The sequence below is a fragment of the Cornus florida genome, unplaced genomic scaffold (genome assembly GCF_030987335.1).
Source record: "Cornus florida cultivar Cherokee Brave unplaced genomic scaffold, ASM3098733v1 CherokeeBrave_3.0.0_Hap2_Chr06, whole genome shotgun sequence".
NCBI lineage: Eukaryota > Viridiplantae > Streptophyta > Magnoliopsida > Cornales > Cornaceae > Cornus > Cornus florida.
In genome coordinates this window covers 63,013,570-63,157,748 of record NW_026775576.1, presented here as the reverse complement: position 1 = coordinate 63,157,748, position 144,179 = coordinate 63,013,570, and the positions used below count along the sequence as shown (strand labels likewise).

At 34.1% G+C, this 144,179-nt stretch overlaps 7 protein-coding genes and 1 non-coding gene across 12 annotated transcripts; 4 read left to right on the top strand and 4 right to left on the bottom strand.

The window, feature by feature from the left end:
- Positions 1-45,932: 45,932 nt before the first annotated feature.
- On the bottom strand, positions 45,933-50,592 carry LOC132311722 (RNA demethylase ALKBH9B-like). Its single transcript, XM_059809784.1, has 6 exons — positions 50,254-50,592; positions 49,338-49,937; positions 47,455-47,540; positions 46,988-47,298; positions 46,758-46,829; positions 45,933-46,645 (listed from the first exon to the last, which is right to left on the bottom strand). Exons 1-6 carry the CDS (start codon positions 50,420-50,422, stop codon positions 46,318-46,320), a joined length of 1,566 nt encoding a protein of 521 aa, XP_059665767.1. The 5' UTR covers positions 50,423-50,592; the 3' UTR covers positions 45,933-46,317.
- Positions 50,593-78,778: 28,186 nt separating this feature from the next.
- Positions 78,779-80,488, bottom strand: LOC132311721 (phosphoenolpyruvate carboxylase kinase 1). Its single transcript, XM_059809782.1, has 2 exons — positions 79,666-80,488; positions 78,779-79,249 (listed from the first exon to the last, which is right to left on the bottom strand). The coding sequence occupies exons 1-2, from the start codon at positions 80,447-80,449 to the stop codon at positions 79,194-79,196; spliced, it is 840 nt and encodes a 279-aa protein (XP_059665765.1). The 5' UTR covers positions 80,450-80,488; the 3' UTR covers positions 78,779-79,193.
- A 6,230-nt stretch (positions 80,489-86,718) lies between these two features.
- On the bottom strand, positions 86,719-93,655 carry LOC132311720 (inositol phosphorylceramide glucuronosyltransferase 1). Its single transcript, XM_059809781.1, has 10 exons — positions 93,123-93,655; positions 92,380-92,500; positions 91,796-91,981; positions 91,358-91,521; positions 88,697-88,804; positions 88,315-88,452; positions 88,121-88,225; positions 87,583-87,844; positions 87,355-87,475; positions 86,719-87,031 (listed from the first exon to the last, which is right to left on the bottom strand). Exons 1-10 carry the CDS (start codon positions 93,372-93,374, stop codon positions 86,890-86,892), a joined length of 1,599 nt encoding a protein of 532 aa, XP_059665764.1. The 5' UTR covers positions 93,375-93,655; the 3' UTR covers positions 86,719-86,889.
- Positions 93,656-98,062: 4,407 nt separating this feature from the next.
- On the top strand, positions 98,063-100,558 carry LOC132314887 (transcription factor MYB4-like). The gene is made up of 3 exons (XM_059813663.1): positions 98,063-98,445; positions 98,760-98,889; positions 99,753-100,558. Exons 1-3 carry the CDS (start codon positions 98,313-98,315, stop codon positions 100,246-100,248), a joined length of 759 nt encoding a protein of 252 aa, XP_059669646.1. The 5' UTR covers positions 98,063-98,312; the 3' UTR covers positions 100,249-100,558.
- Positions 100,559-104,363: 3,805 nt separating this feature from the next.
- TRNAR-CCG (transfer RNA arginine (anticodon CCG)) lies at positions 104,364-104,436 on the bottom strand. Its single transcript has one exon. It is a non-coding gene; the product is annotated as a tRNA-Arg (tRNA).
- Positions 104,437-104,514: 78 nt separating this feature from the next.
- Positions 104,515-120,941, top strand: LOC132311719 (protein CHLOROPLAST J-LIKE DOMAIN 1, chloroplastic). 5 transcript variants are annotated; one of them, XR_009483085.1, is made up of 11 exons: positions 104,515-104,698; positions 107,096-107,192; positions 107,310-107,414; positions 107,550-107,627; positions 108,805-108,860; positions 116,910-116,967; positions 118,252-118,377; positions 118,504-118,540; positions 119,667-119,738; positions 120,316-120,395; positions 120,568-120,941. XR_009483085.1 is itself a non-coding variant. In XM_059809779.1 (11 exons), the coding sequence occupies exons 1-10, from the start codon at positions 104,589-104,591 to the stop codon at positions 120,376-120,378; spliced, it is 861 nt and encodes a 286-aa protein (XP_059665762.1). In that variant the 5' UTR covers positions 104,517-104,588; the 3' UTR covers positions 120,379-120,395; positions 120,568-120,941. The 5 variants fall into 5 exon arrangements, 3 of the variants coding, with proteins under 3 accessions (XP_059665763.1, XP_059665762.1, XP_059665761.1); XR_009483084.1 differs by having other exon boundaries at positions 120,316-120,414; XM_059809779.1 differs by having other exon boundaries at positions 104,517-104,698; positions 118,504-118,599.
- A 1,670-nt stretch (positions 120,942-122,611) lies between these two features.
- On the top strand, positions 122,612-135,094 carry LOC132311718 (cell division cycle 5-like protein). The gene is made up of 4 exons (XM_059809777.1): positions 122,612-123,078; positions 123,623-125,350; positions 132,965-133,246; positions 133,803-135,094. Exons 1-4 carry the CDS (start codon positions 122,902-122,904, stop codon positions 134,712-134,714), a joined length of 3,099 nt encoding a protein of 1,032 aa, XP_059665760.1. The 5' UTR covers positions 122,612-122,901; the 3' UTR covers positions 134,715-135,094.
- Positions 135,095-136,792: 1,698 nt separating this feature from the next.
- On the top strand, positions 136,793-140,812 carry LOC132311717 (RNA demethylase ALKBH9B-like). Its single transcript, XM_059809776.1, has 6 exons — positions 136,793-137,142; positions 137,463-138,071; positions 139,324-139,409; positions 139,570-139,880; positions 140,039-140,110; positions 140,223-140,812. The coding sequence occupies exons 1-6, from the start codon at positions 136,974-136,976 to the stop codon at positions 140,548-140,550; spliced, it is 1,575 nt and encodes a 524-aa protein (XP_059665759.1). The 5' UTR covers positions 136,793-136,973; the 3' UTR covers positions 140,551-140,812.
- The last annotated feature ends 3,367 nt before the right edge of the window (positions 140,813-144,179 follow it).

Sequence of the window (144,179 nt, the reverse complement as noted above, 5' to 3'; positions counted from 1 at the left end):
ATAATATAATTTTAAGATTTTTTATTTTTAAAAAGTTAAAAAATATTAAAAAGTTATACAGAGGCATCCTGCACTTTTATACATAGTATATATTTGTAGATAATTTAATTTAGAAGGTAATAACTGTTATATATAGATATAACAAAAAATGGTAAATCAATTTAGAATTATCGGGCAGCAGAACCATTTAATTCCATTCCTTTGAAGTAAAAACCATAAAAATAGTATTTAAAACATTTAATGAAAATATTCGTGAGTTTAAAGCTTTTTAAAACTGTTGGGCTATTCAATTTATTTGAATTAAATTATTATGTGTTTTTATTTAATGTGACTTTTTTTGTGGAAAAAAAAAATTCCAAAATGTTAAGAAATTAGCTACACTCTATAAATATAATTTTATAATTTTTTATTTTTAAAAAATTAAAAAATATTAAGAAATTAAATTAGACAGAGTCATCTTGCACTTTTATACGTAGTATATATATTTATAGATAATTTAATTTAGAAGGTAATAACTATTATATATAAATATAATGAAAAATGGTAAGTCACTTTAGAATTATCGGGTAGCTGAACCATTTAATTCAATTCATTTGCATTAAAAATCATAAAAATAGTATTTAAAACATTTAATGAAAATATTAGTGAGTTTAAAGCTTTTTGAAACTGTTGAGCTATTCAATTTATTTGAATTAAATTATTATGTGTTTTTATTTAATGTGACTTTTTTTTGTGGAAAAAAAAAATTCAAAAATGTTAAGAAATTAGCTACACTTTTAGAATAGTATAGATTTATAGATAATATAATTTCAATATTTTTTAAAAAAAAAAGTTTAAAATATTAAGAAATTATATAGAGGCATCTTGCACTTTTATACATAGTATATATTTTCGGGGTGGCAATTCGTGTTAGCGTGTTGTGTTCGTGTCGACACGATTATGACACGGGCACGATTAGGATTGACACGAACACGACACGATTATTAATCGTGTCTAAGACTCTTGACACGAACACAACACGATTATCATACGTGTAACACGACACGACACGCATAACCTGTTTAATAAATGGGTCAAGATTTGACACGACACGAAAAGACACATTTAAGTAATTTTCGACACGAATACGACATATTTTGCTAAATGGGTCATTTTTTACACGAGTACGACACGTTTAGTTAATCGGGTTAATCGTGTCATAATCGTGTCTATAGGGACAAACACGAACACGACACGTTTAATTAGCGGGTCAATCCGTGTCGACACGATTATGACACGAACACAATTAACCCAAACCCTAACCCACTTATGTCAAATATTGCCACCCCTAATATATTTATAGATAATTTAATTTAGAAGGTAATAACTGTTATATATAGATATAATGGAAAATGGTAAATCACTTTAGAATTATCGGGCAACTAAACCATTTAATTCAATTCATTTGTATTAAAAACTATAAAAATAGTATTTAAAACATTTAATGAAAATATTCGTGAGTTTAAAGCTTTTTAAAACTGTTGGGCTATTCAATTTATTTGAATTAAATTATTATGTGTTTTAATTTAATGTGATTTTTTTTGTGAAAAAAAAATTCCAAAATGTTAAGAAATTAGCTACACTCTATAAATATAATTTTTAAGATTTTTTATTTTAAAAAAATTAAAAAAAAATTAAGAAATTAAATTAGACAGAGTCATCTTGCACTTTTATACATAGTATATATATTTATAGATAATTTAATTTAGAAGGTAATAACTATTATATATAGATATAATGAAAAATGGTAAGTCACTTTAGAATTATGTAGCTGAACCATTTAATTCAATTCATTTGAATTAAAAATCATAAAAATAGTATTTAAAACATTTAATGAAAATATTCGTGAGTTTAAAGCTTTTTGAAAGTGTTGGGCTATTCAATTTATTTGCATTAAATTACTATATGTTTTTGTTTAATGTGACTTTTTTTGTGAAAAAAAAAATTCAAAAATGTTAAGAAATTAGCTACACTTTTAGAATAGTATAGATATAGATATGAAAGCAAAAAATTAAAGTATATATATAGTAATGGAGACACAGGAGTTATGAATAGGAATCATTAATTAATTATTGTATGTGTATATATTAGTATATGAAAGTAATAAATTAAAGTATATATATCAAATAAATAAAAATCCAAAATGTTAAGAAATTCTCTACACTTTTAGAATAGTATAGATATACAAAATCTTTTTCTTGTTGAATTTGTGGACTTTGATTGGAAAGTGGAAGCTCAAATCTGTCCTCTTTATCCAGAAATCCAGAGCCCCCAGGACATACACTCCCTTTTCTTTAGGGTAATCATCTTATTTTTGTTATGTTAAACCTCTCCCATATCTCTAAAGATACACCACATATACGTCTAACACACTCACACACTCATCTACTAGCTAGTATGTCACTGCTTTCATTTTCCTTTTTTCTTTCCGTCTCATTTCCTCCTGGAAAGAGACTAACAAGCAAAATAAAGCAAATCCCAGTTGGCAGTTTTTGGTTAGTTGGCATGTTTTTTGGTTTGTTGGCATGTGCTTGGCTTGGCTGGTTTCGCCTAGTACGTAAATCTAAATATGATCCAACCATACTCAAAAGCGTTACTCACTTATTAAAATATTATAATTTTATACTTTGAATTTTATCACTATAATGATAAAATTGCATTGTGCAAGTATTGTAAGAAATTCTGAATTCACTTGTCTTCTGTTTTTATTTTCTTAAATATAATTTACATTTATTGGAAAAAGAAATGAAGTTTTCTTATGCTTTTGAAATAAAACCCAAACATATTGTAGATTTGTAGTGTCTGTGTGAGAGAAGCTTTATGAATTTAAGGAAAACCAAAAAGCATTGCATATTTAATGTGGCAAACTTACCTACAATAGAGGAATCCTATATAATTATATATTTGATATAGACTCTGAACTCTGATATAATAATGTAATGGAAGTAAGATGCTAGCAGCAAGATATGTTCGATATTTTTTGGTTAGTTGGCATGTGCTTGGCTTGGCTGGTTTTGCCTAATGCGTAAATCTGAATATGATCCAACCATACACAAAAGCGTTACTCACTTATTAAAATAGTACTCCTTCTATCTCATTTTACATGTCGAATTCGGGAACCGTGGCGTTACTCACTTATTAAAATATTACTCCCTCTGTCTCATTTTACATGTCGGATTCGGGAACCGTGACCACAAATCCGAATCCGACATGTAAAATGGGACAGAGGGAGTATAATTTTATACTTTGAATTTTATCACTATAATGATAAAATTGCATTGTGAAAGTATTGCGAGAAATTTTGTTTTTATTTTGTTAATTATAATTTACATTTATTGGAAAAAAGAAATGAAGTTTTCTTATGCCTTTGAAATAAACCAAACACATTGTAAATTTGTAATGTCCGTGTGAGAGAAGCTTTATGAATTTGAGGAAAACTAAAAACTTACCTGGAATAGAGAATCCTATATAATTATATATCCGATATAGACTTTGAACTTTGAAATATAATAATGTAATGGAAGTAAGATGCAAGTAGCATCACACATAATGGAAAGAGTAAAAGTGTTAGTGAACAAACCCTAAGAAAACTTTATTTCCACCATATGTTTTTCCACCCGCCCGTTTACTCCAAAATGTTTTCTCTTTTATTTTATTTTTTCCCAAACACAATTACAACCCACCAATAGTGTTTAACATTGCCATACCTATATGTATTAATGTCATAACTGTCACGGGCAAGAATTCGATAGTGTAGACACTAAAATTTTAGTGGGTTTTTGTAACACCCCCACATTTCCCACGCATAAGTTGATCAGGCTTATACACGAAAAACGAGGGATATCAAAAACAATTGGCAATATACAAGCATGGAATACAAAATGATGGAAATAAAAGAATTTAGACAAGGAAGAAACATTAAATAATACAACATCCATCCATCCTTTATTTAATACAGTACTTCGTTACAACTTGGAAATCCTACGTCAGGGATCCCTAAATATAACCCTGAGAGTTCAACGTCAAAAGTAAATAAAAACTGAAACTGAAGTACTACATAAAACTTCTACCCTGCACTGGATCGTAGGAGTAGATGAGTTCGGATGATGGTCCCACACTGCTAACCTCAGCCTTGAAACGGATACTGACCGTATCCTGAAATAACAACAATGGTGGGTCAACCCCACGAGCAAGTCCTCTCTACTATGACCCAAATCAGAGAATCAAATAAATTAATCATTATGAATCGGTTGAGTACTATATCTGTATACATCCTACGGGAACTATCCGATGTATAACATGACCTCAACCAGAATAGACGGTGATCACTTAGACTCACACTAGGTGGTCAAGTGTCGCCTTTCCCTACCCGGGAAATCAGCTATTATACATGGTGTACGGTACTGACAACACAGACTATAACGAACTACACAGTGATAACACCTCGCAAAGTACTGATGAATATACTGAGCATATAAATTAGGCAACACATGCCAACAATATTAATAAATGTACCGAGAATGTCAATTTAGGCAACACATGCCAATAATATTAATAAATATACCGAGTATGTCAATTAGGCAACACATGCCAATAATATTAAACCACATACCCCGACAGCCACACATCTGTCTATCGCAACGAATGCATAAGGTATAAATGAGTCTAAACTTATTAGCCAGCTCATATGGTTCTATATGGCAACACATCCATATAATATAAATGCGACATAATTAAATAGTCCATTTATTTCCTGAAATGCACACAGCATAATAATCATGGTTTATATATCAATTAACAGTATAAACATCCTATAAGATATCATGGATAATTTATTTGACTAAAACCATGGCCTTATTTAATTTAACAGTAATGTTTGATACCATTAAATACGATAATAACACTATTTATATTTAACAATGTCGTTAAATAAATCACATTAGTATCCGTACTGCGAACGAGCCAATAAATGCTTAGAAAAGATTAATCGGCCATAAGAATAAGTAACGGGTGTTAAAATAATAATTTCGTGGCCCGTTAAACCCGTAATTACCAACACAGTACCTAATAATCCAAGTTTAAGGTTCTGGAATTTACAAAACAGGCCCTAGGGGTATTCTGGTAATTTCCAGCAGCTGTAGGGACCCCACACGCGCCCTCACGCGCCTCCCAGAGCCTCCCCACGCGCAGCCCAACCTTCCCCACTCTCCCACGCGCCTCCACGCGCGTCTGGCATCAGCCACGCGCCCGCACGCGCTCCCACGCGCGTCTGGAGAGTCCCACGCGCGCGCACGCGCTGCCACGCGCGCACTAAGGGTGCCTTGCTGACGCGGCGTCCTCCGGTTGGTTGGCTGCATCGGCTTTCCTGCATGCGCGCCACACCGGATCAATCCACCTGCATCTCCTCCATCCAACGTTCGCTGATCCGGGTGTACCGCGGTATCATGGACCGCGATGCACCGGATCAATCAGACTCCATTAATGGCCAGGATGCGCGCGTACACCCTCCTATGGTGCGCCGCGTCGCACCGGATCACTCCGGTCGTCTCCCCCACTGCCGGCGACCGGAAAACTCGCCGGAAGGTCGCCGGAAATTGCAGAAAATGCCCGGAAAAATCTAGAAAATTCTAGAAAAATCCCTAAACTCTTATTTAATTATTTTTAGCCATTATTAATTTCATAGGACATTAAATAAATATATACCATCCTATATAATTAAAATTCCATTAATTTAATAAAATAAAATTAATAATTTATTAACCTCCAAACCTTGGCTCTATGCATAAAAATAAGCTAAACAATTAATTTATTAATTCAAAGGGGAAAAGTAGATAATAACTTGCCTTTTTGGATTTAAAATAAATCCGCCGGTCTGCGCGTAGTCGGGTAAAATTGCCTACACCGGTCCAAGCTTCTTTCTCTTTCTCTTTTCCTTTCACTCTTATAAAATAGCTCTCTAGAATTTATACTTTGCTTCTAACTCCCTTTATTTTTTCTAAGGCAAGCTAGTTAATTTATACACAAAATATATAATATAAATATTACAAATATCTAATTTATAATAACTTCTCACCCATTTCTCATATTCCTACCTATATGGCTTTAAGACAATGCTATCTTTAATCAAGATATTTGATCCACCATTCTACCATAGTAAATGAAATTCTATCCTAGTATTTAATTTTCCATCATTACATTGATTTATTATAACTATTATTATTATTATTACTAATATTATTATTAATAAATTTTTTTTTTATTATTATTATATGATTATTATATTATTATTTTTTTTATTATTATTATTAAACTAATATAATTATTATTATTACAAAAGAATACATTATAACATCATAATACTATAGAACACAAATATAATACTTTAATTAGCTAATAATGATTAATATAAGCATAACCAACAAATAAAATTATTATTAATAATACATGCATAATTAAATGAATAAATTTACTATTTTAACATACACAATTACTTTACATGCACAATTAAATGAACATAATATAATAATGTAGTATGCACAAATAAATAAAATTAATTAACCTAACACAAAATTAATTTAAATACATTCTTTAAAATTACGGGGTATTACATTCTCCCCCCCTAATAAAGGAATTTCGTCCCCGAAATTCACTACATACCTGTCTTAAAAAGTTCTGGATACTTGGCACGGATAATATCTTCCCGTTCCCAAGTAGACTCTGTAGCACTATGATGACTCCACTGTACACGTACTAATGGAATAGTCTCCGTGCGCAGTATCTGATTCCTACGATCGAGAATACAGTAAGGTTGTTCCAAATAGGTTGCATCAGGTTGCAACTCAATCTCACCCACATCAATGTGTTGATATCGATCTTCGTCCCGTAGAAATTTTCGCAGCATAGATACATGAAAACATTATGTACTCTATGAAGATTATCTGGTAGAGCCAGACGATAAGCTACTGCCCCAATCCGATCTGTAATCATAAAAGGACCCACAAAACGAGGCGATAACTTACCCTTTGACCCAAACCGCATTACTCCCTTCATAGGAGAAACCTTAAGCAAAACCTGATCACCAACCTTAAACTCCAAAGCACGAGTTCGACGGTCAGCATAACTTTTCTGTCTGCTTTGAGCTGTACGCATCCGATCCCTAATGATAGCGATCTTTTCTGACGTGTCCTTAATAAATTCAGGACCCAGAAAGCTGTTCTCACCAACTCCAAGCCAACAGACAGGAGACCTACACGGTCTGCCGTACAAAGCCTCAAATGGTGCCATACTAATAGTTTTCTGATAACTATTGTTATAAGCAAACTCTGAAAGCGGCAAATATTCCTCCCAATTGCCCTTAAAATCAAGAACACATGCCCGCAACATGTCTTCTAAAATCTGATTAACTCGCTCAGTCTGTCCATCTGTTTGAGGATGATAAGCAGTGCTAAGATATAGTTCTGTACCCAAAGCCTGCTGAAAGCTCCTCCAAAATCCTGATACAAACTTCGGATCTCTATCTGATACGATGGACAATGGTACACCATGAAGTTTCACCATTTCTGCAATATACAGCTTAGCATACTGTTCTGACGTAAAGTTTGAACGAACAGGCAGAAAGTGAGCGGACTTGGTCAATCTATCAACAATGACCCAAATAGAGTTGTGATTATGCTGTGAAGTAGGTAATCCCTCTATAAAGTCCATGGAAATACTCTCCCATTTCCACTCTGGTATGGGAAGTGGCTGTAACGATCCTGGCGGTCTCTGATGATCAATCTTAATCATCTGACAGGTGCTACATTTAGAGACAAAGATAGCTATATCTCTTTTCATGCCGGCCCACCAAAACTGGCGTTTCATGTCCTGATACATCTTGTCTCCCCCTGGATGTACAGAGAACTGAGAAGTGTGTGTCTCTCTCATCACAACATTTCTCAAATTGTCAGCTGAAGGCACAATTAAACGTCCCTTGTACCTCAATCCTCCATCAGTCCCTATAGAATAAAAAGGAACATCTCCGGAGGCTAACTCCGAAACCCGATCAATACACTGTTGATCTGAGAGTTGCGCTTGAATGACCTGATGAATGATAGAAGGAGTTACTACCACACATGCCATAAAAGCGTCTGTTAACTCATCAACCGTTTTCAAAGCATTCCACTCTGTTGTAAACAAAGCTGAAAGGCTGACATAGGGTCGGCGGCTGAGTGCGTCTGCTACAACATTCGCTTTCCCTGGATGATACTGTATAGAGAAGTGATAGTCTTTCACGAACTCCAACCATCTGCGCTGTCTCATATTCAGTCCCTCTGTGTGAACAAATACTGTAGACTCTTATGATCGCTAAACAATCGAAAAGTCTCCCCCAAAAGATAATGTCTCCAAATACGCAAGGCAAAAACCACTGCGGCGAGCTCTAGGTCGTGAGTCGGGTAATTAAGCTCATGAGGCTTAAGCTTCCTAGACCCATAAGAAACTGGTCGCTCTTCTTGCATCAACACACAACCCAAACCCTTCAGAGAAGCGTCGGTAAATACTAAATACTCGATTCCACTCTGAGGTGTGGCTAAGACAGGTGCAGAAGTTAACTTACTCTTTAATTCAGCAAAAGCAGTCTGACAAGAATCATCCCATACAAATGGTACATTCTTCTTAGTCAGATGAGTAAGTGGACCCGCAATTTTGGAAAATCCCTGGATGAACCGGCGATAATACCCCGCCAATCCCAGAAAACTGCGAATCTCTGTCGGTGAGGTAGGCTGTCCCCACTCCATAACGGCCGCAACCTTGGCTGGATCTACTGCTAACCCTTCTTCTGACACTACATGACCTAGAAATTTGACCTCTTTCTGCCAAAATTCACACTTCTCAAACTTCGCAAACAACTGATGTTCTCGAAGTGTCTGCAATACTGTGCGTAAATGTCTGGCATGATCCTTCTCCGACTTAGAGTAAACCAGAATATCATCAATGAAAACAATGACAAACTGATCTAAGTATTCTCTGAATACTCTATTCATCAAGTCCATAAAGACAGCTGGAGCGTTCGTTAAACCGAAAGGCATAACACGAAACTCATAAGATCCGTACCTCGTGAGAAATGCTGTCTTTGGAACATCTTGTTCTCTGACTCGTAGCTGATGATAACCAGACCTCAAATCGATCTTTGAGAAGTAAGTAGCTCCCTTCAACTGATCAAACAGGTCATCAATTCTGGGCAACGGGTACTTGTTGCGAATAGTGACCTTGTTCAGTTCTCTGTAATCAATACAAAGACGGAGAGATCCATCCTTCTTCTTTACAAACAGTACTGGTGCTCCCCATGGTGAAGTACTCCTGCGAATAAATCCCTGGCTGAGCAACTGTTGAATTTGATCTTTCAACTCTCGCATCTCCACTGGTGCCATTCTGTATGGCGCCTTAGCAATAGGCGTAGTGCCTGGAGCTAAATCAATAACGAAGTCTATCTCTCGACTCGGTGGCAAGCCTGGAATTTCCTGGAATACATCCTGGAATTCCTGTACTACCGGGATGCTGTCAAGAGATACCGCAGTCGCTTCCTGTGAGTCCTCCTCAAGAACGAATAAATAAGTGCTAGGCCCTCTATCAGGTTGTGGTACAACAAGAAGATACATCTCCTGTCCTGGTATAGAAAATACAATAGACTTTTCGTAACAGTTAACCTGAGCATGGTACTGAGATAACCAGTCCATCCCAAGTATAACATCATACGAATGCATATCTAACACTAACAAATTTGCAAGAAATCGAAGCCGGCCCATATCTATAAGGATATCACCGCTATACTCTCGTAAAATTGCGCCAACTCCCAATGGTGTATAAATATTAAGAGGTTGGTCACATAACTGAGTCGTCATACCAGATAAGATAACAAAAGATCTAGACACAAAAGAATGTGATGCACCAGTGTCGAACAGTATACGAGCAGTTCTACCATGTATAGAAAACATACCCTCAATAGCCTGAGGAGCCTGCGCATTATGTGGCATTAAGTTATAAACTCTGCCATGATGCAACTGCTGTGGAGGTTGCCCCGGAGGAAATGGTGGTGCTGGAAGTGCCGGAACATTTTGAACTTGCCCACGTGGCATCGGTGGGGCCGGTAGAGGTAACGGCTGATTAGGTCTCGGCTGCCCATACTGTCCCTGTTTAGCTTTGGGACACATCTTGGCCGGATGCCCAATCTCTCTACAGTGATAACAACGTCCCGTAAAAGGACCTGCCTGCCTTCTCTGTTGATTTCCCGACCACTGTTCCTGTCCGATCTGAGGTATCCCACCTTGTCTACCCTGATTAGGGACTCCATCCCTCTGCACATCTAGGTTTCCTTTGTTTTTCTTCCAAGGTTGATGTCCTTGAAATCTGCCCCGATCATTGGACTTGGCACCACTGTTGCTTCCTTTCTCCACTGTCTGGTAGTCTCGGTTAGTCCGCTTATCTCCCTTGGACTTCCGGTAATCACTCCTCATCTGGCAGTGCTGTAAGGCGGCATTAACCACCTGGATATAAGTAGTATATGCCGGACTACCTAAGATCACCACTTTAATCGGCCATATTAACCCCTTCACAAAGCGGTCTCTCTTCTTTTCTTCCGTATTGACCTCCTCTGGTGCAAATAATGACAAATTTATGAACTTCTGTTCATACTCAGCCACAGTCATATCTTCCTGCTGCAGATCCAGAAATTCAGTCTTCATCGCTGATCTTACTGACATAGGAAAATACTTGTCGTCAAAGCGAGTCTGAAATTCAGCATACGTCAATCTGGTCCTCTCATCGACAGTAGTAATAGACTCCCACCACTGCAATGCATTGCCTATCAGCATAAACGTAGCCAGCATCTGTTTCTGCACTTCGGTACAGATTACCATCCGAAGATGACGCTCGCTCTCCTGTTTCCACTGATATGCTAACAAGACATCTGTGGACCCCGCAAATGTCGGTGGATTTCCCCGGATGAACGAGTGACGAACTTTGTCCCATGACATTGGCTGTGCCACTGGTTCAGGAACAGGTACTATCGGAGGAGGTTGCTGGTTTCGTAAAGCAGATGCTACTCCTGCTGCCACAGCTCGTGCAATGATATCAGCAACTTGAGGAGAAAATTCCTGATTCTCATTTTGAGTTGGGGAAATACTGCGATGACGGTTCGCATTCCTTGTCCCACGCCGAGACATCCTTCTTTTAAATTCAGAAAAATCTAACGTCAGTACATTATCATGGACCGACTAAAAGAATACAAAGAACCCTAATACTTAGGCTCTAATTATCAGAATACACAACGCGGAAGTATAGTAATCACAGATCCCTAAGACACTCGAACCTGGAATGCTCTGATACCAACTGTAACACCCCCACATTTCCCACGCATAAGTTGATCAGGCTTATACACGAAAAACGAGGGATATCAAAAACAATTGGCAATATACAAGCATGGAATACAAAATGATGGAAATAAAAGAATTTAGACAGGGAAGAAACATTAAATAATACAACATCCATCCATCCTTTATTTAATACAGTACTTCGTTACAACTTGGAAATCCTACGTCAGGGATCCCTAAATATAACCCTGAGAGTTCAACGTCAAAAGTAAATAAAAACTGAAACTGAAGTACTACATAAAACTTCTACCCTGCACTGGATCGTAGGAGTAGATGAGTTCGGATGATGGTCCCACACTGCTAACCTCAGCCTTGAAACGGATACTGACCGTTTCCTGAAATAACAACAATGGTGGGTCAACCCCACGAGCAAGTCCTCTCTACTATGACCCAAATCAGAGAATCAAATAAATTAATCATTATGAATCGGTTGAGTACTATATCTGTATACATCCTACGGGAACTATCCGATGTATAACATGACCTCAACCAGAATAGACGGTGATCACTTAGACTCACACTAGGTGGTCAAGTGTCGCCTTTCCCTACCCGGGAAATCAGCTATTATACATGGTGTACGGTACTGACAACACAGACTATAACGAACTACACAGTGATAACACCTCGCAAAGTACTGATGAATATACTGAGCATATAAATTATGCAACACATGCCAACAATATTAATAAATGTACCGAGAATGTCAATTTAGGCAACACATGCCAATAATATTAATAAATATACCGAGTATGTCAATTAGGCAACACATGCCAATAATATTAAACCACATACCCCGACAGCCACACATCTGTCTATCGCAACGAATGCATAAGGTATAAAGAATATAGAAACTCTGCCCCAAAGCGAAGAACACCAAGCACATCAAATCGTGTCGTTCTTTATCAAATTTCACGGTGATCAACAACAATCACATCAAATCGTGCTGTTCTTTATCCAAATTCCACGATGATTCAAGATCAAGCTCGTGCAGTCCTTGAATCCAGCCAACAAAGGAGATTGAATCAGATGACTTTATTCTGTATAAAGAATATTATTACAGATGATTGTACTCCAAATTTTATAAATTAATAAAATATTATTTTCGCCTATATTTTGTTCTTTATTTGCAGACTACAAAATTTGTGTGTACAAATTTCTGGCACGCCCGGTGGGACCTCCTCTACCTCTCATCTCTTTCTCCTACATCAAATCCTCAACAAATTTATCGTTAGATTCTATGACTTCTAATAAGATTCAGACGAAGAGCAAGAATACCACCAAAGACATCGCGGTTATGACGGATAACATCACAAAAGGTGGCAAGAAGGTTGCAACTTCGTCAAGTGGTATAAACACCTCTACAAGTTCAATGATGTGGAGCATGGTCAAATCATTCGTTCCTCCTAAAAGATAGCACGATGCAATGAGAGTAAATTTTGCCAAATCTGTCAAAGTAAAAACTCAAACTCATACCGCCTTTACCTCGCTGGGGCTAAGGAGGAAGGTTTCTACAACCTCAAAGGTTGCTCCAGCCACAAGTTCAAGTTCCACCTCGTTGGGGACAAGGAGGAAGGTTCCTACAACCTCAAAGGTTATTGCAGTCATAAGTTTAAGTTCAAGGCTGGTCCACCCAAGGCCAAAGATTTTTTCTGAATCCATCACTATGCCAGTCATGATGACGAGTACTACCTCGTACGAAAAGCAATTAACGACTATGGCCCGTGCAATTGAAAGATTACAACACTCTCTCAAGGAGCAAGATCTGAAAATTGCCTCGCTGACAGAAAAGTTAAAATTGCGTGACGACAATGCTAAGTCAAGCAAAGGCCGAATTTCTCATTCTAATTCCATGCCAAAAAACACTCCAATTGATGATCAAAATGAAGTATCCGCCAATCCAACAATTGATGCTGCCTCCATCACCTTACTTTCTGTCCAACAACTTCAAGACATGATAGTGAATTGTATAAGAGAACAATGCAGAGGCGTTCCTCAAAGTGATCACATGTACTCAAAGCCTTACACAGAAAGAATTGACATCTTAAAAATACCGGTTGGGTATCAACCTTCAAAGCTTCAACAATTTGACGGAAAAGGTAATCCCAAGTAACATGTCGCATACTTTGTAGAAACTTGCGGCAATGCTGATACAAACGGAGATCTCCTTGTCAAGCAATTCATTTGTTTCCTCAAAGGGAATGCATTTGATTGGTACACAGACCTCAAAGCTAAATGTATTGGCAGTTGGGAATAGATGGAACGAGAATTTCTTAACCGTTTCTACAGCATTCGTCGTACTATAAGTATGCTGGAGCTTACAAACACAAAACAGATGAAGGGTGAACCCGTGGTTAACTACATCAACCGTTGGCGAGCTCTAAGTCTTGATTGCAAGGATCGTTTGTCTGAAATTTCTGCAGTTGAAACATGTATACAAGGTATGCGCTGGGAACTTCTTTATATCCTATAAGGGATTAAGCTTCGCACGTTTGAAGAGCTTGTTACTCGAGCTCATGACAAGGAGCTTAGCATGGAAAATCATAGTGCTAAGAAAGATGCTCAAGATATACCCGACAACCTTCAAGAAGATGAGGGAGGTGAGTCTGAAGAAGAAGACAATATACTTCCTAACTCGGATGACGAAGTAGCATCATCTTTCGTTATAAGCATTAACTCGAGAGACTTATATCAAGAAACGCACTATGCTATAACAATAACTTCAATCAAAAAGTGTAAAATCACAGGGGCATTAAGTCAAGGAAACCAAGACGAAAATCCTTAAAGTGACGACGAGATAGTCAGTGCCCTCCAGTATAAGCTTGGATTGTCACTTGATTCTTGCAAAGTTGATGAAAATTATTAAAGTTGAAGTGCTCCAAGATACGAGCCTAAACTGTCGATGACACTCCTTGACACGAGTTTAAACTGTCTACCTGAAAAAAATCTAGAACTCTTTAACACGAGTATAAACTGTCAACTTGAAAAAAAACACAAGAATTCCTTGACACGAGTTTAAACTGTCTACCTGAAAAAAAATCAAGAACTCCTTGACACGAGTTTAAACTGTCTACCTAGGAAAAAAATCAAGAACTCCTTGACACGAGTTTAAACTGTCTACCTGAAAAAAATCAAGAACTCCTTGACACGAATTAAAACTGTTTACTTGAAAAAAAAAATTTAAGAACTTTTTGATACGAGTATAAATTGTCTGAAAAAAAATGACACTCCTTGACACGAGCTTAAACTGTTTACCTGGAAAAAAAATCAAGAACTCCTTGATAAGAATTTAAATTGTCTCTAAAAAAAAAAAAAAAAAAAATTGATACTCCTAATTGTATGAGCTTAAACTGCACTATGCTCCTGCCCACATGAGCTAAAACTGTGTATGGCCCAAAAAAAAAAAAAAAAAAATCTTCGTATTACTCTTGGTCCGCAAGAGTATAAACTGTGGACGGCTAAATAAATAAACAATGACAATATCTTTGTTAACAAAAAATGCTCATAAAGTGCGGAGCGTAAAATCAAAACATCTAAAATCGAGCTTATCTCCTAATTCTGATTACAGCCAAGGTTGGAGAGTTCACAGAAAGATATGCGGGACCACTCTAACAAATGAAGGTACGGAGGATCAGAGTGAAGCGGTTTCAGTGCAAAGTGGCCAATAAGAGACGTTCTGACATCCACAGTAGTTCATTTCTTTATGGTGTCGTTCTCTCACTCCAAAATCTGCATGAAATTTTTTTTGTTCCAACGAAACAATGGATCCTTACAGACTAGATGTGTTCCAAAGGAACAGCGGCACTTGACGGACTAGATGTGTTCCAAAGGAACAATGGGTCCTTACGGACTAGATGCGATCTAAAGGAATAATGGATCCTTATGGACTAGCTGCATTCCAAAGGAACAATAGGTCCTTACGAACTAGCTCTGTTCCAAAGGAACAATGGGTCCTTACGAACTAGATGCGTTCCAAAGGAACAATGGGTCCTTACGGACTAGTTGCATTCCAAAGGAACATTGGGTGTCCTGACGGACTAGAGGCGTTCCGAAGAAACAATGGGTCCTTACAAATTAGATGCGCTCCAAAGGAACAACGGGTCCCAGGGACTAGTAAAGAAAAAAAAAAAAAAAAAAAAAAAAAAAAAGAAAGACAGAAAGAAGAAAAGAAAGAAAGTCATACCAATTATTTGTGTTCGAGCATAGGTCGCAATCCAACACAGTCTTCAGATGTTGTAATCTGACAAGTCTTCAGAGACTATTGGAATTGATGTTAAACCCTATAATATTGGGGGCATATATAGGCAACAAAATACCTCCTATTTGTATTAGGATTTGTATAATTCAGTTCAAATAGAAAAGTAAAATTCCAATCCAAAGTTGGATAGAAAAGTAAAAGAGGAAATCTTATAATTCAAAGTTGGATAAGAAAGGGAAAAAAGAAAAGTTGGATACTTCAAGTCCCATTTGAAAAAGGAGACACGTCCTGTCAAACTTGGGACTCGAAGTGGGGGCAATTTGTAGACACTAAAATTTTAGTGGGCTTTGGTTTTAACAAATTGACCTATTAAATATGGGCATAATGTTTAATTAAATTATTTAATTGCCCAAGCTTGGTCCACTTAAATTATTCAATTAGCCCAGCCCAGATGGTTAAATAAAAAGATAATTATTCCTAATAAAATATATTTGGAATAATTATTTTTTAGGATAATTTTCATAATATAATCGGCCCGGCCCAGTTATTATTTTATCTTTATCAGGAGATGACACGTGTCATCATCCTATTAATACAAGAAGCTTATAAATAAAGGCCTAAAAGAAGAAGGAAGGTACACAAATTCAGAATTCAGAAGTCTAGAATCCAGAGACTCAGAAATCTAGGGTACACAAATTTAGAATTCAGAAGTCCAGAAATCCAGAGACTCAGAAATCCAGAACACACAAATTCAAAAATTCAGAAGGTCAAGAAATTCATACACAAATTCAGAATTTAGAAGTCCAAAAACCCAGAGACTCATAAATTCAGACTCAAATTCAGAATTCAGAAGTCCAGAAATCTAGAGACTCAGCAATTCAAACATAAATTTAGAAATCCAGAAGGTCAAGAAATTCAGACACAAATTCAGAATTTAGAAATCCAAAATTCTAGAGAGAAATACAGAAACTTTGCCCAAAAGCGAAGAACACCAAGCACACCAAACCGTGTCGTTCTTTATCAAATTTCACGGTGATCAACAACAAGCACATCAAATCGTGTCGTTCTTTATCCAAATTGCACGGTGATTCAAAATCAAGCTCGTGCAGCCCTTGAATCCAACCAACAAAGGAGATTGAATCAAATGACCTTATTCTATGTAAAGAATATTATTACATATGATTGTACTCTAAGTTTTATAAATCAATAAAATATTATTTTTGCCTATATTTTGTTCTTTATTTGCAGACTACAAAATTTGTGTGTACAAATTTCTGGCACGCCCGGTGGGACCTCCTCTACCTCTCATTTTTTTCTCTTACATCAAATTCTCAACAAATTCATCGTCAGATTCTATGACTTCCAATAAGATTCAGACAAAGAGCAAGAATACCACCAAAGACATCGCAGTTATGATGGACAACATCAATACCATCACAAAAGGTGGTAAGAAGGTTGCAACTTCGTCAAGTGGTACAAACACCTTTGTAAGTTCAATGATGTGGAGTATGGTTAAATCATCCGTTCCTGCCGAAAAACAGCACGATGCGATGAGAGTCAATTCTGCCAAATCCATTAAAGTAAAAACTCAAACTCATACCGCCTTCACCTCGCTAGGGACAAGGAGGAAGGTTTCTACAACCTTAAAGGTTGCTCCAGCCTCAAGTTCAAGTTCCACCTCGCTGGAGGCAAGGAGAAAGGTTCCCACAACCTCAAAGGTTGCTCCAGTCACAAGTTCAAGTTCAAGGCTGGTCCACCCAAGGCCAAAGATTTTTTCTGACTCCATCACTATGCCATTCATGATGACGAGTACTACCTCGTACGAAGAGCAATTGACCACTATGGCCCATGCAATTGAAAGATTACAACACTCTCTCAAGGAGCAAGATCTGAAAATTGCCTCACTGACAGAAAAGTTAAAATTGCGTGACGACAATGCTTAGTCAAGCAAAGGCCGAATTTCTCATTCTAATTCCATGCTAGAGAACACTCCAACTGATGATCAAAATGACGTGTCCGCTAATCCAACAATTATTGCTGCCTCCGTCACTTCACTTTATGTCCAACAACTTCAAGACATGATAATGAATTCAAGACATAATAGTGAATTGCACAAGAGACCAATACAGTAGCGTTCCTCAAAGTGATCACATGGACTCAAAGCCTTACACAGAAAGAATTGACATCTTAAAAATGCCGGTTAGGTATCAACCTCCAAAGCTTCAACAATTTGACGGAAAAAGCAATCCTATGATACCCCTCGATTATAGAGCCACGGGTGATCAAGTCCGAGCACATATCCGAGGGATACCAAACAATTAATTTTTAAATGAACACGGAATACAAAAATGAAATAATAAATAAATAATAAAGGCTGAAAAGATATCTAAAATATAATCCTTAAAATTAAATGATTAAAATCTAATAATCCAAAACCTCCATAAATATTCTCCAATAATTAAACAACTCGGGAATCTATCTACTGGACCCTATTAAACTCCCAAACTGAAAGGTAAACAACAAAAATAAAATCTAAAGCTAAACCATGAAGAGAAATCCTACGTCGTTGGAAGAGTGAGTGACGGTCTCTGCTTAACACGAACAAGCTCTACGCTTGGAATTGATGAACGCCTGAACGATAAGAGTGGGTCAGGCCCACGAGCAAGTTCTATATTACTACAATTCAAATAGAGACCCGATACGCACGTTCATACTAAACAACTCAACAATAGCTATATAGTCCGTACATATATATATCCACACTAAGGGACTCTCACTGGACTACAAAGGGGGTCTTAACCCGAATAGAGGTAATCTACAAAACACACTCGAAGTGGACATGTGTACCTAAGCCTAACAGGATATACCTCTACCATCATAGCCAGCTATGCATCCCAATGCATATATGCTCCCTAACCGTCGATCCTGAGACTCAAGCTCATATCGAGGTACCATAATCATATATATAAAAAAACCTATCCTATCCATCCATAAAAAATTCAGTTAGTCATTCAAACTTGTTCAGCCAATTTGACTTAAATATAAGTAGGATTTTATTTTATAATCCATTCCCTTATTCCAGAATAGGTAGGTCTTAGCGTTTTGAGCTAATCCATCCCTAGCATGCCACCGTCCTATACCGGTGCATATAATCCATAAATCCAACAATTGATAATACAAATAATAAATGTAAACATCAATTGTTCCATACTAAGCATGATAGAATTATGTAAATTAACAGGCTTAGTTGATACTACTCCACAAAATCCAATAATTGACAATACAGATGATATATGTAAACATCAATTAATCCTTAATAAGTATAATTGAATTATATAAATTAACATGTTTATTTTCTACCACTGTAGCATGATTAAAACTATATCAAACATAATTAATTGCTAATTGCAATACCCCTAATACTTAAAAAGGATATAGTTGAAATTTAAATTAAGTTTTCTTTGAATTTTATTTCATTTTTATTTAATGATGTGGATTATTTGGTTTATGTACATTTAAATGTGATTATTTGGTTTTGTGCTTAATTGTAATTGTTTATTTGTTTTCATTTAATTGTTTGTTATTTTTTTTTATGTGTCATATATTTAATTTAGAGTTAGGGTTTTATTTTAGAAGGTTGTGGTAGCCGACTTATAGTTAGTTGGGAATAAAAAATTAGGTCTTAGTAAGTGCCTATATATATATAATCTTATACGTTTGCTAGGGTTAGGAAAAACAAAACCCTATTCACGTATTGTGAGATAAAGAGATACAGAGACATGTAATGGTGTTTGAGGGAAAAACAGAGGGGAGATTGAGACTGAGAGAACCACCAAATGGGATTTCAGCCATGAACTGTGGGTTGAACCAAGGAAGGATAGAAGGAGTGTTGTTCGTGTAAGGAACCAAGGAGGAAACAGAGAAGTTAGAACAGTGCGTGATCGCCGAAAAATCTAGGAAGACGGCGTAGAGATTTTAATTCAAAAATCTCGAAGGCAAGTTTCATTTTATCTCTTTCCTATAAACTTGTGTTATGTGCATTCTATATAGCCTCTAGAAATCTAATTTAATTTAAAACTGAGGTTTATACATGATAGATAGGCTGAAAACTGTCTGACGAGATTATAACTGTTAATTTGTTTTGTTTTGCATAAACTGTTTTGGTTATGATTTAAACTTCTAAAAATTAATTTGTAATGGAAGTTAAGGAGTTTCTAGGATGGTTAGGACATAAATTAAACCCTTAAAATCTTTAAGAAACTTAGAACAGACAGTTGGAACTTCTGTAACTGAAACTGTCCTATGTTTTGTAACTGTAACTTGTTTTGGCATAAATTGTTCTGTTCTTGTTTTTAGTTTTTGACAAATAATTGGTAGTGGAAACAAAGGAGTTTTTAGGAGTATTAAGGCTTAAAGTGAACCCTTAAAATCCTTAAGAAACTTAGAACAGATAGTTGAAGTTTTCGCCGGAAGCAAAGACGAAGAACAGAGGAAGCGGTGAAGGAAAAACGAATGCAAGGTGAGTAGAGGCGCCTCCACAGGAAGTAGAGGAGGCTCTACAAGAAGTAGAGCCTGCTCCACAAGAAGTAGAGGTGGCTCCAAGGGGAGTGGATTACAAATACACTGTAAGCATATTGGCTTTTTTGAGATTTCAGGGCTCCAGTGTTTGTTTAAACTTGGTTGGATGGATTTAAATGTTGTAATTAAGTAGGATTATACCCAAGAATGATTAATTATACCCAAGAATGATTAATTCATGCTAGCAACTTGATCAACATGGGATTTAAAATTAAATTCACATGCGGTTTACGGCTTGGAAGAAATTAAATTGCTTGTCGTAATGTTTAAACAAATTTAATGGAGAGGTTTTAAAATGATGTATTTAATTTATTAAAGACCTAGAATTATTGGTTTAGGCTATGGGAGTGGATGTCATGACTTTTAAATATTAATTAAGCATGCAGTCAAAGAGGGTGTAATGGTTAATTTCTAGTGTTGTACTAGTTAATTAAACGGACTAAAATAAAAGTTGTTTTTGTCATGTTATATAAATGAAATTTATAACATATGGAAATCCCAGGGATGTTATCTTCTGCTGTAGTCATAGATATCATGAAACATGGATACTAAAATGAATGCCGTCAGGGAGTATGGAAGTGGTAACTGCTAGTTATTATGTTAGCAAACTAAATGCTTTTGGGATTTCATTTATTATGTGTACCTTATACCTCTGAGTATTCATTATACAATGCTCTTGATTTATAATGGAGGATCAGAGGGACATCATGAAATTTACATAATAGATTGCATGCTGTCAGGAATGGTGAAAGCTTAAATTGCTAAACATGTTTGAGCAGATTAAATGGAAGAGGATGAAAGAAGTTTGGGGATTTGGTATAATGTGTTCAATTTATATATTATGATTTTCATTATATTATTGGATGAATTTTAATTGATAAACGATTATAATTTCTGATTTGTCAATTATATGGATACGGATGGTTTAAATTGTTCATTATTACTTTAACAATTTAAAAGGAGGACTTCTGATTATATTGGATGTGTAATAGAACCTTACATATATAATTTGCATTATATATACCGGTATGGGATGGTGACATATCAGAGATGGATTAGATCAAAAAGTTAAGTCCTACCCCTTCATATATACGGAATGGATTAACTAAAACAGTTAACTCCTACATGGATGCATGTCCTGTCAACTAAAACAGTTGAACAACATAATGGATTGTTGCTTTACTTTTCTGTATTAGGAAGGATTTAAATATATACTTATGATGCCGTGATACGAGCTTAAGTCTCCTGATCACGGTTAGGGTACGTATATCGCTTAGGATAGATAACTAGGCCTAATGATGTTTCTTTGGTTGTTCTACTCGGGTTGAGACGGATTATGTGGGCTGGTGAACGTCCTATAGTGTGTACTTATATCTATATGGACTACTTTAGCTATTATTGAACTATCTAGGATGTATCTGCGTATCGGGTTTATGTATGGATTGTAGTAGTATGGAACTTGCATCTGGGCTTGACCTACTTTTTATTTTTCAGGTGTTCGACAGTACCAGTCTTAGAGCTTGATCATGTTGATGCAGATACAGTCACTCAATCTTCTGACCAAATAGGATGTTCTTTCTTATTTTAGTTTTTTTTTTTGAATTTTGATTCTGTAAAGTTTTCTCAATTGAGATTATTAGGGGTCCACTAGTTGGATTCTCGAGTTGTACGGATTGAAAAGTTATGTATATTAAAACTATTAGTTTGGAGGTTTTATAATTAGAATTCTTTTCAGCGTATTATTTTATTTCTTAATTCTTTTGTATTCCTGCTTGTTTACATATTGATTGTTTGGTATCTCTCGGGTCTGTATTCGGACTTGATCACCCATGGCTCTAGAATTGAGGGGTATCACACTAATTTACAGGTAAGCAAATTTAATCATCCGCATCCAAGATCAATATGCAAATTTACTTAAGAATTTCATATTGTTCCATATATTAATTCCCTGTGATTTATTATGTATTATCATGCCCTCTGGAACTTTACTAAGGCCTTAGATATCACTAAAAACCCCCAGTATAGCTCCGAATTGAACTTGAAACTTCCAAAACCCAAGCAACGTAGCAAAACAACTTGCCGAAGACTAAAAAAAATCAAAAAAACAAAGGAGCCGGCTCCCTCAAAGAGGGAGCCGCCTCTTTTCTTCAAGGAGCCGGATCCCCCTTTGAGGGAGCCGCCTCCTGTAATACCCCTAATTTTAAAACGATAGTTTCGGTATTTATTTGTTTGTTTTAATTGTATTTTTAATTATTTAATTGATTATTTGACTAATTGCTTATGTGTTTAATTGAATTAAGTATTACTTAATTATTTGATTATGTATCTATGTATTATTTATATTTGTCTATATGTTAATTGTTTAATTAGATTATGTGCTTAAATGGTGTTTTGATTAATTGTAAATTAAATATTTTCTTTTCTTTTATTGTTTTATTTTATTTTTCTTTTATGGTTATGGTTAGTAGTAATGGGCCAACCAATTGGGTCCCATGAACTACTTGGATAGGAGGTTGGATGTGTATGGATTATTACCTATGAATAGTTGTGTATGTATATATATAGATATATATTATATACATATATAAAAAGGAAAGTAATTTATTAATTACTTTTATGTTAACTTGGGTAGTAATATTTAATCTGATGTATCTGTTTTATATTTAAATAATAAAAATATACGTAGATTTGATACGTGTTATGTTTTAAGTTACTTTATAATATTATAGTAACTTAAGTATTATTGAATAATCCATTAATAAATAATAGAATGTGTATAATTTATTTATTTAATAAAGATATACATAAATTATATACTTAACATATTTTACTTACCTTTTTAATATATATAAAAGGGAAAGTAATTGATTAATTACTTTTATGGTAACCTGGATAGTAATATTTTATCTGATGTAAATGTTTTATATTTAAATAATAAAAATATACATAGATTTGATACGTATTATGTTTTAAGTTACTTTATAATATTATGATAACTTAAGTATTATTGGATAATCCATTAATAAATAATAAAATGTGTATAATTTATTTATTTAATAAAGATATACATAAATTATATACGTAACATATTTTACTTACCTTTTTAATATTTTTATTTTTATTTTTTTTTAGTTGACTTGGATTGGGAAAATGGTTAGGGTTATTTTATTTAGCCTATAAATATATAGCTATAGGTTATAAAAGGGGGTTAGAAATATTCACGTGATATATTCTAGAGAGTTAGAGAAGGAAGGAGGAAAAGGAAGGAAGGAGGAGAAAAACCATGTAGAGAGAAGATCAAGGAAGAAGAAATTTAACTTTCGATCCGAAAGTTTAAGGCAAGTTCTTCTTCTATCTCTTTCCCTTTGATTCATGTTTCTGTACATGCCTAGGAAATTTCAGGATTTATTAAACACATAAAATTAAATAATTATGCATGTTTAATTGGATTAGAACACAGGTTTTATGAATTTGGTTCATTGTGTTATGAATTGATAAATTCATGATTTTGATTTGATTTCCAATGTGAATTTTTACATGTTTAAATTATGTATTTTTTCATATCTATGGAATGATGGAACGTAAAAACATGCCTAGGATTCCTAAACATTAAATAGGAACTAGATTTGGGTTTGAATAAATTTAAATAGACTCAATCATAATGATGCTTGTTATTTGAATGTTTTAAACAAACGATGAATTTAATCTTTTAATATGTTTTAGCAAATGAGATTAAATATGTATGATGAATTGGATATGGAGAATACTTATTTGACGGTATAATAAAATATCATCATATGTATTAGAATCAGTTTATGTAGGACATATGATATAGGAAGCTTAAATAAATAATAAGTCATTCCTATTTTGTGATAACTTGATATCATATTATCATAGTTATTTCTGAATTATTTGATGTATTTCCTTAATCGTTACATTAATTGTTGGATTGTGTGGTTTAATGCACCGGTATGGGACAGTGGCATTCTAGGGACGGATTAACTTATCAGTTAAGTCATACCTATCTTATATGAGGGAATGGATTAACTAAAATGTTAAGTCCTACTTATATTCAAGTCAGGTCAGCTGAACAAGTTGAATGACTTATGGAGGATTAATTTATACTGAATAGGATGGTTACTAGATTATATATATATAAGTATGGTGCCATGATATGAGCTTGAGTGTCAGGATCAGTGGTTAGGGTGCGTATATCGCCAGGGATGTGTAGCTAGATATAGTGTAGTTGTGTACCCTGGTAGGTCTAGGTACTCATGCCCACTATATGTGCGTTTTGTATGTTGCCTACTATTCAGGTTGAGACAACCCTATAGTCTTTAGTGAGGTTCCTTTAGTGTGTGTGTATATATATATATATACGGACTATTAGTTACTGTTAGATTGACTAGGATATATACGTGTATCGGATCTCTGCTTGGACTGTAGTAGAGTAGAACTTGTTTGTGGACCTGACCCACCATTATTTTTCAGGTGTTTGTCAGGAGTAGAGGTTGTTCGTGCTAAGCGGGGATCAGTCTACTTCATTCTTCCGATGCTACATAGGAGTTCCTTTATGATTCAGTTTCATGATTTAGACAGTTATTGCTGTCATTTGTTTAGTTTGGATTTTCTAGGGGTCCAGACAGTATGGATTCTCGAGTTGTATTTTGGAGGATCAGTTGTATCAGAAGAGTTTATTAATTAATGGAAATATATTATGAGGTTTATTATTAGATTATCATTTTAGTTTTTTGTCAGTATTTTATTTTTTCTTCTTTATTCTTTTGTACCCTGTGTTTGTTTATTATCAATTTGTTTTGATATCCTAGGGTATTCGGGCGTGGGCCTGGCCAGCCCGCATTCGGGAATCGAGGGTATCACACCTCCCAACCTTGTATAGCCGGCTCCCCACCATGGGGAGCCGCCTCTTTGCTTAGGGGAGCCACCTCCCTTCCAAAAGGGAGTCGGCTCTCCCCCTGTTCCATCATCTGCTTCAACTCCGGCGATGTTCGGTTACTTCGTTTCTCTATTCTAAGGTTCCTACTGGTTAATACTAAGTCCCAATATGTTCCAGAACTAATTAAATTCATTATTTATTAATCAACATCAATTAAAACAAGAATTATACAAAAAAAGTTTAAAATCAAACAAATATCAATTCGTGAATACACATACTGTTTTAATCGAATATAACATGCAAACCAAATTAATTTAACGTTTATTTACTCCTGGAATTGTGTTAGGCATGTAAAGAACACAGGTCAAAGGGATGGAGATAGATATAAAACTTGCCTTTAAGTTTCAGTTTGAAACCTTGCACCGCGTCTTTGAATTTTCCGACGACTGCTGACTACCGCAAAACCTCCTACTACTCTGGTTCAATCACACAAGCAATCCCGTCCTTCGTCCTTGGTCTGACCTTTAATCCACGGCCGAAAACCTAACTACTTCGCTCTGTTTACTCTCAAGTCTCTCTCTGTTCGTGAATAAGGTTTTCAACCCTAGACAGACGTATACTGTTGTATTTATAACCCAAATTACTTTAACCTAATTCTTATTATACTAAGAGAAGGAAAAGAAAAGAAAACCAATTGAATTAACAAAGTCAGCTATCCCGTGAAAAATACAAAACCCTAATATTATTATTAATGAAAACAACTAATTAAATTTCCACATAAGCGTACATTAAAGAAAACAAATAATCAAATTTAAACCATTAAATAATTAAAACAAATAATTCAATTAAATAAAACAAATAATACAATTAACTCAATTAAATAAAAACAATTAAACAAATAATTCAATTAAATAAAAACCATTAAACAATTAATTTAATTAAAAAAAAAAACAACAATTAAACAAATAGGAAAATAAACAAATAAAAGGCAATAAAACAATTAATTAAAATGCCGAGATTATCGTCTTAAAATTAGGGGTATTACAAATCCCAAGCAACATGTCGCACACTTTATAGAAACTTGCGGCAATGCTGGTACAAACGGAGATCTCCTTGTCAAGCAATTCGTTCGTTCCCTCAAAGGGAATGCATTTGATTGGTACACACACCTTAAAGCTAAAGGTATTGACAGTTGGGAGTAGATGGAACGAGAATTTCTCAACGGTTTCTACAGCACTCGTCGTACTGTAAGTATGCTGGAGCTTACAAACACAAAATAGATGAAGGGTGAACCTGTGGTTAACTACATCAACCGTTGGCAAGCTTTAAGTCTTGACTACAAGGATCGTTTGTCTGAAATTTCTGCAGTTGAAGCATGTATGCAAGGTATACGCTGGGAACTTCTTTACATCCTACAAGGGATTAAGCCTCGCACATTTGAAAAGCTTGTTCCTCAAGCCCACGACATGGTTCTTAGCATGGAAAATCATGGTGCTAGGAAAGATGTTCCAGATATACCCGACAACCTTCAAGAAAATGAGGGAAGTGAGTCCGAAGAAGAAGACAATATACTTCCTAACTCGGATGACGAAGTAGCATTTTCTTTCATTATAAACATCAACTCGAGAGACTTGCATCAAGAAACGCACCATGCTACAACAATGGCTTCAATCAAAAGTGCAAAATCACAGGGGGACATTAAGTCAAGGAAACCAAGAAGAAAATCCTCAAAGTGACGACGAGATAGTCCGTGCCCTCCGGTATAAGCTTGGATTGTCATCTGATTCTTATAAAGTTGAAGTGCTCCAAGATACGAGCCTAAACTGTCGATGATACTCCTTAACACGAGTTTAAACTGTCTAACTGAAAAAAATCAAGAACTCCTTGGCACAAGTATAAACTGTCTACTTGAAAAAAAAAATCAAGAACTCCTTGACATGAGTTTAAACTATCTATCTGAAGAAAAAAAATTCAAGAACTCCTTGACACGAGTACAACCTGTCTACTAAAAAAAAATCAAAAACTCCTTGACACGAATTTAAACTGTCTATCTGAAAAAAAATCAAGAACTCCTTGACACGAGTTTAAACTGTCTACCTTGGAAAAAAAATCAAGAACCCCTTGACATGAGTTTAAACTGTCTACCTGAAAAAAATCAAGAACTCCTTGACACGAGTTTAAACTGTCTACTTGTAAAAAAAATAATTCAAGAACTCTTTGATATGAGTGTAAATTGTGTTAAAAAAAAAAAAAAAGACACTCATTGACACGAGCTTAAACTATCTACCTGGAAAAAAATCAAGAACTCCTTGATACGAGTTTAAACTGTCTCTAAAAAAATAAATAAATAAATAAAATAAAATTTGATGCTCATGATCTTATGAGCTTAAACTACACTATGCTCCTAGCCTGCATGAGCTGAAACTGTGTACGGCCTAAAATAAATAAAAAAAAAAAATTTCTTCATATTTGTAATACCCCTAATTTTAAAAAGGATAATCCTGATATTTTAATAAATTATTTGAGAGTATTTTTGTTTGTTAATTATTTTTATTTGAGATTATTTGCATTTTGTGACTTATTTGATTTAACTGCATTTAATTTTGTCATTTAATTAATTATTGTTGTTACATTGAAGTACTTGATAAATTGTTTGTTTTAAATTTAACTTATTTGGTAATTGTTAAATTTGAATAGGTTAATTATGTAAATACATTAACTAAGGTTATAAATATGTTTTCAGTTAGGGTTTTTCTTGGAGCCGTCATACAAGTATCTAGCGTGTATGTGACTTAAGTTATAGGCCGACTCTAGTTTAATTAGGGTTTTTGCCTTAGCTCTAGTTTAATTAGGGTTTTCTAAGGGCCTATATATATACGTGTATGAGTTTCACTAAGGGTTGGGAGAACCCTATTCACGGCACAGTGAAAATAGAACGTAACAGAGAGAGGGTTGAGAGAACAGAGACAATCGTAAGAGCTACCAAGGACAAGAACAGAAAGGATCAAATGAGGGTTATGGTGGATTAAATCACACCCATAGGAGGCTCGAAAAAAGTTAGTAGTAGCCAGAAACTTAGAGACGACGCCGGGATTTCATAACTGAAATCACAGGCAAGTTCTTCTCTTTCTCCTTCTCTTTGGCTCGTGTTCTGTGCACCTAGATAATCTATAGGGTTTAATCAATCAGTAACTGGAATTTACCTGTTTAACATATGCTATATTAATGATCTGTGGTGTTGAAAACAAATCTGTTACAGTGCATACAAGTCTCGTTCCAGTTTTCTGTCCTTTAAGCATGTTGTTTCTGTTATAACTTTAGTCTCTGTATTTGATTGCAACTATTGTAAATAAATAGAGGAATACTACTGGGGTTATATAAAACTCATAGGGTTGTTATTATTCTATTTTAAATATGTGTTGCAATTTGTTCCGTTTCAATTTGTGCATGTGGTTTCAATTGGTACTAACGCATATTAGGTTCAGTAGCAAGTTTAATCTTTGTAATTGATTCAAATTGCTGTAATCAAACCTTGGGGATGGTATTAAACCCTTAAGATCAGTTTAAGAAACCAACAAAGGGGTAGGAATTGATCAGAGAATGGGCAGACAGAATGAAACGGAGCAGAGACTGAACTGGAGGCTCTCAAGGGGGAGAGAGCCGGCTCTGGAAAACCAAGAGCCTGCTCTCCTTCAGCAAGAGCCAGCTCCAAGGGAGTTTGGAGCCGGCTCCAAGTGGGAAAGAGCCTGCTCTTTCATTTTAAGAGCAGGCTCCAAACTTTTGTGTGTTTTGAAATGGGTTCCTACGGCACTGTGTGATACTTTTGACACTGTTTGAGTATTTAGATGGTTCTGATGGGTTGTAGGGACTTCGCAAAGGGTTTTAAGGGTTAACTCTAAGTAATATTAAACTTATTGTTGCATGGTTTAAGACTCTCTGATAAAGGATGAAGCTGTGTAAAAATATACAACGGTGCATGATCTTAACAGAAGAAATGAACTGAATGGCTTGATTAAATTTCAGAAATTTAATGGAACTCCATAGAGGGATTAAATAGTTAATTTAGGGTGTGATTAAAACCTTGAATTGATTTAAGTTGATCCATGGGACAAAAAGTATAAAATTGATAAATTTTCTACACTGATAACGGATGGAGGACGGATTAATTGCTTAATTAAATTTTAGCAATTTAAGGAGATCCAGTATGCTAATAAAACTTGTTTTAAATGCATGATAGGGTTTTTATATTAGATTGAAACTATGCATGCCTTGGATATTAATTGTTAGAATATTAAATTCTTTGATGCAATTACATGGATTAATACTGGATTTTAATTGCGAGGTTGTTAATTTTCTTTCTGCGATTATTTGGATATTTGGTTTGGACTGTAAATTACTTTTTTATTCTATATGTTGTAATGTACAAGGATATGGAGGATTGTATGCACCGGTATGCGACGGTGACATACTAGGGACGGTTTAGCTCAAAACGCCTAAACCTAACCTAACGAATTAAAGGAATGGATTTATAAATATTGAATCCTAATTGTATTTAAGTCAAATCAACTGCAACTAAGTCGAGTGGCTTCCTGGATTAATGGATGATGGCTAAGACATATCAACTAAACAAGTTGAGTGACTAACTAATTTGTTATTGTATGTCAGTTCGATAAATAATTGAACTACATACCCTAGTTTTAGACGGACTTTATATATATGTTTATGGTACCACGCGATGAGCTTGAGTCTCAGACTCATTGGTTAGGGTGTGTATATGCAGTGGATGCGTAACTGGTCATAATAGGTTGAGGTGTACCCTATTAGGTCTAGGTACTCATGCCCACCTTTGAGTGCGTTTTCACATGTTGCCTTCTATTCAGGTTGAGACCCCTATAATAGACCAGTGAATGTCCCTTAGTGTGGATATATTTATATGTATGGATTAGATAGATATTGTGAGGTGTCTGCGGTGTATCTGCGTATCGGGTCACTGTATGGATTGCAGTTAGATTAGAATTTACTCGTGGGTCTGACCCACTCCTTTATTATTGTTTTCAGGTATCGGACGGTTCCAGTCTCAAGCTTGATCGTGCTAAGCAAAGACTCTTATTCATTCTACCGACGACGTAGGATTTCACTTCATGCTTTAGTTTTGGAATATCTCTATTTTCAGTTACTTAGTTTCAGTTGGAGTTTGGTTTAGGGGTCCACTAGTGAGATTCCCAAGTTGTAACCTTGAAGGTTTTTGGAGGATTAATTTATTATTTATCATTGGAGGATTTTATATTTAAATTCTTTATTTTTCTATTCTGTGTTCGATTTAAAATACTTTAATTGTTTGATATTCCCTCGGGTTTGGGCCTGGACCTAATCAACCCGTGTCTCGGATCTAAGGGATATCACAGTATTACTCCTGGCCCGCAAGAGTATAAACTGTGAACGACTAAATAAATAAATAATGACAACATCTTTGTTAACAAAAAATGCTCATGAAGTGCAGAGTGTAAAATCAAAACATCTTAAATCAAGCTTATCTCCTTATTCTAATTACAGCCAAGGTTGGAGAGTTCACAGGAATATATGCGGGACCACTCTAACAAATGATGATACGGAGGATTAGAGTGAAGCGGTTTCAGTGCAAAGCGGCCAAAAAGAGACGTTCTGACATCCAGAGTAGTTTTTTTCTTTATGGTGTCAGTCTCTGGCTCCAAAATCTGTATGAATTTTTTTTTGTTCCAATGGAACAATGGGTTCTTACGGAGTAGACGCGTTCCAAAGGAACAATGGGTCCTTACGGAGTAGATGCGTTCCAAAGGAACAATAGGTCCTTACGGACTAGATGCGTTACAAAGGAACAATGGGTCATGACGGACTATATGCGTTCCAAATGAATAATGGGTCCTTACGGATTAGATTGTAATACCCCTAATTTTAAAAGGATAGTCTCGGTATTTATTTATTTATTTTTATTATATTTTTTTTAATTGTTTAATTGATTATTTGACTAATTGTTTATGTGTTTAATTGAATTAAGTGTTACTTGATTAATTGACTACTTATCTATGTGTTATTTGTATTTTGTCTAGGTATTATTTGTATTATTTGTTTAATTAGATTGGGTGCTTAAATGATATATTTGATTAATTGTAATTAATTGTAAATTAAATGATTAAATGTTTTATTTTATTTTATGTTATGGTTATGGTTAGTGGTAATGGGCTAACTAATTGGGTCCCATGGACTACTTGGATAGGAGGTTGGATGGGTATGGATAATTACCCATGAATAGTTGTATATGTATATATATAGATATATATATATATATACATATATATAAAAAGGAAAGTAATTTATTAATATTATAGTAACTTTAGTATTAATAAATAATCTGATGTATATATTTTATATATTTATATAATAAGGATATACATATATTTTATACGTAACATGTTTTAAGTTACCTTTTTAATATTATGGTAACTTTAGTATAAATAAATAATCTGATGTATATATTTTATTTATTTAATGAAGATACAGATAGATTATATACGTAACATGTTTTAAGTTACTTTTTAATATTATGGTAACTTTAGTATAAATAAATAATCTGATATATATATTTTATTTATTCAATGAGGATATAGATAGATTATATACGTAACATGTTTTAAGTTACCTTTTAATATTATGGTAACTTTAATATTAATAAATAATCTGATGTATATATTTTATTTAATTAATAAGGATATACATAGATTATATACGTAACATATTTTAAGTTACCTTTTTAATATTTTTATTTTTTATTTTTCTTTATTAAGTTGACTTGGATTAGGAAAAGGAATAGGGTTATTATTTAGCCTATAAATACACAATTATAGGTTGAAAAAGGAGTGAAAATATATCACGTAATATATTCTATAGAGAAAGAGTTAGAGAGAGAAGGAGAAAGAGGAAGGTGTAATACCCCTAATTTTAAAAAGGATATTCCTGGTATTTAATGGTATTTAATTTATTATTTAAGTACATTTTATTTGATTATATGTCATTATTATTATTATTTTTTTATTAGGTGCTTAATTGTTTTTTTTTGTGGTGATTTAATTTATTTAAATGATATTTATTTTTAGTTATTTTATTGAAATTACTTGTTAGTGTTTTAATTATTTAATTGGCATTAATGGTTTAAGTGTAATTGCTTTAGTTATTTGATTGGAATTACTTGTTAGTGTTTTAATTATTTAATTGGCATTAATGGTTTAAGTGTAATTGGTTTAATTATTTTATGTGTGTCTTATTTTATGTGTGTCTTATTTGGTTTAATTGGGTTTACTAATTATTATTTTGTTCAATTAGATTATTTGTTAAGTATTTAATGGTGAATAGGGTAATTAGGTAAATACATCTAACTAGGGTTTTAATTACAGTATAAATTAGGGTTTTTATATTATAGCCGTCGTAGGTTTCTACGTTAATTGGATGGGCCGGTTAGGATTGTGAGTTGGACTTAAATGAACCTAGGGTTTAGGAAAACTCTATAAGTATAAGGTAGACGTCTGTGTAGGGTTTTTTTAAACAAAGCACACGTTTTGTGGAAGTGGAGAAGGAAAAACGCAGTTTTTCACATTCTGCCAAGGTTTGATCAAAGCTCGATTCCGCTTCGTCTGTGGTCCGATCGAGCTGAATTTTGGAGGAGAGGTTCACGACTCAGTGACGCACAATCTAAACGGTGGAGATCAGAGTTTGACCTCGGGAACAGTGATTCGTACTCATGAACAGTAACTGGGTCGCACAAGTTTTTTCCATTCTGCCCAGATTTCATCAAACATCCGATCTTGCTTCGTCCGTGGTCCGATTGAGCTAAAATTTGGAGGATAGGTTCATGACTCAGTGTCGCACAATCTGAACGGTGGAGATCAGATTTTGAGTTCGGGAATAGTGTTTCGTACCTGTGAACAGTAATCGGGTTTTGGAACTCGCCGGGATTTTTTAAGAAGACGACGTTGAAACTTTGAACAAAAGTTTCTGAGGCAAGATTCTATCCTTACTCTTTCCCTTAGGCTTCATACTCTTTGCACTCTTAAATGATTGCAGGATTAATGAAGATTAAACCAAACTAAAATGATATTTGTTTTGCTATGAAACTGGTAGTTACAGTAGTGTTGTATGCTTTTTCAACCTAGACTAAGCATGTTTGTGGATGCATTGTGGTTCTATGGTTCACGTTTTTCCTTACCACTGCTAGTATAAATTATTGGAAGGATGGGTCTAGATGATAGCTATCTTAACTTCTGTAATAGCAACTGTTGGAACTTAAATACTAGGAGGATTTGAGTTTAACACTAGATCGGTTTTGTGGAACACTATAATTTGAGCATGTCTACATACATACTGTGAAGATTGTTTTGATGCTTACATTATCACAGTTAGTATCAACTGTGGAGGTTAGGATTTTGTGATACATACCCTACATATCTGTATGTCATTTGTAAGGTGTTAAATGGAAGTTTTAATTAATTCTGTCTTTATATCAGACTAAAAGGAACAACTTAAATTGGGCATGTATATGTTGTTGTTGTGACCCTGTTTATCAATGCTTATTTTATCACTGCTAACATTGAATGTTGGATGTTGGAATTTAGTTGATATATACTTGATTTATTGGTATTATTGACTACTGGAGGATTGGAAAGTAGGCACCGGTATGGGACGGTGGCATACTAAGGATGGGTTTGGTTTTTAAAACAATACCATTACCCACCTACTTGGAATAATGATGGGATTAACTAAAAGTTAAGTCCCATGGATTTGTATTGTCATGGCAACTACTTGTTAAGCGGCAATACCAGGGATTTTGGATGGATTTTATATATGTACTGTTATGGTGCCTCGGTATGAGCTTGAGCCTCAGGACCGATGGTTAGGGAGCGTATATGCATCGGGATGTGTAACTGGCTACGATGGTTGGAGGTGTACCCTGTTTGGGTATAGGTACATATGCCCACTTCGTGTGCGTTTTAGCATGTTACCTCTATTCAGGTTGAGATCGGCCTGTAGTCCAGTAAGAGTCCTTTAGTGTGACTATATATATATTTACGGACTATTAGCTATTGTTGAATTGTTTAGGATGTACATGCGTATCGGGCCTCTGTTTGGATTGTAGCAGTATAGAACTTGCGCGTGGGCCTGACCCACTTCTATTTTTCAGGTACACGACAGTTCCAGGCTTAGACGTGTTCGTGCTGAGCAGAGGTCTCTATTCACTCTTCCGACGATGTAGGGCTCTCTCTATAGTTTTATTTCTAGACGTTTATTACAGTTGTTCTATCTTCCGTTTGGATGTTTAATAGGGGTCCACTAGAGATGGATTCCCAAGTTGTAAACTGATGGAGTTTTGGAGTTTGGGTTTGATGGATTTTAATAATTATAATATTTTGCGGATTCTATTTTTAGTTCCTTCCAGCTTTAATTTCATTTCTTAATTTATTTTGTATTCCGTGTTCATTATAAAATATTAAGTGTTTGATATTCTCTCGGGTTTGGGCCTGAGCCTGATCAACCCGTGTCTCGGATCCGAGGGGTATCACAGAAGGAAGGAAGAGAAAACCCTGTAGAGAGAAGATCAAGGAAGAAGAAGTTTAACTTTCGATTCGAAAGTTTAAGGCAAGTTCTTCTTCTATCTCTTTCCCTTTGATTCGTGTTTCTGTACATGCCTAGGAAATTTCAGGATTTATTAAACACATAAAATTAAATAATTATGCATGTTTAATTGGATTAGAACATAGGTTTTATGAAATTGGTTCATATCTGTTCTTGTGTTATGAATTGATAAAATGCATGATTTTGATTTGATTTCTTATGTGAATTTTTACATGTTTAAATTACGTATTTTTCATATCTATGGAATGATGGAACGTAGAAACATGCCTAGGATTCCTGAACATTAAATAGGGACTAGGTTTGGGTTTTAATAAATTTAAATAAACTCAATCATAATGATGCTTGCTATTTGAATGTTTTAAACAAACGAATGGATTTAATCTTTTAAAATATTTTAGCAATTGAGATTAAATGTGTCGGATGAATTGGATATAGAAAATCCTTATTTAACGGTATAATAAAATATCATCATGTATAAGATTCAGTTTGTGTAGGACATATCATATAGGAAGTTTAAAGAAATAATAAGTCATTCCTATTATGTAATAACTTGATATCAAATTTATCATAGTTATTTATGGAATGTTTGATGTATTTCCTTAATTGTTACATCAATTGTTGGATTGTGTGGTTTAATACACCGGTATGGGACGGTGGCATTCTAAAGATGGATTAACTTATCAGTTAAGTCCTACCTATTTTATATAAGGTAATGGATTAACTAAAATGTTAAGTCCTACTTATATTTAAGTCAGTTCAGCTGAACAAGTTGAATGACTTATGGAGGATTAATTTATTATATAAGGGAATGGATTAACTAAAATGTTAAGTCCTACTTATATTCAAGTCAGGTCAGCTAAACAAGTTGAATGACTTATGGAGAATTAATTTATACTGGATAGGATGGTTACTAGATTATATATATCTATAAGTATGGTGCCATGATATGAGTTTGAGTCTTAGGATCAATGGTTAGGGCGCGTATATCGCCAGGGATGTGTAGCTAGATATAGTGTAGTTGTGTACCCTGGTAGGTCTAGGTACTCATGCCCACTATATGTGCGTTTTGCATGTTACCTACTATTCAGGTTGAGACAACCCTATAGTCTAGTGAGGTTCCTTTAGTGTGTATATATATATATACGGAGTACTAGTTACTATTGGATTGACTAGGATGTATACGTGTATCGGATCTCTGTTTGGACTGTAGTAGAGTAGAACTTGTTTGTGGGCCTGACCCACCATTATTTTTCAGGTGTTCGTCACGAGTAGAGGTTGTTCGTGCTGAGCGGGGATCAGCCTACTTCATTCTTCCGATGCTACATAAGAGTTCCTTTATGATTCAGTTTCCTGTTTTAGATTACTGTCATTTGTTTAGTTTGGATTTTCTAGGGGTCCACACAGTATGGATTCCCGAGTTGTATTTTGGAGGATCAATTGTATCAAAAAGTTTATTAATTAATGGAAATATATTATGAGTTTTATTATTAGATTATCATTTTAGTTTCTTGTCAGCATTTTATTTATTCTTCTTTATTCTTTTGTACTTTGTGTTCGTTTATTATCAATTTGTTTTGATATCCTCGGGTATTCGGGCGTGGGCTTGGCCAACCCGCATTCGGAAATTTGGGGGTATCATAGTTGGTATCAGAGCACTCCAGGTTCAAGTGTCCTTAGGAGTGTCTTCCGTTATATGACTTCCGCGTTGCGTCTCTTAAAACTTAGAGCCCATATTAGGATTCGTTGTACTTTATTTACGGTTTGTTAGGATGAGCTGATGTCAATTATATTCTGTAGTCATAGAATGGTTGGCACTAGAAAAAGGATGGGTTCAAGGCGAAACAATAAAGACCCAAAGGAGTAGAGGAGTATGTTATTGATTTCGTTGCCAGAAGGCAGAGTTAAGGATTGACGGTTTAGGTTCGTTTGGCGTTACTTTAAAAGTATAAGCCAAGGAAGGATTTAGGTGTACGTGATAGGTCACCCCATATCGGTACCAACACGACTTCAGTTGATCTCAAAAAGGAAACAAGCGAGGAGTAGGAGCCGAAGATGATCCTAATGGAGGAGATTTATGTGCATCCAATAGAGAGGGTACTAAATCTTGAAGATGGATGATCGCGCGAGGTGATCTGAATTGCTAGTAGTATAGTGAATGTTATTAGTAGAATTGGGGTTGATCAATCTACAAATAATTAAGTTTTCTTATCATCTCTAAAAAAGGTATATAAGAAGTATTGTTCAGGAGTTTGGGGAACGGATGTGTTATTATCAGAATGAAATACATAATTTTTAAATCACATACAAGAGGGCATTGGTATTATGTTGTGACGTTCTAATTCGCTTTAAAAAGCCAAATTAGATAGTTTACATTCCGCATATAAGAAGGATGAGAGTTAAGCCCTTGGTATTTGCCTAGGCAAACATTTATGTTTTTAAGTTATGTTTTAAAGGATATGTTTCAAGGTTAGATGAATATTTACGAAACTATAAAAGGAAATTTTGAAACAATCTAGTAAGGTTGATTTCAAAGGAGACTTTCTTTTCTCAAAAGAACGATGTCCTAAGTAGGAATATATTTTGTTTTATTGTGTTTATCATATGTGTTTTATTTTTTTTATTTTTTTTTTATTTTTGTTAATTACTCATGATTTGGTATGTGGTTTAGTTGGGGACATAAGTGTGTGATCAGCCAATTATTGTTTTAATAATATGGAGTAATAACATTATTTACGCGAGATTTGTGAGCATGCGGTCGTAGGATATGGTAGATACTCATAATTCTAGCCAATCTATTAGATCTGGACATGCGTCATTCTAGTTTATTGCTTGGGATGGGATAATTAAACCATCACTACGAGTCAAACAATCTAGAATAATTAGTTTGATATACTTTACGCTAGGTATGGATTCGTATCATATTACAACGCCATGATATTAGTGATTGTTAATGTTTTGGTATGCGTGAGGTAGTGGTAAATAAAGATCACTAAAACGCCATGATGATATATTAGAGGTGCTGGATTTGCTGAACATCTTTTTAAAAATTTCAGAAGTTGTTACCAAGTCAGAAGGAGGATTTAGTACTGGATTAAGTACTTATTGGAATGACACCGATTGAGGATAGGAGACTGAATAAATATTCATCAGTAAATTCTTAATCAAGAATTTATTCAAGAGGGTGTGTCATTGGGAGGAATTTGCCGGTGTTGCATATAAAGGAGGAAACTAAGTCTTATTCACTTGCATAAATAATATGGAATTATTTTTTAGTCACAATTTGCAACAATTAGCTGTTGCAAGGAAATTGATGACTTATGTAGAGGATGGGAAGATTTCATATTCTTTTGAAGTTAGATAAAGAAGTCGGATTGTCATTAACTTATCTTAAAGAAGCAGGGTGTGTCAAAGACAAGATGGTGAAACCAAATACTTATATAAAGATGAGGTGCATGGTATGTATGGAAATGTCATAGTTTGTTAACTTTTGTTGAGTTAAAGTCATAGTTAACTATTGATAAATTGAATTACCGATTGATTTTTAATATCGGCAAGTTTATCACGGATCAGTGGTGAATAGATTTAGTTACAGAATTCGCTTTTGAAGATGCTCCAATTTAAACAATGGGTACAGACGAAAGCTGGTGGTACCGGACTAACGGTACTTTCTATAGACAAATTTGATGGAGGATGCAAGGATTGAGTTTCACAACTCTTAGTTCTTTATTCACCCTAGTAGAAACATGATGCTTCACAGTATAAAGCAGATGCTTGGAGGACATGAAGGAAGAGGAATATAGTGTTTCTTTCTCTAAGTCTAATATTTATTATATAGTAGAGATAGACCATCAGAGATCACTGGACTCTTGCAGCTATTTTCTATACTGAAGTGGAAATGACAGAGCATTTTCACGGATTTAGTTGAGGGATTGCTGACTTCGCACAAGGGTCATGATTCTGGATGGGATATTGGTTGACTGATAAGTTAGGTCAGCTTAGTTCTTGTCTATTTCGAACTGGTAGGACTTTAGTTCATTCAAATAGAATGGATCACGAGACGGTTTAGATAGATTATAGTGGTGATTCACACTTTATATCAAGTTCCGTCTGGTGGAAGCAATGATGTAAATGGATGCTCTCAACAAACGATAGAATATTTAAATCTTTCGGTTAGTTGTTGAGTTATTAGATGCATTTATAGCAGGTGTAATAATAACACTTGTTATTACTACGGTAGTTGAGAATGTCAACTTTGAATATTGGAGCTGACCTTGGAGACGGTGTTACCTTACTCAGATGGAGTTTAAGGTACTCGAGGAGGATTTCGTAGTTTCTGTAAATAATGATATGACGGTCGAGCGACTGAGATGGAAATTTATAATTTTCTTGGTACACCCAAATGGTTAGAAGATACATCACGACATCAGATGTCGATTTTGGTGAACAGATACAGATAAGGATGCATATACAATTGCCCTAAGTGTAAAACCTGCTACAAAGGTGGAAAGTTGATCATCGGATATCGTAGGAATCTTTAGCCACTTCCTATAACAAATATGGAAGTTGAATTAAATAGGAGTGACGGTCGATGGGAAGGATCGACATTGATTTGGAATTTCAATTTTCCATATGGAATCTGAGTGGTGGATTGAGAAAGATCGCTTGAGGACATAAATTTGAGTGATACTTATTTTAGAACTTCATAGTAGTTCTATAGTTCAGTGATGGTGGTGTTATAGCATGTGAATGTCCATATTAGTGGATGCAGAGTGCTATTTCGAAGGAGCTTTATGAAGATTTTGGAGCAGCAGCTCTACTTCATATCTATAGACGGAGGATTTAATCAAGAGATTAAATTAGACCATAAAGGATATGTTTGAGGTGTATATCCTAGATTTTCATGGATAGTTGGAAGTGTTTACTTCACTTGTCGGAATTTTATCTGTGATATTGTTGGCATAAGGAGGTTAGTGTGACAACTTTGGAGGTTTTGTATCTTTCACAATGCATACCTCTCATTTATTGGTTGGAAATGGAAGTATGGGTTGTACAATCAGACCTTGACTTCATTTAAAAATATATCGGAAAGAGATATTTCCCTTTGTATTGAACTGCGTGCGGTTGGGAGGCAACAGTAGGATGTTGTAAATAGTTGAACTCGTATACTAGAGTTTTTCTATCATGGAGTAGTTTGCTCGTTCTGTTTTCTATGTAGGAAGAAGACGATTTTTGGAGAAAGGTAAATTTTACTTATTACATTGACTTTTAGAAGATTGTGTTTCGCAATTGAGGCAGTCACCTCTGAATTAGCGTTACCAAATTATTAGCGCTGGGTGCATAAGAGTTTGTGCGTATATTCTATGGCACTTGGAGGTATGTAGATCATTCTCTTGTCGACATGTGAGGATTACGTTGATACAACCTACGCATCGTACGATTATTGTGTTTCTTAAAATATAGGAACCCTGTATACCACTTGGTATATTGGAGTTAAGTGGAGCCCTTATAATGAGGTTGCGTCTACTTGGGAATATGAGGATGTTTTTCGCTCACAGTTTCCAAGCATAATGGAAGAATAATGGAAGGAAGTAAGGGCGAATTCTGAGGACGGAATTCCTTTTGTTAGGGGGGAAGAATGTAATACCCCTAATTTTAAATGGATAGTCTCGGTATTTATTTATTTATTTTTATTATTATTTTTAATTGTTTAATTGATTATTTGATTAATTGTTTATGTGTTTAATTGAATTAAGTGTTACTTGATTAATTAACTACTTATCTATGCGTTATTTGTATTTTGTCTAGGTATTATTTGTATTATTTGTTTAATTAGATTGGGTACTTAAATGATGTATTTGATTAATTGTAATTAATTGTAAATTAAATGATTAAATGTTTTATTTTATTTTATTTTATGGTTATGGTTAATGGTAATGGGCTAACTAATTGGGTCCCATGGACTACTTGGATATGAGGTTGGATGGGTATAGATAATTACCCATGGATAGTTGTGTATATATATATATAGATATATATGTATATACATATATATATAAATGAAAGTAATTTATTAATATTATAGTAACTTTAGTATTAATAAATAATCTGATGTATATATTTTATATATTTATATAATAAGGGTATACATATATTTTATACGTAACATGTTTTAAGTTACCTTTTTAATATTATGGTAACTTTAGTATAAATAAATAATCTGATGTATATATTTTATTTATTTAATGAAGATACAGATAGATTATATACGTAACATGTTTTAAGTTACTTTTTAATATTATGGTAGCTTTAGTATAAATAAATAATCTGATGTATATATTTTATTTATTGAATGAGGATATAGATAGATTATATACGTAACATGTTTTAAGTTACCTTTTAATATTATGGTAACTTTAGTATTAATAAATAATCTGATGTATATATTTTATTTAATTAATAAGGATATACATAGATTATATACGTAACATATTTTAAGTTACCTTTTTAATATTTTTATTTTTTATTTTTCTTTATTAAGTTGACTTGGATTAGGAAAATGAATAGGGTTATTATTTAGCCTATAAATACACAACTATAGGTTGAAAAAGGAGTGAAAATATATCACGTAATATATTCTATAGAGAAAGAGTTAGAGAGAGAAGGAGAAAGAGGAAGGAAGGAGGAGAAAACCCTGTAGAGAGAAGATCAAAGAAGAAGAAGTTTAACTTTCGATTCGAAAGTTTAAGGCAAGTTCTTCTTCTATCTCTTTCCCTTTGATTCGTGTTTCTGTACATGCCTAGGAAATTTCAGGATTTATTAAACACATAAAATTAAATAATTATGCATGTTTAATTGGGTTAGAACATAGGTTTTATGAAATTGGTTAATATCTGTTCTTGTGTTATGAATTGATAAAATGCATGATTTTGATTTGATTTCTTATGTGAATTTTTACATGTTTAAATTACGTATTTTTCATATCTGTGGAATGATGGAACGTAGAAACATGCCTAGGATTCCTGAACATTAAATAGGGACTAGGTTTGGGTTTTAATAAATTTAAATAGACTCAATCATAATGATGCTTGCTATTTGAATGTTTTAAACAAACGAATGGATTTAATCTTTTAAAATATTTTAGCAATTGAGATTAAATATGTCGGATGAATTGGATATAGAAAATCCTTATTTAACGGTATAATAAAATATCATCATGTATAAGATTCAGTTTGTGTAGGACATATAATATAGGAAGTTTAAAGAAATAATAAGTCATTCCTATTATGTGATAACTTGATATCAAATTTATCATAGTTATTTATGGAATGCTTGATGTATTTCCTTAATTGTTACATCAATTGTTGGATTGTGTGGTTTAATACACCGGTATGGGACGGTGGCATTCTAAGGATGGATTAACTTATCAGTTAAGTCCTACCTATTTTATATAAGGGAATGGATTAACTAAAATGTTAAGTCCTACTTATATTTAAGTCAGGTCAGCTGAACAAGTTGAATGACTTATGGAGGATTAATTTATTATATAAGGGAATGGATTAACTAAAATGTTAAGTCCTACTTATATTCAAGTCAGGTCAGCTGAACAAGTTGAATGACTTATGGAGGATTAATTTATACTGGATAGGATGGTTACTAGATTATATATATATAAGTATTGTGTCATGATATGAGCTTGAGTCTCAGGATCAATGGTTAGGGCGCGTATATCGCCAGGGATGTGTAGCTAGATATAGTATAGTTGTGTACCCTGGTAGGTCTAGGTACTCATGCCCACTATATGTGCGTTTTGCATGTTGCCTACTATTCAAGTTGAGACAACCCTATAGTCTAGTGAGGTTCCTTTAGTGTGTGTATATATATATATACGGACTACTAGTTACTGTTAGATTGACTAGGATGTATACGTGTATCAAATCTCTGCTTGGACTGTAGTAGAGTAGAACTTGTTTGTGGGCCTGACTCACCATTATTTTTCAGGTGTTCGTCACGAATAGAGGTTGTTCGTGCTGAACGGGGATCAGCCTACTTCATTCTTCCGATGCTACATAAGAGTTCCTTTATGCTTCAGTTTCCTATTTTAGATTACTGTCATTTGTTTAGTTTGGATTTTCTAGGGGTCCACACAGTATGGATTCCCGAGTTGTATTTTGGAGGATCAGTTGTATCAGAAGAGTTTATTAATTAATGGAAATATATTATGAGGTTTATTATTAGATTATCATTTTAGTTTCTTGTCAGCATTTTATTTATTCTTCTTTATTCTTTTGTACTTTGTGTTCGTTTATTATCAATTTGTTTTGATATCCTCGGGTATTCGGGCGTGGGCCTGGCCAACCCCCATTCGGAAATTCGGGGATATCACATAGATGCATTCTAAAGGAACAATGGGTCTTTACGGACTAGCTGTGTTCCAAAGGAACAATGGGTTCCAGAGGGACTAGTAAAGAGAAAAAAAAAAAAAAAAAAAAAAAAAAAAAAAAAAGGTGATAAAAAGAGAGTGAAAAAAAAAAAAAAAAAAAACATTAGATGACACCTACTGTTAGTAAGTGGACCTTACAATACAATAAATCTAACTTAACAAGGGCTGGCTCCACTAACCACAAGGAACGCCATTACTCCCTAATTCCTCTTGTTTAGCCAGTGCCAGGTGTCTTATTCGCATTCAAAGGTCTACTTTTCCAGTACTTTATTTGGCTGTTTTGGTTGTGGATCCCCCTTTTGAGAGGGGGGAGGAAGCTCTCCATGAAAAGCCCTTTTATTCATATTTGTTCGAGAACTTGAGTAGAGAACAAAAAAGACTATAAGGAATAACTGTGGTGGGACTTTGGCTTCAAACCCATTACATAATAGTTCAAACTCTGAATTAAAAAAAAAAAAAAAAAAAAAAAAAAAAAAGAAGTTATACCAATTATTTGTGTTCGAGCAGAGGTCGCAATCCAACACAGTCTTCAGAGGTTGTAAGCTGACAAGTCTTCAGAGACTATTAGAATTGATATCAAACCCTATAATATTGGAGGTATATATAGGCAACAAAATACCTCCTATTTGTATTAGGATTTGTATAATTCAGTTCAAATAGGAAAGTAAAATTCCAATTCAAAGTTGGATAAAAAAGCAAAATAAGGAAATCTTACAATTCAAAGTTAGATAGGAAAGGGAAAAAAGAAAAAAAAGGAAAGTTAGATACTTGAAGTCCCATTTGACAAAGGAGACAAGTCTTGTCAAACTTGGGACTCGAAGTAGGGGCAATTTGCAGACGCCAAAATTTTAGTAGGCTTTGGTTTTGACAAATGGACCCATTAAATATAGGCCTAATGTTTAATTAAGTTATTTAATTGGCCCAAACTTAGTCCACTTAAATTATTTAATTAGCCCAACCTACTTGGTTAAATAAAAAGATAATTATTCCTAATACAATATATTTGAAATAATTATTTTTGAGTATAATTATCATAATATAACTAGCCCGGCCCAGTTATTATTTTATCCTTATCAGGAGATGATACGTGTCATAATCCTATTAATCCAAGAAGCCTATAAATAGAGGCCTGAAGGAAAAAGGAAAGTACACAAATTCAAAATTCAGAAGTCCAGAAATCCAGAGACTCAAAAATCCACAGTACACAAATTCAGAAGTCCAGAAATCCAGAAACTCAGAAATCTAGGGCATACAAATTCATAAATCCAGAAGGTCAAGAAATTTAGACAGAAATTCAGATACAAATTCAGAAATCCAGAATTCTAGAGAGAAATATAGAAACTTTGCCTAAAAGCAAAGAACACCAAGACATCAAATCGTACCGTTCTTTATCAAATTTTACGGTGATCAACAACAATCACATCAAATCGTGCCGTTCTTCATCCAAATTCTACGGTGATTCAAGATCAAGCTCGTGCAGCCCTTGAATCCAACCAACAAAGGAGATCGAATCAGAGAACCTTATTCTACGTAAAGAATATTATTACAAATGATTGTACTCTAAGTTTTATAAATTAATAAAATATTATTTTTGCCCATATTTTGTTCTTTATTTGCAGATTACAAAATTTGTGTGTACAGAGAGATAAGTTCTAAGTCTTGTTTTCAAATCATCCTCCTTGGTGCATGCGTTGTGGATTCTAACTGTCATCCTTGATACATTTGTCGTGAATTCTAACTTGAATTTGAGAAATAAATTCTTGAAGTCTAATTTTGAAACCGTTTGGTGCATGAGTTGTAGATTCTGACTGGAATGTTGTGCCGCCGATACACATAATCTAAGAAAAAAAGAAAAAAAAAATTAATGTTGTAACTGGTTGTGCTTCTAACAACATACCACCAATGGCGTAGCCACAAAGGGACAATTGGGGACTTTTAATTTTTACAATTGTGTCCTGATTATATTCCTCTGTTTTATTTTCTTTTTATTTTTTTATTTTCTTTATGTTTATATAAAACCCATTCACGGTTTTACACCCACATTAAAAAAAAATAAAAGTAAAAAGAAAATAAAACAAAGGAATATAATCATGAGACAATTGTAAATATATATAATATATTTATCAATTTATTACTTTTCCAAAAAATATGATATTTTTTTCACTTTTCCAAAATATTATATTATTTTCCACTTTTCAAAAAAAAACAACATTTCATCAACATATTCCATCACATTTTGACTTTACTACAAACAAATGAATTGTTTCCATCACATCATCGGACTTCAACATTTTCCACAATCCAAGCAAAGCAAGGAGCAACCATTTATCATGGAATTTTATTTTATTTTTTTTATTTATTTATTTTTTACATATGTGATATATTATAACAGTTAAGTAACTCTGTTATTTTCTTTTCAATGATTTTTTTTTGGTATATTTTATATTTAATTGAATTAACTCAATTTTGAATGAACAATATATTGAATAGAGAAATATTTTGAATCAATGTTTTAATTTTTACATATATTGTTTTGGTTCAAATTATATATATATACATATATATATATATATTATTGCTATTAAAGATTGCCCCCACAAAAGGAAATTTTCCTTTCTGGCTACGCCACTGCATGCCACCATGTCTCCATCAAAAATCACAAGCAAAGATGTACATAGAATCAAACACGGGCATCAAATTTGTTTAAGCACAATCATATTAAGCCAAAAGAGAAAAGTTTTTGATTCATCATCGACCAGTACACAAGATCTTCACTTCCTCATCCTTCATAACTGAAAAAACACAAAGGAAAAAGGTTTGCAAAGAGAGGGGGATTGATTCCCAGCCTCTGACATTACCATTACATATACATACTTTTTGTACAGTCTCACATTCTGCACTGAGACTTACACAACCCAAAAAGGGGGAAAAGACTCTCTCTCTACCTATGCACCAAACAACCTTGGGCTTCTTGAAGCCACACTGTATCTACAAGGATATGTGCTTGAATATTTTCGGAACCAAACACCATGAGAATAATAAAACACTATAATATGACACAGACCAGCTGGTATGTGCTTGAATACCAGCACCAATTCACCCATCACCTGTCCATGTTCGCCCCGAACCTCCACCTATTACCGGGCCCTCGTTGATACCGAGTTGAGTAATGAGGCTCTGACTGCATATAGCCTCTATGTGTGGATGATGATCCCCTCGCTTGGTCTCTCCTATTCTCTCTTCTTCCTTCAGGCACCCTTCTTCCTTCCTGCCTGTCCACAAGAAGTTCTGATTTTGAAGGGTTCAATCTGTTCAAACTTTTTGGTCTGCTGTCTTCATAGGACAAGGGTTGAAGTCCCTGCAAATCAGGCTCCGGAACAAATCCAATAGGCCATTTTGATTGATCCATTTTCCGGAAAGTAATTGATATCCTATGAATTAGACAGGAAACATATTAATCAAAATCATTTATTCAAATAAACAAGAAAGAATATAATAACAAAAACTGCAGTAAAAATAACCAAACTAGAGAGTGACATGTACCTTTTAGTAGGTACTGCGGACACACAATGCTTAGCCACATCGGCCCCATTTCCACTTAATACAAGGACAGATCTGGATGAGAACGAAAAACAATGAATTTCAACTTAAAGAATTTGATTTCTCGGAAACAAAAATTAAATTTAATAAATAATAAATAAAAGCATAGCATGCAGTAGATGGAATAAAAGAAGCAGGAAATGCATGAAAGCAGGTATGCACATCAGACTTACCCCAAGGGCAGGGGGATTTTACTAGGGCCACTAAACTCGCCAGCACCCACAACTTCCAAGTTTGTTCCAAAGATTATATTACACTGACTCAGAAATGAAACAGTACAAAAAGGTCGAACAAACTGATGGTTGTCAATGTGAGGAGGTATGCAGTCGCCTACATCATAAATGTTGACGATACAGCTGTCAGGTACACAGGATGGAGGAAGAACATGCCATCTTATGAGCCTCCTAATCATCACTTTAAAAAGATGTGGTAGAGGATCCACAATTTCATTCCGCAAGATGCCTGGTCGATTACCATTTTTATCCTGCCACAGTATTGAAAATTTGAAATCACAAGCTCTTCTATCCATTTTACACACTTTTTTCATTCAAGAGCTGTCACACAAGTATCATATCTACTAGAGCTTTGACGAGAAAATTTTACCAGTCAACAATTAATTGGAGAAAAAAGAGAAACTTACTGCCGCGTAGTTGTAACAGCAACCAAATTGGATGGTCACACGCCCCTTGCCCCTCATCCACTTTTCTGGTGCAGTATATGTGCGCGCTGCAAAAGCAATACAAATAGATAAATGCCATAGCATAAACATAGACGCTTCTCAACCAGTTCATGGAAGAACGACAATAAAAATGAAAGAAAAGCACCCTTTCTAGGGAGAACCAAAATACTATCTAGAAAATTAAATTTTAAAATTCTACACGCAGATGTGTATAGAATCCACTGCCACATTAGCCATTGGCACATTCATCTCTTAATATGCAAAGCAACAATAAATTACATTCTTAATCATCTAATTAACCAACAAATCAGATGAAAAAATTTACCCAGTAAGGAGTACAGAAATTGGACCAGCTGACATTCAAAATTTGGAAAGTGCCATTTTCTCGTGGTCACAGTTTGAATACTCTAATGTATAAAATGCCCAGATAGGCATCTGACACACAGGCTTAATTACTTAATGTAGCATAACATGATGGACAGATGGTTATTTGTTACCCACTGAAACTACTTACGGTGCCACGACAGAATGTGATGGTATGAAATGGCTTTTAAGTGCATGTAGTAGCCCGTTACAACTTTTAAAGCAGTGAATTTTAGTAGGACAATGTTATTGTAAGTGATAGTATCGCCAAATGCAATCATGTAATGTTACGGTCAATATTAAAAACCACATTCTATATTATATGCGCTGTTTTCTATTATTGATATTTTCTGATGGACATTGCTCTAACTTATATTGCCATAGAAAACCGAGTTTAAAATCTCAAAGCAGTTCCCCAAGATCAAACAGCTATAATAATAGAGTCAACTAGGACGAAAATTCGTACCTTGCCAAAAAAGAAGAAAACGAAACTTTTTTGTAGATGTCAGACAAATAATAAATTCATAATTTCATTTATTTTTCAACTTATGACCCTTGTAAGAAACTGCAAGCTTATATGAGAGCAGTGAAGCTACCCATATCTATCAAAACTAATACCGGAATGCATTTTAAAATAAATAAAGAAAGAACTAGAATTAAAAATAGAACAAAGAATCCAATTATTTAATGCATATAGATTATGGAATGGAATGATCAAGTAGTTAAGGATCTCTAGTTAAGCAAAAGGTTGAAAGTCAGAGATACCATGAAGCGCATTACAATGAGATAGAACTAGCTTTACAGGATATACAAATAATACAATTACTTGACACCGACAAGAAACCCTGAGTTTTGCTTGAATTCCCTTGACATACAGCATATTAGAAGGTAACTGATGACCTAGGGAGCATTGTAAAGATAGCAAAATTGAGCTAATACAAGAATCAATAACGTAGGGCAGTGGAAAAATGAAAAATAGACTTAATTTAACAAGAAATCATGTCAGTGGAAGTTAAGGCACATAAACCATCATGAACAATGAGTCAACAAATTGCTGCTGTTGTTATTTAAGAATGAAGAACCTCTACAAGATTTTCTCGTGATTTTTCCTACCATTCTAATGCTTATGGCAGTTATAAAGAAACTGCAATCAGGATGTTCTCATGTCCAGCCTCCATGTAAATAGGCTTCACCACGACTCAGACAACTAGTTCCAATAATCCTTGAAATTAGCTTTTACATAAATGATAAATGAAAAAACATGGGTTTGACTTCCAATATGTGGAGGGGAATTTGCTATCAGAACATGATAAAGGGTCATCATTCGATGTACAAAAACCTTGTCTAATCTTTAACCCAAAAAACCATGATTCTAATGACAACAAACAATTAAATACGGTAAAGAGTAAAGTAAGAGAAAAAGAAATTAAAGCATTATGACAAGCACCGCACAAAGTTTTATGGACTAGTGGTGGACTAACCTTTCAATTCCCCATTCTTTCCCTTCTCCTCAAGCAAATAAACAAAGTCAACTATCCTCTTCTGCTCCGCAGCACTGAAAACCCCCGTGTGGAGCTCCAGCCCATCAAGAATGTTAACAATTCTCCCTTTAACTCTCTCCAAGCATATATAATCGTTCTTTCTCCGAACATTATTAAACCGGATGTACTCTCTTTGATCGATTGACATCTCCGGCTTCGGCCTGTCCTTAGCTGCCATTATCACCTCTCCTGACAGCGCATGCCCATTTGATTCTTTCTGTTCCTCTGCCTCAAGCTCATCTTCCTCCGCCATCTCAGCCCATGACTTTTTTGCTCTCTGGCTTTCAACATGTGATAGGGAGCCTGTCATTCCGCTTGTCGAGGTGGACTCACCAACAGGGTCCAACCACCCATTCGCCCCATCTTTCCAACTTCCCAGCAAATTTGTATCTGCCGTATCATTCATATCTGCCCCATCCTTCCAACTCCCCAGGGAATTGGAGTCGGAATTGTCACTAATCTCATTCAAATCCACATTATTTGAACTCAAAATCCCAACTCTCTCTTCTTTGTTCAAGATTTCCACATCGTCGGCAACTTCTACAATTATCCCAGCAACACACAACCAAATTTTCCAATCAGATTACATAAACACTCAACAAAATCGTTAATTTCTAAAAATTGAATACCAGCCGAAAGCCTAACAATAGGGGGGCGAATTACGAAGAAAACAGAAAAAAAACGAAACATAAAAAACTCCTAATACAAACCAAACCCTAATATTCATAGGCAAATCATAAATAAAAAAAAAAAACCAATATATATATATATATATATATATTTGTCATGGACATTAGTATCAATCAAAGAACAGTCTGTGTTTCTGTGTGATACACAAAAAGAGGGGTTTTTGTACCTGGATCAAGGGATCGAATCCGGTCTGAGATGGTTCGAGTGCAGTGGCCACAGAGACCTCTGGAGAGGAAAGGAAGCCAATTGGAGAGAAATTCCGACGCGATTCGCAGGTCGGTGGCGTTGTAGTTCAGGAGGAACGGGTCGTCCGTTCGAGTTCGCTGGCCGTTCATGGCGTTTTCTCCAACCAAGAAATCAGAGAATCGGTGGTGGTCCGGTAGATTACAGAGAATGGAGGGAACAAACTCTTCCTTACGATTCCGTGTGGGGTGTGTGTGTGAGAGAGAGAGAGGACAAAAAAGGCAATAGTCGGCGTGGAGAAGACGGAAAGCTTTTAGTGGACTGTCTATTAGTAATTGACTAATTGATAGACTTTTGAATTATATTAATATTGATATAGAATTTTTAGAAAGTCTATCAGTTGGAGAATTGTTTCTATATTTTTATTTATCGAAAACTCTACGTATTTTGGTAATTATATAATTTAAAATGATTTTTAAAATGTTTCTATATGGGCTAATTAGTCGTGCTTGTTTATGTTTTAAAATTTTAACCTATTAAATGAAAGTATTAATTTTTTTTTTTTTTTTTTTCGTTTTTGGATAAAATAAACTTTAAATTTGCTTCCTCTTGAAACAAATTAGCCCATTTACTAAAAATTGAGTCAGCCCACTTTGTTCATTAGCAATATTATCCTGCAGGTGACCCGGCCCAAAATAAATTTCCAATACCAGGCCCAATGAGACTTTTGGTTAGTCCAAATCAATGGACTTTGGATCCCAAGCTTCTTAGGAAATACGATCAAGGCCCAAGGTGCTTTTTTTAATATTAAAATAATTCAGAATTTCTTGGGACGGTTATTTATTTATTTATTATTATTATTTTTTTTGGCTCTATGTTTGTTTCTTCGAGTTACCTTCGAGCCAAAAAAAAATTTATCTCTTTACCTATCACCTAGGCTTACAAATTGCTCTGTACTAGTATGATTAAATCTACCATATTACCATTTATAGATTACTTATTCATCATTCGGTACACTCACTTACTCACAACTTTCTCGTATATATAGGAGTCTATTAGACTGTTTACATACAATGCAATTCATATTTATTTTCTCTTTTAATATTTCTAACACATTGCATCCGATACATGTTCACTCACCATTTTAATTAATTCGTACACAATACACCGAACGCATCGAATACCTGCTCCACCAACAGACTCTGTCTCACACATTTAGCAAAACCCTTAACTGAGTAAAGCAAGCACAGAATTTGTGCGAGTCAAAAAGGGAAGATGCGAAATAGATTCCACAACCAACCAGATGCCCACATGCATATTTTTCTACACTTTCACTGACCAAACAAAACACTAACATGACATGTAAATGCATATTTTTTTTATTTTTTATTATTATTATTTTTTTTACAATTAAAAGCATTGAAAGACTAAATATTACAAAAACAATATAACCCACACAAAAAAAATAAAAAATAAAAGTGTTAGTCAAAATTCTTAGCTTTAAAGTTGAACCTTGTAGTCTTCTAGCTCAATCAAAGATTGGAAAGCACACCTAGAATTATTTAGTGAATGACCACTATATCCCTGTTAGTAAAAATTCACTTACAAGGACAAGCCCCTTCTTCATTTCCTCTTCAAACAAAACCCTAATCCACTTGAAGATCAACATCAAGTGATTTAAATCATTGAAATTATTAAATCATTCAAACATATCTAAAATTCCACAATAATGGTGTCAAGTAGGGCCCATATAACATGATTAAAAAATTGAAAACCCGTTATTAAATTAAATTAGTCACAAATTCAAGCTCAACCTTCATTCCAATGTCTCTCTATCTCTCTCTCTCTCTGGGTTCGCCTTAATTTTTGGGTCCCAAGTCTTAAATCGCACGCAACGTAACCTTAGCCAAACAAACTGCCAACCCCTGTGAGAACTCTTATTTTCTTTTTCTTTTTTTTATGTCACAAGAACTTCTTAATTCATTAATATAATATTGGGTAAACTACATCAAGCTCCCATTTTCTATGGGTGTTTTTCACTAAACCTTCATTTTTTATTTTTTTTGCCAAAAAACCCCCCTCGACTACTCAAGGGGAGTGATTTAACTAACGGAAGTTAGTTGAAAGAGAACTGAAATATAAATTGACTTAAATACCCATTAAGGTCTATTTAAAAATCTACTTTACTTCTTATTTTTTTATTTATTAAATAACCTAAACGACATCATTCACAGAAATTAACACTTCTATTATTTTTTTTGTTTTAACATTTTACTAGACTGACAAGTTCACATTAGTAGCATGGAAGGAGTTTTTTTTATTTTTTTATAGAAAAAAATGATATTGAAATATAAAAAATAAAAAGAAAAGAAGAAAACATGTAGACATAAATATTAATATAAAAAAGGAAAAAGATTAGGCATTATTTCTAGTAGTGTCCCTTTAATAAATCTATATAAAATGAAAATCAATAAAAACCAAATAAATGAATGCACAATATAATTCTCAAATATATATATATATATATATAGCAGATAAATTTTAAGAAAAAAACCTAGATTTATACTGGTATGAAGGATGGATGGAAATGAAAATATATTATAAATAATATTTAATGTTACATACTATATATACCATTATATTATGATACAAATTATATATTATATTATAATGATAGAAGAGTACGTGTTGTTGCAATGGTGGAAGATATGTGGCTAAGAGTGATAATGGAGTAGATATATATGTGAGGGTATATTAAAATAGATACAAGAACATTTTTGTCTAAAAAATATATGAGAAACTAAGTATCCAAATAGCTCCCTTTTAGCTAACTTCTGTTAGTTAAATCACCTCTCGAATAGTTGAGGGGGGTTTATTGACAAAAAAAATAGAAAAGGGGGGGTTTAGTAAAAAAACACAAATAGAAAAGGGGGGTTTAATGTAGTTCACCCTTTAATATTTTAAGTTTATTTCCTGTATTGCTGTCAAAAATTTTACTGAAGCTTTCTTTTACATAATAGGACAAATAAGATAGTAGATCCCTCATTTTATTTATTTATTTTAGAATAAATTATACAGACCTCCTTTGAGATTTAAACAAATACACACACATGGGTTAACTGTTTAACGTTTATTACTATGACCCTCCTCTAAACCAGTTCGCCACACTAACCTTGAATGTGAAAAATTAACAATGTCATTATATTATAATAACATAAGAAGCATTATATTAAATTTTTTAAAGGAAAGACAAAATTGTAATTTTATAAAGTTAATAACGTCTTTATATTATAATAACATATTATATTAAAAAAAAAATTAAAGGAAAGACAAAATTATCATTTTATAAAATTTGGTCAATATGTCTGAAGAAAGAAAATGTTAGGATATCGTTGAGTATACGTGTCAAATTTGTTCAAATCTAAATAATCTATCTATGTGTAATTTATTTAAATTTTAAAAAAATTAAGTGTAATTTATCCTTTAACTTAGATCCAAACGAAAGACCTAAGTTAGTGTGAAATGGTTAAAGAAGCTTTTGATTCTAAATTACTTTAGGTCACATGAGACTTGGATGCTTCGAAATATGAATTAGGCCATATGCATGTACATTGATATGTATAGTAGTATATATTTGGCTATGTAAGCAAAACATGTGCACAATCCAAAAAAGCCCTAAGATTATTTATCAAACTCTTCTCAATTATAGTAGATCTCAAAGGGGAGTCTTTGACTCCCATTTGATAATCACATATATAATTGATTTGCTATTCCACTTATTATATGTAACTTCTTTCTTCTTATCCTCAAATTAGGGTTTGAAAAACAAGCAAGTGCTTTGAATGGTGCCCATTGACAATCTCTAGAAATATCAAGCTTGAAAGGAAGCAAAAAGGTCAGACAAATGCTTGGTCCATATATATATATGTGTGTGTATATATATATATATATCTATACACACACACACACTATACTCTATGGCATAATACTAAGAATATGCTGGTATTCCTTGGATTCAATTTTCATTTTGAACAAGTTGCTCACAATCCAAGTGGAGTGAGAAATAGTCTGAAAGTTGCATAGATACTTCCCTTTAATGTTGGATGATGAATTGACAAAATGGTCCTTTCATATAAAGAAGACAGATAACTTATCAATTTTATCATATAGAATTGAGAAACTACACACGCATGTGATCTGATATTCAACTGATCAATTTCTCTCCTGGAACTATGTGCTTTTGCCACTGTTTCATCTTGCCACGTCAGCATCAACTATGTTTGGCAAACTGTTTCTGTTTCATGTTTTGTATTGTACATGGTGTTTTCACTGTTTTGTAGGGAAGCAAAATCCGAAATACATTTGGTGATTTTTATTGAAGGTTAAGTGCAAAAAATTTCTCTGAATTATATTTGAATTTGTAAATAATTTTCGAATTATATTTTGTGTATAATACATTCTGAATTATTATACTTTGTTGCAAAATGTCCCATTTCTTAAACTATATTTCATTAAATGACAATAACATTTCTTATTGTATTACACTTAGGATGCGTTCAGCTGTATGAAATTGGAGTTTTGGAATTGGAATTGGTGTAATTTGAAAAAAATTTAGTATAATTTTTTTTTAGTTTTTCTCAAATTCCAATTCCATGCTTGCGACTGAACGCTCACTTAATCTATTTTTCTTATTGAAATAAATTATAAAAAAAAGTCATACTAATTTGATAACATATTCTCCATTAAATTTGTATAAATTTATCTTTAATTTTTTTAAATTAATTGTTTAAATAAAAATCTTAAGTAGAAAATTTTAAAATTTTAATTAATTTCTTAATTTATCATGAATATATTGCACGAAAAAGTATGTATTTTTTATTTAAATGATTTATTAATTTTTCATCAATATATTATGAAAAAGAAAGTATTTTTTTACAGTAAAAAAATTTAAATAGGTATAATAAGTTTTATTATAAATAATAAAATTGTAATAATAAGTTAATCATTCTAGAAAATGGTTGTTACAAATATATATATATTTTTATTTTTATGATAAATTAATATTAATAATAAAATTAAGTTAAATAGTATAATTAATATTTAGATAAGAAAAAAGATAGTAAAAATAATTTAATAAAAAATGACAAATTTATAGTTGCAAAAGGAAAATAGTTCATGACCGTATTTTGCACTTTATCCTTTTTATTGTGATTTGAATGGTACCTTGTTGAAAAAAGGCTCAAATAGAAAACACCAATTTAATGTTTTCTAATATTTTCACACTGAATAACAAAAATAGTAAAAATAAAATAAAAACATTTAGGTGACCTTTTTTTAGTCATTTTAGTTTTCAATCTTGCAACAATTTTTGTTTTTGATGATTTTGTTTTCAAAAATCTTGTAATTAATTTTATATTACAAGAGATGCTTCCAATCAGTATAGAACACATTCCACGATAGAAATGCAAAATTGAAACGTAGCCAAACATTCCCTGACGGTAATTGCTTTGAAATTTTTTATTATATTTTTTTGGTGGGACATTTTTTAATTATTATTTTAAACTTTTATGTTTTTACTTGGATGCAAATAAATCATCTTAATAGGTGTTAAGTCTCAATGTTATATCTTTGGGTGAATAAAACAACTCCATGATTCAAAAGGATGAGAATCCAACTTAGGAGGATGTGATTTTGAACTAATTCTTATCAATAATTCTATACATGGTTTTTGAGTTATATTTGATACAAAACGAATCATGTATAATAATATAACATAAAAAAATATATATTGTTCAGATTTTTGCAATTGGTTATTGTTCAGATTTTTGCAATTGGTTATTACAAAAAATGCAATAGTCGGCGTGGAGAAGACGCAAAGCTTTGAGTGGACTCGTCTATTAGTAATTTGCTTCTTATCTCTTGAAACAAATTAGCCCATTTACTAAAAATTGAGTCAGCCCACTTTGTTTATTAGCCATATTATACTGGAGGTGACCCGGCCCAAAATAAATTCCCAAGACCAGGCCCGATCAGACTTTTGCTTGCAATTCAATGGACTTTGAATCCCGAGCTTCTTAGGAAATATGATCAAGGCCCAAGGTGCTTTTTTTAATATTAAAATAATTCAGAATTTCTTCGGACGGTTATTAGGCCAAGCCTAGCTTTAGACTCTTGGACCAGGCCCGTATAACTAGGTTAATGGGCCAGACCCTATGAATCACGATGAGCTTTAAAGGGCCTAATCCAAGTTTTGAGCTTTGGATTATCTTGAGAATCCCTAGAGCCAAGTGTAACAGGGGTGAAGTTACCATTCTGCTAACACTAAGTGTAACAAGGGTCATTTGTCCCACATTGTATCCGAATTAGAAAAGTGATTGGGTATAAATGGGTAGATATGCAACACTACCTAATAGCTTGAATTTTTGGGTAAATGAGCAAATACCCACCTGTTACATCAAGCCAGTACAAATTTTTTTTTTTTTTTTTTTTTTTTTTTTAACGAGAATCATGCAAAGTTTCTAAAAGATTCTTCATAGATTCCAAAACTAAGCACGTGATCACATTGTATTTTCATTTTTATTAAAGAAAGCCCCAAAAAAGAAAATTAATAATTATACTAATATGCATAACTTATACAGCTATAAACCTCTTGTATAAGCAATACCACTTCTCTTAGCTTCTTTACCACTCCTATCTTTGGACATAAAGAATCTTTTGATTCAACATGGTTTTGGTTTTCAATGTACTAATAATAATTATTATTATTAAAAAAAAAAAAAAACTAGTAAAATAATGAGAGTATGTACTTTTGGTAGCACATTGTGTGGATCACAGAGCAAACTATTTTCTTTGCTTAACTTACAATTTTGAAGTTGGTGAATGGTTATTAATCTTGTCCCCTCCCCACTTATCTCTCTCACACACACACACACACATCTCTGTATGTGTTTGTGTGCGCGGATGCACAGAAATAGACAGACACAAACCATCAAATCTTGTTCCTCGATTACTTTAATATAACAATAAAAATAATTAAAGCTTTAATTTTCATCCATTCCTTTTAAATGTCACATTAACACTTTTTTACTTTTTTTTTTTTTAATCTTGCTCTATATTTGTTTCTTTGAGTTACCTTTTGTTTTCCTGGAAATAGAATTCTTTGAATTACTTTGGAAATGTAAAATGTGGAATTTTCATTTAAAATTTAAATCACATTCTCCTAATGGTATTCATATCATTTATAGAATGCAAATATATACTAATTTTTTTAATATATATATATATATATATATATATATATATATATATATATACTATTTCATTGAAATTTTAAATAGTTGAGAATGGATCTAACTATTCATTCATGATCTTGCCTTCAATCTTAAGTTGAATTCATACTCATTGAAATGTTAGATTACAAACTTTACTCATTTACGTATCAGCAATAGCATGTATGATTATATTTATCATATTATATATTATTTATAAGTTACCTGTTCATTTCTACTCATCTATTTATAATCTTATCTTGTATATAGGATCTCATCATAATTTTTACATACAATGCAATACATATTTATTCTCTCTTTTAATATTTCTAAAACAGTGTGTCCGCTGTACGTTCACACACTGCTCTGCCCAATGTACATTTACATACTAATTAAATCATACACAGTGCACCGAACACATCGATTACCTACTTCACCAGCAGACTCTCTCTCACACATTTAAGCAAAACTGTTTAACTGAATAAAGCAAGCACAGAATTTGTGTGAGTCAAAAAGGGTAGATGCCAAATAGATTCCACAACCAACCAGATGCTCGCATGCACATTTTTCCACACTTTCACATGACCAAACAGGACACTAACATGAATTGTAAATGCATACTCTGATTTTATTTATTTATGTTACAATTAAAAGTCTTGAAAGACAAAATATTACAAAAAAAATATAACCCACCAAAAAAAGAAAAAAAAGAAAAAGGGCAGGTGGGGGAAAAAGGAAAAAGGAAAAAAGAAGAAGAAGTTTTAGTCAAAATTCTTAGCTTTAAAGTTGAACCTTGTAGTCTTCTAGCTCAATCAAAGATTGGAAAGCCCACCTAGAGTTATTTAGTGAATGACCATTATACCCCGCTAGTAAAAATTTACATTCAAGGAAAAGCTGCTTCTTTATTTCCTCTTCAAACAAAACCCTAATCCACTCGAAGATCAACATCAAGTGATTTAAATGATTAAACCTTTTAACATAATATAAATGATTCAAACATATCCAAAATTCCACAATAATGGTGTCAAGTAGGGCCCATATAACATGATTAAAAAATTGAAACCCGGTTATTAAACTAAATTAGTCACAAATTCAAGCTCAACCTTATACGTTGCTCTTCATTTCAATGTCTCTATCTCTCTCTTTTCTCTAGGTTCCCCTTAATTCTTGGGTCCTTAGTCTTAAATCAGGGCACGCAACGTATCCTTAGCCAAACAAACTGCCAACCCCTGTGGGGTCCACAACTGCCAGGTGTACACTGTGTGTAAGACTGTAAGTAAAACAAATTTCAAAGAAACACTACTTGGGCACAAAGGCTGGTAGGTAAGCTGATAATGACACAATATGGGCCATAAACCCATTACTAAGGAGCATAATAATATATATATATATATGATATGAAATACTGGTGCACCACATGGGTGGGACCTTAGGCATTGCAATTTAGACAAGTGGGTTAGACTGTTTGGAATGGTCCATGACTCTATTGTACAACTGTAATATTGTTACTTTTATTTTGTGGCAGAAAAACTATGGGCGGCTGAATGCATAAAGATGAATAAAATAATCAGTGTTTTTTTTTTTTTTTTTTTGTGGTTAAACAGTCAACAAAGATTTAAATTGATTGTTTATATATATATATATATACATATGATATATTTTTATTTATAGCTTACCTAAATTTAACTCTTGTTCTACTACAGTATTATTCATCATCTGATCATATATTTTTTTGTGATTAATAATATAGTTAAAGTGTTAGCATAGAACCAAATCTTAAATTGCACAAACATTGGAAGTACAAAAAATAAATAAATAAATAAAAGCTTTGCAATATTAGGATGAATTATTTCCCTTGAAGTATTCCGAGTTAAACTATTGTGTTTATAAATTACGGCATTAGGTGTGCGTTTTAGTTGTGAATTTGCATTTTCAATCATGAAACTTGAACTCACGACTTTTAAATTTGAATTAAGGATGTGAGAACACTTATTTTATTTTATTTTATTTTTATGTCATGTACTTGTCTCGAGAACTTTTTAATTCATTAATTTAATATTTTAAGTTTATTTCCTGTATTGCTGTAAATTTTTTTACTGAAGCTTTCTTTTACTTAATAGGACAAATAAGATAGTATATCCCAATCATTATATTTATTTATTTTAGAATACATTATACAGACCTACTTTGAGATTTAAACAAATACACATGGATGAACTGTTTAACGTTTACTATTATAACCTTCTTCACACCAGTTTCTCGCACCAATCTTGAGTGTGAAAAGTTAATAACGTCTTTATATTATATTTAATTTTTTCCAGCGAAAAACAAATTTACCATTTTATAAAATTTGACCAACATGTATGACGAAAGAAAATGTTGATGCGAAATATTTGACCGTTTAAGAGTTCCAAGTGACATGAGGATCCGGATGCTGCCAGATATGAATTAGGCCATATGCATGTATATTGATATGCATGGTATATACTACTTGACTATATAAGCAGACCATGTGGCACAATCCATAAAAGCCCAAGATAACTTATCAAACTCTTCTCAATTATAGTTTTGAGAGAGTTCCCATTTTATAATTCCACCTCTAATTGATTTGCTATCCACTTATCATATATAACTTCTTTCTTTCATGCAGAAATTAGGGTTTGAAAAACGAGCAAGTGCTTTGAATGGTGCACGTTGACAATCCGTAGAAATATCAAGCTTGAAAGGAAGCAAATAGGTCAGACCAATGCTTGGATTTAAAAACTATTATGAAGGGTGTTTAGATAGTTTTATAGAACAGCTTTTAGCTCTTAAAAGAGAGTTTGGAGAAGCTGGGGACCCCAGCTTTGGCAAAACGCTCCTCTAGATACACACGGGAAGCTATTTGTGGGTTTAATGAATCTTTCAATATGACAAGCGTACCCTTTTCTTTTACGCATTGAGAAAATAAAATTACAATATCTGCCATTATAAAAGACATCGTATTATTCCTAAACCCTAAGAACAACTCAAACGACAACTTCAGGAAGGAACTCTTTCGTTTTAGGCAACGATATGATATCTTTTACTTTGTTGTATATGAATGATTGATTATATTTTGTATATGAGTGTTGGATTGAATGTATGGTGTGAAGTTTGGAGTGACCAAAATTTTGAACTAATTAATCGTACTGTTTTTCTTAACCAATTTTTTATTTATATATTGGAGAAAACTTTAATAATAATTAAAATATCGAGAACAATTGTATTTACTTTGCTGTATATGAATAATTGATATTGGATTGAATATATGGTGTGAAGTTTGGAATGACCAAAATTTTGAACTAATTAATCATACTGTTTTTCTTAACCCATTTTTTTTATTTATTTGTAATCGATCACATGAATGTTGCATCATTCACGTATGAACATTGTTGTATGGATACATATACATACATATATGTGTTGATGCCAAAAATCTACACGCTTCGGAGTCGGTGGCGATTCCTGCAAAACAAGAGAAGTGATGACTGGCGTGGTGCCGGCCGGGTGCACTCCGACGGTCAAGTAAGTACTTGACGATCTAATAGCCGATAAGAATTACATATAAAATTTCTGGCGTACCTTTTTAGGTTGACCCATCATCTCTTTTATAGAAGCATTAATGGTAGTAGTTGTTGAAACGAGATTCTCCTTGATCCAAGATGATATCGTTTCCTTCTTACAGGAATGGTAACTCTGGTTACATATGGTAACCAGATATTTTTTATGATTCCATAGAGATTTTGGGTAAGATAAATCCCTTACCCTTATCTTAGTTCTCTTTTGACTTTGAGTTGCCTATTATTTTTATCCTTATCAGTTGCCTCCCATTCTCGTGCTTGCTTGTCAAGTATGGAGAATGTCAAAGTGTTTTTTTGAGTGACGTCTCTTTAACAGAAATCAATCTCTTTTTAGGTTAACCCTTGTTGGGGAACTCTTTTTGGTTGATCTCCCTTACTCCTTATTGGGGAACTCTTTTTGGTTAATCTCCCTTACTCCTTTAATAAGGAAGTAGATTTGCCCGAACTTCATGAGCTGAGGAAGTAGGCTTTCTTAAGCTGAATGAGCTTACCTTTTAAAAAGGGAAGTATATTTTACGAGCTTCACTCAGCTCGCCCTTTAAAAAGGGTAATATATTTTGCGAGCTTCACTCAGCTCGCCCTTTAAAAAGGGAAGTATATTTTACAAGCTGATTTCGACCCCTTTTAATACGGAGGACGACAATTACGAGCTTTATTCAGCTTGGGCCCTTATAGTACAGGGCACTTTTATTTCAACCCCTTTTAATACGGGGAACCCTTTTAATACGGGGAACGACGATTATGAGGTTTATTTAGCTCGCTCCTTTAATAAGGAGATTTTCAAGCTTCATGAACTTATCCTTTCAATATGGGAGGTTCATCCCCGTGAGTTTCGTAATCTCATCTTTTTAATAAGAGTGATTAATTTTCTATAGTTGCGTGAGCTCACCTATTTGATAACGTAGAAAATTAACCTCTCTTTAATAAGAGAGGTTAATTTTTTGCCCCCATTCTTTTTTCTTTTTTTTTCTACGTTCTGACGCCACATATAGCATAGCTGCATAGTTACTATTTGCCACTTCACTTAGGGATCAGTCTTTCTTGCAATGCAAATAAACCAAACCCAAATATCATTAATCAACATACGAACATGGAACAAATATAATATTATATGTAAACAAAGTTACCAGAAGCATGTAAAAGAATTACATGCAGGACATACCAACGGATTGAAGGAAAGAAAGAATTTTAAGAACTTCTTATATATCATAATTGAATATATAAATAGACATTCCAATCAACAACAAGTATTTATTCGTTTATCAGATAGAGCAACTCTAAAAACATTTAAAGTTCAATTGAAATTATTTGATGCATGTGATATGTTTAGGACTTCAAGAAATAGACCCAAGAGCACATCTTGGGCACTCACTAGTATATTGTTATTCATTAAACAATAAAACAACAAAATCTTAACTGTAGTTACCAAAAAAAAACACAGTACCCTGTACTGTGATATTGTTTAATGGTTCTACAGATGCTTTGAAGATTTTCTATTCAAACATCCAGGACTATGTGCTTGGAGAACCTCTTATAACATCTTGGACCAAATTGTTTTCTTGAGCTAGTAACAAGAATTTTTTTTTTAATAACTTATAGTCATATAAACTAATGAAGAGAAGACTTTAGTGTATATGAGTAATTGCATAAAGGCAACTCTAGAATTCCAAGCTAAAAAGAGATGCTATCTCGTTCGACATGTACTTTTTAAAACCAAGACCAAGTATGGAGTTAAGTAGCACACAGTTATGAGCAAGGAAAGATTGATGATATCATGCAGCTTTTGCATTTATCTTGCAGATATCAAAATTCATATAAACATTAACCACAAAATATAAACATTAGTTTTGCACTCTTCATCTAAAGAATGATGATGTCATCAACGTTCATGTTTAATATACCACACATATATATATATATATATATATATATATATATATATAAAATTATGAAGTTTGTTTCTTTTTCAATGAAAGCTTGATTACCCATAAAAAAATATTTGTCCAAATGCTTTCTGTAGTTCAGAAGGCAACAAGGAAATTTAAAGGAACAGAGGTAAAAAAACAGTAGGACTACAGGTTCAATGGTGCCCATACAACATGTATATTAGAGATATGCAGGCCTTTGAAATTTTTAATTAAAATTTTTCACAAACAATAAATATTTTAACCTTATAAATTTATTAGGAGCATGCATACTGTCATGATTTAATGTCTACTCAACAATAATCTGTATTCTACAAAATCTTTTTAAGAGAAGTGTTTTAATCAAATATCTCATAGAATAGTCATTGTACATACATTTGAATGCAAATTAAATATTTTAATATTAATTAAATATTAATCAAATATTCAATTAAACATCTGACATCCTATTTTTATACCTTTCGCTGAAGACATTCGCGAGGTAAATGTTCTTCTTTTCTTTGGCTTTGGTACTAAACTAACTGTCTTGATGTTGGGGTCATGCAGAAATAAATAAATAAATAAATATATATATATATATATATATTTTAAGGTCATGCTCTCAAAAGATGGGACCAAGGAGGTCGGTCAGCAAGTGTTGCCTCCCTGCCCACCGTAATTAGTGTAGAAAACTGGTGACTGTGTGGCCACTTAATAACCTTTACGAGATACCCCTTCCTGGGGAATGCCCTCTGAATTCGTTTTGTTGGGTTTGACCACGTGGTAGCGTATACTGATTGCTTACCAAAGATCCAATCATATTCTGTGTTTGGTTCTTACAGGTTATACCAAATTGAGTTATAAATCCTTATGTACAATGATAATATACATAGAATAACAAAATCCGATTGCATCAAGTGTGGGAAAAATATATATATATATATATATATATATATATATATATAACATGTATTTAATTTTTAATAAAGATATAGAAGTAGAAATCAAGTTGGGAAACTTATCTGATTAGAGACCCATCACTCTTGAAATCCCATGTGTCCTATTCCGTACGCGTTCTGGAACACGTGCCGGTTTGGGGGTCGCCTGAAAATCCCACCTTCGGTAGTTCCCTCGGCCACAGGAATCATTCGGCCGTGTGACGGTGTGAGCAACACGGAATCGATCTGCGTAGTGGTTGGAAAAGGGCTGGGTTCAAATCCTGGACTTGAAAATTTTAATTTCAAGTCACGTTGCTGGACTTGAGATTTTAAGTTGATGGACTTGGAGATTTTAATTTGAAGTGTTGTAACTTTGGTAGGGATATAGTTCTATACGTTTCCCACAGAAGGCGCCAACTGTTGATGCCAAAAATCTACACGCTCCGGAGTCGGTGACGATTCCTGCAAAACAAGAGAAGTGATGACCGGCGTGGTGCCGGCCGGGTGCACTCCGACGGTCAAGTAAGTACTTGACGATCTAATATCCGATAAGAATTACATATAAAATTTCTGGCGTACCTTTTTAGGTTGACCCATCATCTCTTTTATAGAAGCATTAATGGTAGTAGTTGTTGAAACGAGATTCTCCTTGATCCAAGATGATATCGTTGTTTCCTTCTTACAGCAATGGTAACTCTGGTTACATATGGTAACCAGATATTTTTTATGATTCCATAGAGATTTTGGGTAAGATAAATCCCTTACCCTTATCTTAGTTCTCTTTTGACTTTGAGTTGCATATTATTTTTATCCTTATCAATATTTATGAACACTTAAACAACCATTTTTGTATGAACAACCATTTTTTTTTATGAATAACCATTTTCCCATGATATATAGATACATATACATGATATACAACATTATAATATTTGTTATAACTATGCTTTTTATACTATATTTGAGATATTGTTATGAGTATACTTTTTATATTGTGCTTACCTCCCATTATTTATCAATTTCTATTTCATTTGTAAATTAGATGGAGGCTAAGGGAGAAAAAGTTAAAACAAAATCAGAGACTCAACCACACACGTGATTTTTGTTGATCTTGTTATACAGGCTACCAACAAAAACTATAAAAGGAAATAACTAAAAAATCATTGGGATAATGTAAGAAAAAATTGGCAACTCTGGGAGGTATTATTAAGAGGAGAGACTAGAATTGAGTGAGATACTGAAAGACAAAATATAGATCTTTCAAGTGATTGGTGGGAGACAAAGTTACAAGTATAATGTGTATGTATTTTTTATTTTTTAACAGTAAATTTAATAGTAATTTTTATTTTCTAACTTCTAAATTAAAAAGTGCAGAAGTTTTCAGGCGTGGCCAAATTTCATGTGAAGGGTCTAGAGCACTCACTTAAGCTAGATGAGTTTCTAGATGTGACCGTTACTGGAGCTAAGTCTTAGGCACCTACTTCTGGAACCATGCCTCCTTTGTATAATCAATCACCTACCATTAATGATAATGTTGATGAGGGAGAACATCCTAAAGAAAGTGAACATGAGGAGACAAACTTTTTGTGTGTGGAAGGCAAAATGGAGAATCTTACAAAATATGCCTAATTTTGAGTTTGATAAGCAAGTTGTCATTGTTAGTGCTTCGACGACTCTCCATAATTTTATAAGGAGGGAGGCTATTGCTAACACAGAATTTCAAAATCTATGGAAAAGGTGATTATGTACTCAATGAGGAAATTGGCGAATTCGATATTTCATTCACAAGTGAATATTTGGTATTTTTAAATTACTAATGAGATGACCTTTATCCGGGATAGAATTGCTACGAAACTCATGATTGGATAAATATTTTGTTAGCTGATGCTATGACATTTTATATTATTTAATTATATTGAATGAGTTGTTTGTATATGTCATGTTAGCTTATTTGATTATACTGGAAATGTTGTTTGTATGCGTTTGGAAAATAGTTAGATAAAATAAAAAAATAAAAAAAAAAAACAAAAAAAACAAACAAACATGTTAACTACTTTATGTTACCAAACAGTCCAAAAAACACTCAATTCAGGGCAAAATAGTTATTTTAGTATTAGAAGAGCTTCAACAAATGATTTGCCAAACATACATTAAAAACTCTTCTGGCCTTAAAAGCTCTTTTAAAATACAGTTTCAAACAGTGAAAAATAAGCTAAATAGAAGTGATAGATTCTGTTTCTCTTTTTTTTTTTTTTTTTTTTCTGTTTAAAAGTAGAAGTAAAAATTATGTCAAACTAGCCCTAAGAATATGCAGGTATTCTTTGGATTCAATTTTCATTTTGAACAAGTTGCTCACAATCCAAGTGGAGTGAGAAATAGTCTGAAAGTTGCATAGATAAGGCCCTTTAATGTTCGATGATAAATTGACAAAATGGTCCATTCATATAAAGAAGATAGATAACTTATCAATTTTATCAACTTTATCATTTAGAATTGAGAAACTATATGTTGATCGATCTCACACGCATTTGATCTGATACTCAGCTGATCAATCACATGGGCTCTCCTGGAACTATGTGCTTTTGCCACTCTTTCATCTTGCCACGTCAGCATCAAATATGCTTGGCAAAAATACCGAAATACATTTGGCAATTTTTATTGGGGGTGAAGTGCAAAATATTTCTCTGAAATTATATTTGAATTTGTAAATAACTCTGGAATTATATTTTGTAAACAATACTTTCTAAGCTATTATAATTTATTGTAAAATGCTCTCATTGCCGAAATTATATTTCATTAAATGATCATAATACCATTTCTTATTGAATTACACTTAATCTATTTTTCTTATTAAAATAAATTATGAAAAAAAAGTTATATTAATTTGATTACATATTCCTTTTTTAAATTTCCCATAAATTTACCTTTAATTTTTGAAATTAATTGTTTAAATAAAAATCTTAAGTAGAAAATTTTAAAATAATTTAATTAATTTCTTAATTTATCATGAATATATTACATGAAAAAGTATGTATTTTTATTTAAATAATTTAGTAATTTTTCATCAATATATTGTATGAAAAAGAAAATTTAAACTAGGTACAATAAGTTTTATTATAAAGAATAAAATTGTAATAATAAGTTAATCATTTTAGAAAATGATAGTTACAAATATATATATATATATATATATATATATATATTTGTAACTATCATTTTGATTATATATATATATATAATCTTTATGATAAATTGATATTAATAATAAAATTAAGTTAAATAACCAATTTAATGTTTCCTAAAATTTTCACACTATATAACAAACAGAGTAAAAATACTCAAATAAAAACATTTAGTTGGCCTTTTTTATTGTCGTTTTAGATTTCAATCATGCAACACTTATTGTTTTTGATGATTTTGTTTTAAAAAATCTTGTAATTAATTTTACGTTACAAAAGTTGTTTCCAGTTAAGTATGAAACACATTCCACAGTAGAAATGTAAAATTGAAACTGTTACAAAAGACCGTTGACAGTAATTGCTTTGATTCTTTTATTATAACTTTTTTGGTAGGACATTTTTTTTTCTTTTCTTTTTTTAAATTTTAAATTTTTATGTTTTTACGTACATGGATGCAAATAAATCATCTGAATGGGTGTTAAGTCTGAATGTCATATCTTTGGGTGAGTACAACAACACTCCATGATTCTAAAGATGAGAATCCAACTTAGGAGGATGTGATTTTGAACTCATTCTTATCAATAATTCTATTCCTTGCGTGTTTGGTACAATATTAATATTTAAAATTAAACTACATGGTTTTTGAGTTATATTTGATACAAAACGAATCATGTATACTAATATAACATAAAAATATATATATTGTTCAGATTTTTGCAATTGGTTATTATTTCCTTCGGGCACGTGATAACACTGCATAATTTGTAATAATGTATTCTGCTGGCTACTTTTTTCATATTTTGCTTTATATGACTTTTATCTTTTATTTTCATTTTTAAGGTTCATATTCTTTTCACGTACAATAAAGAATATTTGCAGAGAATATGTTTCCATTGTAGTCCTCTCCATGTCACAAATAAAATTGAACTTTCAGTGATATAATTTTAAATTTGTTATGATTCCTCTGTATTCTTGATAACTTCACAAAATACTAATATGTAGCATGTGAAATGGATAACGTGCAAGTCACAAATCAGAATCCTCTATTTTTATTTTTATATATTTTTTTTATTCAGCTCAAAAAAAGTTGTATCATTATGTGTTAGTTTCTTCTTATTTCATGTAAGTTGTTTCTTTTTATTTTTTTATACTCATGAAATGAGACTTTTTGTAATACCCGTGATTTATGTATATATATTTGTATTTTTATTTAAGTGAAATACTAAAAATAAGGGATTGTCTTTTAAATTTAAAAGAAATCCTAAATTATCTAAACTACTATATATATTTTTATTTAAATGAAATACTAAAGGTAAATGGATTGTCTTTTATCTCAACTACTATATATCACTCTCTTTATATATTACACGTTATCAGTAGTAAAAAGATACATACGATATTCTATAAAAAAGGAAGAGCAAGACAGATATGACATCGTGCCTTGTGCAGTAACCTGGAGAAGAGACGGTGGTCGAGAGATATGACGTTGTGCCTTGTGCACTAGCAGGGAGAAGGGACGGTGACCTAGTCTTTGAATAGGAAGGAAGAAGTTGCGTTTTTAAGTAAGTTAATCTTGCGTTGTAATTTTATATGTAGTCGTAACTTATTATATATATATATTGGCATGCTTTAATAGGTGGCCGTAATATACTGTAATTAGGATCCATGAGCATGTTTGGTATAAACGTATATGGCATGAAATTGGTATTTACTCCAAGTACGCAAATGACTCTTTAATTTATTTTATAGCCTGAACTTTGTGTATAGTGGTTACCGGTTTAACATCGAATTTAATAGTGTACTGTGGCATTACAGTGTCTTATATATATATAATTAATGTTGATTCGTTACTTTATATGTGTGCACTAATGGTGGAAGAATCTGTTCGGGTGTATTTGCAAAGCTATATTGAAGTCCAAACTAGTTTTGGTCTAGTATTGGTCAAAACAATTGATGTTTAGGTATGCTTCGTGGAATTTTAATGCAGCAATTGATGGTTGATATTTTATAATTATATAAAGCTCATGGTGTTACAGTATAATTAATGTGAATAAGGTGAGCAGTGGCTGGTCATGAAGCTAATAATAGGTCATTTTCTCTTAATGCAATTAACTTTTTTTTTTTTTTAATTTTGTTAGTATTTTTAAAATTAGACATACACTTGTCTCTTTTGAGACTTGAACCCCTGACATCTCTTTAGGAAGTAAGAGACTGGTACCGTTAGGCCACTGATCCGTTGGTATTAGGAGCATACAATGAATCACCTGGCTAAGAAAATGTGTTAGTAAGAATAGGAGTATATAGTTATACGAATTATTTGTTCTCGTACCATGCTCCAATTTAAAGTACAATTACTTGTGATTATTGATATTATTTACTGAAAATAGGATGTCAAGAGTTAGAAGAGGCAGAAGACGACCTGATAGAGATAGAGGTAGACATTAGGGAAGCGCCGATCGTGGTGGTGTTGACCATGATAATGTTCAGTTGGAGGATGCGCCTTATGCGCCGAAGCATATGATTGGATTTATCAGAGATATACGCAAATTAGGAGCTGTTGAATTTGTTAGACCTACCAATCCACTTGATGCCAAGAAGTGGATTAAAGATATGAAGAAATATTTTGAGATGATGGACTACACTGAGGTACAAAAGAGGAAGATTTGTGCTTTTCTCTTATCTGGTGAGGCGCGCCAGTGCTGGCAGTCAAAGACCAAGATTGTTGGGGACATTACAGCTATGACATGCGACGATTTTAAAACTCGATTCAACGACAAATACTTTCCACTAGTGGTGAAGGAGAAGAAGGCAACTGAGTTCATACAGCTAGAGCAAAATAGTGATATGTCAGTCAGTGAATACGAGAGGAAGTTTACAAAGCTATCTCAATTCGCTCCTCATATTATTGCGAATGAGTTACACAAGGTCAGAAAGTTCGAGTGATGGTTGATCTCTCATGCGAAGAAGTTTGTGGTTGGTCATCGTTATGACACGTATGCTAAAGTTGTGGAATGTGCCATGGCGATTGAGGAGAATAATAACATTATCTTTCAGAAACAAAAGGAAGGTAAGGCAGAACAAAAACGTAAGGGGGCTAGCAGTTCTCAACGGTATCAAAGGGGTCAGCACAACAGACTCAGAGAAATTGGCAAGGTCAGTTTTGGCAAAGATGCAGACAAGATTGGCAAGCACGGAAATGTCAGAGAGTTGGTGAAGGTGATTAATCCACAGCTTTAGTGCCAGCCACACCTCATAATGCACAACCATATCAGTTTATTGGGTATTGCTACAATTGTCGTGAGAAATGACATACGGCTCATAATTGTCCCAAGCCTTATAAGGATGACCAACAGAAAGGTTAGGCACCACAGCAGCACGGAGGTGCAAGGGTTTATGCTGTTGTTCTAGATGGGAGACAGGATTGTGCACCACCAACAGTATAACGAGAGTACTATCTGATTCAGGTTCTTCATATTCTTTTATTGCACTATCATTTGTGGACACACTGCATAAACCCTTGATAGTGTAATAAAAGAATATGAAAAACCTGAATCAAATAGTACTCTAGCTATACTGCCAAAAATAGTAAGTGTACATTCCACTGCTGGTGGTGCATAGTCCTGTCTCGGACCTGGAACAACTGTATAAACCCTTGCACCTCCGTACTGCACCTCTCTGTTGATTATCCTTGCGAGGTTTGGGACAATTACAAGCTATATGTCATTTCTCACGACAATATGAACTGATATGGCTGTGTATCATGAGGTATGGCTGGTACTAAACCTGTGGATTGATCACCTTCACCAACTCTCTGACGTTTCCCTGCTCGCCAATCTTGTTTGCCTCTCTGCTAAGACTGACCCTGCCAATTTCTCTGAGTCTGCTGGTGCTGGGCCCTCTAATTTTGTTGAGAGCTATTAGACCCCTTATTTTTCTGTTCTGCCTTACGTTCCTTCTATTTCTAAAAAATAATGTTATTATTCTCCTCTATCGCTATGGCACATTCCACAACTTTAGCATACGTGTTATAACGATGACCAACCGCAAACTTCTTCACATGAGCGATCAACCCTCACTCGAAGTTTCTGACCTTTTGTAGCTCATTCGCAACAATATGAGGAGCGAATCGAGATAGCTTTGTAAACTTCTTCTCGTACTCACTGGCTGATACATCACTATTCTGCTCCAGCTGCATGAACTCTGTTGCCTTCTTCTCCTTCACAGCTAATGGAAAGTATTTGTCGTTGAATCGAGTTTTAAAATTGTCCCATGTCAAAACTGTAATGTTCCCAACAATCTTGGTCTCTGACTGCCAGTACTAGCGCGCCTCACCAAATAAGAGAAAAGTACCAATTTTCCTCTTCTATACCTCAGTGCAGTCCATTATCTCAAAATATTTCTCCATATCTTCAATCCACTTCTCGGAATTAAATGGATCGGTAAATCTAACAAATTCAACAGCTCCCAATTTGTGTATATCTCTGATAAATCCAATCATAGGATTCGGCGCATGAGGCACATCCTCTAACTGAACATTGTCATGGTCAACACCACCACGACCAGCGCCTCCCTGACCTTTGCCTCTAGCAGTTTGTCCTCTATCTTTTCCAGCTCCTGACATCCTATTTTCAGTAAATAATATCAATAATAAGTCTCATATGTAATTGTACTTTAAACTGGAGCATGGTAAGAGAGCAGATAATTCGTATAACTATATGTTCATATTCTTACTATCACTTCTCTTAGCCAGGTGATTGTGACGACCTTGTAAGCGGGTGCAAGAGGCACTGACAAACTATCACACTAGGCAAGTTACGGGTGCACAATCCCACATCACCTAGGTAGGGGAAAGGTTAAGTGCTTAGATGTGGTGGTGTTATCTCCAATTGGTATGAAATCTTTTGAGGTAAAGCCCAATAACAAAACCGTACGGGCTTGTATGATCTGATTTTTTTTTTTTTAATATTTGTATGATCTGATACTTGATCGGGGGCAGACCCATGTTGTACTCAGGGGCCAATTGCCCCCTAATTTTTTATTATTTTTTTTTTTTCACTATTTTAGCCCACTATTTTTTTCATTATGATATATACACTAATGAAATATTACTTATCCCCCCCCCCCCCCCCCCCACCCCCACTCCCACTCGAGTTTATCCGTCGTCCCTGTACTTGATAATAATATACTTGACAACAACAATATATGATTTTACTGGAAAAAAAAAAAAAGAAAAAAAAAAAAGAAGATAGAATCAATTTTTTTTTTTAAGTTTCATTTCTCTTAATCTAATAATTAGTTCTACCTACAAATATATTATGAAGCCTTATTTTAAATATAAATAATAGAAATAAATATTATATTATTAAATTTAATAATTCATCATTTTACTATTCCTTTATTAAAAATAGATATCATCAAACACAAATTTATTTATTTATTTAGCATTTGAAATCATAAGGGTAGTTTTAGTATGTATAATCACTTTCACGCTATCCAAACTATTTAACTAATATTTTCCTATAATTTTCTTGAATAACCAAATGAATGCTAGGAAATTACTTTTCATTTCACTTTCTTTTCATTTTCATTTTCTATTTCTTTTCTTTTCTTTTCTTGCTTATTTCCATCTAACCAAACAGAGCCTTAATCTTGAATTCATAAGGATAGTTTTGGAATGTAAAATTAATTTCTTTTCACTCTCTTGCTATCCAAACTAGGAGTGGCCACGGATCGAATCGGATCGGATTAGACATCAATTCTAATCCGATCCGCTCGCAATGGATTGGGAGACTTTGAATTCGCCACCAATCCGTTAGTTCACAGATCGGATCGAATCAAATCCATAAAATAACGGATCAAATCGGATCCAATCCGCGGACTTGATTTTCCAAATTAACTAAGTGCAATAATTAAAAAATTAAAAAAGATTGAGAGATACAAGATACTTGATATATATATATATATATAACTAACTCAATCTCAAATTTCAGCCTCTCTCTATATATATATATAGAATTGACAATTGAGCAAAACCAATAGATAGATCATCAGAACACGAAATTCAAAAATATATCATCAAAAACTACTTAGTTGACCTCAAACAAAAATCTAATCTACTAAAAACAAAAGTACCAAATAGGAGTAAAATTTCTGCAAACGAACTCTACTTCCATATTAGAAAAACGATTAAATCAAACAGAAGATTTTACAGCAGATTAGAAGGAGAGAAGAAGACGGCAGCAGATCAGAAGAAGAGATGATCGGTGGCTAAGTTTTGATTTGGTGAAAGAGACGGCAACAAATCGGAAGAACTGAACTGAAGAAGAGTAGTGAGAGTTTGAGACGGCCGCAACAGATCAGTAGTAAGAGTGTGAGACGGCTTCTTTAGCTAGGTTTAGGTTTTATCTTTTATGAAATGAAAACTGAAAAGTTAATATTTATAATACAGTTAATACTTTACCAAAAAAAATAAAAATAAAAAAAGTAAGCTACGTTATTACTATATATTAAATTATTAATATTATTTATATATATATTTTTACGGATTGGCCACTGATCGGATTCACGGATCGGATCAGATTTTTGACAACCTAATCCGTGATCTGATCCGTGAACTACGGATTCAATTTTTTTGAATCCGCCACCGATCCGTGGGTTTGGTAATCCGATCCGATCCGTACGGATCGGATCGAGTTCACGGATTTGCGGAATTTTTGCCCACCCCTAATCCAAACTAATGAAACAATATTTTCTCACAAAATTCTTCAAAAAATTCCATGCTAATCAAATGGGATAAAAAAAAACTCAATTTTTTTTTTTTTTGTTCTTTTTCTCTCACTTCCCTTTTTTTTCCTTTCACTTTCCAATTTCCATCGTCACTTTCTAGCTAACCAAATTGACCCTCAGTGGTTAATACAAACAATTTTCCATGACAAACACATCAACTTTAAATCAATAAAGTATTAACTATGTAAATTCAATAAATACGTTAAGTGTTGTTTCTTCAATATAAATGTGTTACATAAATATGTTGCGTTAATATTATATTTTTAATATAAATACGTTTTTATTATCTTTCTTACATAAACTAAAGAGATCACATATTAATGTAAACCAATAAGGTGTGCTTGTGACTATAAATAACACAACTCTAACCATTTGAATTCAATGATTCAGAGGGATTTGGTAAGAAAGAAAATAAAGTATAGCGTGAAGAGTGTTTGGATTGTTTTAAATGAAAAGAAAAGAAATGATTTGGAAGGATATGCTATCATTTTAAAAATTAGAAGATTTGGAGAGAAATGATAGTGATTATGTAATACTTTTATAATCTTGAAACTACCGTCAACAATTAAATAAAGAAATTTATAATGACACTTCGATTCCATCTTATAAAAGTGTGCGTACAATAGTAATTTGATTGTTATTTTTTCTTTTCTTTTCTCTCATCTACTTTTTCCAAACAAAAATACTATCATTTCCTTCATAATACATAAATAGAAATTATTATTATCATTTTATTTTTTTTCTCTCTTAATTAATGTTTTTTTTTTCTTTTTCTCTCAAGTTTATCTAAAGAAAGATAAATATTTAGTGTAATAATTCTAATAACGTCTGTCAAAATCCTAAAGTTAAACTCAATCAAGGTTGAAAGGCACACCTTGAGTTATTAAGTGATTGACTATTATACCCTTTTATTAAGAATTAAACCTTTTGTAATCAAGGTTGAATGTACAAGGAGAAAAATGTACGAGGAAAAGCTTCTTCTTCTTTCCTCATCTTCAAATGTAACCCTAATCACTGGAATATCAACATGAAGCTACTTGAATTATTCAAATTATTGAGAACCTTTTAACATGATTTAAATTATTCAGTCATATCCAAATTCCACAATAATTGTGTTTAGTGGGACCCTTACAACATGATTAAAAAATTGAAAGCCCATTAAACAAGTGGTTAGGAACAAAATCAAGCTTGACCTTATATATTGTTATTAATTAGGAAGCAATTTCATTCCAATTTCTCTCGCTAAAGGTTCCCCTTAATTTTTGGGTCCCAAGTCTTAAAACTAGGGCACGTGTCCTTAGCCAAACAAACTGCCAACCTCCGTGGGTCCAACAACTGCTCAGATGTGCACTGTATGTATATAAGCAAAACAAATTTCAAAGGGACACTACTTGAGAGTTGAGCCTCAAAGGCATGTAGTGTGACATTTGCAAGCCTATAATCAATTTCTTTAAGAGAAATTATTATCCCAATATTATTAGGACTGGTGCACCAGATGGGTGGGACATTACCCATTGCAATTTAAACAAGTGGGTTAAACAGTTAATGTTTGTGTGTGTATATATTTAGGATAATGACATCCAATCTTTTAAAATATTTCATAATTTATTATTCTGAGCACGTACAATTCTCTCATTTTACATGTATTATTTAATTATAAATTTTTTTTGATAATATATTTAATATGATATATTGTTATATTATTTTTATAAGAGAAAAATTAAAGAGAGATTTATTGCAAAATGTTACAACTTAAAGGGAAGTTAAATGCAAATTACATTATTTAGAGAATGACTTGAGTTAATGTGAAAAAGAATAAAGAAGTTTTTTATTCTAATTATTATAGGTCACATGAAATTTGGGAACATGGTTCGCTATATCGGTAAATGCGTGACTCTTTTTCATATCCCATGTCCGACTCTTATCGATCAGTTTATATTGACTTTATCCGAATTCGTTATATTGCGATCGTAACTGATACTACGAATTATGGTTATAAAAGAAACCAAGGAGATGCTCATTAGGTCAACTTAATTGTACGTAGTAAGTAATTTGATATTCCACTTATCTAACTTTTTTCTCATTCCGAAGTTCTGGTTTGAAAAACATGCAAAAGTTTTGAAATATGTTCATTGGCAATCTCTATTCTCAAACCTCCAAGGCATGTAGTGTGACATCAAAGCTTATAGGCATGTAGTGTGACCTTATAGGCTTTGGTTTGAAAAACATGCAAAAGTTTTGAAATATGTTCATTGGCAATCTCTATTCTCAAACCTCAAAGGCATGTAGTGTGACATCAAAGCTTATAGGCATGTAGTGTGACCTTATAGGCTTTGTGGGACCTTATGCATTGCAAATTTTTTTTTCCTCTCTGCATTGCAATTTAAACAAGTGCGTTAAACCGTTGATGTTTGTGTGTGTGTGTATATAAATTATTTTTAGGATAAGGCATTCAATCTCTTACAACATTCGATAATTTAGGTTGAAGAACATCGCCAATTTTACATGCATCATTTAATTATCAAAAAAAAAAAAATCTTGAGAATATATTTAATATGATATATTGTTATATTATTTTCATTAGAGAAAAACTAAAAAGAGATTTATTACAAAATGTTACAAATTAAAGGGAAGTTAAATGCAAATTACCTTATTTAGAGAATGACTAGAGTTAGTGTGAAAAAAGGATAAATAAATTTGTTATTTTAATCATTGTATGTCACATGAAATTTGGGAATATAGTTCGTCGTATCGTTAAATATTTAATTTTTTTTTTTGAAGTTTGATATTGATCAATTTATATTAATTTTATCTGAATCAATTGTACCACAATCCATATGTGATCATAATCGATATTGTGAATCACGCTTGAAAAATGACCCAAGAAATATTTATTAGGCCAACTTAATTACACGAGTAATTGATTTGATATTCCACTTATCTAACTTTCCTTTCATCCCGAAGTTATGGTTTGAAAGACATGCAAAAGCTTTGAAATATGTGCATTGACAAATGACCATCCCTATTCTCTGGACATATTAAGCTTGATAGAAAAGAAAAGAAGTAAGACCAATGCTTGGTCCATAAATATAATATATATAAATATATATATTATATGGCATATACCTAAGAATATGCTTTTATTCCTCCATGAAATTTCAAAGATGGATTCCTTGAATCCTTGGGTTCGAAAGAGAAAAAAATGCACATTTGAGCAAGTTACAACCAAGAAGACACAGTAACAAATATACATTGAAAATAAAATCCCTTTCCTATATATATTTAGGTGGCATTTTACAAATCTACCCTATACGAAATGCACAATTTTAATTGGTGGTAAATTTTTTGCCTATTTTTAGTGGTCTAAAAAATATCAAATCTTATAGTTTAAAAAAATAGTGAAGTTTATGATGGTGTTAGTCTTCTCCTTTGAGAATAATAAAAAATAGAAAGCATTCATTGGAATATTAAAACGTAATTAGCCTGATCTTAGTTTTACTTTTAGAGACGAAGTGAAAGAAGGTTGGAGATTATCGAATAAGGAAAAGAATCTAATTATTTTAAAAAAATTGTATGAGGAGTGTAAAAATCTCATGTAAAGTTTTGTTAAGTGACCATAAAAATGACAAATTTTATGTGACGAAAAGTTGGGAAAGAGAATTCGGATCCATAGACACTCCAGCATAAATGAGATTGAACATTAGAACAAAGAAAGTTGCAATTAATTATCTAATTGAATATTTTTTAATTAATTGTTTCTTCAAATGTGGTCCACCATTTGGGTAAAAAAGTTGAGAGTACTTATCAAATTCGGTCGAGTGAGAAGTTGTTGGTCAAAGATCACGTGGATTGATCTGATATTCGACTGATCAATCACATGGGTGATTTCCTCGAACAATGTGCTTTTTTTTTTTTATAGTCCTCTTGAAATTTGATGGTCCTCCACCTTGAAATATGCTAACACGACAAAACTAAGATCAAAATATGCTTGGTTGCAACTTGCAACATAAATCTATGTATTGTAGCAGTAATTGCTTTGACATTTATTTACTTATTTATTACACTATTTATTTTATTTGAATGCCAAAAAAAAAAAAAAAACTCCTCTTAATTCTCTACAATTATTAATGAGAAAACTTAATTTGAGGCTAATGGAATATTTCTTTGTGTTTGTTTTGGACAAACAAAGTGATTGTGAGTTTTAATAAGTTTGACAATATTATATTTTATTTTAAGTAATTATATTTTACTACATATTAATTTTTTAGGTTCCTATTCTTTTCACGTACGACCAATTAATGCATAAAATTTGAGTGCAATAGGAAAAAATAATAGAGGGGACCCAGTTAACCACCGAATAAAAAAGGAAAGTGACATACCAGTGACGCTACTGAGTGAGGGAAGAAGTATATATATACAAGATAAATCTAAACGGCACAATGACTTAAAATTATAAGATAAATTTCGAATATTTACAATGCATGTGAAATTAAACTTTTTAAATGGACAACGTTAAAGCAACTACATTAAGGATAAACTGCAACAAACTCTTCTATAGTTTAAAGTACTAAAATGTCCTTAAATTTTTTTGAAGATTTTTTTTTTAATAAAAAGTTTGACTATTGACATTAAAGTACTAAAATGCCCTTGTTTTTTTTTTTTAAATATAGTGTCATTTTGTGCTGGTGTTTAATATTTGTCATTACTTTGCCACATCATACATTAATGCCGTAACTGCCCGTGCTTCTAATAACATGTCTCCATCAAAAATCGCAAGCAAAGATGTACAAAGAATCAAACACGGCATCAAAATTGTTTAAGCACAATCATATTAAGCCAAAAAAGAAAAGTTTTTGATTTATCATCGACCACAACACAAACATCTTCACTTCCTCATCCTTTATAACTTAAAAAAACACAAAGGAAAAAGGTTTGCAAAGAGAGGAGGATTGAGATTCACAGCCTCTTACATTACCATTACATATACTGATATACATACACTACTACGCACTAAACTTTATTTATCACTCACTCTCTCTCGCATATGCATACTTTTTTTACAGTCTCACATTCTCCACAGAGATTTACACAAAACCCAAAAAGGGGGGAAAAGACTCTCTCTCTACCCCTCTCTGTATTTCTCTCTTTAACTATGCCCGGAACAACCTTGGGCTTCTTGGACCCACACCAACGATGGCTGGTGGGTGTATCTACAGCAAAGTCTCAAGGTAGTTTTTGGTTATTTTTCAGCTCAGATCCGTCATCGATCGAGTCTCTCCTCCATTGATTATCCATGGATGTCCTGCATTAAGTGAACAAACCAAAATCAGAACCACTCTGTTTGGTAGGTGAGAAAATGGAGGAAAACAAAGACACAGTTCACAAACGCCTAAATCTCCAACCAACCTTAACCCATATAAATTTGGATTACTACAAGTCAAAGTAACAAAAGCCAAAAAAGTAAGGTGTGGCTGGAAATTTGGATTCTTCCCGTTTCCTTCATCACTTTCTCAGCAACCAAACAAAGAGGGGAGGAACTTAAATGAAAAAAGAAACTCAGATGAACCAAAAACAAATTTGGACCACTTCTTTTGAAAACCAAACATAAAAAAAGCAAATAAAACTGTAAACTTTGACATCTGCCCTTTTCTCGGTAACCAAACACCACGAAATTTTTGGGGGAAAACTGGAGTTGAATGTGAAAAAAGAATCACTTACTCAGAACCTGCTCAGCTGAAAATCTCCTGGAAACATCCTTGCACAACATCTTTCTCAACAGATCTTTGGCTTCCGGCGAAACCGACCTGAAAGCCTTCGTCGGAAACCGGAGATTGGCGCGCAACACCGCCTGGAACGTCTCCGCAGGAGAATCACCGTAAAACGGCGGGAATCCAGCCAGCATTATATACAAAATCACACCTGCACTCCACACATCAACCTTCTCATTGTAGTCCCTCCCGGACAACACCTCCGGCGCAACATAGTACGGCGTCCCGACGATTCCGCTCATCGTCCGATCCTCGCCGACTCCGAACCACTCCGCGGATCCGAAATCGGCGAGCTTCAACCGGTTCCGAGAATCGAACAACACGTTGTCCGGCTTGATATCGCGGTGAGCGATCCCCAACCGGTGACAGTACGCGATCGCACCGATCAAGGACTTCACAATCGAAGCTGCCTCCGGCTCGGAAAATGTGTGCTTCGAGATACGATCGTAGAGATCGGAGGAATCGCAGAGATCAGTGATGATGTGGAGGTAGTTCTCGTCCTCGAAGACCTTGTAGATTTGGAGAATGTTATGGTTTGCGCTCAGGAGCTGCAAAATCTTAGGCTCCTTTTCGAGGCAATCGCGATCAGTCTGATCGGAAAGTTCACGTTTATCGATGGATTTGCAGGCGAAGGAGTCGCCGGAGACCGGAGAGAAGCAGCGGTAGACGACGCCGAATCGTCCGCGGCCGATCTCTTCGCACAACTGGTATTCGCTCTTCAGACTCTCACACATTCTCCTTCTTTCTCTCTCTATACGTATATGTTTATGAAAATATTTCGACGGTTTCCTGGGTTTTATAGAGGGAGAGAGTAGGGTTTGGAGAGTAAAAAAAGGAATATTCGGTTTTTGAAACGGAATGTATAGTTTGGATGTGAAATTACGAGATTATCCCTATTGTATGTGAGAGAAGTTTTGAGCTCTCTCTCCCTCTATACTGTTTCTATCTCTATACGTATCTGTGTGAATGTGTGATGAGTGATAAGTGCAGTTAAATTACAAGATTGTCCCTGTTGTGTGTTCGGGCCTGGAAATGGGATGTATGGTTGAGAACATGGGATGTGAGATTACAACGTTTTGCAACGGTATTATAGTTTGGATGTGAAAGTACGAGATTGTCCCTGTTGTGTGTGAGAGAAGTTTTGGGCTTTCTCTCTCTATACGTATATGTGTGAATATGCGATGGGTGATAAGTGCAGTTAAATTACAAGATTGTCCCTGTTGTGTGTTGGGGCCTGCGGTCTGGAAAGATCACTAGTTTTTCCGTGTTGTGCGCGTGCGAGGAGTTTGGTTTTTCTTCTCTCTCTAGCTGTTTCTCTCTCTATACGTATATGCGTGGATATTCGAATCTGGGAACAGGAGGTACAGTTGGAGTGTTGAATGAGTGGATGGTGATACGTCCGGTTAAATTACAAGATTGTCCCTGTTTTGCGTTGATGAAGTATTGGGTTTCTTTTCTTATTGTGAAAGAAAAAAGAAGTCTATTTGTGTTACTAATTATTGGTTTTCTGCCTATGTCAGTCAATAGGTCATCAATCATATGTATATTTGTATATTAATTTGTGTAGACAAGTCAATTTAAAATTCTGTTAGTAAAAAATACATAAAATAAAATTTAAAACACTTAAACATCAATTGAAATTTCATTATACATAAACACTTATATAAATATATGTGTATAGATATTAAGTAGTAAATTTCACGTTTATGCACGTTTTAAGAATTGTATGTATAAAGAGAGAGAAAAAAAATAAAAATAAATTTATAGATAAGAAAAAATATCTAAAATAAGATAAACTTATAAAAATGGAAAAAAATAAAAGATATTTAATTAGTAAGAAAGAGTAATTATACAGTGTCTGAATATGGGATACATGAGTAGGGGTGTGACCCCATCTGGTGGCATCTTCAAAATTAGAAGGATGTATATTTTTTCTATTTAATAAAGGATTTTGGAAATTATTAACACTGTTTTTAATACTTAAATAAACTAATTGCAAATAGAGAAATAATGGGACTTTTAGAAAGTTAATGAAGTGTATCTTTTTGTCAATTTAGTGCATAGACATTTTTAGTTGTTAGTGGAATTTGTAAGCAGTGAAAGACTTTTGCAATAAGTGCCAAATATATTTTGTTTTTGTAAACATGTCTTTTGAAAAAAAAAAAAAAAACATGACTTTTGGAATAAATGGTGTCTCTAGAATGTGAAGACTTAATTGTTAGTCAACTATTATGTACTAAGAGAGAAAATATTATTAACATGTTCTACTTAAAAATTATACTAATAATAGTCCAAATATAGACATATTTTGTGTGAATTACGTAATTTAATTCGCACATAATTTTTTGTACACTAGTGTTCTATATATATATATATATATATATATATATATATAAACGCTCACCATATTTTGTGTGAATTAATTTTTTTACTTATTGTGAGCAAGATATTATTTCTGTATATGTGTGTGTATATATATATATATAATTACATAATGCCCATTAAAATTGTAACACAATTTAGGGCCCCAAGGTTGGTATGAAGATGATATCAAATCATTGAATATGAATTGCAGAAATTGTTGGAGGTGGTTTGTGGAGAGATATGGGCTTGTTGACGGTGAAGTTGTCTCCTGTGAAGGTCGCATCTTCTGTTATAGTAGATATATGGTTATTATATGGTTTTTGCTTTAATTTTAGCTTGCAATTTTATATTTATTTTTTTATTATTATTTATTATTATTATTATTATTATTATTATTATTATTTTGTTCTTAAAGGCATTTTTATGTTAAGTAGAATTTAAAAGGCCCCATTCATTTTACATTGAATGGAAAAAAAAAAAAAATGGCTATGTTTGAAAAATGGCAGTCATCTCAAAGTGATATTAATTTAAAATCTAAATTATCTGACATGAGATTACAAAATTATTTTATTTCAACAATGGGTGGAAGATAAATGTAATCCCAAAGATTAATATTTAAAAAATAAAAAAAAAACCATTGGGACATTTTTTTATGTTTTGCTTTTAATTTTTCTTTCATTTCAAAACAATAAAAAAAATAATAATAAAAAAAATAAAAAAAAGAAGAAGTAAACAAATTTGAAAAAAAACATTCAAAAAATTCTAGATTCTCCTAAATTTGTGGATAATAATACAATGATATAACCTAATTAATTGTACTTAGGGGAAGAATAATGTTGAAAGAAAGCATGAGTAGTGACATTGGCCTACCTTTCAAATCAAAGGTCACTTTCCTCAATTCAGTGAATGCCACCTCACCATATGCCATGTCATTGTCGAGGTGGAGGGCTTAGGTGGTCCATTCATGTTCCCTTGGCATCATTTTAAAGATAACATGATTGTCATTTCATATTCCCTTTTATAATTCTTAAAATAACCAAACCATGATGCTTCATTCATAAAGTGACAAGATCTGAATAGTGTTCGAATGAGCTGAATCATATGTGTGTTTTTAATATAAAATTTTCCACTCAACACAGTAATTTTAATAGGGGTAGGCGTGATGCAACTGATAGGTTGCTCTATTATAATTTGAAAATTAGGGGTTTAAAATTAATAATAATTTTTTCAGGCAAATGTATGGCTGTATATTTCTTTCATTTTAAAATAAGTGTATCATTTAAAAAGTCAATGTATTTTTTTTTTTTTTGCATAATATGAGTGCTTAATATAATCCATTTGCTAATGTCATTCAAATGGAAGAGCTGAAATTAGCAAATTCTTCCTAAATAATGCTGTGTTCGGTAAAGATGTATATTCCTTCCGTCTCAAAATAAGTCTCATTTAAAAAATCAATGCACTATTATTATAAATATTATCAATTTAACCTTCTTAACTAATAAAAAGTGAGAAAATCATTCACTAGTCACTAATAACTAATGAGTAGTAATAAAAATTTTATAATAAATAAAGATCATTTTTTTAAAAGGTTAGATTTTAGAAAAACAAACACTTATTTTGGGATGAAGTACATTTTATCTTCCCATATTCTGAAATGGTAGGAGCATCATGCACGAACTAGTCCTTTAAATTTATTCTAATAAGAGTCCCTTTTAGATTAATTTCAATATTCGTGACATTACTATATCAAGTTTACGCATGGACAAATGAGTGCTCGAGTTTCTTTCAAAAAGTCATATTCACTTAAAAAATATATATGTTAAGGCAATAAGTAAAATAATCCTAACCCCCACAAGTGAATATATATTTTTTAGTTGATATTCTCACACTCGTACTTTCACTAAAACTTAAACCTTGACTTTCTTTTAAAAAAATAGGAGTTTGATATCGCTGGCTACTCCCCCATTGATACCCATAATTGTAATTCATTTTGTGTGAATCCAACTTTAAGATCTCCAAAAAAATAAAAATAAAAAGCCACTTTTATCTAAAGAGATTGGTTGCCAAGAAAGTTTTTATAGTATTTGAACAAAAAATATGAAGCCATGTTAGGTTACAGGAATTTTATTTTATTTTATTTTTTTTTAGGCATGGGAGTTTCTAAATTATATATATAATTGCATTTCTTTTGGATAAGTGGGGTTGAGGCCCATAGCCCATAATGTCTCTTGAGGAAGGTGAGTGTACAAGGTACAGAGGAAAGGACAATCACTAAAGATACATAAATAGGGTGCAGGTTAGGCTGTTGGGGGATAAAGTTTTGTATCCACTTATCACCACCTGTCCTCCCCTCTCTCTCTCTCTCTCTCTCTCTCTCTCTCATAGTCTCATGTGTGCTGTGTGTGGTGGACCAAAGCCTACTCGGGTAGCACAAAGGACATTAGTGGTGGCAAACCATAGATGATTCACTACACTATATTAATTAAGAATTACCAATGTGATTAATAAACAATCCAAGATTTAAAAAGGAACTATAGTTTGCAGACAACATGTTATTGGCCATTGTCATAAAAAACATACATAAACAATTGAATTTTCTACCAATTAGTTTGAAAGTTCAGATTGAGATCGTTTTGTTACCATTTGTCATTATAATTGGATTTAAAAGTTTAAATTATCAGACTGTATTAACACTCGTCCTTATATATTCAAAACCCTCCCAATTTAAATCTAAATTCAATGCGGAACAAAAACTTATGACATGAGACACATAAATGGAGAGAGTAAAAGAGAAATTTACCTATCTTTTAATTATTACTTATGAGAATCATTTGAGAACTCCGCACTTCACTAATTAGACTACTAGGTAATGCGCAAAACCCAATCGGTTGAAGATATTAGATTGTAACTAGGTTTATTATATATTAATAGAGCTGAAAAAGACAGTATTGGCATGGTAAAAGGCATCCTAGGGAATGAGAGAGACATTATTAGCATGGTATATGACAGTTTTTATATTTTAAGTTTGTCATTGGTCGTTAGAAAGATGCAAGATATAAAATGCCAGGTGGAGAGAGAGAGAGAGTGCCGAGTGCTTCTTACTGTGAGAATCCAATTTTTTAAGTATATAATAGGACTAATATATTAATAGGGTTGAGAAAGCCATTATAGGCATGACAAATGACAAATTGTGGAACAGAGTATCATGCACCATATGGCATATAATAGGTTAAAAGGCAAGCATATAAAATCTTCAAGATTTCAACAGAAGTCTCAATTATCTTCGAATTGGGGGAGGTTAAATCATATAAAATGGAGTTGATCTCAGGAATCTTGGATAATTTGATGATTCTCTCTAAGCCTCTACACCTCTTCCCTCTCCCATATCTTCTCTCTCTCTCTCTCTCTATACACACACACTCTTTCCAGCCATACCCAAGAACAGGAATATGCTTATATTACGATGGAATACTGAATCGGTGCCTTAAATTTGGACGAAATTTATTTTAAAATTTTCATTTTCAAACCACCGATCTTCTCAAACACATCATTAGTGCTTTCTCTAGTACATCATGATACTGCAAAGCTTGACGACTTTATAAAATGGGGTTTTAGCTATTGAGGTGCTATAAAAAAAAGGGGTCATCTCAATGCATGAGACTCTCGTCATACGAGAGATATGAAGCTCTCGTCATACGAAAGATGTGAGAAGTATTATATGTACACAATCTTACTTCTACATTGGAGAAATTGTTTTTGATTTTCAACTCTTGATAACAATGAAGAAGCCTTAAGCCACTCCCTGCTGAGGTACAATCTGGTTCCCAAAAGCAGTGTCTCAATCATAGACTAGGTCTTGTTCTCTGCGATAAAGTTTGATACTTGAGCCAAAGTTGTTGCTTGTTTGTAGGCCACTATATGAACCTTGTCTTCTCGTTCTGTATTTCAGACATGACAACTAAGATCATATTTTTGTTTAAGCAATACAAAGATGATTTGCAATGCTGTTATATATATATATATATATATATATATAGACAGATATATATCATTTCCTGACAAATAACTCACACATTGCTTTACCCCTACAAAAACTTAAACCCTCAACCTCTATTTTGAAAAGAAAATGCCATTAGATACATCAATTTCAAAGAAAATACCACTATATCAATATCAATTGCCTTGTTTGTTGCTTTAACCCTAGCAATACAGATAGCCATGAGGGAGATTTTCTCAGCTGTAAGATTTTCTCTTCATCGACACACACACACACACACACACACACACACACATCCAACAATATAAAGAAACTGTGGAGGGTGAATTTCTTGGTGGTGATAAAGACTCTCAATCTGTCAAGCATAAAAGCTAAGATTCAAATAACAAGCAGTTGCTTTATGCAAAATAATGTCAAAAACTTAGTCCATACCAGTCCACAGCTACCAACACCCTCAACTAAACTGAGACTCTTTATCAGCTTATACCGATAATATCATACAACAAAACCTCTTAAAAAATGGTATTTTAAATTGATAAAATGTTCAACAATATTTTACAAATCAATGGAAGGGAAACATGTGTTAAATTAGAACTGAAAAAAAAAAAAAACCATACAATTGCTCATAATCTACATAATCCCTTTTAAAACTCAATCAGCATAAGAAACATATGCTCCTGAAAACTGGCATTTTTAAATTGAGAAAATGTTCTACAATATTTTACAAATCAATTGAAAGAAAACATGTGTTAAATTAAACTAAAAAACACCATACAATTGCTCATAGTCTACATTATCCCATTTAAACTTCAATCAGCATAAGAAACATATGCTTCTCGTTCTCGGTGTGTCCCGGTCCTCAAGACCTCTCAAAAATGACGTAATTGCTAGGTGCTCTGAAGCATATGTCATGAAAGATGCCAAGATTAAGCCTCCCACGACCATCAAACCTAGCCTGTGAACAGTAAGTTGGAATGCCATTATTGACTTCAGTTACAAGCAAAAATAGTAGAAATGAAATTATCAAGCCCTTTCAAAGCATCAACAGAATATTGTACCTAACAATGGAAAACACCAAAACATGCCCAAACGAAATAATAATAATAAATTAACCAATAAGTAAAAATTAAAGATTTTTGCCCCAAAAAATGAAGACAAACACATTTAGGTCATTGAAGATTTCGCACTTTCAATAATGATGGTGCATACTGAAGTCAAATAAGACCAGTAAATGTGTTACACAGACGCCAGAATACAAAATCTCATAATGCAAATTACCTTGGAAACAAAGCAGTGATCCCAAAAACACAAGGTAGTGAAGGGGCAACAACAGCCAGAAAGGCCATCCCTAACCAATAATTCCATGTAGAAAAATCACAAGCCATTTGTCGCTGCTGACCTATAATAAAAAAGAGAACATTATAAAAAAGTGAAGCAATGGACCATATTCAGGAATGACCATCCAAACTAAACTAGTCAACAAGTTCCTGTCTAGTGCCTACAAACCTTCATGACGAGAAGAAAAGGATCCTGCTTGATTTGTACTCCTCTTTCCCCACTTATAAATCAAGTGCAGGTAACCTCCGAACAATAAGAAGAAGATTGTGAATGTCCACTCATACATCAGGAGTAAACCAGTCCATGGCATTACTTGATGAGGAACAACTGAAAGTGCAATTGCAAGGGACACTACAGTAGCCATAAAACAGACAAAAACAGATGTTCCAGGCAAAAAAGCAGGCACCTTGGACAAAGCACCATTCGAGAACTGTTCGCAATCACAACAAAGAGATTTAACAAACTTTAAATATAAGAAAGCATGAACATGTCTAACATATAGGAAGCATCGGCAGTAATTGGTATGCTGTGGGGTACTACAACTGTACAAGACAGACAGGAAAAGGCAATTGCTGAAAAATGTAGAATGTGAAAACAGAAAAACAGAAAGAGACACTGGCATAGACACAGACATATATATTAACATTTTTAATAGAAAGAAGAAACCTCGACACACTGTTTAAAAGAGGCAGAAGAGAAAAATGACCTGTTGATTGGAATTAACTGCTGATGAAATAGCAGAATAAGCAAGAGAACCCCGAGATCTGAAATTGTTGTATAGGTGTCTAGTATGATCAAGGAATGAACGTGACTGCACCAAAATCACAACGCTTTCAGTTTCAAACAACAAATATATATTGCTTAGTTTCCAGGAAATGAGATGATACTGAAACTACAAACCTGAAGGAAAGACCGATGATAACATAAAAGTAGAGCAAATAATGGGAAAAGAAAAAGGAATTTGACTAGAAGATTATCCTTGGGATTTCTGCCTTGTCCAGTTCCAGGGAGAGATTCCTGAAGCTGTTTCCTAACGTTCTGCAGCATCGGGAAACATTAGTGTTATCAAAATCACCGGTAGTTTGGATACTGGATTCTCTTCAACACAATAGTAAAGAGAGATAACTTGCTCATATGGAACAAACAATGCAAATGCACCACCCCTAGGGCAGGGAAAAACAAAGATAAAAATAAAAAATAAAAGAAAGAAAGAAAGGGTATTGTATGCACAGATAGAGAGAGCAGAAAACTGCAGAACGGTTATGGCGTTAAAAGCAAATACCTGCCAGACATCAACAGGTTTCAAAAGCCAAGATGTCCACCAATCCCACGGTTTAAGGGGGCCAAGTGTATAGTGAATAACACGCAGTTCTTTTTCATCTACCATCCACTGCATGTGTAACACATAAAAGATCAGAAAGTTCTGTTGAAAAATTAGATGCAAATAAAAACCTAGCTAGATTTCTTTTTTACAATGCTGCCATTTTTTTTTTTTTTTTTATAATTATTTCTAGGGGTTTTAATAACCGATTTAATAAATCTATACCAAAAGAAACTATATGGATCCATTAATCTATCACTTGACACCATTAATTAACATTACTGCACTCTCGGCAACGCTTTTCAAATAAAATTAGAGATAGAATAAAGTTGCATCTCCAACCAAAAATAGAGAGAAGGATTTAGCATAATCATTAAATCGGCATTAGGTTATCACAAGCACACGCACACATACACACACAGATAAAGAGAGAAAAGATCTTCTCTTGCAATAAAACAGGAATCAAAAGATATCATCAAGAATATCAAATGTCTCGGCCCCCTTCATCATTGTTGGACCAGAATAGAAGCACTAGATGGGTGGAAATAATATAGGTAGGACTGGAACAGTCCAACCTTTGTTCAATTCATGGTGAAGACAAGAAGCTAAACAGCACTCAAAGCAGTCTCCAATATTTTATTAAAATAAAAATGATTTAGTTCTTTGAGGCTTATTTAGACATTTCTCAGTAGCCTAACCCAAAAATATTTTTAACAAAGGTATTATTAAAGATCACATTATTATCATCATCGGGCCTTGGTGCAACAGTAAGGTTGCCCCATTGTAACCTGGCGGTCACATGTTAAAAACCAGAAACAGCCTCTCTGCATAAGCTTACACCAAAGGTCATCATGAAATTCATTTTTATTTATTTTTTTGCCTTTATTATGGATGAAATGACAAGACACATTCATGATAAGATTTCCATAGTTCATGTTATTTGTTGATAATATTGTTTTAATTGATGAAACTAGAGTAGGAGTAAGTGCTAATTAGAGGTTTGAAGGAAAATTCTAGAATTATAAAATAATATAAAAATAAATAATTAAGTATAATTAAGAAACTTAATTTATGGAGTGGTAAATCTAGAAATAAAAATAGGGAAGGACTGAAAATTGAGGATCAAGAGGTACAAAAAAGTTGAGTATTTCCATTAAGGATTAATTGTTCATAATGAAGGAGAAACTGGACATGATTCTATTCATAGAATTACAGTAGGATGAGTTAAATGGAAAAATGCGTTTAGTTTATTATGTGATCAACATATCCCGTTAGATTGAGTTGAAAGTTCTATAGAACTTATGTTAAAATTGAATAGAGAAACAAAATATGAAGAACACAAGGCAAGAATATACGTGGTTCAGCCACTAGGGCTTACATCCACGGCACACAAAGCCCAAAGGGCTACATATCTTTTATTATAATAATCTCTCTTTTCATATTCAATACAATGGTGAAGGCTCCTTTATATAGGAGAAGAAATAATGAGAATGGAAAGAGAGAGATATAGGAAACAACATCAATACTAAAAGTTTTTTCTCCACAAATTCCTCCAGTATCTTCAATAAAAGGAAACATCAATAATGGAGGATTTTCCTCCATTGAGTCCTTCAATAACAAATATAACAGTAAATCTTCAACAATTGGAAAGAGCATCAATACTGGAAGATTTTCCTCCATTGATTCCTCCAGTAAATCTTCAACAACATCTATTGGAGTAGTCGATCTTATGGACAGAATGTTGGACAGGTAAGAAAAATATATATATACATAAAGTAAGTGGCAAAAATGTGAATGTTGAGATGAATGTGCAATAAGACTATAAATGATAGAATTATAAATGAACACATATGCGAGATGATTGAAGTAGCACCAATTGTAGATAAAATGAGAGAAAATCAATTAAGATGGTTTAGACGTGTGCAAAGAATACCACTAAGTGCACCAATTAGGAAGAGTGAAATGAACCACATTGAGGGACTGAGGGTAATGCTAAGGAAAATGGAAGGCCAAAGTTAATGTAGGTAAATTTAGTAAAGAATGGTATGATAACATGTGGTTTAACTAAGGCTATGACCTTAGATCTTAATGGAAAAATAGGATTTATGTAGCTCATCCTAAGTAGTTGAAAAAAAGGCTTTGTTGAGTTGAGTTGAAATAATGATTAATACTATCAATAAAATAATATTATATTATTAATTATTAGAATGTACTTTTAGAAATATAAGGAAAAAAATTTAATGATACTTCTGCAAATTTAATGTTGTCCGTGAACGTTTGCAAAATTTGTTTAAAAGAATTACATTGTCCTTCTATATAAAAACTTAATAAAATTTTTGACCAATCAAAAGTGGATTCTTGTTTTCTAGAAGTCATTTATATACTCGATGATTCTATTAATATATTATTTTTAGTGAACTAAGACTGTGAGTACTTAATAATTCTTGTAATCAGTATCATACTGAAGGAGCAAAGTTGCCTGAAAATAGTAAGATTTTATAACAATACTTCTGTACCTCTTTCTTTTGGGGGGCAAGGTGATGATACTTCTATATTAGTAAAAATATATAAAACATGCACACCATAAAGTACACATCCTGCTCAAAACTCAGGAATTTGTACCTTGTTTGCAAGCATATAAAGGCCAACGTCGGCATTATAAAGGGTTGAGAGTCTCTCCATCTCAGGAGAGGGTCTAGAATGCAACACTTCCGGTGATAAGTTTGGATCAAAGACATGTGCACTGGCAAAACCAACGTAATAGGAGTTAAGAAACCCCTGATCTCCTGTACACAGGGAAAAGAAGCCACGGCTTATTCAAGACGAAATTTCATAGTGGAAAATTCCACTTGAATAAAAGTTCAAAAAAGAACATAATTGATTAATAGATAACATGTAATACCTAATCTACTAAACATTGAAAACACAAAGAACCAGGGGAAAAAGACCCCATTAAGTATAGAAAATAACATTTTGTAATACATAAAATAAATTTTTTTTTTCCCGGGTTAATAAAATAAAAAATTAAAAAATAATTAACACATGAATGAAATGCCATGCCTCCGGTATAAGAAGGCAGAGTGGTCACTTTGCTCATCATGTCATTGAAAATTGCTGCCGACGGTTCCACTACCATGACTCCAGAATTCAGCCTCTCTGAATGTTTTAAGTTAGCACAGAATTTCCCACATTTAAATAAATCTTCGACACTCTTAACAACAATCGTATCGGCATCAAGATACACCACTGCAAAAAGAGGAGGAAGAAAAAAGAAAAGAAAAGAAAGAGACTGGAGATTATGAAAATAATAATAATAGACCATATGCCAAAGTAATCAACTAATTTCCTTCAGTTGCTAAGGAACTTCAGGAGAGAAATAATGAATCTAGAAATTGAGCCTCAAATTTTTACCATTTTGGAAGCAAGAAAATGATTAAGAGTGCTCAACTCAGCATAATACAACTACTTTGCTTAGCTGAGTCAACTTATTCTTTTTCAATTTTTTGGGAGCTTGGGAGGGGAGAAAGGCAGCTGTGGTGATGATGGGGCACCCAAGCAACAGCCAACAGCAAACATGACAACCAAAAAATTATTCTCTCCCCTTTTCCTCAGCAACCAAACAAATGATGAGAAATGTCAATCACCTTTCTTGTAGTTAGTCATGTTAAATATTTTCAGCTTGGTGTAAACACCCCAAAATCTCTCTGGCCGGACTTGATTTGGGTTTGCCAACAAACTAATCAGCTCCACAATCCAACCATCAGCCTGTACAAATAATATCAATTGCCATACATTATTCATTAAGGAAAATTAAGTGAGCTAAATTCAAGTAAAATTAATAAGTACATAGAATTCTTGATGCACCAGTAGACAGAATTACAATCATAAATTCATGTTTTGATTTTTGCTCTCAAAAACAATACTAGTTACTAGCACTTCTTTTCGCCATTGAGAAACACATGAACATAACAATAACTAATATTTTGTATCTTATACTTCCCCCATAAAACCAAAGCCTCCACTAAACAGATAGAGTATACCATTCCATTTCTTTTCGAACAGACGATTCACTATACAACTTAGTTTCTAAGCAATTAAACAAAGGTTCAGTCAATAACTTGGTTGCTGAGATAGATTTTAAACAATCACCAATAAAAAATAGTACTCCTAAAAACTAAAATACTACCAGCACAGATTTTATATTTGTAACAACCCTTTTATTGGTTGGCAGGAGAAGAAGTAGAAGTCTACAGAAATTGGCAATTATGAAATCGAATGACTATTACTACGTTAGTTAATGAAATGGTATAATATTCAAAATTTGAATTTCTATTTTTATCCAAAAATCCTTTTATCGGCAACTAAACAAGCATGGTACAATAAATACCTTGAGGAGCTTCTTGGCATAGCCCGATACGCCATCAGAGACAAGCACGACCATGTCCTTGGTCGACCCAGTGTCCCGAATCGACTTTCCGAGAACACGAACACCAAGTAGGAACTCATCGCCGTAGAGGAGAGTCACGTAAGCTTCTTCAGAAGACTGGCTCCGAGATCCCAAAGCTCGGGCACCAATTGAGTATTGACACAAAGCGAACAGAATTAACACAAACCCATATCTACAAAGACTCAATTTCATCGTAATCTGAACAAATTCAGGAGATCGGACGGCCAAATTGCGAAATCTGGATAGAGAAAGTTGGGATTTTCTCGAGAAAAAATAGGATTTTTTTTTAACTTTTTTGCGGGTCGGTTTGTGGGTAAACAGGAATTTGGGGGTACGAATCGAGGGATTGGAACGAAGAATTGGAAGGTTACTGTGAAGACGGCTTTGAAATGAGTTCGAATCTTCTTCTTCAAATTGGTATTCGCTTTGGTCTTCGAAGTGTTGCCACCGTGTTGAAAAGAGACTTTTCAACTCGTTTTTGGTTTAAAATCCAGTGTGACTGACCTTAGGCGTCATGGGTCGGGTTCACGCCCAACTTTTGAAATGGCATTGAATTTGAGTTTGTAATTCAGACTAAAATTCCAGGTTAAAATATCGGATTAAATTCGGAATATTTATATGTCCAATCTCTATCCTGAAAAACTAAATTGTGAACCTATGCAAGCAACACAAATATTACAGACTAATTATTATTGATATGCAAAAATATACACATATATTACGTCAAGGTTCTGATGGGATCGGGTTGAAACACGTGAACCTAATATCAAACCAAATTAAATTTTTAGTTCATCTTTTTGTATTCCAGTAACCAAATTGAATTTTGAATTCCTCCTTTTAGATTAGTATGAACTGAATTTTAAATGAAACTATCTAAATTTAAAAAATTTCGAGTTAAGTTTGGGTTGGACTCATTTCAGCCCGACTAAATTGCAACCACATTTACGACTAAATTGAACTCATTTTAACCCGACCAAAACACATCAAATGTAAACTTAATACACACACATGAGTCTATGCTATCCAATCTAATCCAATCCATATGGAACACCATAAAGACTCATATGCTATGTTGTTTTTAGAAAAAAGGATTAATAGTTGAGAACACAGGTGAAGTTGCTAGTCACCAAGTCCAAACGTATGCAAGTAGAAAGAGATTGGATTTTCTGTAATATAACACGTTAGTCGACGATCACGATCATTCCCACGTATATTTACAACACGTATAGTAAAATATTCGAACTCAAACACAAGATAGTGAGTGGGAAAAGAGTTTGTGGAAATCATAATGAGTGTGAAAACTGAAAAGTGTTAGAGCTGGCTCCAAACGTGCGCAAAGGGAGTCCACTCCTCTTTAAATTTCTCAAGTGGCATTTTTGAGCGAACTCTAATAACGATGTCATGGGATCAAATCCACCACCAAAAAATATATATTAAAATTAGGCCTTGGGTTGCAACTCAAAAAACAGAAAATGTTTTTAGAGTGACAAAAACTGAAAAAATAATTTTTGTTTTGCTTGGAACTGTTTTATAAAAACTGTGTTTCCAAAACTGAGATATGTCTAATTAATTGTTCATCCAAGCCACATGGTTGTCAGCCCAACCTCGAATACTCTACTTTTGGGTTCTTTGGACTCACCCATGGAGTCATGGGCCTATGCAGAGTTCTTTCTCACTTTGTGGCTTTCTTTCATTTTAGGTCAAGGCCCACAAATATATTTTATTTTCCATTGGACTTGAACTTAGAGGTCATCCAGTCCGTGTATGGACTTGGGATGTATCTCCATAATTTTTGTAATGTCTTTTTAACTCTGTGTGAGACGGTATCATGGAATTAGTATGTCGTTTATTGAGTGATACATAGATTAATTTTTAAAATATATATTTTTATTTGTATATACAAAAATTGTTAGGACAAATTCATGTTGGATTCGCCCCAAGGGCATAGTGGGTGAGATAAGTCCTTGAATTCTCATTTTCAAACCGCACTTCTGACTTGAGTCGTGCGTGTATTATGGGACAGATACATGTGCTCCAAGAAAAGAAAAAAAAAAAATTCATGTTGGGTTCGAGTATTCCTTTCAACATTGCACCCTAATGTACTCCTGCATATATTGGAGTATGTGTTTTTATTAGGGCAATTTTTTTTGGTACAAAACCAACCTGCAAAAAAAATATAATAAATAAATAAATTGATACAAAACTCTCATTGAATTATCTAATTCTTGCAAAGTTAGGAAGCACGGATACGGATTAGGATATGGGTATGACACGACACAGACATGGCGATACAGCAAATCTCAAAAAATTAGGACACATACATCATTGATATGTCAAAAAATAATAATATAATTTTATTATTATAATATTATAATATTATATATCGAATAAAATATTATTTTTATTCATTTAATCCATATAATCATGAATGAAAGCATCAACATTCACATGTTCTCGGTGGACTCGAACCATCAAACTCTTTCTTTAGGGACTAGAGGTTATACCATTGGACAAGAACTGTGTGGTAAGTATAAGTTTCCATGAAAAAATTATGTCATGCATTCTTGTTGTACCTAGTGAAGATATGAAAGTTGCAAAAGAAACATTGTTTATGCATTGCATCAAGAAATTTACTCACATTTAGGTCGCTCTTAAGGAAATTTTAACTCTCAATCTTCTACTTGGAAAGACGAGGAAGTATCATTAAACTACAACACCTGTGATAAATAATTTAAATTGAATCAAAATTAAGCAAAAATAAATAAAAAATAAAAAAAAAAGGAAGAGAAAAAAAAAAATGATCAATTGAAATCTTCAATTAGCAGATGTCTTAACACTCCAGCGGGTTAGTACCTTCGATGAATTTTGGAGTGTCAGACTTCGATTCTCTGCATGTACTAATCTAACTTTTAACCCTTCTTGTCTTGTAAATAAAAATAAATAAAAAAAATTAAAATCTTCAATTTCGAAAACTTTTGACCATAACAATATTCTATTTCAATATATATATAATATGTGTGTGTGTGTGAAGAAAAATAAGAATTGAATTTGGCATTGTCAAAGAAATATGATCTCATAAGACACTAGTGATGTGCATGAAAAGGTAAGTGGTCCTCTTTCTTAATGTACATGCTTGATCCTACTTTTTTGTGGGCAGATCCAGGGTCGGTAAAAAGTCATGGATTTTCATTGAATTGGCCTCGATGTTTAAAGGTGCTTCACTACTGTTTTTTGATTTTTTTTGAAGGACTAACCTATTCAAAACCCTTTATCATCAAAGCAAACAAGAAGATCTTGCCTTAGACTTTTAGGTTAATGTAGTCAAGATTGTTTTCATCATGTTGGTTTGACCTTTTAGCTTTTAATAGATTACATGGTAAAAAAAGTTGAATTTCTAAGACTTTAGTTATGTAAAAAACCAAGACATGTAAAAATTAATGTTTGTACTTTGTTGGTCTGAAAGTTATATTAATATAAGTGAAAGTTAGATTGAGTTTGAATTTGGACTAGAGAGCAAAAAGAGAGATTGTTGTAGTCACTCGTAGAAAAAAAAAGGGTACCAAAAATAATTTTTAATCCAATATGTTGGGAAATTGGAGAAATACCAACCTCATCAAATGACTAAAGCAAATAATTTAACTGTTTTTAACTTGGCATATTTGAACAATTAAGGTAGAATAAATAAATCGATCTAAATACTTTTATATTTAATCAATATAAGAAAAAAAAAAAAAAAATTGTTAATCTTTTTGGTGGTATGATCAATAGAATCATATATTAACCTTTATATTAGGTGGATCTCACTATATATATATATATATATATATATATATATATATATATATATATATACACACACACACACACACACATATATATATATATATTTGGAATTCACAAGTGAAACAATTTCAACTAACATTATTATGTTATTAATATTCTTGATGTTGTGATATATCAACAATATTTTATATATATATATTTTTTCACATATGAGGTATCTCACACCTTATCGATAAAACTAATCCACTACAGAACACACACAGCATCGCTACAAATCACGTGCACCGAACAAGACCGAACAAATCCAAAGCTTTACCTGACTACAACTTAACTCATGTGGGACAAAAAAATAAGTTGAATTTGTAAGACCCACTCTCTATCATTAAAAAAAACTTAATTGTATCAGTTATAGTGATGACATAATATACCATTTTATTAAATATTAACACTTGATGATATGACAAATCCATTAAAACAAAACATTTTTACTCATATAATAAAATACAATTAATTAATAGCATAAATAATCAAATATTAAAGGTGCATAAAACTCTTTCTCCTATATATATATATATGTATGTATGTTTGCACGCATGTTGCTTAATCCATTATATATATATATATATATGTATGTATATATATATTTATGTATGTATGTATGTTTGCACGCATGTTGCTTAATCCATTTTTGTGTTTTGATTCCCAATACAATATTAATTAATGGGTAATGTTTTACTAATGGATGCTGTGTGTGATTAAGTCACGAGACTGTAAAAACAGACACCACAAATTGTCGGCAATTACCAAAAGGGTAATTGGATCATGTGGCTGGCTCTGTTCAACTTCTTTTGTCGACATACGGGCGCATGTTTTTTTTGACCATTAAATAGAAAAATAAAAAGGCCTTTTGGGGAGGGTGACTTTGCTACCCAAAGACGAAGCAACCAAGAAACTTATTAGTGGATGCTCAATTCTGCAGATATACCTATGTAATGTGACAACATCATACCATCACTTTGCTTTTTTGAAATTAAATAAATCACATCAATTGTATGACATTTTATTTGAAGAAATCTCCAATGGCCCATCTATAGGATTTAACGTTAGAGAGTTAGAGAGAGAAAGTGAGAGGAGAGGCCTTTTTAATTAATTCCCATGAAAAGTGTGCTTTAATTTGCTTGTGAAAATCATGGCTTTAGCACTTACATGGTTTTTTAAAGGCCAGTGAGCCTAGCTTGTCTTTGGTGAGACCTTTAAAGAGTTTGGAGGAAGCTAGTATAGGCTAGGCTCTCACATGTAGGAGAGAAATCTAGAGAGAGAAAGCTAGAGAGAGAGAGAGAGGCAAAGATGGTGAGGACTCCTTGTTGTGAGAAGATGGGACTGAAGAAAGGGCCATGGACTCCTGAAGAAGATCATATATTGGTTTCCTACGTTCAAAGATATGGTCATGAGAATTGGAGGGCTTTACCAAAACTAGCTGGTAAGTAACTATATATATGCTCATGTATTTCTCATCAACATATATATATCTATATATATTTATAATTTATATTCTATGTTCAATAATGTTATATATGAAGCAATTATTTGAAATGATTATATATGGTCGTGTATTTCTTATCAACATGTACAAGTTACAACTCTAGCTAGGACATGATTAATCTAGTCGTAACAGTATATATAAAATCTTTGAATATATATCAATCTGGTGGATCTCACAAGTATCATACCAAATCCCATCAATTCTTTGAAATATTCTCATGAAATATGATTTTGTATGTTTAATTGGAATAGGTCTATTAAGGTGTGGGAAGAGTTGCAGACTTAGGTGGACGAATTATCTGAGGCCAGATATTAAAAGAGGAAACTTCAGCAAGGAAGAAGAAGAAGCCATCATCAAGCTACATCAAGTTCTTGGAAACAGGTGTGTGTGTTTGTGTGTGTAATGATATATATAGCTTGATTCATTTACTGTTTCTTCTGATCAAATCATTTTAGTTCAAACATGAAATACTATCATAATCTAAACTCATTCGTTCTTTATACCGCGAAAATAAAAGGGTAGTTGGTTCATTTTTTCGAGAATAGTTTTTAAAGAATAACTTATAACTATTTCTGTTTCTAGAGAAGTTCTTGAAAACAAAAACTAGGCGAACTATTTCTCTTGCTCTATGCTGTTTGGTTTTATATATTAAGCATGGTATCTTAACTATTGCCCCTTTTTAACCTATCAAAAACACCACCATATTGATATGGACATGCATGAATATTTTGTAGGTGCTTCTTCAATTCGACATTTTGTTCGTTAGGGTTTGATAGTGTGATAGCTCTGTAATTCGAATTAGATTTATAGTTGAATGAACTGCATTGCTGATATTGATTCCAAAAAGGAAACAATAGAATAGTAGGTATAGGCTGTACTGCTAGTCCATGAACAACCAACTATATATCGCACTGTAAAAATTGGATAGGTTTGATCTATTGTCATTAGGGCCTCCTAAAAGGATTTACAAAATTCATCGAGTTGTTTCAAAGGATCAAAACGGTCAGTTATTAATGGAATTCCTTGTCAGCTCTTTGATTAGGTTGTTATAGTACTTCTACTTTAGTTTACATGCTTCACTGTCACAAATTATTAACACACTTATAGGAAAACGATAGAAATCTTGGCATCTGTTATTGATTGATGTGACAAACTACGGGTCTTTGACACTGTCGATTAGAGTTGCACAAAAAATAGATCATTTTTTGTAGTATTACTCATATACGTATTTCTTTTTTTTCCAGGTGGTCTACCATTGCAACAAGATTGCCTGGAAGAACTGACAACGAGATCAAAAATTTCTGGAACACTCACTTGAAGAAGAAGATTAATCAAAATGTGGCTCACCCAGAAACCACAGGACACTCCTCTGATGAACCACCAAAATGGGGCATAACTTACACCATGAATTCAAGACCTGTGAATTGTTCAAGCGAACAATATTTGAGAAGTATATCCCATATAATACCAAATTCTACTCAATCGGCGCAGCCACTCGAGCAAGAAACCGCCATGAATGCCTCATCCAAGTTTCTTGAAATGAAAGGGAAGCAGCTGTCAATAAGTTCTGCCATGACAAGCAACTTTCAAGGTCTGATTGATCCAAGAATTGGGTTTTCGTATCCTCAGCTAGGATCCAAAGTGGAGCACAGTGATGGTGGCAATTCTAATATCAGTGACGATCACATGAATTTTTGGTACAATGTCTTCATCAAAGCAGGAGAGTCACAGAACAGCTAGGAACGACTTTCAAGGTCTGATTGATTCAAGGATTGGGTTTTGTTATTTTCTTCCTCCTCCTTTTTACGGGAAAAGGACTTGGATTGTTGGGTAGTCCAATTTTGACTGTTAAAATTTGGTTGAAAAGTTGAAAATGTAAAAGAGTGGTGTTGATGTAGAGGGCGGTTGAAGAAGTGTATACAAAAGTTATACAAGATATACTCCACTTTCTAGTAAATTGACGTCGAATCCAGATTCTCTTTCGTGTCATTTGTGTGGGGTCCTATGTTATTATATCGCTCATGATATAACTCATATACTTTTTATGCGATTTTACATGGCTTATGAAATAGCTCACATATATCTTTTATGCCACAATTTTATATCGCTTATACAATAACTCACATCAGGGTCAACTTTGAGATTAAAAAATTCTTGAGAGACTCTAGGTTAACTTTAAATGTGAGACCCTAATAGTAAATGATGACCCATCATTCTTGTTGCATTTGGAGGCTAGCCCATTATTCTTGCTCCATTTTGATGGCCCTAAATTTGGAGGCGAGTTACAATTGCTACGGTTTGGTTATAAATTTTTTTTTTGTGGCCCATCATTCTTGAGGTCCTTTATTTGTTGCATTTTGGTTATAATTTTTTGGGTTAAGTGCATTAAACCCCCCTCAACTTTCTTCTCTTTCTTAATAAACCCCCCTGAACTAAGTGAAGTACACTTAACTCCCTAAACTATTTCAATTGTTGCAAAGCGTTAGTGGGCCGTTTAAAACTAATGTCCAAAGAAGACACATGACTCACGTGACTAGGTTAAAATCAATAAAGACAAAAATAACCTTGAATGTGTAAAGTTGCTTATACACCAATGTATCGTCAACGAAGACAGAGAGGAATAACATATACAGATACACAAATATATATATATATATATATATATATATATATATATATATATATATATATATATATATATATCCCTCCTTTCTCTTCAAACAACCTACAGCATCTGTGCATGGCCATCACCTCCACCGTCCGCCCATGGCCACCACCAACACCGTCACGGTTCTCTCCCCCACTGAATATTTTTCCCTCACAACCACCTCACCGTCCACGGCTGCCACCACAACCGCTCTCTTCCCAATCCACCCCCCTCTCTTTGGCCTCCAACTCCGGCAACAACAAGAACTTCAATACCGGTGAGAAGTGGGTTTGTTCTGCAGCGGTAGTGACAGAGGTGCTCGGCGACGGCGAGCTTACCGGAGAACACAATGACTATTCGCGATGGTGGCGTTGAACCACATGGGCAGACGGTAATGAGTTGAACTGAAATGGCGGTGGCGAGCGAGGATGAACCCACGGGACGACGACGATTGTTCTTAACGATGGTCGCGGATCAGAACGGTGGCGGTAACGACTGTAAGAGTCGCGAAGCTTCAATGAATTACAGCAATGGTGGCGATGAATTTGTAAGATACCGGCGAGCTTACCGATGAGCAATGGAACTGAACTGGATATGGAGATTTGAGATCGAGTCACCTGAATATGGAGATTTGAGAGCAAATGAGAAGGATTTGCTGAAAATCAATGGCGAACGAGAGAGGATTTGCTGAGACTGAAAGTTAAGACTTCAAATTTGGGGGTTCTTGGGATATATATATATATATATATATATATATATATATATATATATATCCAAACTCAAGACCAAGTTCTCGTTTGCAATTTCTTGGGTTCGTTCTCAGCATATGATGCTCTCAATGGTGAAAATGATTTCTTTCTTCAGGCCAATTATGGATGTATGAGATTTTGATAGCAAAGACTACGAGAATGGTCTGGTTTAAAATGGTGCTTGGACTATAAATAATAATTTATCTTCCCTGCTTTAAGAGTTTTATATCTGGGAAATGATTGTTCTTAGCATATTTCCAAGGTGCTATATAATAAACAATTTGCAGTGATTACTAATGCTCTTTGAACCGTGAATTTAGATTAATTCCGTCGGAAAAAGGTCAACCGTCTATGTTTGCCGATCTCCGACCATAACAAATAACATATTTAAATGGAGAGAGACATGCATCAAATCCGATCAATCCCAATATACAACCTATTTAAATTGGAACCCATTTTGATATTTTGATGTTATTACTTCACAATTTCCCCTCATCTCCTTCAATTTCTTGTTGGCCCCAAGAAATATTATTGACGAGATGGACACAGAGAGGAGGGTGGTGGTGGCTGCCGATAGAGAAGAATTACAATTTTTATATATATATAATTCTCCACTAATTGAGTTGTCATTCTCTTATTGGTGGAGAATTATTTTTGTCCACTTCAATAAAATAATTCTGAGTTGGCCAATTTTCATTGGACATAGAGATTATAATTGTTACATCAGCCTACCCAAAAATAATAATAATAATAATTTTTTTAAAAAAAAATAATTCAACACGAAGGGCTAAATGGTAATTTTCATTTTCTATTAACGGCTCCTTGACGGCTCTTGACGGAGTGCAACAAAATGATAATTTAGGGGGATTTTACTTACTTCAGGGGGATTTCTTGCAATTAGGTTATAGTTGAGGGGGGTTTAATGCACTTAACCCTAATTTTTTTTTTTTTTTGGTGGCCCAACATTAATGGGCCTATAAAATTTGAGGCCCCTTAAATGATTTGATACATTTAGTTACACTTTTTTTTTTTTCTTTTTCTTTTGTAGCCCATCATACATGGGCCCGCAAATTTTGAGGCCCCCAAAATTCTGAGGCCCTAGGCGACGACCTTAGTCGCCTTGGGGCAGGGCCGGCCCTGACTCACATATATCTTTTATGCGACAACTTTACAAAATTTACGTCGCTTATGCAACATATATTTTTTATGGATCAATTTTACATCGCTTATACAACAATTCACGTATATCTTTTATGCGACAACTTTACAGATTTTACATCGCTTATGCAACATTTATCTTTTATGGGACAATTTTACGTCGCTTATGCAACATATATCTTTTATGGGACAACTTTACATCGATTATGCAACAATTATGTTTTGCACTGCAATGTATTGTGTTGCACTTAAGGATGGCAAAACACCCGTGCCACCATGTTTAATGCAGTTATGGGTGTGATTAAATAGTTTTAGGGTGGGGATAAAGGTTTTGATTGAAATCCTTGCAATTGCGGGGTAGGGATAGAAAAAGGTCACCCTGCCTGCTCCACCACCTTTATAGTGATAAATTAATTATAATTTTCACTTTATAATTTATTTTTATATTAAAAGTTATGGTACATATTAAGTAAACCTTAGGAAATCATATTCCAATCACTCAATATCACTGTATATTATTCTTACTTAACAACCTTTATACATTACTTTGATGCTTTTACAATAATATTAAATCTCAAGTTGCAGTTGAAAATGTGAATACTCATCTATCAAACATAAGAGAGGTGGAATTATTACTCTGGTTAAATTCGTAATATAGTCACAAAACTCTCTTAAATTCATCCACGTCATGCCTTGTTTCATAATTGATTTTGGACAAATATGAGAGAGACGAGCAATGTTAAATGAGGACGGAAATGAGGTAGGCATTCTCAGTCCCAAATCGCTTCATTACCATCCCTTGCACTAGCCACATAGGACCTGGTGTATTCATTTCCGCTGTATGAATTTAGGTTGAATAGGTATAGGAAAAGAAAAATGAAAAAAGTTTTCTTAATACACATCAAATTCTTTTACATAATTTTAGTTTATTAGACCATATGATTTATGCACTTCATATTCAAGTTCAGTAAATTAAGGAGCTTCACTTTGAGAAAAAAAAAAAATATATATCAAAATACTAAATAACATGTAATACTAAATAACATGTAATATGCCGTGGTATAACCTCCTTATAGTCAAAGAGGAAGAGAGAGGCTGATGTGTATAAAAAGTGTACCTATATTTTCTCAATGCTTAAAATTTAAAAAAAAAAAAAAAAAAACCAAAATTCCAATATTTGAAGTGTATGTGAGTGAGCTTATTTCTTGCAAATATTTTAAAAATAATAATAAAAAAAAAAAAACCAAAATTTGAAGTACTTTGTCCAATATGAAAAAACAAATTAATGAAAGAGTACCGTTCGTTCACGGTGGGACTCGAACCCACAATCTCCCGCTCCGGAGGCGAGCGCCTTATCCATTAGGCCACGCGAACACCCACGCTGGGTTTTGAGAATAAAAGCAATATTACTTATTTTTCACAATCGGTTTTGAGGATTAAAAATGGACAGAGTGAGAGAGTAGAGAGAGCTTAACGGCTATTGCAAATATTTTCTTAATCCTCCAAAGCCCTAACACATAGTAACAATGGCTCATCAGACGATATCGATCTCTCTTCAGTGCCCTAACGCACAATTTTCTCCGAAGATCTGCATTTTTAAACGGCCTGTTACAACCTTTCCCTCTTCTATCGTCAGGTAATTTATCCTCAAAACAATTTTCTTTTCATTCTCTGTTTGGTTGTTCAGAAAATTAATAATAAGAAAAAGAACAGATACAGTCTCAAATATTATATTTCTCACTTTTTTGAGAACCCAAAAATTTGAATTAGGTTTCTGTTCTACTTTCTGTATTGTGTGTTTCATTTCGTATGTTTGCTGAAAGGACCGAGGAATATATGAGAAATAAGAATTTAATTATATATTAAATCAACTCAGGCAAGCAATTTATTTGGCCAAGTTTGGTGCAGTGTTTTGTTATCTTTTGTCTCAAATAATTGAAAATCTATAATATATAATTAATTACCTTGCTCGTCTGACATTTTTCCTTCTTCAGCCACATATAATTTTAGTGTATTCAGAATTCAAATTGTTTGTCATGTATATTTTGTTATTTAAGTTCTTAATAGATATGCAAAAATAATGAATTCAACATCGTATACATATAAATATACATATATTTAGATATTTATGTATTATATCTCCTAATGTACATAAGTAGGAAGGTAGATGCATACAGAAGCATGTACCTGTGTGTTTGTTTTACGGATGCAGATTGGTTGTATGAAATTGAACATCTGCGACGGGCTTAATCCAATTAAGTCCGTAGCACGACCACCTGCTTTAAATCCAAGCATATGTATTTGTTTATTTGTATAATTTGTGATGAATATATATAAATATATATATTTTTATTTTTTAATTATTTGGCAAATTTGTTCTGTTAGGTTTTAGTTGATTTGACAAGAAATTTCTTAAAGATAGTTGAGAAAACAAAAGAATTGTCTTTATGTCTTGTGATTAAAGTTTAATTTGAAATGAAAAGGGACTTTGGCAATGTTTGGTTCTCAGAATGAATGAGGGAAGAGGAAAGAAGATGCTGGAAAATGGCTTCTTTGAGCTTGTTCCAATGGATTCCCTTTTCTTTTATTTATTTTTTCTGGCAGTCAAGTTAGGGGTTAAATCAGTTTCCTTTACTGGGGAACTTTTCTAGAAATATTTTCAGTTTTACTTAATCGATCCTTGCAAACTTTATACTAACACATTGTTTTCCTACATATTTTAGGAGTTCTTTTTTAACTATAAACACATAAATCATATTATTAGAAGTCCCACTGTATGAATATTATATATATATATAATTTTTGATAAGTACAATAAACACACCTATGTTCCATTGGATTTGAATAAGCATCCCTTCTTATTGGTTGGCATGAAGTATCACTCAAGCTAGAAACTAGAAACATGATACTAAGGTGCTGATTGATTACTCAATTCAGCACTTAAAATTCATCAAAATAAGTGATTTTCTAATTGTGTGTTTGATAGAACAATTAGAATCACTTAAAAAAAAAAAATTAAGTATTACTTAAAAGCAGTCAAAATTTAATGTGATAAGGACTTCATTTATCTTTTAAGACAGAATAAGCCGAGTGGTAGGGGTTTTAAAATATTATTCATTGGGCAAATGTACCCTGAAATAAATATTTCTGTCCCTCTCCATTATACCCCCTATGCGTCATTCCCCCGAATTTCCAGCGAGAAGGCTGCCCGGGGTCACCTTCCATGGAAATCCTATGCAAAGACTGAACCACATTCATCAGTTACATCCATCAACGCCATTACCTGCCAATCTTTTCATTGTAAAATTGAGAAGACAAACAAATGAACAATAACAGACCCTATCAGATCTAGTAAAAGCACTCTCTCTCTCACTCTATACACACACACACACACATGTTTATACAACTTCATCTCTTGTCGATTATTATCACAGTGAACAGATAAAAGAGCCAATCTATTTATTTCTATGCGTGATATAAAATGATTTTGTCTGTAATTCAATTCAATATGCATATTCTATGGTTTCTTTCCTCTTGTAGTAGTTCTTTGTGAATATAGGATTTTATTTCAGGAAGAGTGAGATATGTGTGAGATCTTGATTTAGGGTTTGCAAAGGCCTTACCTTTGGACCTTTAAAAAGGAAAAGAAAAACATGGAAATATAACGACTTTGCGTTCAACAATATATTATATAAAAATAATATGAGACAGTACCAAACATGACCTTACATGGGTTTGAGGTAAAATTTGTAAATTAAATAGTTTTTAGATATGAGCTATTTGTATTCATCAAACAATCTTAATAAATTTAATACTCAAATATTCAGATAATAGCAAACAAGTTTCACATTTGTAGATTTAACACTAAGAAATTTCAGAACCTAATTTTCAGTTTTATTAAACAGCACCTAAGACTTCTTTTATGTCATTAATATAGTGATTAACTAAATAATGAGAGGCTGTTACTTTAGTTTGTTAGTTTTGTTTCCTCCATCTATTGTTAACTATGGTATCAGGATATTGAATTAATCAGGTTTCCTAGAACATCTTCACTGAGTAGAAGGGTGGTTTGTGCCGCTTCCTCAGCTGCTGGAAGTTCTAGTTCAGACAGTAATTTCAATCCGTATGAGGTATTCAACTAATATCCTGTTTGTGCCCTAGAAATTGAAGTTACAATCAACTGAACCCTTAGCTGTTCTTATTGTCAATTGATTAATTGGTGCTTCACACTATTCCCCTGTTTCTAGGTTCTTGGTGTGAGTCCCATTGAGGGATTTGACATGGTCAAGGCAGCTTATGCAAGAAAACGCAAGGATGCTGAGAGGAGAGGCGATGAAGTGACTGCTGCAGAAGTAGGCTATTGTTTTTTTTTCTTTTTCCTTTTTCTCTTTTCTGAAACTGATGATTTTGTTTGTGACCCATATTGTTGAAAATGAATAAACATTTACACTTTGGGAACCTGTGGTTTGTAAATGTATTATTTTCAGTTGGAGAAGGCATATGACAAAGTCATGATGGCACAATTAACGAATCGGAAGAAGGGTGTGACATTTGGTTCATTTAAGGTATAGTCAATGTATCTGTTTTTTTTTTTGTTTGCTTCATGTTCCTTGCATTTGAGGGATTAGATAACATGATGTACATGGTTGTAAGGCTACTGCAAGGGTTAGGTCTGTGTCCAATCTACCCCTCCCAGCACCCTCGATTGGGACCACACTGGATAATGACCATTCTGATAATTTGATAGTGTTAATGTATCACAATATTAGCAAGATTAGTTTTATGCACAGAAATTTTACTGGAACTAACAAAAGCTTTAAAAAAAGAAAATAGGTATATCGTCATCTACATTTTAGTCGCTCTATTATGTCTTCTTAGTGGGTTTTGCTTGCAGTGAACTTATATTTTGTCAATGTTGTTAACTACCAGCTACTCCAAAAGCTTAAGCTGTTAGAGAGGGTGTAACTTAAATATATAAATCCTTCAGCATCCCCTCATGTGTGGCTTTCTTTTGGTCCAGCACGTGTTTTTCAATTTTTAATTTAGGGTGACGGTGGGGTTTGAACTCAAGACCTTTGGCTTTGATACCATGTTAACTACTATCTACTCTAAAAGTTTAAGCTGTTAGAGAGGGTGTAACTTTAGTTTTAAATCCTTCAACACTTCCCCTCACGTGTAGCCTATTTTTTTGGTCGAACACATGTTTCAATTTTTATTATCAGGGTGACAGTGAGATTTGAACTCGAGACCTTTGGCTCTGATACCATGTTAACTACCATCTACTCCAAAAGTTTAAGTTGTTAGAGAGGGTGTAACTTAAATATATAAATACTTTAACAAAATACATGCACGCTTTTTGAACATGCACCTCTTCTTTTGAGGATATCAGGAGATATCACTCAACTAAAAGTTGGTGGTCTTGGCTTACACTTAATGTGGAGCTTCCTGTATAATTATTAGGTTTAAAAACACAATACTACAGCCTAAAGAGATATTTTTGGAAAATTATTCAAATATCACTTCTTTGTCTATGAAACAAGTTCTCAAATCAATTTATACTTTTTTTTGTATGTAAATTGTTTTTTATCATAATGTTTGATGTCTTTAATATGGTCTTAATTCTTTATCTGTTTTATCATCTACATATTTTTCTTATGTTCTGTTGAATCTTTAAGCTTTTTGATTTCTCCGTTTTAGCATCTTCCTAATATTGATTATTGTTCTTCTATGCTTAACATACAGGTTTCAAAGGATATCAAATATGCTGATAAGCAGCCAATTGTACCATGGGGCCCAAGGTCTGACCTTGCATTTTTAAATTGCTTATGAGTATCATTAGAAAATATTGTGACTGAATTCATCTTGCTTAGCTTAGATTTATTCAATTCTTTCAATTTTTTGTTTTCTTTCCCCAGTGTGTGGTCAGCTACTACACTAGAGCCCCACATAGCACACATACTTAAAAGGATTTATATAAAAAAACATGTTTGATACCAACCTTTATTGATCGTTCTAGATATGCATTTGATACTTAAAGAAGAAACCATGATTAAAAAATAAATATTCAAAATTTTTAGATGTGTTTAATATTCTTGAATACTTGTGGACATGAGTCTAGCATATTCAAACATCAAGAGCATGCCTCTCTAGCATGAGATGTCAAGAAAAAAATGATAATGAGGGTAAATCATTTCCAATTTCGTCTTAAGACTGTCCAAGCAACAAAAGCGTCAATTTTCTTTGGTGAATTTCAACTTTATAGATACACAAGCAGATTGTCTTTTGAATTGATTTTTTTACAGCCATATATTTTGCCGTGACCGCTATGTACTCGCATCTTATTTCTGTTAGTTTATTGTTTTATTATGTTCCCGATGTTTCATATTCATAATCTTTATCAAGTGTGATGACGCAAATTTATGTTTAAAGCTGTCACATTTTATGCAAAATAACGTCAAAACAAAAAAATTACGTGTCCAGTGTACCCCTTCTAGCACCCTCACAAGAGGGACCAGATTTGGATAATGTTCTTTTATTTTTAATTTGTATCAATATTGATGCTTTATGGGCGGAGCCATGTGTATGATAGACAATTGTCAAACTGTGACACTTTTTGCACACTCTTGGAAATGTCCACACATGTTCATACACATGTCTATAATGTGTCCATAAGTGAATATTAATTTTAAGCATGTGCCACATTTTCGGGTGTTCGTTGATGCATTTCAAACATGCCTTGATTGTTGGGTAGAACTTAAAAAGCTAATAATCTGTATCTAAATAATTTGAAAAACTTCACCTGCTTTTTTATTTTTTTGCATAAAAGAAATATAATCATATGTGGTGATGATTTCAATTGAATAGGGAGCAGAGTAGGAAGAGAAATGAGTAGTCAGAACTGTGTGCTTATGTGTATTTCCATGTTTTATTCTTGAAAACTTTTTGGTTGATGGTTGCACTTTTGGGGCTTTGGGTGGTCCCCTTGGAGGCTTGGACCCCTTCGCATGTGTGGCATATTAAGCAATCATTGTGCTCTGTGTGTGTGTGTGTGTGTGTGTGGACCAGTTGGTAAATGCTTTTACTTGTAAAACCGGAGATTCCAGCTCTTTGGAGACCTTTAAGAAGATTCTTCATGGGGTATTCATAATCTTTTAATTGACGGGAATTCTGAGGTTGTGTTGCACTTTTTGAGATTGCAGTTTTCTATATCTTGTTGTCATGCATGCTTGATGGAAGAAATATTATAATTATTTTGCTCATTAGAGAGATTTCTTGGATACCAAGATTCGCCAATTAGAAGGTAAATTTCTTGGCAGAACGCGGTGCTCCAAAGTCGGGGGATTATGGGGCCTGTTTTTTTAGGTGTTTTTAGACAAGTTTATACATTTTCTCACAAAATTTTTTATTCTTCCTCATTCTACATTTATGTTTAGGAGTATTTTTCATCCTCTCCCTCCTGTTTCGTCATTTATCCATGTTTTGTATCTACATCTATGAAATCCATTGTGGCACTATTTATAAATAAAACAATCTTATAAGCACATGTCATTAATTACTGATACATGCTTAAATATAAGAGATTAAAGTGACATTTCAAGGCATTTAGAGTTAAATGATGAAAGGAGTTAAATATGCTCATAAGACTTGGTAATCAAAGGAGTTAACTATCAAAAACCAAGGAAATGTCACCAAAGTATAAAGTGGAAAGAGTTGAAAGGTAACAAAGAGAGAAACTTTTTTTTAAAAATGCTACAAGGAACACAATGCAATTGGAATGAAAATGTAAATAATCTCTGGACAAACATAGCGGATTCTATTAGGAGTGTGGTGAAAGAGACTTTTGGGAGAGACGAATGGAAAAAAAAAATTTAATAGAAAAGAATAAAGTGGAAAGAAAATGTCACCAAAGTATAAAGTGGAAAGAGTTGAAAGGTAACAAAGAGATGAACTTTTTTTAAAAAATGCTACAAGAAACACAATGCAATTGGAATGAAAATGTAAATAATATATGGACAAACATAGCGGATTCTATTAGGAGTGTGGCGAAAGAGACTTTTGGGAGAGAAGAATGGAAAAAAAAAAAATTAATAAAAAAGAAACACGGTTGTGGAGTACTTAAATACAAAAGGTAATACAAGACAAGAGGAGAAGTTCTAAAGAATGGCAAAAAAAGCTAGAATGAAGAGGAACTAGAGAAATACAAGAAACTAAAAAATTAAGCTAAAAGGATGGTAGCTAGTGGCAAACAAAATTCCTTAGATGAGTTATATGGAAAGTGAGGTACAAAAGAGGGTGAAAAAAGTATTTATAAGTTGGCAAAAATTAGGAATAAATTAACAAGACATATGGATCAAGTTAGATGTAATAAGGACGTTGATAAAAAAATATTAGTTAAAGAAGATGACATGTTGAATAGGTGGCAAATTAATTCCAACAACTCCTAAATGAGGAATATCCTAGAGAGGACATTGAGAATACTAAGCCTAATTATTCAAGGGAAAAAAGCAATGAACCTAATCTTAGTATGATAGATAAAATCAATAGGAATGAGGTAGAGAACACATTGCGAAAAATGGGAAACAAGAAGGTGGAAGGACCGGATAATATCCCTATAGAAGTGTGGAGAACCTTAGGAAGAATCAGAAATGCCCAATGAGTGGAGGGAAAGTACTATAATACCAATCTACAAAAAAAAAGGAAACATACAAAATTGCAACAACTATAGAGGAATTAAACTAATGAGCCAGACTATGAATTAGGGGGAAAGGTAATAGAACAAAGACTAAAGAAAGGATGTAACGTGTCCAAAAATCAATTTGTATTTATGCCACAAAGATCAACAATAGAGGCCATTTACCTATTAAGGCAACTAGTGGAGGATTGTAGAAGTAAGCAAAAAGATTTACATATGGTTTTTATGGACTTGGAGAAGGCCTATGATAGAGTCCCAAGAGACATGATTTGTTGGGCCTTGTTGAAATATAAGATCTGTTGGATGTTAGACATATGTTACCAAATATTAGGCTACCTAACATTGTGTGGTAATGTTAGGTAGGCTGCGAAACTTTCTGTTGTAATGTTAGGTAGGCTGCCTAACATTTCAACTTCGTGCCTATAAATAGGCTTTGTATCACTTGCATCAATAACTACAATTTAAAGACAATACATTTAAAATATATACATTTTACGAAATTCAACTTGGTATCAGAGACGGGGATGGTACCATTCGCCCCATCCTCGGTGGCGTTCAAGGTGAATGTTGTTAAGGGTTTCTAGGTGCTATTGTGTGTTTTGTTTGGGCTCCCGGTGTGTTTGGCACTATCGTCCTTTGCCTTGTTAGGTTGCCGGTGTGTTTGGCACTATCGTCCTTTGCCTTGTTAGGTTGCCGGTATGTTCGGCATTATCGTCCTTTGCCTTGTTAGGTTGCCGGTGTGTTCAGAAGCATGGTGTTCGCCGTTTCCATATCTCCAACAGTATTTATTGCCTTATTTGGGTTGCCGGTGTGTTCAGTAGCATTGCAGTCTTATTGTGGAAAGGATACGGTTGATATCTTCGCTACAGCTTGATAGGGAGTGTTGGAAATCAGATTTAGACTAGAATTATTCAATGTTAGGTGGTCTGAACATTTGACCATTGAAGGCAATGTTAGGCTACCTAACTTTGACTATTGGAGGCATTGTTAGGCTGCCTCACTTGTTACCAAATTTTTTATTGTCATGCCTATAAATAGGCTCTTTGTACTCAAGTAAAATATAGAACTAAACATAAGTATACACAAGTTCATACAACTTAATAATAGAAATGCAGCCCTTAGTGACTCTTGTTCTATGGATGTAGGGCTTAGTGCCGAACCATGTAAATCTCTGTGTGTTCATCTTTCGTTGCTTCTTGATTTGCATTTTACAAAATTCAACTAAGTAGAAAATCTCAATATGTATGTATTTTGAATGCATTGTCTTTAAATTGTAGTAAATGATACAAGTGATACAAAGCCTATTTATAGGTACAAAGTTGAAAAGTTAGGCAGCCTAACATTACAATGTTAGGCAGTCTACCTAACATTACAACAGAAAGTTTGGCAGCCCACCTAACATTACCACACAATGTTAGGTAGCCTAATATTTGGTAACATATGTCTAACATTCAACAGATCTTATATTTCAACACTTCCCCGCAAACTCAAGATGGGTTTTTGGAAGCCAACTTGAGTTTGGAAACGAAATCTTGAAAACGATGTGGATCAAAAAAAGCATCCGAAAAAGTCGGAACAATGTCGAGAAAGGCCGGAACAACGTTGGGAAAGGCCAGAACTAAGCCGGTAAGCTGCCGAACACACCGGTAGCCACAACAAGGCAAATATGCTACGACGTCTCCTTAGACCATGGATTCAAACTTGCAACGCCCTCATTTTAGTAAACAAATTATATCTAAACAAGGAACAAAACCTAATAGAGGCAGAAAACACACTGCCCAAAACAAAAAACAACCCAAAACAGAGAGCTCTAACAAAATCGAACGACGAAAGAGAAATCTGGAAAATGACGCCAAGCACGCGGTGATGGCTACCAGAACGGAATGGCAACGGAGATAGAGACCTTAAATCTGCAAGAAGGGGATGATGATGGACCGCTACCGGAGATGAATCTTATACCACCATCTCCGACGGTGGCTTTGATACCAAGTAGAATTTTGTATATGAGTGCAAATATAAAATGCAAGATCAAGAAGCAGGGGAAAATGAACACACAGAGATTTGCATGGTTCGGCATTAAAGCCTACATCCATTGATCAGGAGCTACTAAGGACTACATTTCTATTATTAAGTTGAATGAACTTGTGTATACTTGTGTTTAGGTCTATGTTTTACTCGAGTACAAAGAGCCTATTTATAGGCATGACAATAAGAAGTTTGGTAGTAAGTTAGGCAGCCTAACAATGCCTCCATTAGTCAAAGTTAGGCAGCCTAACATTGCCTTTAATAGTCAAATGTTAGGATCACCTAACATTGAATAATTCTAGTCTAAATCTGATTTCCAACAGGCCTTACGAAGAAAACATATTCTTTTAAGACTTATAGAACTTATTCGAGATATGTATAAAGATTCTAAGATTAGAGTTCATACTATATGTGGAGATATGATTGATTTTTCCATAAGAGTAGTATTACACCAACGTTCAGCGCTAATTCCATTTTTATTTAGGGATAATTTCACCGACACCCCATCAGGTTTGGCCAAATATCACATTAAAACAATTTTCGAAAATAACTATCACTAAACCTACAAACGTTTGTTCTGTCTTTCATTCACACCCCAACCGTTATGTGTAGAACTCTGACACTATATAAAATGACTTAAATACCCTTTGACTTTGTCAAAAAGCCATATAACCCAAAGAATTAAATAAAAAGACTAAAATATCCTGACATACTTTACAAATTTACAATTATAATATATATATATATATGTGTGTGTGTGTGTGTGTGGTGTTTGTCAACAGGTGGACTATCCAATTAAGGGGAAGGTTGTCAGAAGCAGATGGCATCTTATCTTACCCAGCAGCTATAGTAGAATGAGTATATAGTAGACCAGTGGGATCAAACTTTCATTCTAATAGAAGATCTTCCCTGTTTACACTCTTAAGTTTAAACAATTTGCTTTGTTTTTGCTATTTCAAGTGTTGGGCAATTCCCTTACATGTTAGGTGTTGCTTAGATCGAAACTAGACCTCTTCTTCCTTTCTCACCACCACTAGTGACGTCGGCCACCACCATCTACCAGTCTCGCTATACTCACTCTAACTTATCTTCAACCATTATCCCCAGTTTGTGAATCAATTATTCAGAGTTTAAACCCATCACCAGCGCCACACCTCAATCACCGGCAAATCCCTCTTCTCTGGCGAAGCACTACCTCCCCTTCCTAACCAATAACTTTGTAATCCAATCTACCCATCGAAGTACCAATGCCCCAATCAACTACCACCACCAACAACTACATAATAGCCTCCACTACGACACTTGCCACATCCACTTCGATGACTCCATTGCAATTTTCGATGCCGTCATCGCACTGTCGTTCGCGTGCTTGCCATCGCAGTTCGGCAGCGTATCTATTTCTCCCAAATTTGATGTTTTCCTTACCACGGCGGGTCAATTAGGGTTCCAACAATTCCCTGTGTCGCCAACATGCCGAGCCTAGGTGGAATGATTTTTGAGAATTTTCTATTTATGTAAATACTCCAATCTGTTTCGACTTCAGCTTCGGCTTCACAGTTATATATGTATATATATTGTAAATTAAATATACGCGCAGTGTTTGTTTTGTCTTAATACAAAGTGGTTGTGGGGTTGGGATAGTGGTGGCGGCTGCTATTACAGTATTCATTAGTTGGATACAAAGTGGTGGTGGTGATTGTGGTCGGAGGTGGGATGACGGTGGTACACGTGCAGAAGAGGGAGAGAGTGAATTTTAGAGAGATAAACAAATGAGGGCAATTTTGTCTTTTAAGTTTGCTGATATTTTGAATTTAAATAAATAAAAAAAACTAGGGTAAAGTTGTCCTTTCACACGTTTTTAACGGTGTTAGTGACAGAAAAGCAAAATTGGACCTAACTGATAGTAATTTTCGAAAGTTGTTTCAGTGTGATATTTGGCCAAACCTGAGGGGGTGTCACTGAAATTAACCCTTTTATTTATGATAATCATGGATGAAATAACGAAGGGCTTGCAAGTAGACCTTCCATGATGCATGTTATTTGCGGATGACATTGTGCTATTGGATAGCCCTAAGGAAGCCTTAGCAATAATAATAGAAGATTGGAGAACGGTTCAAGAATCAAAAGGATTAAAAATTTGTAGAACAAAAACGGAATACATGGAATGTAAATTTATTAGTGATATAGGAATTTAGGAAATGATATTATAGTACTACCTCAGTCCCATTTTAAATGTCCACTTCGTGTGAGTTACAGTTCCCGAAGTGGACTGTTAATATGGAATGGAGGGAGTAATAAAAATTCAAGACCAAAGCATTGCTCAAAGTAATTACTTACCATGCTTAGGATCAATTGTACAAAAGGATCGAGAGATTGATGATGACGCAAGTAGTAGAATTGGAATAGGTTGGACAAAGTGGTGGAGGAACGCTAGTGGGTTTCTATGTGATAAACGAATGCAAATAAATTAAAAGGGAAAGTATATAGGACAGTAATTAGACTGGCTATGTTACATGGGGCGGAATGTTTGGCTCTAAAAATGAAACATGAACAATGCATCCATGTGGCGGAATTGCGGATTGTTAAGATGGAGGTTAAGAATAACTAAGAAAGATAGAATTTATAATAAAAGAATTAGGCAGAGACTAGGAGAGGCGCCTGTAAGTGAGGAAATAAGAGAGAGTAGACTAGGTGGTATGGGCATATTCAACGCCAACCTATAGATGCACCCGTGAGAAGGGGAAGATTGATTTGCATAGAGGGTGAGAGACATAGATGTCGACCAAAACTAACAAGAATGAAGTGATAAGAAATGATTTCAAAAAATTAAATCTAGAAGAAGATATGGCCTATGATAGAAGAGAGTGGAAAAAGAGAATCCATGCGGCCCGTTTGTATGGGATAAAGGCAAGGATGATGATGAATCTTCTGCTCTGTGAAGAATTTGTACATTAACGTCTCCTACTTCCCTTCACAGCTCTTTTTTCTGTGGCTGCTGTCGCTGTCTTGATTCCTTTATTAGGAGACTTGACTTGTAACTAGCCTTCTATTTTTTTCACATGTCCGGCAATAATGGATGCTTTTACAGAGTTATATAGTTTGTTAATTTAGTGCATGCTTATGTTCTCAGGTTCACCAAGTCCAGTGTTCAAGATATGCGAATCAATATGGCAATATCTGCTGTATTTGTAAGTATGAAGTGGCAGTGAAGTATCTGCTCTCTTTATTGTCGTCATTGTTGTTATTTTCTTTTGCAAATGTGGTTAGTCAATACAATGTCTATCACTGAAACTACGAGGATACGAATGTGCTTAATCATCAATACTAATTTTGTGCTAACTGGACATAAAAATGTGATTTGAAGTTCAGATTTTCAGTTTTTAGCTTCTTTTGCACATGCAGGGAATTGAGAAGTTAGAGGAGGCAATTACCATACAGCTTTTGGCTATCTCTAGATTTCAATTATGCAAGCTTTTCAAAATTTCAGATCCATGATTGACACTTTTAATAGATCTGTGCTGTAAAATTAGTTTATGTAGCCCTTAAATCAATGGTGTCAATTTTTTTGGTGAATAAAGGTAATACGTGAATGCAAGAGCTAACAGTCATGAAGTGGAACGGGTGTAAAAGCTGATTTGGGAACATAACTAAGAGGCGCTTGCTCTTTTGTGTGTGTGTGCGCGCGTGTGTGAGGGGAATAAAATTTAGTATGTCACTTCCCAAATCTGAGGTCACAGTCGAATTGTCCTTTCACCTCAACCTGGTGCGTGACCTTGGGATTGAATCCCAAAGTAAACACTATACGTACGTTATTTAATATCAGATTGGATAATTGTGTCATAAATATAATTTTCAATTCACTAGTTGTCACAGGGATCAAACTTAGCTTAATCTCCATTTGGCTAGGCCTCGGCTTAGGACTTTTTCAATGCTCTAACACTAATACTCAAATATAAATTCATAATGATTTCGTAAATACAACAATATGTCTCTCAGCATCTACAATGAAGTTTCTCAACTACTGCTCACCATGTATCATAACCTCACTACAAGGTTCACTCAGTGCACATAAATAAGATACTCAAGTCTCTACTCATTACCTGTTCTTCAATGTTGTTTCCTCTTTGCAATCAGACTATCTGATAGTAATACTAAATGTTGTGGAACTTGTGTGAAATTGTCAGTAACCATCAGATACGTTCGACTTTTTGGAGGAACAGGAAATTTTAGCTCCAACTTTTTTATTTTGGTAATTTGGTGCATTAAATTACTGTGCTTAAAAGAGATCATTGAGGTGCATGGAATATTAATTTGTAGGGACTGCAGTTATTGATATGTTTTCGTAGTCTAGCTCGTGTAATGCAATAAGTGAATCTGATTTTATATTGCCCATTTTTTTTTTTTTATCCATTTGGTACTGTTGCTTCTTCCTTTTCAGTGTTTTGATCCTCGATTTTTTTGTCTGTCTGCAGACAGCTTGGATTTTTATCAAACGCAATGCTGAATGGAAACCTTTGCAATTTTTAGCCTTTGTGTTTGTATATCGGATTTTTGAGAAGTTAAAAGCATTTGAACCAGCTGTATCCCCAACACTTACAGTAAGTTATACTAGAAAATTTAGACTCATGTCTTCATGTGCTGATAATCTTTTATTTCAAATGGATGAGGACTTCCTTAATCTAATGTTTCAATCTGGTGAATATTTAAGTTGATCTTCTCTGCAGGAAGATGGTGAGGATGAAGGGCGAGGTCTAAGAATGGGTAAAAGACTGCTTCGTTCTCTAGCACTGGTTTTTGGTTGTATAGCTGTTTCATCCTTGGTATGTGATTCTATTGGAGCATATATTGCATTATTGTGCTGTATACTTGTAATCTGACGGCCATAAAACTTCACTCTTCTGAGTTCCTTATATAAATTGTTGAGATATAAGGTGCTCATTTTGGATTCACTGGACTTCATTTTCCCTTTGCATCTTGTATCCATATTGAAATAATAATTCGAAATTTCACTTAGCTCTTCTCTTTTTGTGTGGCACTATCAATGACCTATCTGGACTTCATTTTCCCTTTGCAACTGCCGCTTACTATATATTATAATTCCAACAATCATATAGGATAATAACAAATCTTCTTCATCTATGGGCACTCTTCATTGCCAAAAATTGCCCTTATTCAATAACGTCCAACAATAATTGCTATACTCCATTTACTTATCAAAAAGAAATAATTGCTATACTCCATTTGCGTGTCTCAGCATATTCTCCAGCTTCCTTGAGCCCTCCCCCTTCTTTTTTTTTTTTTATTTGTCATTTCTCACTGGCTATTCCTCAAGCAAAGTCCTCAGTCCATGGTCTGCATGGCCCCCATGCATATATAATGACGGTGATGATTTCTTTCAGCACAGTGTTAGTGTTGTTTTAGCCACCTCTCTCTCTCTCTCTCTCACACACACACACATTACACAGACACATGTAGATGGAAAAAGCCCCAAATTCATATAAATAAATATTAATAAAGAGCCTTAGCCAATTTGGGAACCACACGTTTGATTGGCTTGTTTACAAATTGTGATTTTGTGCATGATCACTCCTTCAACACACTGGCGCACGCATGCACAGACGGATTTGTCAATTAAAAGAATATGTTACTAGGTCATTTTGTGCATGCTCACTCCTTCAACACACTGGCGCTCGCATGCACAGACGGATTTGTCAATTAAAAGAATATGTTGCTAGATCATTTTAGCAGCTTTAGCTGGATGCTGAGATAAATTGATTGTTGATATCTTTTCGTTTTTCAGTGGTTGCTATTCTCTTGATTGTCTTTGACTTTCCGGTTTCTTTATTCTTTGTTCCCATGTCACTTTTTCTTGTTTGGTTGGTTGCAGGGATTCACTGGTATCCTAAATTTGATCGAGTATGTGGGCAGTTTTATACCTGCTTTCTTATACAATAACCAGGTAGATTTGTTGTCATAAGCAAAAGGCTCTTATTTATGGGTATTTTGTATCATGCTTGTGCTTTTAATTCTCTTATGATGCATGGCATGTTGGTTGCATGTTTTTAATGAACATATTTCTTGCATTCATATTTATACTTCTAAGTGAGGAGACACATACCCATAAACACCACATTAGGATGCCTGAAAAGTGCTTGCTATTCTAAAACCTATACTTGAGAGAAGCGGTTCTTTAAGAAATTGACATTTAGATACATTAGACACTTTCATGGAGCTCTATTTCTTATGCATATTTGCAAAAACGCACCAAATATTGGCGGCTGTGCTTTCTATCAATGCAAAATGACTTTTTGTGTCCGAGCTGTTACAGCTCTTGTAATCTCATTCAGAAGCTACTTTAACAAACAGTCGTCAGACGTATATTTCTCAAGTGTGCAGTTGTAAAGCTGTTTTGCCAAAATGACTATGCAAAGAGTTTTAAACACATACAAATTAGTTGTAGCATTGTCAATGTATTGATCTTATCTCATCAGGTGGCTTGTTACGTGCCTGCAAATGACAAGTTTGTGCATGTGCAGGAACTGTTTGTGACTGCTTCAACGGCACTCATGCTCTACATTTTGGCTACATATTACAGATGATGAATCTTTTCCACTGGGTGAGGAACAAAAGCAAAGGTTACACCTGGGAATATGTTGGCTTTTCTGTTAATTTAGCTACCAAATTTTGTCGAATGAGAGACTAAAATCTTATAAGTTTTAACTATAGAAATAAGAAAATGGTATTGGTTTTAAGCTGTGATTATCGTACGAATGCCATTTTTTTTGCAGCTCGGGTTAGGGTTGCCTGCCACAATGCAGCCCACAAAAAATTCTTTCTTTTTGCTGCCATTTCTACCCAACCATGATCGAATGCAAGAATTATTGCTGCGATGTTGCCAAAGCGATTATGATTTTATAACATGCAGTGCATTAGAAACCACCTAAGGATTAAACCGGGACAACATGGATTCGATTGAAGTCCATTAGATGATGTGTTCTATACTAAGATTGTTTCTGGGTTGGTTAATTTTCTTATAGGGTTTGGAAGTTTTTTAGGAAATCTTTTTTGCTGCTAAATTTAATGGGCTTCATGGTATGGTATGTTGCACTGGCTCAATCCATTTTACAGTTGATTCTTTTAATCCAGTATTCTATTTTATTTATTTATCTATCCAAATGCAAACTGGTTAAAGGCTATGGACCAAGAAAACAAGCAAATGAGACTCTGTAAACAAAAATACAAAGTTCAATGGTGTCATTTCGACTTTTTATTTAGAAGGAAATTAGTACCTGGTGGAAGTCTTGAGACCCGAGAAATTATTACATGATTCGGGATTACATGGTCCCGGCTTACCGCACACACCTCGACATGCAAACAAAAATTAGAATAAAATTGACGCATTTGCTTACATGTTAAAATTGCGATTTGTCCGGACTATGTAGTTTGAACTCATGTAAAAAAAAAAAAATTTACAAATTTGCTTCCATGTTAAGTTGTTATTGTCGTGTAATTTTGGACCATGTAATTTTTTTTTTTGAGAGGACCCGATTTCATCTCCAAACTGTCCCAATCCAAATTCAAACTGGTTAAAGGCTATGGACCAAGAAAACAAACAAATGAGACTGAAAACAATAGTACAAAGTTCAATGGTGTCATTTCGAATTTTTATGTAGAAGGAAATTACTATCTGGAAGTCTCAGACTTGAGAAATTATTACATAATCCGGGATTACATGTTCCCGGCCAATCACGTCTCGACATGCAAGAATAAAACTTTTATATTTACTTCCTTGTCAAGTTGTGATCTGAGATGTAATTTCAGACCATGTAAAAATTGACCCAAATTTATCTCCTAGTTGTCCCAATCCTCATTATTGAGTGGATCTAGACTGTGCTGTATTGTAGTGGTTGCCTTGATGTTCTCTCTCAAGTGTCAAAATGGGAGTTTGAGTTTTAAGAGCAATCACCTGTCCAAATAATTTGTGATTACTAGCCATTGGACCTTATATTTTCCTAGAAATGTTTATTACTACTTATTTTGGTCAATACCACACCCTCGTTATCACCAATAAAAATCCCATATTAGGATAATCATTCACTCTTTTTTTTCCATACAGTTTAGGGAGGTAAAGTAAATACAAGTGGGTCACAAGGCCCTTAGTTAATCTTATAATTTATTATGCATCACTTTTCAAAATAAGATGATAATACTTGATAAACGATTAATTGACGTGACGTATTCGATATCATAAGATCACAACACAATTTTTTTTTCAGGGAAATAGCAATGAACAGGATCCAAATCCAAAATTCCACATCCTTGAACCACAACGATGGTAAGTTTAGTGATGATAATTACGATATCAAGGTTAAATATATATTAGACCCGTAGATTCATAAATGAATCTATATTTGATTTGTTATTAATAGTGTATGATTCCAATAATCCAATCTGATAAAGTGTAATTTATTTATTTATTTTTGAAAAAAAAAATTAAATAAAAGATAAGGACAAATAATGATTATAATACAAAGGAGACAAAACAGAAGACAAATAAGATATGGAATAAAAAAAATAATAATAAAATTAGATATTTTACTCTTTCTTAAAGAAAAAACTATATGTTATAACATAAAATAATATTTGTTAAAATATTATTATTTACCATTTGATTTGTTTAGTTAATGAATCTTCGAATTGTTAAAGGGTTACGGTTATCGAATTGGATTTAGATCAAGATCCAACTCAATGATGGGCCTACTCAAATAGGATTCAAGTCGGTTTAGTCCGAAAGTACAATCCACACTAGTAGCCAAGGCAGAGAGGTAATCTCTATTCTTCTGTATTGATTATTGAACTTGCAAAACCGCACTCCCAGGGAGAGAGAGAGAGGAGAGGAGAGGAGAGCTGAAGGAGGCCATAGCTGTTCTTTATTTTCTACATTTTTGTCACATTTACATCAACCACATATAGTACCTTTAGAAAGAGAGAGGAAGCGGCAAGAATCACAGTAGGTTTCAAGCCCTAGACCGCCACCGCCACCGCCACCGCCGCAACCTCTCTCCTCTCCAAAACCCTAGAAGTTGTCGTCCTCGTCGGAGGGCCAAACAAATCGAGCGAAGATGAGGATTATGATAAAGGGAGGTGTTTGGAAGAACACCGAGGATGAGATCCTGAAAGCTGCGGTCATGAAGTATGGCAAGAACCAGTGGGCTCGAATCTCGTCCCTCCTTGTTCGCAAGTCCGCTAAGCAGTGCAAAGCTCGCTGGTACGAGTGGCTCGATCCTTCTATCAAAAAGGCACGTATCAGTCAATCAAAACCCTTCTTCTATTGTAATTATTGTGGCTCAATTCCTTACTTGTATGATTGATATGATTATTCTATGGGGTTATGGTGTTATATTTGTGGGTTTAGCCTAAATTTTGTTGGGTATTTACTATTATGGGGTTTTCTTTTATGAGATTGGAAAAGTGCTCTATTTGTGTTGCTGAGACAATGTAGGAAGGAAAAAAAATCGAATTTTGAATTTATATTTTATGATATTTTGATTTCAGAAATTTGGGAAAGTAAATTACTAACTTTGATCTCATTCTAGGGCCTAAAAACTAGAATTAGTAGTTCAGTTGGTTATAATGTTATTGTTATTGTCGTTATATTTGTTTGAGTTTTTGGGTTTGGATTTAATGATTCTGCCTTTTGGGTTGACTGTAATGTAGGTATTCTTTGTAAACCGCTATGTTGTTTTTCCATTTTATTTGTGTTCCAAGTTTTGGCCTGCATCACAGTGCAAATATTTTTTCAACACTAGGGAATTGATGAATTAACTACAATATTCTTTGTAGACCGAGTGGACTAGAGAAGAAGATGAGAAACTGCTTCATCTTGCTAAGCTCATGCCCACACAGTGGAGGACTATTGCCCCAATTGTTGGTCGTACTCCATCCCAGTGCCTTGAGCGGTATGAGAAACTCCTTGATGCAGCCTGTGCTAAGGATGACAACTATGAACCAGGTGATGATCCACGGAAATTGCGTCCTGGAGAGATTGACCCGAACCCAGAGTCAAAGCCTGCACGTCCAGATCCTGTTGATATGGATGAGGATGAGAAAGAAATGCTTTCAGAAGCAAGAGCTCGGTTAGCTAACACTAGGGGCAAGAAGGCAAAAAGGAAAGCGAGAGAGAAGCAGCTTGAAGAGGCCAGAAGACTTGCTTCTTTACAGAAAAGAAGAGAACTAAAGGCAGCTGGAATTGACACTAGGCAAAGGAAGAGGAAAAGAAAGGGGATTGACTATAATTCTGAAATTCCCTTTGAGAAGAAGCCTCCTCCAGGCTTTTATGATGTTGCTGATGAAGATCGACCAGTGGAACAGCCCAAATTTCCTACTACTGTTGAAGAACTTGAAGGTGAAAAAAGAGTCGATAAGGAAGCGCGATTAAGAAAGCAGGATATTGCAAGGAACAAAATTGCACAGAGGCAGGATGCCCCATCGGCTGTATTGCAAGCCAACAAGCTTAATGATCCAGAAACAGTTAGGAAGAGGTCAAAACTGATGCTTCCCGCACCACAGATTTCTGATCATGAATTGGAGGAAATTGCAAGAATGGGTTATGCCAGTGATCTTCTTGCAGGGAGTGAGGAACTGACAGAAGGGAGTGGTGCCACACGTGCTCTTATTGCAAACTATGCCCAGACACCAGGGCAGGGAATGACCCCATTACGGACCCCACAAAGAACGCCTGCAGGTAAGGGTGATGCCATTATGATGGAAGCAGAAAACCTTGCCAGGTTAAGAGAGTCTCAGACACCATTACTTGGAGGAGATAATCCAGAATTGCACCCTTCTGATTTTTCTGGGGTCACTCCTAAGCGAAGGGAGATTCAAACACCAAACCCTGTGTTGACTCCTTCAGCAACTCCTGGAAGCGTGGCTCTTACACCTAGAAACAGCATGACACCATTGTCAAGGGATGGTTACTCTTTCGGTATGACCCCAAAAGGAACTCCCTTAAGGGACGAGCTTCACATAAATGAAGACATGGATATGCAAGATACTGCTAAACTTGAGCTCCGAAGACAAGCTGATTTGAGAAGGAACTTGCGTTCCGGTTTAACCAATCTTCCACAGCCCAAGAATGAGTACCAGATAGTTATCCAACCAGTTCCAGAAGATACTGAAGAACCGGAGCAGAAGATTGAAGAAGACATGTCTGACAGGATTGCTAGAGAGAAGGCTGAGGAAGAAGCAAGGCTGCAAGAATTGCTTAAGAAGAGATCGAAAGTGCTGCAGAGGGAACTTCCTAGACCTCCCGCAGCTTCACTGGAGCTAATTAGAAATTCATTGATGAGAGCTGATGAGGACAAGAGCTCCTTTGTTCCTCCCACTTTGATTGAGCAGGCCGATGAAATGGTAAGAAAGGAGCTTGTGTCCTTGCTGGAACATGATAATGTTAAGTATCCACTTGATGAAAAAGCAGAGAAGGAGAAAAAGAAAGGAGGCAAGCGGGCTGCAAATGGAAAATCTGTTTCTGTCCCTGAGATAGAAGATTTTGAAGAAGATGAGCTGAAAGAGGTATGTGTTCTATTGTATCTGTTAATTTGCTGTCTTGGTCATGAAATCTTTTATTCCATGTTTTCTTATAATGGTTTCCTGAGCACCTTGGTTCGGGCCATGGACTAATTTTGTGTCAAATATGGTTAAGGCCATGGGCTAATGAATTGAGTGCATGGTCTTTATTTTATTTTATTTTTAATATTTTAAGGATCATGCTTATCTTCCTCTTTTTATTTATTTTTATTTTCATGTTTATCTTCTCTTTTTTGTTAGCATATGGTGTAATTGAGGCCGTGACTTTAAATTATGTAACCGACCCCAAATAGTTGGAAAAAGACACTGTTGAGTTGAGTTGTTTTGTTGGCTTTCTTTTCTTTTCTTCTCTCATCTTCTTCTTCTTCTTTTTTTATAATTTTATTTTTTATTTTGTTTGTGTGAATTACTATGTTAGTTTGCACTATTCCAAACTACAGTAGCATGACATCTAATATAGAGGATCAGGTTAAGGGTTCAATTATCATCATCAAGAATAAATAGGATAAATCATTGAAGCTTATACTCTCCTTATCTGGAAGTCCTCTCTTTAGTATTGTGGCTTTCACCGCTTTAATAGGAATTTGTTTATATTCCCCAAAGAAAGTTTAAAAAGTAGTTCCGTTTACTAATAATTAATGACCCAGACCAGATGTATGAGTTGACATACGGCCTTTGACCAATGACCAAGGTTTTGTGTGCAATTCCTAGAGGCACCAAACCTCTGCCTTGGGCTCACTCGATACCCGTGGTTTGTGGATGATTGCAAATATCTGAAGGGATTAATGTGCCTCCAAGAGGATGGGGACCATGGTCCAAAATATCGGTCATTATATAGCGACCCAACTAGACTTGATCTAGTAAGATATCATTAAAAGCATCCAAGAGGGGGGCGCGCCCAAGGATACAAAAGCTTAAAACGAAAAAATCTAGCTATAATTTCAAGCTATCTACAAAATCCACAAATTCCCCCTATAGATTTACAATATTTCCCATTGACCCAAAAGAATAAAGAACTCAATATAGAATGTTTGAGAGACCAAATCGGGTTTCCTTCCCATTGAAGGACCTCCTATATATCTCTCTCCACAACCACCACCATAAACAAAGGGGCTTGACCCTCCAAACATCCTAGACCTGTCTATCCATTGTACAATCCCTCCAAGCCTTGATCAGGTCCACCATGGGACCGGAAAGAACCCAATGAACTCTACAAAGAGCAAAAAAAAAAAAAAAAAAGGCCCAAACAGCCCTCACCACTGGACAGTGCAAGAGAAGATGGTTGATCAACTCCCCATCCTTCTTGCACATGCAACACCAATTCACAATGATCCGACACTGCCTCCCAAGGTAGGCAATCATCATAATCCTTCCAAGGGCTACTGAGCAAGACACTTTCTTATCTATGATGAACTATGGCTTTGTTTCTTTTCAACTGAGCTATGTCATTTGGATCCGCTTTTTTCCGAGTACTAGGCTTGCTTTTGGGGCTTTTATGTGGGTGAGTTGAGAAAAGAAGCCACTTTCAAGGAGACTTTGGATCTCCAGATGGCTTTCCAAGGGAAGGAAGACCTCCAGCCCAAATACAAGCCTTTGATAGAATAAGCACACCTTGAAAACCTCCCTCAGAGAACCTAACTAAATCAATTCATCAATTCCCTACCCCTTCACATCTTGACTATAAAGCAAGGCCAAGAACTCCGCAACCTCCTTCAATTCCCAGTCATGAAAATTCCTCTCGAATTGCACATCCCAAATCACCCTCCTGCTTTCAAGCCAATAATAGGCAGCAACTAGAGCCTGCTTGTTCAAGGCAATCCTGAAAAGCCACGGAAACTGGCAAGCAAGCGGTCTATCTAGGAACCAAAGGTCTTCCTAAAACAGCACGAACCTCCCACTCCTTACTCTGAATCAAATATTCTTGGAAAGCTCATTCCAACCGTTCCGAATGAGATTCCAAGCCCCCATGCTGACCAAGGCCTGTATCTCCTTAGAGGGCCAACCTTCTCTCTCCTCCGGCCCTCCCCCACCTTACATAAAATAACTCTCCTCCACAATCTAGATCTCTCTTCTTCCCAAACTTCTATAGCCATTTGCCCAATAAAGCCTTGTTGAACAAATCTGACTGCATGATGTCTGGCCCTCCTAGCTGTAGAGGAGTGTTAGCCTTCTCCAATTCGTCAAATGGAACTTGAAATCGTCACTCATACCACCCACAGAAAGTCCCTTTGCAACTTCTCCAATCTCTTAGGAACCACAGATTGCGTGTGGAAGAGAGAGAAGAAGTAAGTTGGAAGACTAGATAACTCTTCAAAAGCTTACGGCGGCCCCATCCAACAAGCCTCTTCTCGAACCATTCCACCATTGCATCTAGTTATAGCTCGATAGATTAATCTGAATGAAAATCAAAACGGACTTGGCCGGAACTCGGCTGGGACTCAAACGGACCCAGCCAAGTCAACCCTTTTAAGCTGGCAGACTCCATCCTTTTAAGCTGGCATACTCAATCCTGCCTATTTTTTCTCATGCTTTCTTTATGCATCATCCTCTGTCACCTTTAAATTCATTATGAATCATAAATATCTGAATCAAACCTTAAAAAATTAAGATATTGGCTTAAATCTTCTTTTTTTATTTTTTTTTTATTTTTTTATTTATGTTTAAGTCTCCTTTGACTCATTAGTTTAGTCAAAAGCATAAATTACTAAGACTTATTGCGGTGAATAACTTAAATTGCATGTATAGGCCATTACTCATATTAAATGGCTTTTTAAAAAATTAACAAAAATCAATAAAATTCATTAAAAATACGTGTTTATTGGATTCTTTAGTAAAAATTTGCGCTTCTGTATGTTTTCAGCCTTATGTGTGCGGTTCAAAAGAATTTACGATTGCGACAACCACTTTTGCTACATTACATCTGCTTCAGGCCTGCATGTGTTGCACTCCACATCTTGAACCATGATGGGGACACCCTCCATTATCCCACAAAAATAAAAATTAAAAATAGATTTTTATTGAAGTACTATTTTTAAAGTTTTTGAAAACAAACTTTTATTTTTTATTTAAGAAGTTACATGCAAGAGGGAGTAGGAGGTCTCTTTTCTGAAGATTACAACAAGAATATAAAAACCTGTACCTCCGTAGCATGACTAACTAAACATTCTCTAGTACGTCTCTTTTAGCTAAAAGGTAGGCTTCTGAATTAGCTAGTTTTAGAGATCTGAGAGTAATAATCTTACTCCTAATAAGGTCCAAAGTCTTTCTGTTTGCATAAGAAGTTGTGTGGCCTAGAAATTTGGTTAGTAGTTCACTAAGAAACATTAGGTGAACTATTTTTGGCAATTAAGGTACTTTGTACACGGCAGGAAAAATTCAGATGCTCTGCTAAGGAAGAAATCATGCACAAGTTGTTTTTGGAGAAAACAATAAAATGTCCTTGTTACAATTTCTGCACGACCCTCTGGGGATGTACAACATGGTGTCACATGGACAGCCTTTGATGAAGATGGGTTTGGTATAATTAAATGTTAGGAAGGTAGTGCTTTTTTTTTTTTTCTTTTTTTTCTTTTTTTTGATAAGTATTAGGAAGGTAGTGCTTTGACTTGTTTGGTTTATGATTTAACAGATAATGTTTAGGATTCTGGAGTCTTACCTGAAATTAATTAATGGAGCGAGTGAAACTGTGTAAAAGTCTTGTCATTGTTACTAATTAATTGTTTCAATTCTCTCTAGAGATTATTAATTTTTGGATAAATAATTCTCTCTAGAGATTTTGATTGTATAGAAGCACACTTTGGTGAAATATGAACTTTCAGCTTTAGGAAATCTTGATACACTAGATATCTAATTAAGAAAAAGAAAAAGAAAAACCAATAGCCAAAGCACCTTAACTTATAAAAATAAAAAATAAAAATAAAAAATAAAAAGAAGCCAAATCACCTTAACTTGGTTTGTGAAATTAATAAACTATTCTTTATAATTGGAAAAATCTGTTTTTCCTATATAATATAAAATTAGAGACAGACGCATTCTTGAGATGGTTGAGTAGCACTAGGTGAACGTAGGATTAATATAATATTTTTTAATAATTGGAAAAAATCTGTTTTTTGTATTTAGTAATATAAAATTAGAGATGAACGCATTAATGAAATGGTTGAAGCGGCACAAATTGAAGATAAAATAAAAGATGATAGATTTAAGTGCTGATTGATAAAACTGAAAATTAAGTATTGAAAATTTTGAGCTAAATTATTAGTGTTGAATTTCTTTTAAGTGGTGGTTGAAGAAATTCTTAGATAATTTTTTGGATTTAATTGTTCAGTGATAAATAAAGTCACTATAACTTAAATTTTTAATTGGTTTTAAGTGGAGTTTATTTTTATTTGTGATATTCAAATTGCGTTATCAAACATGCTCAATCAGATAAGCACTTAATTTATTCTGATTTATATAAATCAAGTGCTGAATTGGGTTATCAAACAGATAAGATGGTTTGGGTCATGTGTAGCGACAATTAATAATGCACCAATTGAAAAAAATAGGGTGAAGGGCAGAAAACACCCCTATTGTATACTTCTGGTAGCACTTTTACCCCCTATTTGAAAAAGTGTGCAAATAACACCCTTAATCTTTTAACATTGTGCGAAAACACCCCTCAAATAGAAATCTGACCTAAAATAATGTTGCAATGCCCATTTTGCCCTTTTACTCTTCCGAAAATACTCAAGGAAGTTTTGTGTATATATTTTTTTCTTGATGGGTTGGCCCTTTTCAATCTGGGTCAGACCCAGATCAAAGTGGGCTCACCACATGAGATGTGATCTGTTTCGCAAACCAGAGAGCCCTCGCTCTCGCACATCAAGGTCTGGCTACGATAGTCGCCGGAAACTAACTCAACACCATTGGGCTCATTCTCAGGCCGACAAACACCTCCCTCCACGGCGTCACATTACTTCTCGCAGCCATCTCCACGCCGAGAAAATCTTCGTACGCAGCAGAAACGTCTCAATCCTTTTAACCAGATCGCCGCCGCCGCCATTAAGAGACTCCAACACCGTTGAGTGTAACTCAAGCCTGTTTATGATTCACTCATGGAACGATAACATCCCACCATCTATTAATCCTTCGTTGTCATCGTACACCACCACGTGTGGTGAAATTCGCTGGAGATCAGTCAAAATTCCGACGCCGACAGGTCAGAGGATTGTCGGAGATAAAATAAAGACTGTTTTCTCACCACCCATGAGTCTGATTACTTTGAACAATAAGAATTCAAAGGTACGAATCGAAATGAACTCGATATCACCCAATTCTCAACTCACCATCGAACTGACCCAGATTGTCTCTGACCAATCCCGATTCAATTCGCATTGTGAGCACCTCTCTACAATGGCTTCAATTTAACATTTTTCCCATGTCGTCGCCGATCAAGTCCAATACATTGCTGTAGGGAACAAAATCTTCCTCAAAGATCCATTCTTCACTCTACCAAACTCTTCAAACACCAGGCTGTGATAAGACAATCAAGCATTCCTCGCCCCATTCAGCGTGTCTATATTCAGATCCTGCCATCTTCAGCACTGTTGTCCCCTTCTTCACTGTCTCATCATTGTTGCCGGAGTATTCTCTGGCTGTCGTATTTGTCCTCATCAGAGCTTCCTTCAGTCACCGCTGGTTTGAGAGAGAAAGAAAGGGGAGAGAGAGAAGGAGACCCCAGTTTTTTTAAAAAAAACTCAGGCTGCTGTCACATGGGCTAATGGAGCAGTCCTCACTTTGCTGTGGGTTCATTTTGTGTCATTTTCTCTAATTTTACAACATAAGTATTTTAAAATAATTTATAAAATGTCTCATAAGGGCAATTTAGGCAAACTAACTTAAATGTGTCAGGGGGACTTATTTGCACCAAATCAATACTTTGAGGGTGTTTTGTGCACGTGAGGGGTGTAATATGCACTGTAAGAACAGTATAGGGGTGTTTTCTGCACTTCACCCAAAAAAAATAAGTGACATGGTCCTTATTGAGGGTAATGTTGGGGAAGTGCAAGATTGAAACTAACGTGGGATGAGATGGTTAGAAAATATGATAGTATGTAGTTTAAATGAGGTTATGGTCTTAGATAGAGCTGAATAGAGAAACATGATTCATGTAGTTTACTCCAAATAGCTAAGTTGAAACTGCGTATCTTTAATCAAATCATCTTAGAAGTAGTCCTTATCCTAGCAATGATTTATGATGTTGATTCCCGTAGTGGGTTACCAGTTACCTACATAGAATCTTCAACATTAATTTTAAATTTATTGGGAGGAGAGGGCTTGGAGACTAAGATCTGGCAAAAGAATTAGCCAAATGCTAGAGGCAAGAATGCAAGTCTATACAAGAGGCAAAAATCGCGTTGCTAAAATCAAGAGATAAAATATAAATTTGAACCTCATGGGTTTGTTAGGTGCGTATTGTAACAAGAAAATGTGGGAATTTGAGCCCTTGAATCCTTTGAGCATATCCAATCCTCAGTGATCTTAACATTTTCATTCTTCAAGATTGGCAAACAGCTCACGTCTTCCCTTTTTAGCCCAAATTATGTAGCTAAGCAATGGCAAACAGCTCACGTCTTCCCTTTTTAGCCCAAATTATGTAGCTAAGCAGTGGTGAACATGGAATTGATCAACAGAATGTGATTCCTTGACTGAGCTTTGACTTCTAATATTATGGGTTACGTCTCCGATTATCTGTTTGCGTGAGGTCGGCTGGGTCAGATTGGCTTGTATTGAGCTGGAGTGGAGCCAAGCTCGATTTTGCAAGTTTTATTTTGAGATGCTCAAGCTCTTAAGTCAAGCTTGCACATTAGCAATTTTCTGTGAAGAAGATCAAGAACAGAACTGTTTAAGAATCAATTTGAAGAACTATTGATAAGAAATTAAATTTAGTTTTTTTATTTTCATAACCATTCTAAAGTCAATAATCTTGGTATTGAAGTTGAAAGGAGCCCTATTATTTGTCAAGTTTTGAAAGAAAAAAGAAATCCTATTATTTGTCAAATCAGTATAAAGCCCTTATAGATTGATTGAACCCAAAAAGGGAATCCGAAAGTTAACATCAGTACCCTTGTTTTTTGTAATATAACTGGGGAGAGGTGCATGACGATGTTATTGTTGTCTAAGGTTTTGCACTGCTGTATATTCTTTTATAGTCTGTGGCTATAACGAATCAAGATCACTTTGGTTTGAAGGTAACTGCCATGAATGTTGAGGGAGGTCCCCTTCAGGAATAGCCTAACAACGAGAATGGAGCATAAAATCTGCATTGAAAATATGATATTGTTAAATTTCTAATGATTAATAACTAATGGACTTCTTTAAAATGTATATTACAAGCGATGCTTACATTCTACCGACCTAACAAGCCAAGCTTGGGGCGTTGACCTCATTTATTAAACAAGCCTTAAATAAGGCTAGAAATAGGCTTCTTTGTTAAATAATTGAGTTTAAAAAAAAAAAAAAAATGGTCTTACATTCTGTTGCACCCATTGTAGTTGATTCTGATCTCCACTTTGTTTAGTGCCATTTCAGCTGCAAATAAAAACAAGCTACTTTTTGCAGGCTGATTATTTGATTAAGGAAGAGTCTCAGTTCCTCTGTGTGGCAATGGGGCATGAGACTGAGTCCCTCGATGAATTTGTTGAAGCGCACAGAACATGCTTAAATGATATCATGTACTTCCCAACCCGTAATGCTTATGGTCTCTCTAGTGTTGCTGGTAACATGGAGAAGCTCGCTGCATTGCAGAGCGAATTTGAGAATGTGAAAAACAGGATGGATGATGATACCAAGAAGGCACAACGTCTTGAGCAGAAGATAAAGATACTTACAGGTGGTTATCAGGTATGCTACAAAATTTTTGGTTAATTTATACTTATATTTGAATCTCTCTGTTTAACTTTTTTGCTCCTAGTTAGTTCTCACATTAAGATTCTAATATGGGTTTACTTGTCAGTTTCCTTAGGTGGTTATTACTCAGCACAAATCATTTTATAACAGCACATTTTCCCAGCCATATCTAAAAAGGGTTTAGTAATCTGAGTTGAATACAAATCTTTGAGGTGTCTGAAAGTTCTGACATATTACTATTTTCAATCTTTGTTGTCTTCAACGGTAAGACCTGTGTTGAGGCTTACTAGTTTGCAAACTTTATTACAATTACTTAATGATCAGATATTTCTCTGTCTACTGTTGGGGGATCAAGTAATTGGTCTAAGTTTAAGCTTATGTAAACTCGTGGCTTATATTAACATTAAAAGAAAACACCTTGAAAACTCCTTATTGAGGGCCATCAAACCTTTATACCTGCCATTACTATCTGTTTTATTATTGTTTGTTCTTGAGTTTATATAAGAATCATGATGTAGTTTTTGAATAATTGGACATTTCAAATGATCAGATGCGGGCAGGAAAGCTTTGGTCACAAATTGAGGCAACCTACAAGCAGATGGACACTGCAGGGACAGAACTTGAGTGCTTTCAAGCTTTGCAAAAGCAAGAGCTGTTAGCAGCATCACATAGGATCAATGGCCTCTGGGAAGAAGTTCAGAAGCAGAAGGAGCTTGAGCATACTTTACAGAAGCGCTATGGAAATCTTATATCTGAGCAAGAAAGGATCCAAGAGCTCATGGATGCTTACAGAGTACAAGCTCAGATACAAGAAGAAATTGCAGCAAAGAATCGTGCCCTTGAGTTGGCTGCTGCTGCTGCAAATAAAACTGATGTTGTAAACACTGAAACTCCTGAGCCTGTTGCATCCTCTGATGAGTTTGGGAACTCTATGCCAGTTGACCCATGTCATGATGAAACTCAAAGTCAACAGATGGATGCTGCTCAAGTGCAAGCTTATGGAAGCCTAAAACATGACATGGATGTCGATGTAGTGGAAGAGAATGCAACTCCAGGGATGGATGTTAGCTTATCCCAAGTCATGCCTTCTGCTACTGAGGAAGAGTCTCCCATTACTAACATTTCTGAAGGCTCCGTTTCTGCTAATAATACACCACTCCCCAGTGTGGTTGCAGATCACTCTAGAGGAGTCTCACTTCAAAATTCTCTCGAGAAAGGGGATAGCCATTCTGAACTGATTGTCGGAGAAGAGATTAAGATGACTGGTGACCCTGTCAATGGAACTGCTGGTGAGGATTTAGCTGCTGATGATCCGCAGAATGCTGTGGAAGACAAAATCCATAGTGTCTTGACCAAATCAGAGGAAATTTTACAAGAAACAACAGAAGATGGTTATGTTAATGGGGACCATGCACAAGTTATTAGCGGCACAGGGCAGACGGTAAATAAGGAAGATGAGTAGAAATCTTGCTGCGCAGGTATTACAGTAACCTCTAAGCAGTTGATGATACCATCAGGCCCAAGTGTGTTTGCATGTTCTTAAGGTGCTCATTGGGGCTGTTCTCAGAATTGGGACTATTATTTGCACTCCTTCAATTTTGCCTATTTGTGTCGTGTAAGAACCAGATGCACTCTTGGTTGCGTGAAGCTGCAATTGTTAAATTAAGGGGTATGTCAACCAAAATTTTATAATGAACTTGGGGAGAGATCTATATATCTCATCATGCAGATGGTAGAAATATAATAAGATCGATGAACTTTTACGGTATGTTATTTTTGAAGGACAATGTATTGTTGAGCCACATTTTCCTGTTAGATCATATTAAAGTTCTTGATTTTGTATCTTGGGGTTTTACAAGAGTACCAGGATCAATTAGTTTGTGTTTGGATGAGGAATTTGGGAGGAATCTTGGGCAAAAGAATATTTCAGAATTTCCAGTATCACATTCCTTTTGAGTCCTATAGTATAGAGAGTTTAAAGTTCCCTCAAAACTGCCAAATGGGGTGATTTTTGGATTCTCAAAACCAAGAGTTGAGAGCAGGCTGGGTGGTTGAGCTTTTCTAACGGGTGTATCCAATTTGAGATCTTTATGGAATTATTTTATTCTTTTATTTGCTGAATCCCAAAATGATTTTTTATTTTTTTTATTTTTTTTTTTTTAACTTTCTTTTCTGGGAGTTAAAGCTGAATATGCTCCTCACGGAACTCCTCAGATCTCTTTTTTAAGGGAGGAGAGATCATACTAATCGGGCTAGTGGCATTTATTCTCTGCTCATTTCAATCAAAATGGGTGAAGTGTATTCAGACAGAAATTGTGTGGTTTGGTAAAAAGTTAGTATTTATTTATTTTGTTTTATCATATATAATTTGAAATAGCAATCTCAAAACTTTACGAAAATATAATGTCGAAAGATGATTGCCAAAGAAGCATAAAACTCCTACCAAGGTTGTATAATGTCAAAAGATGATTGCCTAAAAGGCATAAAACTCCTACTAAGGTTGTAGTTTGATGATACTTTCTCACTTTTTAAAGAGTTCAAGTCCTCTAGGGGTAAAGGGTGTTATCAGACAAGTGGGTGAATTTCAGCTAAAAATAATGGATGAATAAAAATATATTAATATTTTTGCATGGTTTTTGCAATGTTGTGTGATTTGTTTCAATATTTCACATCCTTTCTTATTCATTTGATATATGTATTATATGATAAAGTTAACAAAGTGTGAGACTGAATAATAGTTTAGTGTTTAATTACTAAACTACCTTAAGTAGTGCAGTGTAGTGTAGGTATAAAATAGTAAAAACTATTATAAAATACTTGTAAATTGAATTTTATGTTAGTTAAACACTATTGGTGGATTGTAATTGTGTTTGGGAAAAAATAAAATAAAAGAGAAAACATTTAGGAGAAAACGGGGCGGGTGGAAAAACATACAGCGGGAATAAGGTTTTCTTAGGGCCCGTGATGCTTTTGCTCTTATCATGCTGTTTTTGGTTTATTTGGTTTTCTTAGGGTGTAATTGTGTTTTTGGTTTTCCCTTAAATTCATAAAACTTTCTCACACAGGTATTACAAATCTGCAATGTGTTTGGGTTTTATTTCAATGGCATAAGAGAACTTCATTTCTTTTTCCAATAAATGTAAATTATATTTAAGAAAATAAAAACAAAAGACAAGTGAATTCAAAATTTCTCGTAATACTTTTACAATGCAATTTTATCACTATTTTGTGGGGGGGATGACATATGTGGTATATCTTTAGAGATATGTGAGAGGTTTAACATAACATTAATAAAATGATTACTCTAAAACTTACTTCTAAATTTACTTTTAAAATTCATTAGAGTTAACTAAAATATTTTTATATGTAATTAGAATTTGAACCATGTCATTTTTAATTTTTATAATATTATTTATTTTTCTAGATTTCTTCTCTATTTGGCCAATTCTCTCGCTCTCTCAAAATATTTTTACTCTAAATATTGCATTTTGTAGCACTTAGCTAGTTTACTTGCTTCGCGTCTTCTCCACGCATCACGCCAACTATTGCCTGACTTATTTTTCTAGATTTCTTCTCTATTTAGCCTTTTTTGTCATCTTTCTCTCTCACTCTCTCTCACACACCACACACACAGAATCGTAAGGAAGAATTTGTTCCCTCCATTCTCTGTAATCTACCGGACCACCACCGATTCTCTGATTTCTTGGTCGGAGAAAACACCATGAACGGCCAGCGAACTCGAACGGACGACCCGTTCCTCCTGAACTACAACGCCACCGACCTGCGAATCGCGTCGGAATTTCTCTCCAATTGGCTTCCTTTCCTCTCCAGAGGTCTCTGTAGCCGCTGCACTCGAACCCTCTCAGACCGCATTCGATCCCTTGATCCAGGTACAAAAACCCCTCTTTTTATGTATCACACACACACACTGTTCTTTAATTGATATTAATGTCCATGACAAATATATATATATATATATATATATATATATATATATATATATATATATATATTGGTTTTGTTTAATTTATGATTTGCCTATGAATATTAGGGTTTGGTTTATGTTTCGTTTTGGTTCTGTTTTCTTCGTAATTCGCCCCCTATTGTTAGGGTTTCGGCTGGTATTCAATTTTTAGAAATTAACGCTTTTGTTGAGTGCTTATGTAATCTGATTGGAGAAATTGGTTGTGTGTTGTTGGGATAATTGTAGAAGTTGCACACAATGTGGAAATCTTGAACAAAGAAGAGAGAGTTTGGATTTTGAGTTCAAATAATGTGGATTTGAATGAGATTAGCGACCATCTGGACAATTGCGACTCCAATTCCCTGGGGAGTTGGAAGGATGGGGCAGATATGAATGATACGGCAGATACAAATTCGCTGGGAAGTTGGATAGATGTGGCGAATGGGTGGTTGGACCCTGTTGGTGAGTCCACCTCGACAAGCAGAATGACATGCTCCCCATCACATGTTGAAAGCCGGAGAGCAAAAATGTCGTGGGCTGAGATGGTGCAGGAAGATGAGCTTGAGGCAGAGGAAGAGAATGAATCAAATGGGCATGCGCTGTCAGGAGAGGTGATAATGGCAGCTAAGGACAGGCCGAAGCCGGAGTTATCAATCGATCAAAGAGAGTACATCCGGTTTAATAACGTTCAGAGAAAGAACGATTATATATGCTTGGAGCGAGTTAAAGGGAGAATTGTTAACATTCTTGATGGGCTGGAGCTCCACACGGGGGTTTTCAGTGCTGCGGAGCAGAAGAGGATCGTTGACTTTGTTTATTTGCTTGAGGAGAAGGGAAAGAATGGGCAATTGAAAGGTTAGTCCACCACTAGTCCATAAAACTTTGTGCAGTGCTTGTCATAATGCTTTAATTTTTTTTTTCTCTTACTTTACTCTTTACCGTATTTAATTGTTTGTTGTCATTAGAATCATGGTTTTTTGGGTTAAAGATTAGACAAGGTTTTTGTACATCGAATGATGACCATTTCGCTATCTTTACACTGCTTCCTAGGTCATCATTTACCTTATAATATGCTGTATGCTGTATGTCAAGGGAATTCAAGCAAAACTCAGGGTTTCTTGTGGGTGTCAAGTAATTGTATTATTTGTATATCCTGTAGAGCTAGTTCTATCTCAGTGTATTGCGCTTCATGGTATCTCTGACTTTCAACCTTTTGCTTAACTAGAGATTCTTAACTACTTGATCATTCCATTCCATAATCTATATGCATTAAATAATTGGATTCTTTGTTCTATTTTTAATTCTAGTTCTTTCTTTATTTATTTTTAAATGCATTTCGGTATTAATTTTGATAGATATGGGTAGCTTCACTGCTCTCATATAAGCTTGCAGTTTCTTACTAGGGTCATAAGTTGAAAAATAAATGAAATTATGAATTTATTATTTGTCTGACATCTACAAAAAGTTTCTTTTTCTTCTTTTTGGCATGGTACAAATTTTCGTCCTAGTTGTGACTCTATTAGTATAGCTGTTTGATCTTGGGGAACTGCTTCGAGATTTAAACTGGGTTTTCTATGGCATTATAAGTTAGAGCAATGTCCATCAGAAAATAACAATAATAGAAAACAGCACATTTAATATAGAATATGGTTTTTAATATTTGGCCGTAACATTACATGAAGGCATTTGGCGATACTATCACTTACAATAACATTGTCCTACTAAAATTCACAGCTTTGAAAGCTGTAATGGGCTGTTACATGCAGTTAAAAACCATTGCATACCATCACATTCTGTCGTGGCACCGTAAGTAGTTTCAGTGGGTAACAAATAACCGTCTGTCTGTCATGTTGGTTAATTAGATGATTAAGAATGTAATTTATTGTTGCTTTGCATATTAAGAGATGAATGTGCCAGTGGATAATGTGGCCGTGGATTCTAGACACGTCTGCATGTAGAATTTTAAAATTTAATTATCTAGATATTATTTTGGTTCTCCCTAGGAAGGGTGCTTTTCTTTCATTTTTATTGTCGTTCTTCCATGAACTGGTTGAGAAGCATCTATGTTTATGCTATGGCATTTATCCATTTGTATTGCTTTTTGCAGCGCGCACATATACTGCACCAGAAAAGTGGATGAGGGGCAAGGGGCGTGTGACCATCCAATTTGGTTGCTGTTACAACTACGCGACAGTAAGTTTCTCTTACTTTTTTCTCCAATTAATTGTTGACTTGTAAAATTTTTTAATCAAAGCTCTAGTAGATATGATACTTGTGTGACAGCTGTAGAATGAAAAAAGTGTGTAAAATGGATAGAAGAGCTTATGATTTCAAATTTTCAATACTGTGGCAGGATAAAAAAGGTAATCGCCCAGGCATCATGCGGAATGAAATTGTGGATCCTCTACCACATCTTTTTAAAGTGATGATCAGGAGGCTCATAAGATGGCATGTTCTTCCTCCATCCTGTGTACCTGACAGCTGTATCGTCAACATTTATGATGAAGGCGACTGCATACCTCCTCACATTGACAACCATCAGTTTGTTCGACCTTTTTGTACTGTTTCATTTCTGAGTCAGTGTAATATAATCTTTGGAACAAACTTGGAAGTTGTGGGTCCTGGCGAGTTTACTGGTCCTAGCGAAATCCCCCTGCCCTTGGGGTAAGTCTGATGTGCATACCAGCTTTCATGCATTTCCTGTTTGTTTTATTCCATCTACTGCATGCTATGCTTTTATTTATTATTTATTAAATTTAATTTTTGTTTCCGAGAAATCAAATTCTTCAAGTTGAAATTCATTGTTTTTCGTTCCCATCCAGATCTGTCCTTGTATTAAGTGGAAATGGGGCCGATGTGGCTAAGCATTGTGTGTCTGCAGTACCTACTAAAAGGTATATGACACTCTCTAGTTTGGTTATTTTTACTGCAGTTTTGGTTATTATATTCTTTCTTGTTTATTTGAATAAATGATTTTGATTAATATGTTTCCTGTCTAACTCATAGGATATCAATTACTTTCCGGAAAATGGATCAATCAAAATGGCCTATTGGATTTGTTCCGGAGCCTGATTTGCAGGGACTTCAACCCTTGTCCTATGAAGACAGCACACCAAAAAGTTTGAACAGCAGATTGAACCCTTCAAAATCAAAACTTGTTGTGGACAGACAGGAAGGGAGAAGAGTGCCTGAAGGAAGAAGAGAGAATAGGAGAGACCAAGCGAGGGGATCATCCACAGAGATAGGCAATATGCAGTCAGAGCCTCATTACTCGACTCGGTATCAACGAGGGCCCGGTAATAGGTGGAGGTTCAGGGTGAACATGGACAGGTGATGGGTGCATTGGTGCTGGTATTCAAGCACATACCAGCTGGTCTGTGTCATATTATATTGTTTTATTATTCTTATGGTGTGGCCTTATACTTGGGGTTTCTCATCAGTTTTCATTGTCAATTTTTCCATGGCATGTATATTCTTGCAAGCGTATGATTCATGTTAGAGTATTGACTGCTGCTGCGTGATGCTAATGCCAGAAATTTTTGGCTAGTTTTCGATTTGAATTTGAAAATTACACGGGTGAGTTGAAACTCAGAAAAGGGTGTCTTATCTCCATTTCTTTGAATGAAAAATATTTTTCCGAAAATATTTTGTAATTTTCTGTTTTTGGTTCTTGTTTAAAAAATTATTAAAATGTCGTGAGTAAAATATTTCATAAGATTGTTAAATTGATGTTTATATGCATCAAATACTCTTGGAAACATTTTTAAATTGATGGTTTGCAATAGTTAAAACTATGTAATTAGGAAAATCAAAAGAATATAGTGAGAAAAAGAGGACACAAGCCAACACACCCAACTTTATTTTCTTTTGTGGGGTGAGTTGGGTAACCCAGTTGGAAGAGTTAAGTCTCCTGGGTCGTTTGGAAGTTTAAGGAGGACGAATAATCCCTAAAATTAATTCTCAAACCAGGCACTGCACTTCTTGTTTTGTCAAGGCATGAAGTTCACAAAAAAAAAAAAATAATAATAATAATAAATAAAAAAAATAAAAAAAAACATGCAATTAATTTTAGGGATTATTCGTCGTTCACAAATAAATAAATAATAATAAAATAAAATAAAATAAAAAACATGCAATTGGTATGCTTGTTTTCTAGGGTTGTAAACTTGTGTTGTTCAAAAAAGATTAGCACATTAATAAATCAAAGAGAAAGTGGTTGATATTTGGTGAAAACAGGAATGACAAATGATGGGAATGGACATGAACAAATCCATTGATTTTAGGTTTTCAGACTATTCAGTCACTTTTCTCATTACTCAAACAATGGTGAAGACACATTAGACCTACTTGTGCCCACCCTTGTCTATCCAATTTATGTATCCTCAGAATCAACATTATATATGATAATAAATATCATATAATTAGAGGTTGGATTCTTTTTCATATTAATTAGGCAGACTGCAACTGTACGAAATTAGGGACTCCATATTATACTTTTATGGAAAATTACACTGAAAAAAGACCTGAAACTAATAAGAGTATTAACAATTGTACTAGTTTGAACATGTGAAAAGTGGAAGGTAAAAGATGGAGGGAAAGACCAAAAAATAATGTGAGATTAGTTATTAAAAATGAGTTTAAAAGTTAAACATAATAGGTGATATGACGAGAAATAAAAAGGAGTGAAGACATAATAGTCACATGGCCGACACTATTCTTACAGGAATAAGGCGATAAAGATGATGATGGCAATGGAACATATGTAAAATGGTAGACGAGAAATAAAAAGGAATGAAGACATAATATTCATGTGGCCGACACTATTCTTACGGGAATAAGGCAATAACGATGATGATGGCAATTGAACATATTAAAAATGGCAGAAATATATACTAAAAAATAGTACGTTGCTTCAGTTTGTGACAATTTATTCATTATCAATAGATGAACAGTGAATCTTAATTGTTAATTGCCTTCTTTGATTTCACATCTTTATTTGTCAAGTGGGGGCGCTAACTTCATGTAGATATAGTTTTTCCCCGTTAATTGTCACTTATTGTGCATGTAAATATGAGTTTGATTATATTTTATGTTTGATTGTGTTGAATTGAAATCTTAAAATTAGAATTGGTGGAATTGAAAAAAAAAAATTAATTCAATTTACTAGAACTTTAAATTGAACTTTTCTTCGATTTTAAGGCTCCAATTCCAGAGCTTAGACCTTGAAAAAGCATGTTCTAACTTAGATGCAAGAACCCCAATGCTTACTGTACAACAAATATAACAGAAGCTACATCTTCAAATTGTAAACTCATGGTCCAAGTTCAAGTGTAAATCATTGCACCTCTTTGTTCATTTTTTATTTGACAATCAAGTCTCACCCTATCTAATTGAGCAATGCCCGAGAGATGACAACCCTACTAGTCAATTTACACCTCTTTGTTGATTTATTATTTGACAATCAAGTCTCACCCTATCTAACTAATTGAGCAATGCCCGAGAGATGACAACCGACTAATCAAATGTCTCACTAAGCTTCACTACTAATTACGTGAGACACCTGACATGAGACATTCTATCTTAATTACTCTTTTCTTAAAATGTTATGTGGTTGTTGTTTTCTTGTTAATTGTCACTTATTGTGCATTTAAAAATGAGTTTGATAATATTCTATATTCGATTGTATGAAATTGAAGTCTTGAAATTAAACTGAACTTTTATCCGATTTCAAGGCTCCAATTCCAAAGATTAGACCTTGAAGAAGCATGTTCTTACTTAGATGCAAGTACCCCAATACTTATCCTCAAATTGTAAACTCATGGTCCAAGTTCAAGTGCAAATAAAAAAACTTTACACCTCTCTGTTCATTTATTATTTGACACTCAAGTCTCACCTTATCTAATTGAGCAATGTCCGAACAATCACAATCGACTAATCAAATGTCTCACGTAACTGTAAGTTTTACCGATTATGTGAGACATTCGAGTTTCCATCTTAATTGTTCTTTTCCTTAAGAAATTGAGCAATGTCCGAACAATCACAATTGACTATTCAAATGTCTCACGTAATTGAAAAAAAAAGTGAAACTAATAAAAGTATTTACAAATGTATTAAAATTCACTACTCATATAAATTTGAACATCTGAAAAGTAAAAGGTAAAAAACGGAGAGGAAGACCAAAAAATAATGTGAGATGAAGTTATTAAAAATGAGTTTAAAAGTTAAATATAATAGGTGATATGATGGGAAATAAAAAGGAATGAAGACATAATATTTATGTGGCCGACACTATTCTTACGGGAATAAGGCAATAATGATGATGATGGCAATGGAACATATGTAAAATGGTGGACGAGAAATAAAAAAGAATGAAGACATAATATTCATGTGACCGATACTATTCTTACAGGGATAAGAAAATAATGATGATGATGGCAATGGAACATATTAAAAATGGGGGACTTATGTACCAAAAAATAGTACCTTGCTTCAGTTTGTGACAATTTAGTCCTTATCAATAGATGAACAGTGAATCTTAGTAGTTAATTGCTTTCTTTGATTTCACATCTTTATTTGTCAAGTGGGTGCCCTAACTTCATGTAGATGTAGTTTTTCACCCTTAAATGTCACTTATTGTGCATTTAAATATGAGTTTGATTATATTTTATGTTCCATTGTGTTGAATTAAAGTCTTAAAATTGGAATTGGTGGAATTGAAAAAAAAAAAATTAATTCAATTTACTACAACTTTAAATTGAACTTTTCTCCGATTTTAAGGCACCAATTCCAGAGCTTAGACCTTGAAAAAGCATGTTCTAACTTAGATGCAAGAACCCCAATGCTTACTGTACAACAAATATAACAGAAGCTCCATCTTCAAATTGTAAACTCATGGTCCAAGTTCAAGTGTAAATCATTGCACCTCTTTGTTCAATTTTTTATTTGAATCAAGTCTCACCCTAT

Excerpts from the sequence above, each read along its gene's own strand:
- LOC132311720 (XM_059809781.1), bottom strand. The coding sequence starts at position 93,374 with ATGAAATTGAGTCTTTGTAGATATGGGTTTGTGTTAATTCTGTTCGCT. Across the intron at positions 91,982-92,379 it reads CATGACTAACTACAAGAAAG|TGGTGTATCTTGATGCCGAT; the intron begins GTGATTGACATT and ends CTCTTTTTGCAG. Across the intron at positions 88,453-88,696 it reads AACCTGTTGATGTCTGGCAG|AACGTTAGGAAACAGCTTCA; the intron begins GTATTTGCTTTT and ends CCGATGCTGCAG.
- LOC132311721 (XM_059809782.1), bottom strand. The coding sequence starts at position 80,449 with ATGTGTGAGAGTCTGAAGAGCGAATACCAGTTGTGCGAAGAGATCGGC. Across the intron at positions 79,250-79,665 it reads TTCAGCTGAGCAGGTTCTGA|GACATCCATGGATAATCAAT; the intron begins GTAAGTGATTCT and ends CACTTAATGCAG.
- LOC132311717 (XM_059809776.1), top strand. The coding sequence starts at position 136,974 with ATGAACGGCCAGCGAACTCGAACGGACGACCCGTTCCTCCTGAACTAC. Across the intron at positions 137,143-137,462 it reads CATTCGATCCCTTGATCCAG|AAGTTGCACACAATGTGGAA; the intron begins GTACAAAAACCC and ends GGATAATTGTAG. Across the intron at positions 140,111-140,222 it reads TCTGCAGTACCTACTAAAAG|GATATCAATTACTTTCCGGA; the intron begins GTATATGACACT and ends TCTAACTCATAG.
- LOC132311718 (XM_059809777.1), top strand. The coding sequence starts at position 122,902 with ATGAGGATTATGATAAAGGGAGGTGTTTGGAAGAACACCGAGGATGAG. Across the intron at positions 123,079-123,622 it reads TCGATCCTTCTATCAAAAAG|ACCGAGTGGACTAGAGAAGA; the intron begins GCACGTATCAGT and ends TATTCTTTGTAG. Across the intron at positions 125,351-132,964 it reads AAGAAGATGAGCTGAAAGAG|GCTGATTATTTGATTAAGGA; the intron begins GTATGTGTTCTA and ends TACTTTTTGCAG.
- LOC132314887 (XM_059813663.1), top strand. The coding sequence starts at position 98,313 with ATGGTGAGGACTCCTTGTTGTGAGAAGATGGGACTGAAGAAAGGGCCA. Across the intron at positions 98,446-98,759 it reads GGCTTTACCAAAACTAGCTG|GTCTATTAAGGTGTGGGAAG; the intron begins GTAAGTAACTAT and ends TAATTGGAATAG. Across the intron at positions 98,890-99,752 it reads CATCAAGTTCTTGGAAACAG|GTGGTCTACCATTGCAACAA; the intron begins GTGTGTGTGTTT and ends TTTTTTTTCCAG.
- LOC132311722 (XM_059809784.1), bottom strand. The coding sequence starts at position 50,422 with ATGAACGGCCAGCGAACTCGAACGGACGACCCGTTCCTCCTGAACTAC. Across the intron at positions 49,938-50,253 it reads GATTCGATCCCTTGATCCAG|AAGTTGCCGACGATGTGGAA; the intron begins GTACAAAAACCC and ends GGATAATTGTAG. Across the intron at positions 47,299-47,454 it reads GCTGTTACAACTACGCGGCA|GATAAAAATGGTAATCGACC; the intron begins GTAAGTTTCTCT and ends ATACTGTGGCAG.
- LOC132311719 (XM_059809779.1), top strand. The coding sequence starts at position 104,589 with ATGGCTCATCAGACGATATCGATCTCTCTTCAGTGCCCTAACGCACAA. Across the intron at positions 107,193-107,309 it reads GTAATTTCAATCCGTATGAG|GTTCTTGGTGTGAGTCCCAT; the intron begins GTATTCAACTAA and ends CCCTGTTTCTAG. Across the intron at positions 108,861-116,909 it reads ATTGTACCATGGGGCCCAAG|GTTCACCAAGTCCAGTGTTC; the intron begins GTCTGACCTTGC and ends TTATGTTCTCAG.